Raw genomic sequence first — 140,128 nt, forward strand, 5'->3', positions numbered from 1 at the left:
TGGGTTGGTGGATTCCGGTTTTGGAAATTTGGCTGCTTGGCCTGGGAAGTAGCCTGAGGGTGACTGCCAGCCTCTGGGAATGGTCCTCTGGGCCCTGGACAGTTTTAGACAGCTCTGCTCTACTTTGCCTTGTGCTCCTGGTCCTCAGATCTTGCCTGACCTCTGGGAGTCCCAGAGGACAGGGCTCAAGCATCCTTCCTGGAGCTGAGGTCATTTGGAAATGGTGCTCTAGAGCCAGGGAGAGCTAGAAGGCATCCCTGCTCCTGACCTTGGCAGTAAAAATCCTTTCCTGCTCAATCATGGCCACACTACCCTGGTCTTCCAAGTAGTGTTTTCCCATTGCCCTGGTGTTTCTGCCCACAATGAACCCTCGGTTACTAGATAATCCTACTATCAGAGACTGCAAGGGACCCCCGAGGCTACTGAGTCTAGATTCAAGGTAGACAATTTCACATCTGAGGTTACACAGTGATTCTGTAGCAGCAGCAGCAGGATTGAATCTGGGGGTCCTGCCTCCCCATCCAGAGAAGCCCCGAATCTCAGGGCTCCCACCACCTCCCCCACTGCCCATTTTCACAGGGAGCGGGTTCGCGCCCCTCTCATGGACTATGTAGTCCTAAGGGCTGCTGTTGGAGACCAGAGCAAGGAGAGGCTTGGGCCCTGTCCTCTGGGACTCCCAGCCTGATAGGGGAAGAGAGTGTCAAAATCCAGGCAACAGTGGAGCACCTGAACACAGCAGGCCAGGACTCTGGCACAGATTGTGGGAGGTTTATCAGGCAGTTGCCTGCAGAAAAGTTTTGAGGGAGAGGAGGAGCATGGACAGGCCTCTGGACTGTGGGGTGAGGGGTCTTGAGGGAAAGTGCCTGAGGCTTGCTCTGTCCCCTTCATAGAGTAAACTTGCTGCTTCCAGTCCTGGGGTCTAGATTCTGGGGGTTGGCCATAGGAGACCAGGTGACTCTTTGCTTAGAAAGTTGAGTACAACTGAAATGGCCCAAGTGCTTCACCCAGGCCTGAATCTGATGTAATGTCCTGTAGTATGACCTCCAGGGCTGACCCTGGCCAAGCTCAGGGACTGGTCTCCTCGGGGGAGCTGGGGAAAGCGGTGATTTCTCTGATGCCTTGCCAACCTCCATTCTCTTGCTCTGAACCAGCTCAGTCCAAGCTTCCCAGGGGCCAACTGACTCTCAATTGTGACCACGTCCTTCCTGATGGTCCTCCAGAGGACTGGGAAGCCTTCTCAAATGCCCAGGCTTTCAACAACCCCCTTCCTGACTCTCAGATTTCGTGCTCCCACTCCTGCCCCCAGGGCCTGGATGAGTCAGAATGGTGGGGCTCCCAGTTGGCAAGACTCAATTTTGCTAGCTGGGAGTTTTTTTCAGGGTGCTAATTAAAAGGAGCCACCCAGAGAGAATGACTTCACTTGTTCACACACACACCCTTCTGCCCTGCCCTCCCTTCTGCCCCCATTCACACGCTGAGCCAAGGCAGGGGTGGTGGGTGGAGGGAACCCAATGGCAAAAGCGTGAGCATCTGTGTATGTCAACAAGCAAACTGCAGGCTCAGAGCATTTTTGACATTTTTTTTCTCCTTAGTGAAATGTTGCAGTTGCTGCATTTCCCCTGCTGTTTCCCTCCCAGCTGAACTGGACAGGCAGAACTGCCTCTGGATGGGAAGCGAACTAGGTGTCTCCCAGTGGGCCCCAAATAACCCCACTATGGCGGGGAATCCCTCCCCGGCCTGACCTCAATCCCACCAGCTGCAGTCTATTCCCACTGGCGTCATCCTCTGTGGATGGGACCCCAGCTGGAGAAATCTTGGTGGGTCCACCTTCAGTACAGGCTATGTGAGGTTCTCTCCAGTTCTTCACAATCCTCTCTGTTCCCTAAATTCTTCCCTAAGTAAAAACACAATCCCTTCCAGTGCTAGCTGGCAGGACGAGGCTGTGGCACCCTGGGTAGGCACTGGTGCAGGTCCAGTGGTATCTGGATGGTGTTGCTGATGGCCGAGAGCCCCCAGATATTCCTGTTTTGATGCTTGGTACAACCCACATTGACCCCCTTTGTTTTAGCTAATTGGGGCAGTTGTGAGTTTCTGGATTCTATCTGGCCCGGGTCGGGAGACTGCCTTCAGACTCCGGGGTGCCAGCAAGCATAGGGCGTGTTGGAGGTAAAAGGGCCAGGCTGGTGCCGCCCTGGGAGCTCAGGGGAGCCGGAACTCACCTCTCCGCCTCCTCCCTCCATTCTAGGATTGCCCTGCAGGGGTCGCCCTAAGCCAGGCTTCCAGGTGGCCAAAGCACCTACCCTTTTCAGACTCCAGGTCCTCTCTCAGGCTCCTTGACCCCCGAACTCGGGGTTCTCTTCTCTCTGGGGTCCCCTCAGCTCTCGGGAGTCCAGGAAGGGACATGAGGAAGGGACAGAGACAATGTGTGACCCAGAGGCTCTAAAGCGACAGGAGTGACCAGTGTTGGAGGATATGCAAATGACATGCAAATGAGTCTGATCAGTGCCAGAGGGTGTCTGGGCCCAGGCACTGTCTCCAGCAGTCCTGCAATTGTCTGCCCCTTCTCCACCCATCTGTGTGTGTTAGGGTCTGTTTCTCTGCCCCTCCCCACAAGTAACCAGCTGTGCCAGGCATGTGCTAAATACTTGGAAACCTCAGTTGTCACCATAACCCATGGCAGGGACCATTATCCTCATTTTTCATATGGTTTCTATATGGCTCCCATAGGATTAGATTAGTGTTTCCCAGTCTTTCTGCCGCCTACAAATTAATAGGTGTGCAGTGAGTCTGAAAATAATGCAACAGGGGCCCCACCCCCACCACCTTGAGAGCAGAGTCCCTCTGAGAGGTCTCTGAGAATGGGGGTTCTGGGCTGCAGTTTGGCACAAAAAGACTGGGGCAGAGGGTCAAATGTGGGAGGGGGATCTAGAGAAGTCATTTTGACTATTTCTCAGCTTCCGTGGGGCCACCTTTCCCCGCCTGACCAGGGTCCCTGGACCGAGTCTTTCTGTATATTGACTTTGTCAATTTAGAGATGGCTGTAGCCACCTAACTTCAGTCCCTTTTGTGGCAGCACCAGCCCTGTGGTGGGTCAGACTTGCCAAGAAATGTTTGAAGGGGGTTTAATGTAGTTTCTGTGCCTGACTCTTGCAAAAGGCCTTCATGAGGCCTGGGGGCTTCGAGTGACACTTGTCCCCTCTCCTTTCCCGGAATAGAGCTCCAGAGATCTGGAAAGGGCTGTGGAGAACTGATGCCCTGCTACTCCTTGCATTTGACACCGCTTCTTCCTGGCACTTAGCAGGGCCTGGGGAAGCTGGGATGGGGCTGAGGGTGGTGGCCGTAGGTGAGGTTTGCTCTGTCTCCTCCTCAAAGTGTTCTGCTCCAGCCCCAGCTGGTACTTTCATTCCAGTTTCCTCGCACATTCTTCATTTCCCCACCCCTGCCGTCTCTGCTGCCTTCCACGCCTTCCCTGCTCCCTGCCCATCTCCTGTCTCCTGAATCTCCAGCCGGGTGCCCCTCTTCTCTGTGTCTGCCCCTCTGGGAACCTTCTTGGCTGGTCACTCTGGAGTCCCACTGAGTTTCTCTTCCCTGGAGACCCTTGGGGCTTGAGCGCTCCTCTCTGTGGCTGGGAATGAGGTGGCTCCAGGAATGAAACCCTGGCACGTTCCAGAGTTTGGAGGCTCTTGGTTGCCCAGGAAGCTCCTAGCATGTATACTCCTTGGGGTCTGGGGCCCCTGGCCCACCACTGGCTTTGAGGCAAATGGCCCAGGCCTCCCTGGGGCAGTGAGAGCACAGGGAAGTAGGCACTTGGGCTCAGGCACAGGCCTCCTTTCCACCATCTCTGCACCCTATTCCCTCCCACACTGCATGCAATCATGCATCTGCCCTCTCAATCAGGCGGCCCCCCTCCTCATCCTTTCTTTCACTTAACAATCTCTCTCCTTTTCTTCCCAAGGCCCCTCACACTCCCCTTCACTGGAGCCTTTGCCAGCTTCCCAGCCCACGGCTCTTCTAGTTGCCCCATCTGGCCTGAGTGCATTCTCTCTCTGGATTGTTCCACCCCCTCTGGTGGAGGGGGGGCCATTCCAGCTGGAGAACAGACAGATGCAGGCATAGACCTGAGAAATGGTTTACAGACAGACCTGGGTTCAAATTCTTACTCTGCCACTATTGGTTGTGTGATCTAGGACAACCGAGCCTCAGTTTCCCCATCTATAACATGTGGTTAATCAGAGGTATGCTATGTAAAGTACTTGGCATGTAGTAGTTGCACATTAAGTGATAATTCTTCTTCTTCTTCTTCTTTTTTTTTTGAGACAGGGTCTCCCTCAGTCTCTCAGGCTGAGTGCAGTGCAGTGGTGCAATCATTTCTTACTGCAGCCTCAAACTCTTGGGTTCAAGTGATCCTCCTGCCTCAGTCTTCCAAGTAGCTAGGACTATAGGCATGCGCCACTACATCCAGCAAATTTTCATTTATTTCTTTTGTAGAGACGGGGGCAGGGTCTGACTTTGTTGCCCAGGCTGATCTGGGCGCCTGGACTCAAGTAGATTCACCTGCCCCGGCCTCCCAAAGTGTTGGGATTACTGGCGTAAGCCACTGCACCTGGCCTAATTATTCTTGATACATATAATACTACTGACAACTGAGACAACTTCCTGGAGGAATGGTCTTCTTTGGGACCCTTGAATGAAAGGAAAGGGCATTCTTGATATTCAAACCCTGCCTCTAAGTGCCCCTTTCCTCCTAAGATGCCCTCCCCACCCAGCCCTCTTCCCTGATTTTGTCTTCTTGAAGAGATGCAGGGTGGAGTGGAGCGCCTGCCTCCCAGGAAGGGGGTTGGTTGTGTGCTCTGAAGCTGCCACCCCTTACTCCCCACCTCTCAGTTTCCCCTGGTAGGGAGTGCCCTGCTTGCCCCAGGGTAGTGCCTGCCTGGGCAGGTAGCAAAGTGCTCCCAAAGCCTGGAGAGTGGTTTAAACTTTTGTTGGTGGTTGGGAGCTGCCCTGGGCCCCCTGAATGGCTGGGGAGAGCACGTGGGCCCAAGCAGGGAGGGAGAAATGGGGGGCATCGAATGCGTTCTGCTGGCAAAGAGCATTCCCGAGCAGGGGTGGGGGTGCAGGGTGGGGGTGGCTGGTGCTGGTTTCCTTCCTGAGTTTCGATCAGAGGGGCAGGTTTAAAGCTGGGCTTGGTGGAGCTAGCAGCTCTTCTTCAGGAAACCTGAAAGCTTTGAAAGAGAAAAATATTGTTTGTTCCAGAGTCAGGGACACTGTCCTCTCAGCCTGGGGTGCTTTTGTCTCTGATGATGCCCCTTCACCAAGAGATGTGTGTTCGGATTGGGGTTGGGGAAGGTAACATTCACACACCCGCATCTGCACATTTATAACACACCCCCATACACACTCACATGCCTAGCTTCTGTCTTTCTCTCACACACCCTTACACACTGATACATGCAAGCGTCCACTATACCCATCCACAGAAGGTACACATTCCCACCGCACCCTTCCACACACACCGATGCCTGGCACACTCACACATAACTGTGTTACTTTCATAGCCCCTACGATTTTACTGGCGTGCACACGCCCCTGCATGATCATAGATGATCTCTGCACCTTTGCACTCATGCCCCCCCATTTATTTACACACATCCTACAAGCTCCCTGCATACCCTTTTCCCTACACATTTTCTTTCTTTCTCTCTGTCTCTTCCCCTCTTATCTCAGGGAGCCAGAAGGGATGGTTGTCCTCAGATGACAGTGAGAGCAAGAGAAGACACAGACAAGTCAGCCTCTATTAGGCCAAGCCTGGTGGGAGTGGGGCTCAGAAGATAGTAATAATCATAACAATAAAATCGAGGCTGGGTGCGGTGGTTCACACCTGTAATCCCAGCACTTTGGGAGGCCGAGGCAGGTGGATCACGAGGTCAGGAGATCGAGACCATCCTGGCTAACATGGTAAAACCCCATCTCTACTAAAAGTACAAAAAATTAGCCGGGCCTGGTGGCGGGCGCCTGTAGTCCCAGCTACTAGGGAGGCTGAGGCAGGAGAATGGCATGAACCTGGGGGTGGAGCTTGCAGTGAGCTGAGATCATGCCACTGAACTCCAGCCTGGGTGACAGAGCTAGACTCTGTCTCAAAACAAAACAAAACAAAAACATAAAATCAAATACTGGGCACGTGGGCACTGCTGTGCTAAGCACTGTTCTGAGCACTCTGCACGTGTCATCTTGGTTAACACATACAATAGCCCTAGGAAATAGGAATGAATATCCCTTTTTTTTTTTTTTTTTTTTGAGACGCAGTTTTGCTCTTATTGCCCAGGCTGGAGTGCAGTGGTGTGATCTCAGCTCACCGCAACCTTTGCTTCTGGGGTTCAAGCGATTCTCCTGCCTCAGCCTCTAGAGTAGCTGGGATTACAGGCATGCACCACCACGCCTGGCTAATTTTGTATTTTTAGTAGAGTTGGGGTTTCTCCATGTTGGTCAGGCTGGTCTCGAACTTCTGACCTCAGGTCATCCACCCGCCTCGGCCTCCCAAAGTGTTGGGATTACAGGCGTGAGCCACTGCGCCTGGATTTTTTTTTGTTGTTTTTGTTTGTTTTTCTTTTAGACTGAGTCTTGCTCTATCGCCCAGGCTGGAGTGCAGTGGGGCGATCTTGGCTTACTGCAACCTGAGCCTCCCGGGTTCAAGTGATTCTTATGCCTCAGTCTCCTGAATAGCTGGGATTACAGGTGCCTGCCACCACGCTTGGCTAATTTTTGTATTTGTAGTAGAGATGGGGTTTTGCCATGTTGGCCAGGCTGGTCTTGAACTCCTGACCTCAGGTAATCCACCCCCCTCAGCATCCCAAAGTGCTGGGATTACAGGCATGAGCCACCATGCCCAGCTGATTATCCTCTTATGATAACTGGAAAATGGAGGGAGGCACAGAGAGGTTAAGTCGCTAGCCTGAGGCTGCATGGGTAGGCCATAGTGGAGACAGTGTCTGAACCCATGCAGTCGGACCCCTGATCTGATCTTGACCATCAGCCCCTAGGGCCCCTCTTCCCTGATTCTCAGCCTCACTTTTGTGTTCTGCCCAAGGTGTCTCCAGGATCCCAAGAGTTAGCTTCCGAGAGAATCCATGCGCTGTGAATTTTCCCAGGTTGGCCCAGGGCCCACTCGGACTTCTCAAGGTCCAGAAAAAGGCCTGGGAATTACCAGCGCTCTGAGTCTCCATTTGGGGGCCTCTGACTTTATACCCACATCAGGCACCAGGGAGGTGGTGGCAGAGAAGAGGTTTCCAGGAAGATCATGAACTGCCCCTTGCTTCCATTCCAGGCATCCAACCCAGCTCCCAGGTATCTGGGTTGCAAGAATCTTGGCCACCTGCAGGGGGAGTCAAGAGTGGGAGAAACTGGCTCCTGCTCTTGCTTGCAAGGGAATACCAGAAATGGGTCTGGGCCTTGGAAAATCCTGGAAAGGTGTATGGAAGCAGGACTGGATTAGACTGTGCTGCCTGGTGAGGCACCGTCTGGCTCCTATGGACTCCAGCGTGTGTATGCGTGATCGTGTGCCTGTGCGTGTGTGTGTCTGTGATCAGATGGTGCTTCTAGAGCAAGGCTCCTATCTCCTCTGGGAAAGAAATCAGGCGGTGAACTTGTGAAAACCCCTGAGAATCTGTGCAAGAGAATATTCTAAGCCATTCACAGTAATCTGAGAATGTGTTTATTGATAGAGATGAGGGGAAAGCCTGCTAAAATTCATATGTGTAATATGATCCCACTTATGGGAAATGCATTTTTTTTTTTTTTTTTGAGATGGCGTCTCACTCTGCCACCCAGGCTGGAATGCAGTGGCACAATCTTGGCTCACTGCAACCTCCGCCTTCCGGGTTTAAGCAATTCTCCTTCCTCAGCCTCGTGAGTAGCTGGGATTACAGGCGTGCGCCACCATGCCTGGCTAATTTTTGTATTTTTAGTAGAGACAGGGTTTCACCATGTTGGTCAGGCTGGTCTTGAATTCCTGACCTCGTATCGTGATCCATCCCAACTTCCTAAAGTTTTGGGATTACAGGTGTGAGCCACTGTGCCTGGCTTTGTTTTTTTTTTTTTTGAGATGGAACCTCACTCTGTCACCCAGGCTGGAATGCAATAGCATGATCTCAGCTCACTGCAACCTCCGCCTCCCAGGTTCAAGTGATTCTCCTGCCTCAGCCTCCCCAGTAGCTGGGATTATAGGCACCTGTCACCATGCCTGGCTAATTTTTGTATTTTTAGTAGAGACAGGGTTTCACCATGTTGGCCAGGCTGGCCTCGAACGCCTGACCTCAAGTTAAACACCTGCCACGGCCTCCCAAAGTGCTGGAATTACAGGAGTGAGCCACCACACCCGGCCTGGAAATACATATTAATATAAATGGAAGATGCATCTATTGCAGTAGAATATACTGCTATACCAGACACATGAATATGGTCACACATTGCGTAACGAGGTCTCTGTTGTATATATGGTGCACATATGACAATGGTTCCATATGTTATAATGGAACTGAAAAAGTCCTCTTGCCTATTGACATCGTAGTCATCATAATGTATCAAATGGCATTACTCATGTGTTTGTGAAGATGCTGGTGTAAAAAACCTACCGTGCTGCCAATTGTATCAATATATAGCACATGAAATTACATACAGTACATAATACTTGATCATGATAGTAAAGGACTATGTTACTGGCTTGTATATTTACTCTACTTTTTGTCATTATTTTATCATTATTTTAGAATGTATTCCTTCTACCTTTTTTTTTTTTTTAGATGGAGTCTTGCTCTGTTGCCCAGTCTGGAGTGCAATGGCATGATCTCAGCTCACTGCAACCTCTGCCTCCCGGGTTTAAGCGATTCGCTTGCCTCAGCCTCCCGAATAGCTGGGACTACAGGCACGTGCCACCATACCCGGCTAATTTCTTGCATTTTTAGTAGAGACGGGGTTTCACTGTGTTAGCCAGGATGGTCTGAATCTCCTGACCTCGTGATCCGCCTGCCTCGGCCTCCCAAAGTGCTGGGATTACAGGCGTGTGCCACAACTCCTGACCCTTCTACTTATTTATGTTTTTTTTTAGAGGCAGAGTCTTATTCTGCTGTCCAGGTTGGAGTGCAGTGGTGCAATCATAGCTCAATACAGCCTTGACCTTCCAGGCTCAAGTGATACTCCCATGTCAGTCTTCCAAGTAACTGGGACTACAGGTGTGTGCCACCATGCTCAGCTAATTTTTGATTTTTTGTAGAGACAGAGTCTCACTATGTTGCTTAGGCTGGCCTCAAACTCTTGGACTCAAGCCATCCTCCTGCTTTGCCCTCCCAAAGTTCTGGGATTACAGGCATGAGCCACTGCACTCAGCAATGATCTGTTTTGTTTACTGCTATATCCCCATTGTTAGAATAGTGCCTGGCACATAGTAAGTGTCCAATAAATATGTGTTGACTGAATAAATTGAAAGATATTTGTATATAGAAACACCTGGAAGGTTAAACACTAAAATGTTAATAGTGGCTACTTCTAGGTGACAGTATTTTAGAAGAGTTTTATTTTTTCTGATTTTATTTTATTTTATTTTTTTGAGACGGAGTCTCGCTCTGTCACCCAGGCTGGAGTACAGTGGCCGGATCTCAGCTCACTGCAAGCTCCGCCTCCCGGGTTTACGCCATTCTCCTGCCTCAGCCTCCCGAATAGCTGGGACTATAGGCGTCCGCCACCTCGCCCGGCTAGGTTTTTGTATTTTTTTTAGTAGAGACGAGGTTTCACCATGTTAGCCAGGATGGTCTTGATCTCCTGACCTCGTGATCCGCCCGTCTCGGCCTCCCAAAGTGCTGGGATTACAGGCTTGGGCCACTGCGCCCGGCTCTGATTTTATATTGTCTGTCGATTTAACATTTTCAATTCTGAGTTAGTATTATTTATATAAAGAGAAGGAAGCACCACAAGGCTTAGGATCTTCTCCCTCTCCCTCTACATCTTTTTTTTTTTTTTTTTAGATGGAGTTTCACTCTGTTGTCCAGGCTGGAGTGCCATGGTACGATTTTGGCTCACTGCAAACTGCCTCCTGGGCTCAGGCGATTCTCCTGCCTCAGACTCCTGAGTAGCTGGGACTAGGGGCGTGCATCACCGTGCCTGGCTAATTTTTTTTGTATTTTTAGTAGAGACGGGGTTTCACCATATTGGTTAGGCTGGTCTTGAACTCCTGATCTCAGGTGATCCATCCACCTCGGCCTCCCAAATTGCTGGGATTGCAGGTGTGAACCGCTGTGCCAAGCCCCCCCTACATCTTTAAAACTACAAACTTTCTGCCAGGAGTGGTGGCTCATGCCTGTAATCCCAGCACTTTGGGAGACTGAGGTGGGCGGATCACCTGAGGTTTGGAGATCAAGACCAGCCTGACCAACATGGAGAAACCCCGTCTCTACTAAAAATACAAAATTAGCCGAGCATGGTGGCACATGCCTGTAATCCCGGCTACTCCAGAGGCTGAGGCAGGAGAATGGCTTGAACCCGGGAGGCGGAGGTTGCGGTGAGCCAAGATCATGTCATTGCTTTCTAACCTGGGCAACAAGAGCGAAGCTCCATCTCAAAACAAACAAACAACAGAAAAACAACAAAACAATAAAAAACCAAACAAACAACAACAAAAAAATCCTATAAACTTTGACTTTAAGAAGCCAGGCAGTGGGTGAGACCTGCCTGTTCTACCCCCTCTGCTTCCCCACCCAACATCAGCCTTCCCCAGTTCTCCCTCTTTCTGCCCCTTCTTCACCCACAAGCTTCAGCTGGCAGGGCTTGCTGGGCTTTCAAGCCACCTTAGCAGGCAGAGTGGTTGGAACAATGGATCAGGCTGACTCAAGAGCTGGGAGAGGGCCCTGGGCCATACAAGCACCCTCCCCACCTGCCAGGTCAGGCCAGCAAGCAGTGCCTCTGGGGCCAAGGGGAACTGGGCTGATGTTGCAGCAGGAAGGAGTGAGGTTAGACCTGAGAGCTTCCTGATGATAAAGGAGGCTGCAGCCGGTCAGCGAGGTCACAGAGCCCGTGTTCTTTCCTGGAGGGCAGCAGATGCACTCCACTCTCCCCTAGATGGGATTATTGGTTGCATCTGAAGCACCCAGCACAGTGTTTGGCACTGAGAAGTGCCCAGTCAATGTTGATGGGTGGATAATAGTATGAATGAGCTTGTCTGAAGTGGGATGTTGAGGTCCCCCTTCCTGTGTCTCCATCCGACTCTCAGGGTTTGTTCCAGGCTGTCCATATTGCAAGATGAAATGAGTCCTGGCCTAGTAGACTCTAGTCCTATCCTTCTTATGTGTCCTTGGTCTGTTTCTCTTCCTCTCTGGGCTTCAGTTTCTTCTGCAGTGAAACAGCGTGTTGGACGAGATGATCTGCAAGATCTCACTGCTCTATCATTCTGCACTGGCAAGTGTTACGCCCCTGTGGGATGTTCCACTGTTGGGTTGCTCTAGGTGTGTGTTACTTTGGTCTTTTTTTTTTTTTTTTTTGAGACAGAGTCTTGCTCTGTCACCCAGGCTGGAGTGCAATGGTGTGATCTTGGCTCACTGCAACCTCCGCCTCCCAAGTTCAAGAGATTCTCCTGCCTCAGCCTCCCAAGTAGCTGGGAATACAGGCATGTGCCACCACACCTGGCTAATTTTTGTATTTTTAGTAGAGACGGGCTTTCGCCATGCTCTCCAGGCTGGTCTCGAACTCCTGACCTTGTGATCCATTCACCTTGGCCTCCCAAAGTGCTGGTATTACAGGTGTGAGTTACTGCGCCCGGCCTACTTTGGTCTCCTTAACTAGAGTCTACGTTTCCCAAGGGCAGGCATGAATCTGACACGGTTCTGTGTTGCCCCAGCACCTGCAGCGCTGGGCCCTCCTGCCTGGCTGTGCCCAGCATGTTGCTGTCTGTGCCCCCGAGCCCAGCTCACTCCACCCTCCCTAGCCCTGACCACCTGTGTCACTGTCATGACCCAGGAAAGTGGTTACCTGGAGGAGGGAGCTGTGCGTTTTCCTTTTGAGGAGTGGGTGGGCTGCAGGGAAGAGCACATTAGTGAGTTTAGGGATTAGATAGTAAGAGAATTTCCTCTCCCTTCCAGGATAGATTGGGAGAGATTCCTCAGTTTCTTGTTTCCCCTTTCCAACTCTGCTTTTCATTACTTCTCTCCTTTGGAAAAGTTTCCCAGACTTCCCCTCTATGTTCTATCCTCAAGTCGTGACACCTAACGCTGCTCCTGTTTCTGGTCTTATTTTCTTGGGTTTGTGTGTGTTTGGGTGTGGGGACGACTTCCTTTGTCAGGGAATTTCTGAAATTGTTTTTGAACAATGATCTCTAATAATAAATTCATTTTATATTACAGTTCTGCACGTGCGCATGCGCGCACACACACACACAGAACAAAATTTCATGTTGCAATATTACCCTTACTACCTGTGATGCACACTCATGTGCTGGTAAAGACTCATGCAATTGATTTCACAATCCATAGTGGGTTGTAGCTTGCAGTTTTGAAAATACGGATCTCCTCTCAGATGGAAATTCCTTGAACCTCACTTCCAACACCCAGGGCACAGCACTCAGATGGCCACGGGAGAGAGGCTGGTGAGATGGTTGAGGGGGAGGGAGCTGGTCCATGTAACCCCCGACTCTGTCTCCTGGTCCGGGAGTTCCTGCTGCAGCTTTCACTGAACATCCCCAGGGTGTAGGAATCCTGGCAACTTTCCCCTGGAAGTTGCCCTTCACCCTCTGGGGTGTTGGGAGGCTGTCCTTAGTAACAGGCCTCATAATATTTTCCAAATCTGGAGCCGTTGCTAGCAGCAGGGCACCCAACTGGTTGAACCTGATTGGGTCAGGGTGGTAATGGCTGGGTACTAAGCCCTGGATGGGCATGTCTGGACTCTCAACTCAAGTTCTTGTCTGAACACTTCCCTCTTCTCCTCTCAGGGGCCCCCAAAGTCGGAAATTCTGCCCAATCCCCTTCCTTTCTCAGGCACCAGCAGTTTGTTCCTGCATGTGTGTTCCTGACTCCCAGCCTGGGACAGTCTCCCTTTCCTCACCCTGGCCCATGGTGTGCTGGGCCTGCTTGAGCAAACTCAGGAGACCTAGTTGTGTGCATCTCTTCCCACCTCTGCATTCAGTGACATCATGGTGGCAGCTTGAAATCAGCCATGGAATATTTACACCATGGAAAATGGCAAACGCTATAGAAGAGACTTATCTTCCCTCCCCGACAGACAGCCCCTTGTGTAACAATAACACACCACTGCCCCATCCCTGAGAAGAGTGCTATGTGTTGCAGCAGAGTGGGAGCTGGTGTCTTCTCCCTTGTGCTTTCCCCATAGCCCCCAGCACCAGGGAAGCTTCTGGTTTCTTTGTTATATAGGAAACATGTAAACATATGTACTACATGAAGGCTGTACAGTGTTCCTGGGAAGACTACTGGGGCAGTGTATGTTTAGAAGATCTGGGTTTTCATTCTAACTTGGCCTCTTTCCATCTTTGAGATCTTGGACAATTGCTTTGTTTCTGTGTCTGTAGAGTGAGCAAGAATAATACCCACATCTCAGATTGTGGTGAAGATAAAAGAAGATGAAGGATCTGCACAGGTCCAGTCCAGTGATTGGCACTCAGATAGTTCCCAATAGTATTTTTATTTATTTATTTTTTTGAGATGGAATCTGACTCTGTTGCCCAGGCTGGAGTGCAGTGGCGTGATCTCTGCTCACTGCAACCTCCACCTCTGGGGTTCGAGTGATTCTCCTGCCTTAGCCTCCTGAATAGCTGGGATTACAGGCATGTGCCACCACACCCAGCTAATTTTGTGTTTTTAGTAGAGATGGTGTTTCACCATGTTGGCCATGCTGATCTTGGATTCCTGGTCTCAAGTGATCTGTCCTCTTTGACCTCCCAAAGTGCTGGGATTACAGGCGTGAACCACTGTGCCCAACCAATAGTATTTTTAAAAGTGTGTTGTAGAACATGATCATGTTAGCCACCATGGGTAAAAGGGCCATTATTATTCCAAAGTTTGGCATCATCCCTCACTCCCACCCTCAACTTAGAGACATATACTTCAGTTCTGGACTCCCAGGCAATGTTTTGCTAATCTTTTCTCTCCAAGGTCTCTGCCTTAGGAATGCCCTTCTTGTGGGTTTCGGGGCCTCTCTTCCTGGGCATGGAGGGGCTGCAGAGGCAGCAGCTTGGCTTACCTGTGGGGTACCCTTTCCCTGTTGCAGTGAACCCATTGCCTGGGTGGGTGCCACTTTCCTTCACTTCCAATTCAGTGACGGGAGCAGGGCTACCTGCTGCAGCCCAGCAGGCAGGAGGGTACCAGGGGCAGAGAATGCCAGAGTGTGCTCTGCCTGGGTATGAGGTAGAGAAGGGGTGCACTCTGTAATCTTCTCCCTTCTTTCTCTCTTGCCCAACAGGCCAAGATTGGTGCTAGAAGTCAGAGAATAGCCACATTCATCTTTGCCCTTCCTGGCTTTGGAGGAACTTAGAGCCCTTCCTCAAGGGTACTGTGTAAGCCACTGAAGAAACACAAGATGGACTCAGGTGGCACAAAGACAAATGTCTTACTTTTTTTTTTTTGAGGTAGAGTTTCGCTCTGCCGCCCAGGCTGGATTGCAATGGCGCGATTTCTGCTCACTGCAACCTCCGTCTCCAGGTTCAAGCAATTCTCCTGCCTCAGCCTCCCGAGGAGCTGGGATTACAGGCATGAGCCACCATGCCTGGCTAGTTTTGTATTTTTAGTAGAGATGGAGTTTCTCCGTGTTGGTCAGACTGGTCTTGAATTCCCGACCTCAGGTGATGCATCCGCCTCGGCCTCCCAAAGTGTTGGGATTACAGGTGTGAGCCACTGCGCCCAGCCAAACGTCATACATTTTAATAGTTATGTTTTATTTGAATATGAATTAGAGCATTAAGAATTAGCACACAGAAGTCAAGATTTCAAGGCTGTTATTGTTTAGGGTCAGGATAAGAAAAAAGTGAACTAATTTAGATTTGATTTAAAGAAAACTTTTTTTTTTTGTTTTTTTTTTTGAGATGAAGTCTTGCTCTGTTGCCCAGGCTGAAGTGCAGTGGTGTGGTCTCGGCTCACTGCACTCTGCCTTCCGGGTTCACGCCATTCTCCTGCCTCAGCCTCCCGAGTACCTGGGACTACAGGCGCCTGCCACCATGCCTGGCTAATTTTTGTATTTTTAGTAGAGATGGGTTTTCACTGTGTTAGGCAGGATGGTCTCGATCTCCTGACCTTGTGATCTACCTGCCTTGGCCTCCCAAAGTGCTGAGATTACAGGCATGAACCACCACGCCCGACCTAAAGAAAACTCTTAAGTATGCCATAATACCTATGGAATGTCAATGCAGCTTGATGGTAAAGGTTGAATGCCAATGACTGATGTTCAGGATAGTCAGGATATTCTGGGTTAGAATTCGACATGCACTTCTCAGCTGCAAAAGCCAAAAACAGAGAGAAGCTTCCATGGTGCCTGGATCAGGGAGGTCACCGGGGTGTCCATGGTGAGGGAGTGGAGGCTGACCAAAGGCAGGGGCAGGACACAGCAGCCTTTTCTGTGCAGTCCCTCTCAAACAACACGACAGTAGCCAAGCCCTATATTGGCCTGTGAAAGCCGGGGGACCTGAATGCATGTGGGTGGGCCAGCCTCCCCTTCGCCCAGGCGGAGCTCCATCCTCACCTCCCAGCCTACACTCTGCTCCCTTTGTGCCTGGAGGCTCTAGACTCCAGGAGATGACTTTTGTTTTTTCTTGGAGAATGCCAAGAATAAGAATGCCTGATGCTTCTGCTTCAAGAAAAAACGCAGCCTTCCACAGTCTCTGAAATGGTGCCTCTATTGCCCTTACTGGTTTTCACGTAGGTTCCCCAGTTTCCCAACCCTTCCTCTCCCTCACCAGACTGCAAGTTCCTCCAATGCAGAAACTTTGATTAATCTTCATTGAACCTGGGCTCCCATGGTGCCTGGCACCTGGTGGTGCTTACTAAATGCTGAGTGAATGATTGTTGAGGGATGAGTTTCAGTTTGGGATCTGCTGTGTGACCTTAGGTACATTACTCTACTTCTCTGGGCTTCAGTTGGCTAAGGTAGCCTTTAACACTGACATTCCTGGGTCTCTGAGAGGAACACAGTGTGGTGGTAAAGTGCAAAGACTCTGAAGCCTACAGCATGTGTCCAAATTCTGGCTCTGCCATTTAACATTATTGTTCTCTTCGTGCCCCTTTCTGTAAGTTTCCCCTTCTGTAAGATGATGATAAAGTACCTACTTCATAGGGTTGTTAGCATTAAATGTTTTAAAGTTGGAGTGTAGGCCGGGCGCGGTGGCTCAAGCCTGTAATCCCAGCACTTTGGGAGGCCGAGACGGGCGGATCACGAGGTCAGGAGATCGAGACCATCCTGGCTAACACAGTGAAACCCCGTCTCTACTAAAAAATACAAAAAAAAAAACTAGCCGGGCGAGGTGGCGGGCGCCTGTAGTCCCAGCTACTCGGGAGGCTGAGGCAGGAGAATGGCGTAAACCCGGAGGCAGAGCTTGCAGTGAGCTGAGATCCGGCCACTGTACTCCAGCCTGGGTGACAGAGCGAGACTCCGTCTCAGAAAAAAAAAAAAAAAAAAAAAAAAAGTTGGAGTGTAAATGTAAACACTAAATGCTTATTATATGTAAGTTCTGAGAATCGGGCTTGTCATAAAGTCCCCATTTGTTGTTTGATCTTTGGATAAAATAGCTCACTGATAATGTTAACTTTAAAAAAATTTTTTATTATTATACTTTAAGTTCTAGGGTACAAGTGCACAATGTGCAGGTATGTTACCTAGGTATACATGTGCCATGATGGTTTGACGCATCATCACCTCATCATTTACATCAGGTATTTCTCCTAACACTATCCCTCCCCCAGCCCCCCGGCCCCCAGCAGGCCCCAGTGTGTGATGTTCCTCTCCCTGTGTCCATGTGTTCTCATTGTTCAACTCCCACTTATGAGTGAGAACATGTGGTGTTTGGTTTTCTGTCCTTGTGATATTTTGCTGAGAATGATGGTTTCCAGCTTCATCCATGTCCCTGTAAATGGATATGAACTCATCCTTTTTCAATGGCTGCATAGTATTCCATGGTGTATATGTGCCACATTTTCTTTATCCAGTCTATTATTGATGGACATTTGGGTTGGTTCCAAGTCTTTGCTATTGTGAATAGTGCCACAATAAACATACGTGTGCATGTGTCTTTATAGTAGCATGATTTGTTGTCCTTTGGGTATATACAGTAATGGGATTGCTGGGTCAAGTGGTATTTCTAGTTCTAGATCCTTGAGGAATCGCCACACTGTCTTCCACATGGTTGAACTAATTTACATTCCCACCAACAGTGTAAAAGTATTCCCATTTCTCCACATCCTCTCCAGCATCTGTTGTTTCCTGACTTTTTAATGATTACCATTCTAGCTGGCATGAGATGGTATCTCATTGTGGTTTTGATTTGCATTTCTCTGATGACCAGTGATGATGAGCATTTTTTCGTATGTCTGTTGGCTGCATAAATGTCTTCTTTTGAGAAGTGTCTGTTCATATCCTTTGCCTACTTTTTGATGGGGTTGTTTGCTTTTTTCCTGTAAATTTGTTTAAGTTCTTTGTAGGTTCTGGATATTAGCCCTTTGTCAGATGGATAGATTGCAAAAATTTTCTTCCAATCTGTAGGTTGCCTGTTCACACTGATGATAGTTTCTTTTGCTGTGCAGAAGCTCTTTAATTTAATTAGATGCCATTTATCTATTTTGGCTTTCTTTGCCATTGCTTTTGGTGTTTCAGTCATGAAGTCTTTGCCCATGCCTATGTCCTGAATGGTATTGCCTATGTTTTCTTCTAGGGTTTTTATGGTTTTAGGTCTTACATTTAAGTCTCTAATCCATCTTGAGTTAATTTTTGTGTAAGGCGTAAGGAAAGAATCCAGTTTCAGCTTTCTGTATATGGCTAGCCAGTTTCCCTAGCACCATTTATTAAATAAGGGAATCCTTTCCACATTGCTTGTTTTTGTCAGGTTTGTCAAAAATCAGATGGTTTTAGATGTATGGTGTTATTTCTGAGGCCTCTGTTCTGTTCCATTGGTCTATGTATCTGTTTTGGTACCAGTACCATGCTGTTTTGGTTACTGTAGCCTTGTAGTATAGTTTGAAGTCAGGTAGCATGATGCCTCCAGCTTTGTTCTTTTTGCTTAGGATTGTCTTGGCTATGCAGGCTCTTTTTTAGTTTCATCTGAAATTTAAAGTAGTTTTTTTTGCCAATTCTGTGAAAAAAGTCAGTGGTAGCTTGATGGGGATAGCATTGAATCTATAAATTACCTTGGGCAGTGTGGCCATTTTCATGATATTGATTCTTCCTATCCATGAGCATGGAATGTTTTTCCATTTGTTTGTGTCCTCTCTTATTTCCTTGAGCAGTGTGGTTTGTAGTTCTCCTTGAAGAGGTCCTTTACATCCCTTGTAAGCTGGATTCCTAGGTATTTTATTCTCTTTATAGCAATTGTGAATGAGAGTTTACTCACGATTTGGCTGTTTATCTGTTATTGGTGTATAGGAATGCTTATGATTTTTGCACATTGATTTTGTATCCTGAGACTTTGCTGAAGGTGTTTATCAGTTTAAGGAGATTCTGGGTTGAGATGATGGGGTTTTCTAAATATACACATGTCATCTGCAAACAGAGACAATTTGACTTCCTCTTTTCCTAATTGAATACCCTTTATTTCTTTCTCTTGCCTGATTGCCCTAGCCAGAACTTCCAATACTACGTTGAATAGGAGTGGTGAGAGAGGGCAACCTTGTCTTGTGCTGGTTTTCAAAGGGAATGCTTCCAGTTTTTGCCCATTCAGTATTGTTATCTTTGTTTTTTTTGACAGGGTCTAGCCTGTTGCCCAGACTGGAGTGGAGTGGCATGATCTTGGCTCACTACAACCACCGCCTCCTGGGCTAAGACATCCTTCCACCACTGTCTCCTTAGTAGCTGGAACCACAGGTGTGCACCACCATGCCTGGCTGATTTTTGTATGTTTTGTAGAGATGGGATTTTGCCATGTTGCCCAGGCTGGTCTTGAACTCCTGAGCTCAAGCGATCCACCCGCCTTGGCCTCCCAAAGTGCTGGGATTACAGGTGTGAGCCACAGCGCCCCGTGACAATGTGATCTTCATAGTTATTGTAGGTCCGACAGAGGCTCTCTGGGTTTCAATGAGACATTTGACAAATTTTCTGATGTTCTTGAAGGCAAGATGGCAAAAGTGGGATCTGGAGAAAAGTACAGCTGGGTAGATTTCCAAACAGAGGGAGGGTTTGTAAGAAGAGCACGCCACGGGCCATTGTCCTTGCTTTTCTTCAAGACCAGGCCGCTGGAGCAATAGGAACTCCCCCACCACACCAACATGCCAACTTGCAACCAGGACAGACCCTCTCAGCTCCTTCCTCCTCTTAGTTTCTGTGCTCATGTGTGTATCTTCCACGAGACTGGACACTACTTCAGGTTGGGGAGGCAGCTTATGCATTGTGTATCTCCTGTATCACTTAGCTGATTGTTCAGCCAATAGTAGATGCTCAATAACACATACTCATGTGCACATAGAGTAATGAAACCACATTTCCCAAATGAATGGGTGGGCAGGTTGCGGGGGATGACTATTGTTTCAAAGAAGAGAATTGAGAATCAGAAGGATCTCCAGAGATTGGCAGGAAATCACCAAGATGAAACTGAATGGGGATTCATTCATTCAACTAGTATGTACGGAGCACCTACTGGCTGCCAGGCACCGTTCCTAAGTGCAGAGAATACAGAGGTGAGCAAAATAGACAAAATCTCTGCCCTCTTGGATCTCACATTCTAGTGCAGGAAAGCTGGCAAACAGAATGAGTGAGTAGAATACACGGTGTATGAGGAAGCGATAGATGCCAAGTAGAAGGAAAGCAGGGAAGGGGAGAAGAGTGGCAAAGGAGGGTTGGTCTTGGGGTTGCAGTTTTGGTTTGGCACAGCCAGAGAAGGCAGAGGAAGGCCGGAAGAAGATGGGGAGCAAGCTAGGAGGGTATCTGGGGAGGAGCATTCCAGGAAGAGGACACAGCGAGTGCCAAAGCCCTGAGGCTGGAGTGTTCTGGAGTGTTGGAGAATAAATTAGGGGATAAACTAGGTTAGCCTTCTTTTGTGCCTTATACTTTTCTCTCCCAATTGTAATTATTCTTAAAGACTTGTTTAATATCTGTTTCCCCAATAGACTCTAAGGTCTCTTAGTTCAGTGGCTGGGGCTTGGTCTCAGGTAAATTTCTGTTTTTTTTTTTTTTTTTTTTTTGAGACAAAGTTTCCCTGTGTTGCCCAGGCTGGAGTGCAGTAGCGTGATCTCGGCTCACTGCAACTGCTGCCTCCTGGGTTCAAGCGATTCTCCTGCTGCAGCCTCCTGAGTAGCTGGGACTACAGGAGCCTGCCATCACACCCAGCTAATTTTTGTATTTTTAGTAGAGACAGTGTTTCACCATGTTGGCCAGGATAGCCTTGAACTCCTGACCTCAGGTGATCTGCCCACCTCGGTCTCCCAAAGTGCTGGGATTACAGACGTGAGCCTCCATGCCCAGCCTGGTTCTCAGGTAAATTTCTAACTCTCAGCACAGGACCTGAAATATGGTAGGTGCTCAATCATATGTAGTTGAATAAATGAATAAATGTGAATAAATGACTTTTGGGTGAAAAGATCGACTGCACAAGCAAGAACCGGCTTGAGAGCAATTAGAGAGAAAGGTTGGAGACTTGTAGCTGTGGCCAACGGTGAACTTAGGGTGGTACAGTGAGAGAAGAGGCCACGGGAAAGCCATAAGAAGCTGTGCTGAGATGTCGGGTGCAGTGGCTCACGCTTGTAAACTCAGCACTTTGGGAGGCTGAGGTGGGCGGTTCGCTTGAACCCAGGAGTTCAACATAGGCAACATGGCAACATGATGAAACCCCATTTCTACTAAAAATGCAAAAATTAACCAGGTGCAGTGGTGTGTGGCTGTAGTCCCAGCTATTCGGAAGGCTGAGGTGGGAGGATAGCTTGAGCCTGGGAAGTTGAGGCTGCAGTGAGCGGAGATTGCGCCACTGCGCTGTAGCCTGGGCTACAGAGCTAGACCCTGTCTTAAACAAAACAAAACAAAACAAAAAAGCTGTGCTGGCAGGGGCTTTCCCATTGACAAGGGCCAAGGTAGGCACAGGCTGCAGAGCATGAGGTGTGGTTGAGAAGGGTTAACCTGGAGCAGGGGAAACTGAGGAAAGATATAACCCATTAGAGCCTTGGCACTGCAGGATTTAGTATTAAGTCCATGATGTGAGCCAATTATGCTTTTGCTGCTGCATGAATTGGGATCTCTGTGCACCTTTGTGTGCAAAACCAAGTCACTTGGCTGCTGAGGGGCCTGGTTCAATCTCCAGACTGTTTTGTCATTCTCCCCATCACTGCATGACCATCTTTCTAAGTAGGGGAATTATTTCTAAGTAGGGGCAGCATCTGTTACAGCAGCAATTGCAAATCTGGGGATTCTGCAATGTCCCTGGGTATAATGGTCGTGGATAAAAATTCATCTGTTTAAACAAATAGTGACTGATGCCTAGTGTATGCCAGACGCTGAGCTGGATAGAGGGGTGGACAGGACATACATCATGGAGCTGTGATTCAGTGTTTAGTGGTGCTGTCTTAGAAAGTTTGAAGGGTGGGCGGGCATGTGGAATGGGGAGGAGATTCATTGTGGGCTGCTCCATGGGGCAGTGGTCTGAGCTGGGTACAGGTGGTGCCTCCAGCCTGAGGAGCTCTGTGGGTTGCCTTGAGCAAGTCCCTAAGATCACAGAGGGATGGGCCAGAGCAGACTTAGAGGTCACCTGGCAACCTCTTATGTTGCCCTAGAGTATGCAGTCTCTATGCCCTGCCCCACACCTATGGGGCCTCAGGGTCCTCGAGTGTAAAACAAAGGCATTGGCTCAGATGACCTTGAAGTGCCCTTTTGGCTCTGTTATCTATAAAATTACAAATATGGGGAAGTTCCATGGAGGTGGATTTGGCCCCATCCCAAATGTGGCCTCTGTCCTCCACCCTGAATCCTGACAGAGAGGGATGGTAGAATTCTGTTCACAGAAATCTTTCTCAAGCACATTTGTGGGTTCTGGAAGGCAGGCCCAGAACCTCGCCCCTGCACAGTGGTCCCCAGGGGGTAGGGCTTGGGGTCCCCTGAGAAATGAGCAGAATTCAATGCATTTCCCAGCCCTCTTCTGGACTCTGGCTGCTCTGCATTGTCTCCTCTCTCCTTGGTGCACCTAATTCTCCTCCTGGGTCTTTTCTCTCCTCGTCTCTTCCTTACCTGGTCCCTTCCTCCTTGAACTCCTTTGTTCTCCTCACTGAAGGCCCTGACTCTTCTTCCTCTTGAGGTCACCTGCCATTCAGTTTCATTAAGGCATGCTGCCGGTTGGGGCCAGGGGAAGGAGGAAGGGGCTTTTAATCCTCTGGAGGGAGGTGAGGCATACTCACTGTTATCTGGCCTTGGGGTGGAGTATCTGTGGGATTGTTCAAATTGCTAAGAGTGACTTCCTCATAGCACATCTCTTGAGTGTTCAGTATTCTGAGCCCTCGTTTGTCCTTGCTTTGAGTTGCATTGTCAAAGGCCCCAGTGTCCTTGCTTACGAATGTGCCAGGCTCTAGGAAAGGGGAGGGGGACCGGGAGATATAGCCCCCTTGCCATGTAAATAAGAAATTTTAGATACTTCCCCAAATCAGAGTGGTCCAACTCTGCCGGCCAGTGGTGGAGGAGCTTAAGTGGAGTCTACTGGATGCCTTCCTTCCAGGAGTCCTGCCACTCAGGAGAGTTTGTTCTGAAGTATCAGATGAACCCTAGAGTTTTCCTCCAACCACCAGACTTTCAAGCCAGAGGCAGAGGTTCCTGTGGGGAACCCCAAATGTCCTGTTTCTGCTCCCAGTCCATCTGGAGTATTTTTCTAAATGCACATTGCTTTTTCTTTTTGAGATGGAGTCTCACTCTGTTGCCCAGGCTGGAGTGCAGAGGCACAATCTTGACTCACTGCTCGACCTCTGCCTCCTGGGTTCAAGCAATTCTCCTGCCTCAGCTTCCTATGTAGCTGAGATTACAGGTGTGTACCACCACACCTGGCCAATTTTTGTATTTTTAGTAGAGATGGGGTTTCGCCATGTTTGACAGGCTGGTCTCAAACTCCTGACCTCCTCAGCCTTCCAAACTGTTGGGATGACAGGCATGAGCCACTGTGCCTGGCCCTAAATGCACATTTCATTTTGGAGGCTGGGTGGCTCTGATTTGTAACCTGAGGAAGCAGAGCCTGATGGCAGGTGGATGGGCCTGGCCCTGAGTGCTTGTGGAAGGAGCAGAGCTACAGGCTGGGTCAGAAACGAACTGTCCCATGAGATCCTGGATGGAGATGCCTGGTTTCAGTGGGTGGTGCCTCATGGATGATTGCTGGGTTGGGCAAGAGGAAGGACTTGGAAACCCTGTTTTTCTGTTTCATTTCCAAATCCTGGAGTGTCTTTTAGCCAACGATGGCAATAACACCTCCTCGCTTTGTGGCGCTGCAAGTGCGTTCCTTCTCCAACTCCTTGAGGCAGATTCTCCCTTGAGAATCCAGGGCACTCTGATGCTTCCTCTGAACCCCTTCTAGCTTTCTTTCCTCTTCAAACTCCCCCCTGCTTCCCTATCTGCTCCAGGAAGCCTTCCCTGAGTGGCCTCAGTGACTTTGCTCTGGCCATCCCTCCCTGTCCCTCAGCACTGACATGCTGGTCTCCTGCCTGCTTCCTCGTCTTTGGGCATGCCTATTTCTCCAACAACCTGGGAGCACCGAGGGCAGGGTCTGGGTTTCCTTCTCCCTTGGCTCTGCACATGCTGGACACTTATTCTCCAGGCACGTCAGAATAAGTCAGCTGGAGCCAAGTGACAGACACAGTCAGGTCAAGAGCATCTTGCTCTCCAAGGCCCAGCCCAGGTACGGGAGTGGATAAAAGTCTCGTGCTGGGGCCCCAGGGCAGAAACTCACACACCTTGACAATCTGTCTGTCCATCTGCAGCTGCGTGACTGTCTGTCTCTGCCATGTCTCTCTCCCCATGCCGGGCCCAGAGGGGCTTCAGCTCTCGCTCAGCCTGTTTTGCTGGCTCAAGGGGCCGCAGCAAGGGAGGCTTCAGCAGCAGGAGCCTTAATTCCTTTGGGGGGTGCCTGGGAGGCTCTCGCGGGAGTACCTGGGGGTCAGGGGGAAGGCTGGGGGTGCAGTTTGGGGAGTGGAGTGCTGGGCCTGGGCTCTCCCTGTGCCCTCCGGGGGGCATCCAAGAAGTGACCATCAACCAGAATCTGCTGACCCCACTGAAGATTGAGATCGACCCCCAGTTCCAGGTGGTGCGGACGCAGGAGACCCAGGAGATCAGGACCCTCAACAACCAGTTTGCTTCCTTCATTGACAAGGTGAGGGTCAACTCAGCCAAGCCACTGTCTCTGTGCTCCCCTTAGAGGAGCTGCTCTTGATGGACTTGGGAATGGGAAGTTTGTCCTCCTACCACTTTTCTAATAACTTCTTCTGTAAGGAAGTCCCTCCTGTGAACTAACTGGACTCTGGCTATGCGGAGGCCCTGTTGTTCCATGACTGGGGCTCAGGGACAGAGAACGGCCAGCCAGCAGGGGGAAAGACCCTGCCCCATTAGTCTGTCCAGTCTTTTGGTGTGTTCAGAGTGTCATGGAAGGTCATGAGGCTCCCCCGGCCAGGTTGGGCAGGGAGACAGCGGAAAGGTGGAGCTGATGGGAGGGTCCCACAGGCTTTACTTTCCAGGGGCTGTGCACAGGGAGTCCCACGGGAGCCTCAGGGATCCTCTGCTTCTGCTGCAGGTGCGGTTCCTGGAACAGCAGAACAAGGTCCTGGAGACCAAGTGGCACCTGCTACAGCAACAAGGGTTGAGTGGCAGCCAGCAGGGCCTGGAGCCTATCTTTGAGGCCTGCCTGGATCAGCTCAGGAAGCAGCTGCAGCAGCTCCAGGGAGAACGAGGGGCTCTGGATGCTGAGTTGAAGGCCTGCCGGGACCAGGAGGAGGAGTATAAGTTCAAGTAGGCACACTGAAATTTCCCCATGCTGTGTGGGCGGGGTCTGGGAGGACTCAGATTGGGTCTGACAGTCAGGAGGTGTCCCACATACTGAGGACCCAGAGGCACATGACTGGCCTCCCCTCTACCCCTCCGCATCCCCATTCCCCAGGCTCTCAGATGCCCACCTGCTACAGGTAAAGGAGGTGTCTCGCAGCCCCCACCCAGGTCTGGAGAACCTTGGAGGAAAGGCGAGGAGACCAGTGTCCTACATGCCCCAGCTACAAGGGCCCGTGTTTCTGGTCAAGGCTAGGAAGGGCTTATTTAAACAATGCCCTAGTGGCTTTTTTTTTTTTTTCTTGAGAAATTCCTGTTCAGCAGGCTGTGGGCTAAAGTGATTCAGATGTTCTCTGGTTCCAAGGAGGGGAGGGAATCGATTTAGTGGGGCCGTCCCCAGACCCGTGACACAATTCACAGATGAGTTGTGGTTCTGGGCTGCACACCTAGGTCACCTGATGGAGTGGAGAGAGCCCTGGACTAATAGGGGGCTTGGGTTGGGGCGACTGTGAGTGAGGGGTAGCTGTGCGGCCTGGGCAAGGCATCTCACCTCTCCCAGACTTGGTTTCCCTTCTGGAAACTTGGGAAATGTCACCTGCCCTTCCGGCCTCCCAGGCCTGTTGGGATGATGGGATGTGAAGTGGAGGAAGGCAGGTTCTGGAAGGAGCCCAGGATTGGAGTCAGGAGACCTGGGTTGGCTCTGCTTTGTCTACCTAGTCATCTGTGGGGTCTTGGTCAAATAGTCTAATCTCTCTGATAAAACCCAAACTGCCTGCCCCAGTGATGGGTGTGAGTAGCAAGTGGGAAAAGGTATTCTAATGTGCCTTATAAACTGAAACAATGTGGCTGTCATCATCAAAAGGACATGGGCTGAAATAGTGGCACAGGTACCTAGCCAGGACGTGGCGGGAAAGGAGAGAAGGGCTGGTTGTTGTCCTGTTTGGGGGCATTCTCAGGCAAGGAGTCCTTTTCAGGGAGGTCATGCTTGGAGGTGGGGGCATGAGCTCTGACCGTGGAGCCTCGAACTGCGTCCTTCTCTACTTATTTGGCAGGTATGAGGAGGAGGCCCACAGGCGCGCCACACTTGAGAATGACTTTGTGGTCCTCAAGAAGGTGAGGGTGGGGGCCAGTGCTCCACTTATGTCCTGAGCACCCACTGTACACGGAGCCTAGTCCTAGGCTGGGAGGGAAAGGGTGAGAGGTCCTGATTTAGGACAGGCTATTGCTCTGCCTGCAGGGGTCCCCTGGGGAAATGGGATATCTGCCTAGACACAGGGACCCCAAGACAAGATCTGACTGAAGGACTGCTTGACGAGCTCTGATGTCACTGCAGGAGAGGGTGGGGAGGGAGAGGAAGAAGCAGAACTGGTTGCGATTAATCAGGGAAGACTTCCTGAAGGCGATGTTGGGTCAATGTTGGGCAAAGGAGAGAGCAGGACAGGGTGGGGCTGGAGGAGGAAGGAGGGGGACTTGGGAGGCATGGTGGATGGGTGTCGAGCAGTGCATGAACAGAATTCCTGAGCCAGAGTAGGGTCCCCAAAGGAGAAGAGGGGGTTGAATGGTTTCTCTCCCGCTGTGTCTAGGATGCGGACGGGGTTTTCCTGAGCAAGATGGAGTTGGAGGGCAAGCTGGAGACTCTGAGAGAATACATCTGCTTCTTGAAGCATCTGAATGAAGAAGTGAGGCTCAACCAAAGGGCAGGCGGGAGCCAAGAGAGGGGACAGGGTGGGCAGGCTCCCCGTGGCCATGGGGAGAGTGGCCAGAGGGGAAGTCTGTTAGGTTGGCTTAGATTCTGGGTCATTCAGTCACTCGACAACCAATTACTAAAAACTTACTATGTGAATTGCTAGGTCCTGGGGATACATCAATGAATAACCAGACAAAAATCACTACAGACAAAAAGATTGCTTCTTTTTTTTTTGAGATGGAGTCTTGCTCAGTCACCCAGGCTGGAGTGCTGTGGTGTGATCTCAGCTCACTGCAATCTCTGCCTCCCGGGTTCAAGCAATTCTCTGCCTCAGTCTCCCGAGTAGGTGGGATTACAGGCGCCTGCCACCACAGCCGGCTAATTTTTGTATTTTTAGTAGAGATGGGGTTTCACCATCTTAGCTAGGCTGGTCTTGAACTCCTGACTTCGTGATCCACCCGCCTTGGCCTCCCAAAGTGCTGGGATTACAGGCATGAGCCACCGCGCCCGGCTAAGTTTGCTTTCTATTGGGAGACAGACAATAAGCAACAGACTTAGTAAATAAGGAAATTATACAGTATGCTAGAAGGTTATAAACATAGTGGAAAAAAGGAAAATGACCACAGGGAAAGGAGGATTGGGAACATGGAGCAGGTGCCAATTTCAAATCATGTGGACAGGGTAGGCCTTATTTAGGAGATAAAATCTGAGCAAAGATTTGGAGGAGGTGAGAAAGGTCACCACGCAGGGGGGTTTCCGGGATTCCAGGCAGTGGCTGCAGCCCACAGTGGGAGTGTGCTGTCTGAGGAAGGCCAGTGTGGCCAGAGTTGTAGGAGCAAGAGACAGAGGAATGTGATAAGAGGTCTGAAGATGGCTGGGCACAGTGGCTCGTGCCTATAATCCCAGCAGCACTTTGGGAGGTTGAGGCACGTGGATCACCTGAGGTCAGGAGTTTGAGACTAGCCTGGCGAAATGCTGTCTCTACAAAAAACACAAAAATTAGCCAGACTTGGTGGCAGATGCTTGTAATCCCAGCTGCTAGGGAGGCTGAGGCAGAAGAATGGCTTGAACCTGGAAGGCGGAGGTTACAGCAGTGAGCTGAGATCATGCCACTGCACTTCAGCCTGGGCAACAGAGTAAGACTCCATCTCAAAAAAAAAAAAAAAAAAAAAAAAAGAAGAAGAAGAAGAAAGAAAGAAAGAAAAAAGAAGAAGAAGAAGAAAAAAATGAAGCCTGGGGAGTGATGGGCTGGGTGATTTCCGGCCTTGCAGGTCATTTTCCATTAATGTCCAAGCTGCAAGAGACCTCAGAGACCACCTCCTATGGCCCTCATTTTTGAATGAGGAGATCAAGTCCCATGGTGAGCAGGGCATACTCAATGCCACCTGGGATGAATGGGGGTCACGGCGTGTAAGCAGAAATTCACCATCTTGCTCAACCATCCTAGGCTTCAAGGGGAGAGGGAGCTGGGGGTGGGTGGACACTCAGTCTGTCTTCCCTGCAGGAGCTGGGCCAGCTCCAGACCCAGGTGAGCGACACGTCTGTGGTACTGTCCATGGACAACAACCGCTACCTGGACTTCAGCAGCATCATCACTGAGGTCCGCGCCCAGTACGAGGAGATCGCCCGGACCAGCAAGGCTGAGGCTGAGGCCCTGTACCAGACCAAGGTGGTGGGACCCAGGGGGCAGCACCATGCTGGAAATGGCTAGGTCTCCATGCCCACAATCTAGGGTGGTCATCCACCTAGATTCCATTGGGGTAGTTCCAGTTACCTCCCTGAAGGTCTGGGGCTGGGTGGGCAGGGCCATTTCCCCTCCAGGAGGGAGGCGATGCAGAGGAACCATGGGAGATAAACTTGGACTTCTGGAAGTACATCCCACTGTGTCCTGGCTGCAGGCGTTTAACAAACACTCCAAATAAGGAAGTGAGAGGTGGCATTCCAAACATGGGGAGATGGTCAAAGATGGCGGTCCTCTCAACTAATGGTGTTCCCTCTGTTCCCCTCTCAGTACCAGGAGCTTCAGATGTCTGCCCAGCTTCATGGGGACAGGATGCAGGAAACGAAAGTCCAGATCTCTCGGCTACACCAAGAGATTCAGAGGCTGCAGAGTCAGATTGAGAACCTCAAGAAGCAGGTAGATTCCCAGAGCCCCCCAAACATCCTCTCATTGCCTTTGTGTCTTCAACTCACTCCCCAGTTCCTAGTTTCTGTCTCTCCATTCGGGTTGCCAGTGGGTTTGTGTCGAGGACCTTGATAACTGGCTGGAGCTTTGGATAATTTGGGGAGAAGAGAACTACAAGCCCCATTTAGGGTGAATTCAGCCTTCCTGCTGTGACTTCTAGCTGCATGTTGGCTTCTGTGGGATAGTGCCACTGCATTGCACTCCCTTGGCGTTGGGGAGGGGGCTGACAGCATTGGAGCCTAAGTCCAGGTGTACATCTTGCTTTCAACCTTTTGGGGAGATGGTTAATTCATCTCTTTTCTCTTTTCTTATCTCTTTCTTTTCTTTTCTTTCTTGTTTCTGTCTTTCCTTCTTTCTTTCCTACAGAGTCTTACTCCGTTGCCCAGGCTGGAGTGCAGTGGCGTGATCTTGGCTCACTGTAACCTCTGCCTCCGGGTTCAAGGGATTCTCCTGCCTCAGCCTCCTGAGTAGCTTGAATTACAGGCACGTGCCACCATGCTTGACTAATTTTTGTATTTTTAGTAGGGATGGGGTTTCACCATGTTGGCCAGGCTGGTCTCAAACTCTTGACCTCAAGTGATCTGCCCACCTCGGCCTCTCAAAGTGGTGGGATTATAGGCGTGAGCCACTGCACCCAGCCTCATCTCTTTTCTTTTTCTTTCTTTTCTGTTTTTTTTTTGAAATGGAGTTTCACTCTTGTTGGCCTGGGCTGGAATGTAATGGCGTGATCTGAGCTCACTGCAACCTCTGCCTCCCAGGTTCCAGCAATTCTCCTGCCTCAGCCTCCTGAGTAGCTGAGATTGCAGGCACCCACCACCATGCCCGGTTAATTTTTGTATTTTCAGTAGAGACAGGGTTTCACCATGTTGACCAAGCTGGTCTCGAACTCCCGACATCAGGTGATCCACCGGCCTCAGCCTCCCAAAGTGCTGGGATTACAGGTGTAAGCCACCGTGCCCAGCCCACATCTCTTTTCTTATCTCTTTTTTTGACTCTTACTTCTCAAGCCTAGCAGGGACTTTAAGGTCAAACACTGAAGGTCCTGGGGCCCTGTGGGGGAAGTTGGGAGCCAGGGCCTCAGAGAGTAAGTGAGGTGGGTGGCAGGGTGGGGCTAAGTTCTCCTTAGGTAGATACATTACAATGGTCAGAAGTAGAGGAAGGGATTGGCAAGGGAAAGGAGGCCATTTCCTGTTCCTCCTGCAGTGAGGAGACCTCACTTCTAGGTGTGAAGTGTTATGAATTGGCAAACTGTAAAGTATTCTTACACTCATATTTCCTAAACCCAAAAGATCAATTTGGGGATCAGTGGAGGATGGAGAGCAGAGACCACAGAGTCAGGCCATTTTCTCAAGCACTACAGCTTGGTTCAAAAGTCACATGCGGTCCCTTGACTCCTAAGCAAAGCCCTCTGGGGAGGGTTCTTGGAGTATCCAGAATCCACACTTCATCCCAAACCATCCTTCTGGCTCTTGTTTGCAATGAGAGGCAAGGCCTGAGAGGAATGTGATGAGTCCTCTTGCTCAATTTGCTGCCACCAACCAATTTGGACCCCTTGCTTTGGAATCCTCTGGGGTGGCTGTTAAGATCCAGATTCCTGGCCTCCTGGCAGAGCTGAGGAGTCAGAATCTCTAAGGATAGGGTCCAGAAACCTGCTTTTTAAATGAGGTTGCCCAGCTGGTTCTGAAGCGTGTGGTCTTCACAGTCTAGTGACAGCATGCAGGAGTGTGTATTGGGTACCTGGGCCTGGGAATCACAGCTCCTCACACAGCAATGTGCCTTTCGTGGGAGAATCCCTCCTGGGGATATAATACTGTCCCCTGCTGCTTTTCCTGCACAAACATGATTAACTGGGCTCCCCTGCGCAGGCCCAAGTGGGTTAGGATCCCAGTTCTGCCACCCATCTTTCTAAGCCTCAGTTTCTTCATCTATAGAGTAGAGATTATGTTTCTATCCACAGAGTGGGGACCTAATAATGACAGATTTTAGATAATTCCTTCTTTCCTGAGTCAGATATGAGGGCAAATCAACTGTAAGGCTGATAAAGACAGGGATCTCATCCTTCCTCTAGCTTTCTATTGTCGGTAAAGGGATTATATTTTCCTTCTTTTTTTTTGAGAAGGAGTCTTGCTCTGTCACCCAGGCTGGGGTGCAGTGGCGCGATCTTGGCTCCCTGCAACCTCCACCTCCCAGGTTTAAGCGATTCTCCTGTCTCAGCCTCCTGAGTAGCTGGGACTACAGGTGTGTGCCACCATGTCTGGCTAATTTTTTTTTTGTTTATTTGTATTTTTAGTAGAGACAGGGTTTCACTGTGTTAGCCAGGAAGGTCTTGATCTCCTGACCTGGTGACCTGTCCACCTCAGCCTCCCAAAGTGCTGGGATTACAGATGTGAGCCACTGCACCCGGCTGAGATTATATTTTTCAAACCCAAAATTGAGGCACACAGTTTGATGTACTCTGACAACAGGACAAAGTATTTGAAATGGGACTGTCTGAAAAAAAAAAAAAGAACCTTGGTGGCCCTCAGGGGGAGCCTTGTAGGTGGTGATCCATGGTACAGGAAGAGCACTAAGCACCCTGGGAGAGGAGCCGAGGGCTGGCGGTGGGAAGAAATAGGGAAAGAGCACTTGGGGAGGTGGCACAGGAGTTGTACTAGTGTCCTAGGGCTGCCATGACAAATCACCACAAATTGGGTGGCTAAAAACAACAGAAATGTAATCTCTCCCAGTCCTGGAGCCTTGAAGTCTGAAATCAAGGTGTTGGCAGGGCTGTGCTTCTTCTGAAGGTGCAGTGGGAGTCCTCCCTGGGTCTTGCTAGCTTCTGCAGGCTCCAGGAGCTCGTTGGCATTTTTCATCTTATTGCTGCATCATTCCCATCTCTGCCTCTCTCTTCTTTTTTTTTTTTTTTTTGAGACAGAGGCTTGCTCTGTTGCCAGGCTGGAGTGCAGTGGCACGATCTTGGCTCACTGCAACCTCCACCTCCTGGGTTCAAGCAATTCTCCTGCCTCAGCCTCCCCAGTAGCTGGGACTGCAGGTGTGTGCCACCACGGTCAGCTATTTTTTTTTTTTTTAAATTTTTGGTAGAGACAGGGTTTCACCGTGTTAGCCAGGGTGGTCTTGAACTCCTGTAGTCTGCCTGCCTTGGCCTCCTAAAGTGCTGGGATTACAGACGTGAGCCACCACGCCCAGCCCTGCCTCTCTCTTCTGATGAGTTCTTCTCTCTGTGTCTGTCTCTGTGTTCTCTCTTCTATTCATAAGGACACCAGTCATTGGATTTAAGGATCACCTTAAATATGGTATGATTTGATCATGAGATCCTTAATTAATTACATCTGTAAAGACCCTACTTCTAATAAGATCACATTCTGGGGTCCTGGGTGGACATGAAAGTTTTGGGGGATTCTCTTCAACCTACTGCAGGAGGTAAGGAAGTGAGGGAAGCAATACCTTCCCTTAGAATAAGAGGAGCCTGTTGCAGGGGTGGTGTTGGTACAGACGGCCATGGATAATTTTGAGCTCATGAGATTATGATCCACCCCAGCCCTCAAGTGATATTCACAGGGGTGCTTTGAGAGGCTATGTTGGACTTACAACCATTTTCTCGCTCATTTCTACCTCGCTTCCAGAACGCCAGCCTGCAGGCCGCCATTGCTGACGCTGAGCAGCGTGGGGAGCTGGCCCTCAAGGATGCTCAGGCCAAGGTGGATGAGCTGGAGTCTGCTCTGAGGACGGCCAAGCAGAACCTGGCCCAGCTGCTGTGCAAGTACCAGGAGCTGATGAGCACGAAGCTTTCCCTGGATGTGGAGATTGCCACCTACCGCAGGCTGCTGGAGGGCGAGGAGTGCAGGTGAGGGAGGCTTGGAGGGACCTGGGAATATGAGGTGGGGGAGGAGGATGGGATGCCAACACAGTGAGCTGCTTGCTAAAGAGGATTCCGAGAGATTTCCTGACATTGTGAGTCGCTAAGGGCAACCGACGCTGCAGAGAGATATTTTAAGTTGGGGACTGTGGATTTTATCTGCTGAGAGGGTGGGTGACCTGCTCTGAGGGGCTTAAAAACTCGTGGGGATGCATTCTTTGCAGTATTTCTTAGCGTATCCCTCTCTTGTCCTTTTTCCCCTAGGATGTCTGGGGAGTGCCCCAGCCAGGTCACTATCTGTGAGTATCAGGGCACTTTGGGGATGGGATCTCCACGGGGAGCCGAGGACCCTGCTCTGACCCGGTGCATTTCTTGGCAGCCTCGGTGGGAGGCAGCACTGTCGTGTCTGGAGGAGTTGGTGGAAGCTTGGGGAGCACTTGTGGACTTGGTGGCGGGAAAGGCAGCTCTGGGTCATGCTGCACCAGCATCGTGACTGGAGGCTCCAACATTATCCTGAGCTCTGAGAAGGACCCTGTTTTGGGTTCCTGCTCTGTGTCTGGCTCCAGCTCTGGCTCCAGCTGCCACACCATCCTGAAGAAGACAGTTGAGTCAAGTCTGAAGACATCCATCACCTACTGAGTGAGCCAGCAGCCACCTCTTCCTGAACACATTTGGCCTGCTCCCCCCATCAGCTGGCTCTGCACGGCCAATTCTGTGTCCACTGCCCACAGCCCAAGCCAGCTCACAGCAGATGTTGCAAAAATCAATAAAGTCTCTCCTCCTGCTGTTCTGAATGCTCTAAGTGCTTGCACACCTCACCCAGCAAAACAAAAGCTGTGTGGCTCCCGAGCCTCCCCTCCTTGGAAGGCAATCTGTGGCATATGTGTGTCCACACGGGTCCTATTGGTATCTCATTCCACCTACCAGCCGCTCTATCAAGGGATCCTTCAAGCCCTCCAGTGTGTTCCTCGGGGTGCCCTCCATCTCGCATACTTCCACTGATGTTTTAGCTGTGCTTGTAGCTCACTTCCTCATCAATTGCCTGTTTTAAGAGGTTCTAGTTCTGACTGGGGGCAGCCCCCTTCCTTCTTCCTGACTGTGCACCAAATTTTTCTCCTCCTAGGAATATTTTCTAATTCTCATGTTTAACCTGCTGGGCCCTTCCTGTCCTTGGCAGTCTGGCTGCACCTGTTGCTGTCCCGGGCTCTGTGTCTGTCTGGTTCTGGTCAGGGACTCAGCTTCTCAATTAGCCTGGCACTCCTGCACCTAGGATGAGGATGTGCTCAGCTTGTGCCTAGGGGCTCTGATGGAGACTGGGGGCTCAAACTCTGCCCCTACCCCCCTTATCTGTTAGCTCTCATCTTATCTTTGGGCAAGTCTGAACATGAGGCTGGAAACTTCTCCTCCTTCCTCTCCTTCAGGAAACTCTGCAGGAAGCCAGGAGTGTGGGAGTCGGGTGGGGTGCCAGGAGGGTCTGGAAGGATCACCTTTTCTACCCACCCCCAGCGGCCTCATGGGTGCTTGCAGTTGCTCTTTCCCCATTCTTGCTTTCCAGACCCAGGTGGGGGACCTTGCTCAACCTCACACTCCACTGTCTGGGCTGCAGGAGTTCACATTACACCTGTCCTTGCTTTAGAGGGAGGGCAGGCCTTTCCTCAGATCCATGAATCTCTCCATCCAAATTAGGCAAGAAGGCTTTTCAGCTTTGTGTGAAGGAGACAGGAACCGGTGAGGATGTGGCTAGAACTTCTAGGCTTGAATCCCAGCTCTGCCATTTCCTAGTGGTGCGACCTTGATCAAGCGGCTTGACCTCTTCAGTTACCTCATCTGTAAAAAGAGAATAATAATAATATGTACCTCACAGGGCTGTGTGGCGACTGTGCCACTAGGATCCCAGAAGGAAATGAAATTCATCCAAGGTAGTTCAATTAAATTGACTTTTTAAAAAAGTATAATTTCTGTTTCCCCCTCACCTCCCAGAGGATAGTCTTTCTTTAGTGCTGAGGGATTCAGCCCTTTACATGGGCTTTGGCGGAGGTTGCGGGCAGCACCTGCCGTTCTGAATTGGGATATGGGTGTTGGGTCCTTCTGGGCTTCACAAGGCTGCTTCCTGCCTGGCCTGCTGTGAGTGGCTCCCTCACACGGTAATGCAGTTTCGTATTCAGCCTGGGAAGCACCCAGACATCCAAGACACTCGCTTTGGAAATGTCCCTGACGGTGGTGGCCTCTACCACGTTTTCAGATGAAGACTTTCTTAATGGCCTTGCCCTCGGGCACGTTTCAGGTAGAGTTTGTGCAGTGAATAGGCTGCACGTGGCCGTGGGCGTGATTGTTGTTCCTTCTTTTCTTTGTCGTCTTGGAAGTGAGGGCCTGAGAGGGCTAAACTGACTTTAACGAAAGGATTACTTGCAGTGGTGTAGGTAGGGCTGAGGGAACAGGGATGGAGAGGCCAGGGACCAGCAATGGCAGGAAGCTGTTACCACCCCTAGAGCGAGGTCCACCCTCTCAGTGTGTCCAAGACTGAGAGGACTTGCAGAGCTAAAGCTGGGCAGTCCTGAGAAAATCAGGATGGGCTGGTCGCCTTATGTAGAGCTGAAGGTCAAGAGAAGCAGTGAGGCAGCAGAAGCTGTAATCTTGGGGAGACGCAGCCGTGACCCCAGACAGTGGTCTGAAGGGGTTGGAAGTAGGGAGGGAGCTGGGAAGAAACACCTGACCTCTCTCCTCCCTCTGATCACCTGCTGGTGTCTCCCTTTGGTCAACCCAACTGGAAGCCAGAGTGCCAGGGAGCAGCCCACAAGGGTCAGAGGAGGGTGGAGAATGGAGTGGGAGGGAGGCAGATGGAGCATCACCATCGTGAAGACTCAACATACCATTGCAGGGATGGTGCCCAGGCCACTGTCTGCCTCATAGTATGTGCTGAGTAAATGCTGACCGTAAAAATGATGATAATTAGCTCAGAAAGCCCTACTCTTTGGAGGCTCCTTTGTTCCTATAACTTTCTTATTACTCGGCACCCAGCCTGGCCCTCAGTAGGCGCTAGGTTGGCAGTATCCACTGTCTTGCCCCCTCCCTTCAGCGTCAGCAACCTTCTATCCCCTCTGCTTTTGTGTCCTGCCATCGGGGGAGACTCTGGGCAGGTGACAGTCTCCAGAGATGGAGCCCCTCAGTAATGAGTATAGCAGTGTGCAGCAGCTTTTCCTCTCTGTGGAGGGCAGAAGGGGAGGAAACCGTTCCTCCCTGGACTGTAGAAAGAAGGTCTTAGCTTGCATGTCCTGTCTGAAGGTAGAGTGGTGAGAGCTGGTGGAGGCAAAGTGGCCTCCCAGGCTTCTGTCTGGGCCTGGACTGTGAGCCTGGGTGGGAGGGAGGCTGTCTTCAAGCAGCAAGCCGGGAGCTCCATGAGAGTATGCCCTGGGCCTTGTGCACCTGTCACCAGCTCCCAGCACAAAGCCTGGCCCAGAGAGCATGCTTGGTAAATATGTGTGAGGGATGGCTTGAGTGTCAGTGTCTGAGGTGAGGTGAGACTTGTGTTTACCAACTGCCTCTCAGTCCCACCAGCCTGGCTGTCCTGTGACTCAGAGGGGGCCCACAGCCACATCCTGGAGGCTAGGGCCCACTCCTGACTGTTTCCTCCTCCCACACGGCCCAGGGAGAGATAAGGGAGGCTGAGAAAGTGATCTTAGCCTGGGTAAAGGAAACAAAGGTCAGTGGGAAGTGGCGGCTTCATCCAGGGATCACTTTTCCAAAGGGCTTCCATGGAGGGCCCTGCTTATAGGCAGAGGAGGAAATGGGGCTCAGAGAAGTTGCGAGTTGCCCCAGGACACGCAGCTCAGTGTGGGAGATGGCTTGGCTTGGCTCCCCAAATGCCCAGTGTCCTAACTCCAAAATCTCCTCTTGGCTATTAAGGGACTAGTTCTGCAAGTGCTGTCACTCCCATTCCTCGTGGGAGCTGGGTTCAACTTCTTCAAGCAACTGGGAGCCACTTACAGCCTCCCAGGGGCCCTAGGGGAAGATCCCACAGCTCCCTCTGGTCCTGGAGCAGGCAGTCTCTTCACTTGCCCTCCCTGGGCTGTGGCGAACAAGGGAGGGAGGCCAAGCCTTCTCCATGGCAGTCCCATGTCCTCTTTTGGGATCCTGGGGACACAGGCTGGTTGGTCGTTCTGCTCATCTTGTGGGGGTGGGGAGCACAAGGATGCTGTCCTCGCTCTTTTTTTTCAGGCAAGTCTCTGTTCACTTTGAGCCCATCTTCTTGCTGAGAGATGAAGGGGGTGAGGAGGGCCAGTGTCTAAAGTCACCTCCTCAATCACCCCTTGGCCCTGACAGTTGACGTCTCTATCTTTGCTTGGGGCTTTGTTTGGTCCCAGCAGACTGAGGTGATAGGAAGTTGGGGGCGACCATATGAGGTGATTTAAGGAGCTCCCCTGGCCCCTCTGAATCAGACACATGGTCTCCTGCATGGGGGGGCAGGGGAAGATGGGAGTGACAGGGTTTTTGCATGGGCCTCCTGGGGCTTTTTCGGAACACCTGCCTTTTGGAGCTGTGCCTGTCTCCACCCAGGGTGGTCTGTGTCCTCAGCCCACCTCCAGCTCCCTCCAAAGTGGCTGAACCTTTCTGTGGGGACTCTGCTGTGGTGCAGAGGGTCAGGGATCTCAGGTATTGGTTAAATCCCCTGCTGTCTCTTCAGCCTCCATAAGAGTGTCCTTTGCTCCCAGGCTTCTGGGCCCTGTCTGAGGACCCCAGGCCTTCTCTACCTCCTGATCAAGTGCCTTGCCCCCATGGTTGGGCAGGGACCCTCTTTCTGTCTTTGAATTCACTTTGCCTGCACAGGCTCACTTCCCAGAAGGCTCTGCCATTCTATGGTAGAGGCACAGGCTAGCCCCACTCTCACGCTGTCACCTGTGTCACCCACCCTGGACCTGTGAGGAACGGTGGGCCGTGGGCTGGGGGTGGGAAGGGAGCAGGCCTGGATGCTCCCTCTGGCAGCCCGTTGCTCAATGCTCCTTCTCCTACCACCTGCACAGCCCCAGGCCCTGCAGCCTTGGCTTACAACAGGGGCCTGGGACAAACCCCATAGAACAGAGCTCTATTGACAGCGGCCACTGGGGCTGGGTAGGAGGACAGCAAGGCAGCCACTGGGTGGTGGGGGTGGCCATGGGAGCCCGTATCATCCTGTGCCAACCGAGGAGAGCCTGGGGGCAGGGGGAGAAGGTGGCATCCTGCCCCAGACAGTCTCAGCTCAGCCCCAGCTCTGGAGCACAGGTGATAACCAGGGGCCCCTCCCTCCTGCTGGGGGAGAGGGAATTCCCCGCGGCCCACAGGACCCCTCCCTCTCCCCCTGGGGTGATGGGGCAGGAGTGTCTGTGGAGCTGGGGAGCCAGCCCAGCCGGGAAAAGATAAAAAGCCCACGGTGGCCCAGCAGCTCACGGCACTCCCTTCCTGCCCTCTCGTCCTGCCCTCTGGCCTCTCTGCAGCTATGAGGTCCTCTGTCTCTCGGCAAACATATTCCACCAAAGGGGGCTTCAGCTCCAACTCTGCCAGTGGAGGGGGTGGGTCCCAGGCCCGCACCAGCTTCAGCTCAGTGACGGTGTCCCGGAACAGTGGCAGTGGTGGCGGGACCCGCTGTGGCCCCAGCACAGGTGGCTTTGGCAGCCGAAGCCTCTATAACTTGGGGGGCCACAAGAGTATCTCTGTCAGTGTGGCCAGAGGGGCCTCCTTGGGGCGGGCTCTGGGGAGCTTTGGCTTTGGCAGCGGGGCATTTACAGGACAGGGGGCTGGCAGGCAGACGTTCGGGCCCGCCTGTCCTCCTGGGGGGATCCAGGAGGTCACCGTCAACCAGAGCCTGCTGACTCCCCTCCATGTGGAGATCGACCCCGAGATCCAGCGAGTGCGCACTCAGGAGCGGGAGCAGATCAAGACCCTCAACAACAAGTTCGCCTCCTTCATCGACAAGGTGAGCCAAGCAGGAAGGAGGAAGGGAGCTCTTGGGGAAGAAGCGGGACCTCTAAGAGAGGGTGGGCTGGGCCAGGGCTGCTGTAGCCCACTTGTACTAGGGTGGTGGTTGACAGAGCTCTGGAGCTCTCCCTGTCTGAGCCTGGGATGCCGAGACATGGGTGGTTGGAGGCAACCTTCAGGTCTTTGCTGTGCCTGTGCGGGGGAGTCTCCAGTCTACTCATGAGTCCTGTTTGCCAAGCCCACCTTGCCTGTGTTGAAGCCTGTTCTACCACCATGATTAATACGATTGATTACACAGTAGCCTTACCTCATCATCAAAAAATGGACGGTCCTCATTGCTCCTCTTAGCGGGGTGGTCCGCATTGCCTTTTGTCATTTTACAGCTGGGGAAACAATGGCTCAGGAGTCGAAAGAGTTGTTTAAGGCTAAGGGCATGGAGCCCTGTTTGTTCCATTCTTTCAGGCTTGGAGGAGGCTTAAGGGCAAGATGTGATCAGAACACAGTTGTGTGTGGGTGGGGTCATAGAGGAAGGCTCCCCTTTGCTTCTCCTTTTTTTCCTCTCTGTTTGAGCGAAGAGGCTCAGGTTGGGGTGGACAATGAGGAGGGTGGTCGTCAGGTCACCAAGCTCTGGGGGTGTGGAGTTTGACCTGTTGCCCATAGGCGTGTCCTGAACCCTGCCCTTGCTCCACATGGATGGGGGCAGCACTTGTGCTGGGGTTTCCTGGTCTGTTTTGCTGGCATTGTCCTCCTCGATCCTGAGCCAAGGCCACGGGTCATGATGGGGAAGGTCTGGTAGACAAATGTCCCTTGGTTCAGTGATTTGTGTTTTTCCAAAGAACATGCACATCTCTTTTCTCCTGTGGTACCTACAGTGCTTCTATGAATAGTCAGAAATGGTGATATTGTGCCCATTTTTGAGATGAGAAAATTGAGGTCTAGAGAGCTCAAGTGATTTGCCTACGATGATACAAGGAGTTGGAGGCAGAGGCAGGACTGGAACCCAGGCCCCTGGACTCCGTGGTTCTTGGCACTAAGAGGTGTTACTGCTCACGATTGGCACACCTGCTGCGTGTTGCTCCCGGGCCATGTGACTGAGGCCCAGGTGCTGTGGAGGTAGGACCTGGAGAGACTGGATGACAGAATGTGAAGCAAGCCGTCTTGCCTGCCTCCTCACCCTCTCCCCTAGTGACTTTTGGTTTTCCTGTGGGACTGTCCCAGAGGCCAAGTAAGCCAAAACCCTTCTCAGGCTTGCAGAATCACAGCCTGGGAGCTGGAGGTCTAAGAGATTGTCTTGGAACCCCAGCTGGGTCAAAAACTCGTAGGGGTCCTGTTAAACCCACACCATAAGCTTCCTTCTGAGTCTATAGAGGAAGGGCCCATACATCGGTATTTTTTTAAAAAGTTTTTTTTTGGGAAAAAATGTGGAATTTACAGAAAAGTTGGAAGAATAGTACAACATACTCCTATATACTCTTTCACCCAGTTCACCAATTTTCTTATTTTTTTATTTAAAAAAATTTTTTTTTGAGACAGGGTCTTGCTCTGTTTCCCAGACTGGAGTGCAGTGGTATAATCAAAGCTCACTGTAGCCTCCATCTCTTGGGCTCAAGTGATCCTCCTTCCTCAGCCTCCTGAATAGCTGGGACTACTGGCGCATGCCACTACACCTGGCTAATTTTTAGTAGAGATTTTTAGTAGACTTGATTTTTAGTAGAGACAGTCTTGCTATGTTGCCCAGGCAGGTCTTGAACTCCTGAACTCAAGCACTCCTCCAGCTTCAGGCTCCCAAAGTGTGTGATTTTAAACAGTTGATTTATATTTTAAACAGTTGATTTTAATGCAGAATTAGGGGTCAGAAACATAGATCTAGTCCAGTTTACTCAGGACAAGTGAGAGAGGGAGACTCAGAGAGAAATGATTCAACCAAGGTTACCAACTAGTAAATTGGTACTGCTATTGAGCTGGGCTTTTGTGCTTATTAACTTATTAGAGGTCTTTCCATCGGATTGGACGTTCATTTCCAGCAATCTGTTCCCCTAAGGACCGCCTCCCCACAGCAAGGTGTAGGTGCGGCTGCAGTGTCCCTATGATGCCCTGGCCTAGGAGGGGAGGTGGCAATGGACCCCATCCTTGGCCCCTCTGGTGGCCGGAGGATGACGTCAGCCCACCCTTTCTGCTCTGGCTCAGGTGCGGTTCCTGGAGCAGCAGAATAAGGTGCTGGAGACCAAGTGGGCACTGCTGCAGGAGCAGGGCCAGAACTTGGGTATCACCAGAAACAACTTGGAGCCCCTCTTTGAGGCCTACTTGGGCAGCATGCGGAGCACGCTGGACAGACTTCAGAGCGAGCGGGGGAGGCTGGACTCAGAGCTCAGGAATGTGCAGGACCTTGTGGAGGACTTCAAGAACAAGTGAGGAGAGCAGGCCAGGAGGGGCCATGTGGGAATGAGGAGGGGCAGTGGGAAACCTGCTGAGAGGGCCACCCCATTCCCAGGCTCCCAGGCCCACCTGGGGGACACACAGACAGAGCTGGATCCCTCAGGCACTCAGGTCCAGCACCTGCTGCCATCTGGAGAATTGGCAGGTTTGTTTGTAATTTTAAAAAGTCTTTAAAGTAGGGAGAAGAGTATAGTGAACTCCATGTTCCTGTCACCCAGCTTTAATCATTATCGGCTCAGAGCCAATTTTTTACACCTCCCCACTTCCCTTCTTCCTGTGTAGTCTTTTTTGTTTTTTTAACTTTGCCTTTTTCTACGTGTTCTGACTCCCTTGTGGTCTTGAAGCAAATCCCAGACATCTTGTCATTTCATTCATTAATATTTTACAAGTTATATTCAGGTATCTGCATATAGGAATGTAGTTCTTCTACATGACTCAATAAAACATACAGTGCCGTAATCACACCTAATACATTTTAAAACAATAATTCCTCAATATAATTAAATATCCAGCCAGTTTTGAATTTCCAGTGGTTCCATACATGTCATAACTTTAAAAAATATGGCTTGTTTGACTCAAGCTCCAATTAAGGTTTATATATTATAATTGGTTGATATGTATATTTATAACTTTAAGGCACATTTAAAAATGACTTTTTGCATAAATCGACCATGGCAATTTCTAAACCTTAAAATCTCATCGAAAGTGGTTGGGGAGGAGTTAGCTGGTTTGAATGACACCGTGTTGTTGAAAGTGACGTTAAAGGTCAGCCAATGACACCGTGTTGTAGAAAGTGACGGTAAAGGTCAGCCACTGTTGACACATCTTCACTTGTCCCTCTAAAGCCTCCTAAGGGCTTGGATCCAAAGAGATGGCAGCTCTTGATTGCCATACTATTGCACAAGTTCTGTGCCTCTTTCCCTAAAATGGGGTGGGGAGAGGGAATGTTTGAATCAAGGTAGACCCCACATTTCTTCACTGGTTGGCTACATTAAAGAACTGCTCCCCAGAGGTGTTCTTGACCAGTGAGCAACCCATCAGGGCTTCTGTAAAGCTGAGTAGGTCCCATGTCTGAAAGGCAGAGCCAGGCTGAGCCTGGCCTGAGTCTCCCATGTGTAACAGGTACGAGGATGAAATCAACAAGCGCACTGCTGCGGAGAACGAGTTTGTGGTGCTCAAGAAGGTGAGCCGAGTGGGGTGGGGGATGTGGTCCTTTGGCTGCCAGGGTACTGGGCTGATTTGGGAGGAGGTGACATCCCTGGGGGCTGAGGCTGTGTCTTGCTCTCTCATCCCCAGGATGTGGATGCAGCGTACATGGGCCGGATGGATTTGCATGGCAAAGTGGGCACCTTGACCCAGGAGATTGACTTCCTGCAGCAACTCTATGAAATGGTGAGGTGGCCAACGGTCTGGGAGAGTTTGCATACATTATAAACAGCACTGGGGGTTTTCAATGGAGTTCTGACTTGAATTCACCAGTGCAGCCTCATTGGTGGAAGATGAAACCTTGACACTTTTTTTTTTTTGGAGGTGGAGTTTTGTTCTGTTGCCCAAGCTGAAGTGTAGTGGCACAGTCTTGGCTCACTGCAGCCTCTGCCCCCAGGTTCAAGCGATTCTCCTGCTTCAGCCTCTGGAGTAGCTGGGACTACAGGTGCCTGCCACCACAACTGGCTAAATTTTGTATTTTTAGTAGAGATGGAGTTTCGCCATGTTGGCCAGGCTGGTCTTGAACTCCTGACCTCAGGTGATCCACCCACCTCGGCCTCCCAAAGTGCTGGGATTACAGGCGTGAGCCACCGCACACAGCCTAAAACCTTAACACTTTAATTAACATTAGCTTCCACGTATTAAGTGCTTTTGATGAGCCAGGCACTGGGGCAAGCTTTTAACACAATCTTCTCAATAACCTGATAATGCAGGTACTATTATTGTCTCCATTTTATAGTCAAGGACCCTGGGGCTCACAATTACTTGCTTGTGGTCACATAGCTAGGAAGAAGCATGCTAGAATTTGAATCTGGCTCTTGAACTCCAAAATCTGACTCCTGTCACTGTTATATTGCCCTCTCCTGCCCAGTTTGTAATGGAGCAAGGGATGAGGGAGCAGGAATGGGCAGACAGGAGGACTGGGATTCCAGATTGGAGTAGAAGGTGAGTAGTGGGTAGACTAAAGAATCCAGGAAGGGTTCCAGGAGACAAGGGGGCTTTGGAGACTAGTGTGAGAGGGTTGAACTTAACATGAATTGACCACAGAATCATAGACTCTTAGGGTCCGCAGGACCTCAACACCAACCTTTCATCCAGTGCAAGAACACTTTCTATGATATCCCTGACATATCCCTATCATATGTAACCTCTACTCAAATACTTCCCGTGGTAGGGAGCTCACTACTTTTTAGGGCAGGCATTGCCATTGTTGAACAACTTTATTGGAGCATGGACTTAGATCTCCTTCTCATGACTTCTGCCCTTGACTTTGTCCTCTGGGCTGCACATATCCAGTTGTCTTCCATGTGACTTATGCCTTTCACATGACAGCCCTTTAGAAGTCACGATGATGAGAGGATAAAAATCTGTGGCATGTGAGGAAGTTCAGGAAACAGGGCTCTTAGTAAAGTATTCAGAAGATAGAGGGATGGGGAGGGAGGTTCCAGATACAAACTTCTATTGATGCAGCCTAATAGTGCACTAGTTTATGTGTTGTTTTAGAAGTCATTTCACAATGTTGGCTTCTTAGAACCCCTCCTGGACTTTTTCACATAAATCCTTTCAAATGAGACACGCGTCTACTCTCCTCTAACTTCCTGTATTTGGGTAGCTGAATTTTGAAACTGAGTGGCATAGTTAACCATTCCCTTTCTTTCCTATGAAATGCCATTGTGGTGTCATTCCAACATTTGAGCTCCGTGGGCTCTGAGTAACTTGATTCTTTTATCCAATGTATTAGTGATGCATAGCTTTGTGTTATCTGCAGATGGGATAAACTTTCAGTGTAGGTATTTGACAGCATCTCGTGTAAATCATTGATACACATGTTAAGGCAATCAGGGCCCAAAACAAAGTCCTGTGGGTCTTCAGTGGTGATTTTCCATGGGACTGTTAACAGACTGTTCCATGTCTGTTAATCAATAATTTGTGTTTAAATAGCCTCAGCTACTTTAAAATCCCCTTAACAGTACTCTTACCTGGACCACATTTTTCTGTCTTCTTTCAAGAATGCTATGAAAGGCTTGGTCAAACATTGTCCATGGCTGACCTTTAGCAGTTTAATATAATCATGAAGGAAAATTAAATCCACTTGGTTCCACTTTTCCTTAGGGAACCCATGATGGCTTCATGCCTCCCACACACATTTAGGAATTCATTCTATGGGTCTGGAGGAGGTTGATGTCAGCCTTATTTGAAGAATTCCAAATCTCTCCTGTTTGAAAATCAGGCCATTTACTGTGTGTGGGGTTTTGGGGTATCCTCCTCTCCATATCTCTCAAGGATGACCAGGGCATTCCTCCCCTTGGCAGTTCCTGGAGCCTCTGAGTGTGTGCTTTTCCAGCCTGGATCCCTGTGATCTCCAACAAGGCCAAGGCCTCTCACCTTCCCTGTCTTGGGTCCCCATTTCCTCTCAAGTATTTTTCTTGTGCTTTCCACTTTGATGACCGGTTTGTTCTTGATGGAAAAGTGGCAAATGACAAAGCAGCTGAGGGATTGGCCTTTCCTGGATCTTCTGTAGGGATCAGCCCAAAGGGACCTCCGTGTTATTTCTGCCTAGAGTTCATCTAGCAGCATCTGACCTCTGACTTTGGTGTTTCCCAGGCTTATCCTTGGCTGGACTGCTTGCCTTCCAGCATCTCTGCACGGCCTGTCTGGATGGAACTTGCTGGGAAGTGTTCTGGGCCGCCATGCTGAGTTTTTAGGTGCTTCCCCAGTTTCTACTTTGCCGGGGTCACTGATGGTCATTCATGGTCTGGGGCCTCCTTGTGGTCCCTTAGGTTCCATTCTCTCTCCCCTTCTTCTCTGATTGTTTAGGAATTGGCTTTTCTCTGGTCTAAGGCACATAGCTGGCACACTCAGCATTCCTTTCCATTGTTATGCCTTGTCTATTTAACAAACATTTACGGAACACCTTCCACATAGCAACAAAGACAAAGTCTCAGCTCTTGTGGGGCCAGGTTATCAGGTGATGAGAGCTGTGGGGGACAGGCACAGGTGCAAAGGCACATGGGGACGCCGTGGCTGACCCTTCCTGGAAGGGCTGCAGAAGCCTTCGAGGGAGATGACATCCAAGTTGGATCTTGATGGAGGGGCTAGACTTCTAGAGAAGGAGCAGGAAGGACTTCGCAGCCTGGGGCCCAGCCTGTGCAGTGTCACAGAGACGTGAAGGAGCATGGTGCTTGGGTACCAGTGAGTGGTGAGTGCCCACATCGAGTGTGTGGGCACAGTTAGGTGAGGAGGAGACAAGGGAAGGAGAGGTAGAGACCAAGCCTGGGCCCTTTCCTGTCAGAGGTCCTCACGGCCTAGCAGTGCCTCAGTGGAGTGAGAACAAAGGCCAGCACTGTCATTCCCTTGTTGTCTCATGGGCTCAATCAGTCACGGAACCAGCATGGCTCTCAGTAACCAATGCCATGGTCTGATTTTGACCAAGCCAGATCCCACAGCAATCTGGGCAGTGAACCACTTATCACTGGGTGTCTCACAGGGCAGGAAGGCAGCCTCCATGGTGGCCTCTCTCTGGCCTGGGGTGTCTGCGGAACCCAGTTCCTCTTCTGGTTGTGCCACTTCTGCCCGCTGGCTCCCTTTACCCTTGCCTAGATGTCTCCACTATCTTTCCCCCTTAGAGTCCCTGGTGTCTAAGGAGACACACACCTTAGCGATTCACAGAGCTCTTTCTGCTCTGATTTCATGAGCTCCCTTTCATTGGAAAGCCTGACTTTTTCTTTTCTTTTCTTTTTTTTTTTTGAGGCAGGGTCTCATTCTGTCACTCTAGCTGGAGGGCAGTGGCGCAATCACAGCTCACTATAGTCTCGACTTTCTGGGCTCAAGCGATCCTCCCACCTCAGCCTCCCAAGTAGCTGGGATTACAGGCGCACGTCACCATGCCTGGCTAATTTTTGTATTTTTTGTAGCAACAGGGTTCGCCATTTTTCCCAGGCTAGTCTCGAACTCCTGAGCTCAAGTGATCGGCCCACTTTGGCCTCCCAAAATACTGGGATTACAGGTGTGAGCCACTGCACCTGGCCAAGCCTGACCTTTCTATCCCCTTGGTCTAGCAAGACCATTGCATCACCTCATCCACTCTTGATACTGTCCAGTGGAGAGTTTTTGCCTCCTTGTCTTAAAAGTTTCGGGTTGATTTTCTTCGGGACTATGCTCTGACATGGGGCTGCAGAGAGACTCTGAGTTGGGGAGGGCAGGGACAGGATGCTTCAAGATGATGCTGACAGTTCATCTTGGTGGGGAAGGAGACAAGGCAGCTGTGACAACACTATCTTACCTGTGACAAATAGGCCTTATGGGCACCTCCCATGGCCTTCAGAGAAGTCTGGGCAAGTAAGAATGCACTTAAATCAGCACATGCCATGGGTCATACATGGATCTTAAGCCCCACAAGCACCATAGGAAGAAAGTATGATCAGGCCGTGGTACAGAAGAAGGAACTGAGGCATCGCAAGTCTTAGCTGGTACGTCAGCTACAGAGCCGGTGCACGTCAGGCTGGGGACTTGATCTCAGGCTTGTCTATCTCCAAAACTCATATCTTTCCAAAAACCACAAGTTTTTGTAGTGACTGGATTGATTGTGTCTCTAACCTCCTCATCCCACTTTTTGAAATACAATCTAATTTAACAATCTGCATCCACATCAGTATGGATATTGGTTTTGCCTTTGGTATTTCTCTTTACCCCTTGTCTCTCTTTGTTCCTGCCTAGCTCTATTTTAGTCTATGTCCCCTCAGCTTTTGAAGTCAGACTCCTGGGGTTTGAAACTGAGCTCCTCACTTACTGGCTTGTGATCTGGGGCAAGTTACTTAATCTCTTTGTGCTACTGGAAAAGGGCATGTAATGAGTTAGTACCTGCCATGTGCCTAATGCAGAGCCTGAACCACAGTGACGCTCAGCGTCCGAGGGTTGTTATTATTATTTTATTATAATTCCCTGGGCTGCCACGAAGGGCCAGTGTTTGAGAAAGGATGGAGACAAGACCAGAATATGGGAGGTGTTGGGTTTTAGGGGGAAGGTTCTCCACCCATCAGGGAGCCTCTGAGGAGTACTGAGTGAATGAGTGATTTGTTTAGGGCATTCTACGGGCAGCCCAGAGCAGGAAGGACCATGGGAGAGATGGAGGCAGAGCCCCACGTGGGACCAGTGATCAGCTGGTCCCAAGGCCAGAACAGAGACCCTTGACTCCCCATCACCTAACCTGCCATTCACAGCATCCTGAAGCCTACTTATGTGTGAAAGACGATAGTTCTAGAAACAGGAGGAACCAAGAACATCATGACAGTCTACACCTTTCCGTGTGCTCTAGAGGAAACCACTTGGGCTTTGTGGTGTAATTGACTGGCCCGAGGCTGGGTCCCACCCTGGACCTGGTGGCCTTAGATGCATCACTTCTCTCCAAACCTCTTTCCTCACATGTCCACGGTCAGGGCCACTGTGGATGGTGGTGCAGCTGGTGATTTGGCTGGTGCTGGACGTGCTGCTTCCTCCTGAAGGGGTGTCTTTCCCCAATTTGCATAAAGGCACTCTGTGAGCCTGCCGTGGGCCTGTCTGTGAGCCTGCCATGGGCCTACCTGCCACACAGGGTGTTCTGAGGCCTAGAGGGATTAGTGAATGTGCTAGCACAGTGCCGGGCATCAGTGGTAGTGCAGGGAGTACACATTCTCTTTTCCCTCTCTAATCTTTTGGAAGCCTGCAAACCCACAAAAATAAATGAAGTCTGTAAAAATCGGAGCTTCATTTTACAGCTGGGGAGACTGAGGTCTTTCCAGTTGTGACTTTGCTCTAGGCTGGAGCCTGGACAAGAGCACAGGCCTCCTGATGCTACCTGTCTTTCACCCCCTGATGCTTCCTGGGGCCTGCAGCAGGGATGCTGGTGGCAGCTGTCTCTGTTTCTCCAGGAGCTGAGCCAAGTGCAGACCCACGTGTCTGACACCAATGTGGTGCTGTCCATGGATAACAACCGCAACCTGGACCTGGACAGCATCATCGCCGAGGTCAAGGCCCAATATGAGCTGATTGCCCAGAGGAGCCGGGCTGAGGCTGAGGCCTGGTACCAGACCAAGGTGAGAGGCATAGCTGGCTCAGGTGTGAAGCCTGGGGTCTGATCAGATCTTCTCCCATCGTAAGAGTCTTCGGTCTCTGGGACTCTTGGAGTCCGGGGGGCCAGATATACTCAACCTGCATGGGGCCTCCAGCTGTGAGAGTAGGCTGGGGCCATTTGAAAGCTCACTGCCACTTCTTTGGTCCCCAGTATGAGGAGCTGCAGGTGACGGCTGGGAAGCATGGGGACAACCTGCGGGACACCAAGAACGAGATTGCTGAGCTCACCCGCACTATCCAGAGGCTGCAGGGGGAGGTAGATGCAGCCAAGAAGCAGGTGGGACTCTATCTGGGGGCTGGAGGGTCTGGCCTGGTGTTGGCAGGGCCTTCTCATTGTCATCCCGAGGGGCTAGGCCTGCTCTTCTCTTGATGGATACAATAGAATGCTAGGCCATTGATCATAGGCTCCTTTTACAGGGGGGAAACTGAGGCCCAGAGAGGTAAGGGGCTTGTCCAACGTCACACGGTATATGAGTGGTAGAGCAGGTGGGACAATCTTCTCCAAGAAGACTGATCCATCCCATCTCCAGGAGGTCAGAACAGGAGGTAGAGGGTTCAAGGGGCCAGGTCACAGATGCTGATGCTGACTCTATCTTGAGGATGGCTGAAAAGTGTGGGTTCTTCCATAGATTAGAATGAAGCACTTGGTTACTAATCAGGCTCTGTTATTTATTTCATCTCTTCTGAGGCATTGGACTGATCTGCAGTAGGAGGGGTTGACGTTAGACTTCAGTGAGGACTTTCCCAGTGGCCTTACTTGATCCTGCTTGTGTAATAGCATCTCTTCAGACGAATACTTCTCTCTTCTTTCTTTCCCAGTTGTTTGGGGGCCGGGATGTGGGAATCACGATGCCTTCATGGCTTGAAGGCAGAGAGATGAATGGGATGACCCCGGAGGGTGCTTCCAACACCTCTCCCCCCTGGGCAGTGTCAGCAGCTGCAGACGGCCATTGAGGAAGCGGAGCAGCGTGGGGAGCTGGCGCTCAAGGATGCTCAGAAGAAGCTTGGGGATCTGGATGTGGCCCTGCACCAGGCCAAGGAGGACCTGGCGCGGCTGCTGCGTGACTACCAGGAGCTGATGAATGTCAAGCTGGCCCTGGACGTGGAGATTGCCACCTACCGCAAGCTGCTGGAGAGCGAGGAGAGCAGGTGGTGGCCCCTCCTGCCCGATCCAGAGAGCTGCTCAGGCCTGCCCTGGGGGAGAGCCGGAGGAGTCTGCTCTGGGGTCAAGAGGGAGAGGGAGGAGCCAGGGAGCAAGATCCTGACTCACGCCGGGGGAAAATCTGTTTGTGCCCACTGCCTCCGTCACTCCTCTCCTTGGCTGGCACAACTCTTGTTAATCCTTATTGTGGCTGAAAGCCCAGTAGGAATGGAACTTCCTCTTCTATCACCAGATTCCACCAGCAGTGGAAGCTTTGGAAAAAAAAATCCACCATTTCTGTCCTTAGGAAAGGCATGAAATAGAGAGAAAGTGGGCAGAAACTAGGCAGCTCTGTCTGGTCGTGGGCTTGTTGCCATTGGGGCAGGGATGCTGTCCGTAGCCCACATGGGGAGAGAGGAAAGAAAAGGGGAGGATGGGAGTTGGCACAGCCTACTGGTGACTCTGCCTTCTCTGCAGCACCGGGTTTTGGACCTGGGCACAGCCCTATACACATACTTCTCACGTTTCCTGGTCTTGTCATCAGGATCCACTGAGTTGATCCAATGTAAAGGCAGAGGGAAGGAGAGGGTTTTCCTGTGGGCACCAGGGACCACTGACTGCTCTCCCGGCCTTTCTGTGTCCCCTAGGATGTCTGGAGAATGTCCCAGTGCAGTCAGCATTTGTGAGTATTTACTCCCCGCTTCCTGCTCCACCCCTGGCCAGGCCCCAGAACTCTGCTCAGTTTATGCAACCTGTCCTTGTCCTAAAGCAAGCTCTCCTCCATTCGAGCTCCTGGAGACAGGTTCAGAGGGTCCTAGTACTGGGCTTCTATATCCATTTCCCATAGCTCTGCTGCCTGATTTTGTTCTGATTCTCCACTGATTTCTGGGTATCCCCCAGCCCTCTCCTGGCACAGCCACCCTGACTAATCCAGACCCTTTGCTTTGCAGCTGTGACTGGCAACTCCACCACTGTGTGCGGAGGTGGCATCTCCCTGGGTGGGAATGGGGGGGCCACCAAGGCTGGATTCAGCACAAATGTGGGCTACAGCACCGTCAAGGGAGGGCTAGTCTCTGGGGGAACTTCCATCCTGCGGAAGACCACCACGGTCAAGACGTCCAGCCGGAGGTATTAGCTGCTGAGCCCTGCAAGGGCCCCTGCAATCCTCTCCCTGCCCTCCTCACCCCACCTCTGCTGCCCTTTCCAGTCACTTCTCAGGAGCGGGAACAGCCAGGGGACCTCAGACCCAGGATGTTTTCATACCAGACTATTTGCATCTTGGAAAGCACTCAAATCTACTCAGGTTTTTTTCTTGGTCCTGCAATAGGGTGGGAGGGAAGGTTAAAGTTGCCAGCTTGAGTGATGTGCTTGGGTGACTTGGGGGTGAACTTTTGACCACTGAGAGGAGGCTGAATTTCCCAAGCCATTTGGAGAGAGAGAAATTGAGAGTGGTCCCCAAAGACCCTTCAACCTCCCCAGTCCCCCACCAGACCCACCCTCTCCCTGAATCTACCCACACCTGCCTTCCCTATCTGTGTCTCAATAAATGGTACAACTACAGCTAGCTGTCTGTGGCTGCAGTTTGTCCTGCCTGGGGAACTGAAATTGTGTCCGTTGATTAATGTCCTGATGCCTGACACAGCAACAATCACACACTCACTACGTCCCAATCGCCATGCTTACTTAGGTACATTAGTTTGATACCATCACCACTCCAGGGCTGTACATGGCTCACAAGAGGAGACCAAGGCTCAGAGGGAATATGTACGCTGCTCAAGGCCAGACCTGGCTGAGTGGCTGCCTATTACCCAGCCACCACCTGGTGCCTGTTCGGCCTCCCACTAACTCTGTAGGGGCAGACGGCATGCTTTGTTCAGTGGAGAGATCTTAGGCTTCAGAACTAGGCAACTTGGGTTTAAATCCAAGTTCCGCCACTTACTAGCTGTGTGACCTCGGTCAAGTTACCTAACCTCTCTGAGCCTTAGTTTCCTTCTTTGTAAAAGTGGGTTGTGATAAGAACATGTGTAAAGCATCTGGCTTATAGAGGCCCTTACTGGAATCGGGTTTCTTTGCTTCCCCACTCCCTGACTTCTGGATTCCCTGCTCATCCTCTTGGCCTCAGTGATGTCTGTCTCAGCCCCCACATCCAGACGGCAAGAAAAATCCACATTTAATTGGATTTTGTGGTTTACAAATACATTACTTTGCCTGTGACCATCACCACAGCTCTGGGTTCAGCAGTGGGCACATGGTGTTCCAGTTTACAGGTTAGGCGATTCATGCTCACAGAAGTGAACTCTCATGCTGTAGTCGTCCTGCTGGTTAGAGGCAGGTCAGTAGTGTCCAGGGCTGCAATTTCAAGCCCTCTGTCCCATGACCCTGGAAGCTACTTCCGTCCTACTCCTGCCTCCATCACTTGCTGAATCTTACTGCTGCTTCCTCCGTGTGTCTCCTGGTATCGCCTCCTTTCCTCTTCATCTCCAGGGTTCTCTACTCTGAGCCTGGACCCCACTCTTCAAGCTATATCCAAGTGATTCCCCAATTGGCTGGCCTCTCAGCCCTGCAACTTTCAGGCCCTCCCCACCCTGCTAACAAACCAGTCGGCCCGACCCGAGGCTGTCACCACACTGCTCCCTTCCTTGGCAACGTTAGTGCTGCCAACCCCTTAGGGCTCCTGGCCATTGCTGGGATGCAACCCTCACTCCTCAGGCCTGATCACCCCGTCCTCCTCAGAGGAGCCCCGAAGAGTCCTGATAAAGCTTTCTCCAGGGCTGTGGAAGGCCAGCAGAGGGATTTTCAGCCAAACCCTCACCTGCAGCTTAGGAACACAAAGGCCTAGCGGTTTAGGGTCAGCTCTGCCTCACCAGCCTGGGTGGTCTCTAGCTTCCCTTCTCAGACAGATGAAGTATAGCCCACCCCATGTACAACACTTTGAGGAATACTTGCTAATGCTCATTGAGTGCCAACTGTGTGCCAGCACTGCTGTCAAGCCTTTAACTGATTATCTTCACAGCAGCCTGTAATACAAATACTATTATCATCCTAATTTTGTCTATAAGGAAAATAAGGCAGAGTGGTTAAGTAACTTGCCTAAGGTCACACAGCTAGTAAGTAGCAGAGCTAGGTGTGGAATCCAAGCAATCTGGTTCCATAACCCAAGCTCTTAACCACCAGGTTATTTTGCTTATATAGAAAAAGGAATAGAGAGGAGGGGGTGCTGGAGCTAGAAGGGGCATTGGATGCAATCGACTCCAAACTTTTTATTTCATAGATAAGAAAAGAGGTTGAGGGAGGGGAAGAATTTATCCAAAGCCATGGTAACTTAATGGCAGTGTTAAAAAAATCAGTTTTATTGAGATCATAGGCCAGGTGTGGTGGCTTATGCCTGTAATTTCAGCTCTTTGGGAGGCGGAGGCTGAGGCAGGTGGATCGCTTGAACCCAGGAGTTCAAGACCAGCCTGGGCAACATGGTGAGACTCCGTCTCTACAAAAAAATACAAAAATTAGCTGGGTTTGATAATGCATACTTGTTGTCCCAGCTACTTGGGAGGCTGAGGTGGGAGGATCACTTGAGGCTGTTGAGGCTGCAGTAAGCTGTGATTGCACCATTGCACTCCAGCCTGGGTGAAGAGGGAGACCCTGTCTCAAAAAAATTCTATTTAGGGCTCAAAAACTGAACAATAGAAACTTTTAATTGTCATGGAAAAAAAACCTCAGAGATTATATTGCAGCCCAGGAGGGCCCACCAACAGTAATGTGCTGCTTAGACATACTTGTCGAAGGTTGGGAATGGCCCAGACCCAGGGGTTTCCAAACTGAGGACCCTAAGGGCTGCTTTCAGGGCTGCAGGGGGAGGTTAGTAGGTGAGAAGTATCATGGTCCCCTCCTCTGCACCAACTGGATCATCTCTCCTTATCTGTTTTACTCATGAGGCTGTGCACGTGATTTTGTTTGTGAGGGTGCTTTTGCCGCCAGAATATGCTGGGAAGCCCCTGCCTGTAAATGCCTGGGGTAGGAGGCCAGCAGGGGCAGCTCTCTGGTGTGGGGAAAGAGGAGCCCCTGGGTACAGACCCCCACGCCTGGCTCTCAGGAGTGTCCATCCTCTTATTGCCCTCACTGGCCTCTCCTTAAAACGCTGATGGCTCTTATCTGCAGAATCTCTTATCCCCATATTGACTCTGGCTCCTCAAGAATGACTCAGGCCCGGTGGGGCAGTTGAAGTTGGGTGACCGAATGGGGTGAGGGTGCCTGCCTGGCCAGGGAGGGCAGGAGCACTTTCCCACACCACACAGCGGATTTGGAGCTGAGAGTGACAGAACCCCTCAGGATCCCTTAATCCCAGGGCTGAATGTGTGAAGGGCTTGCCTCCCTCACCCAGAAAGCCCTGAGCAAACACTCCTTCCACCCGGCTCCACACCCCTGTCAGCTGCTCATCCCTCTGTGAAAAGATTGGGAACAGCTGCCAACAAGGAAGGGTCACGGAGGGCAGTAGCAGAATCTGCGTGTGGGGGTCTGGGGAGGGGCAGGGGACCAGCTTTTAGCTGTGGCTGCTGGGTAGAGGCACCTTGTTCAGCCGCCTGCCTCTGGCCCAGATATGAAGGAGATGTCTCTCCCATTTTCAGGGAAAGAAACTCATCTCTCTTTCTCTCTCACTCTAGGGTGTAAAGGTGCTTTTGCATAGGAAGTTCTTCCTTATGTCTACCTTCCGTTTCTCAGGCTCAGTTTGAAGGTTTTGTGAGCTTCTTGCAATTCTGATTTAATAATAAGGACACAGAATGTGGCTCTAGACTAGAACTTTCTTCCTGTTTGGATTGGGTTTATCGTAGGGTTTGTCATGAAATTAATTTGGATTTAGTAAATTGGAGGAAACAAAACTGGCCCCTCAGGATAGTGTCATACCTTATTGTGTACTTGTAAGAACAGGGCCACATCAACCAAACAACTGACCATGTGCTGAGGGTAAGGACAGAAAGGAGCTGAGCCGCATCTGCAGAGCTTGCAGTCTGCTGGCCAGACCCCATGGCCATCCTGGTGGACCATGAGCTACCGGGCTGTATAAGTCGCTGTGTACTTTTTTCCCTGCAGATTCTGTGCAGGCCAGTCACTCATATAAAACATTGTATCTACCGTTTTATACATTGTAAGGTCACAAGCTTTGAAGTCAGACAGATAGGACTGACTTCCCATCTCTACCATTTCCTGGCTGTGTGATCTCAGGCAAGTTACATACCCCTCTGAGCCTCAATGTCTGCAGCTCCAAACTGGACATAGTAAAACAATTCTTTGGCCAGGTTGTCAGAAGAAGCACCTAGTGTTCAGCATATAACGGTAGTTCCAAAAGAGAATCCCTTCCACCCAAGAGGCACCGCTGTCTTTCCTTCGTCTTCCTTCTTGTATCAGGGATGGCATAACTCAAGTCACCTTTATGAGAAGTACCTCAATTGCAGCTCCATGGTTTGGGTACCCTACAGGCACAACATAAGACTGATTGCATATTCTATATTGTTTCCCTGAAAATCCCCTTGGCTCCTGGCTTGCTTTTTGTTCTAAGCAGTAGATACAACTTTAGGGGCAGTGAACCCATGCCATTTTCTCCTAGTGTTGGAGTGTTACAGCCATAGAGTAAAAGACCCAATAAGCACACTACTAGCCATCTCAGGGATTCACCTGTACTCAGGCAAAGCCTCTACCCTGGCCTGTGATAGTCCCCACCAAACCCCAGGGGCTACCAGAGAAGAAAGCAGTGAATGGCAGGTGCAGAGGTTGAGGTGAGGCAGCTGGGGGAGCTCCGGCCCTCACTCAGGGTGAGATCCCAGTGGCCCTACCATGTCCTCTGGGGCAGGAAACCAGTCAATTAGACCTCAGCTTCCCAAGGGGGATACTCACATGTTTCCTCTGCTCCTGCAGCTGCAGCCCCCAAAGACCTGCAGTAGTTCCCACCCTCCTTCCAAGCCATGCCCACCTTAGGAGCAAGAGTGGAAATTGATAGACCCTGGGATGCTAGTGCCCCCAGAGCCCCTTTGACCCAAGCAGCGAGTTCCATCAGGTTTATCGGGTGCCCATTCTGCATTGGTTGTGACACAATTTAGACAGAGTGGCTTTATACCAGGCAGAACAGTGTGAGTGAGAGGCCATATGTGAGTGATAGGCCATAGAATATGTAGCCTTTGGGACCAGACTAATGTGAGTTTAAATCCTGCCTCCACCATGTGCTGCTGTGTGACTCTGGGAGCTACTTTACTTCTCTGAGCTTCTGAAAGGAAGGTTAATGGTGCTAACCGCATAGAGCCTCTAAGTAGACTAGTTGATTAAGTCTAGGTAAGGCATCCAGCACAGGACTTGGCACAAAGTGGGCGTTTGGTGAATCTGGGCAGAAAGGATCAGTGAAAGTCCAACCCCTTCCTTCTAGAAGATGGTTCTGGCTCTAGAATGCTCACCTACTGCAGGTGGACTGACCCATGACCCGGGCATTCTCCTGTAATGGGACCTGTGGACTCCAGTCCTTATGGCCGCAGTCCCTCCACCCCCTCTCCACTTACTTAGAGGCCATCTTGGCAGAGACAGACTAGAGGTAGGGGTGGGAGGGGATGGGGGAATGGGGACAAGGGAGGAAGTGGCTGCAGAAGGAGCTGGCTGAGCTCCCAGCCAGCCTGGCCTTCCGTGCATCCCTGCGTTGGGGTGGGATCTGCTGACCACTTTGTCCTCAGCACTGGCCCCTGCCTTCTGTCTGTGCATGGAGTTAGCCGTTCACTCTCTCCCTGGCCAGCTTTCATTCAGCTAAGGGCAACTTGGGTCTGTGGGATTAACCAGGTGCTGGTGACCACTCTTCCTCAGACCTGGGGTCTTTTCATCTATGAGGAATTGAGGAAAGCGGGGAGAACAAAGACAACCAATATCTCCTTGTAAATGACAACGGCAAAGCCTGGGCAGGAAGAGAATGAATGCCTGCTGACCTCCTATATGCCAGGCACCATGGGGACATTGTCTCATTCCCTGTGAGGCACACGTCCCATTTGGTAGATGAGAAGATGGATTGGATGGTACATTATCACGCTGCTGATAAAGACATACCTGAGTCTGGGGAATTTACAAAAGAAAGAGATTTATTGGACTTACAGTTCCATGTGGCTAGGGAGGCCTCAAAATCATGGCAGAAAGCAAAAGGCACTTGTTACATGGTGGTAGCAAGAGAGAGAATGAGAGCCAGGTGAAATGGAGTTCCCCTTATGAAACCACCAGATCTCGTGAGACTTATTCACAACTACAAGAACAGTACGGGGGAAACCGCCCCATGATTCAATCATCTCCCACCAGGTCCCTCCCACAACATGTGGGAATTATGGGAGTACAATTTAAGATGAGATTTGGGTGGGGACACAGAGCCAAACCATATCGGATGGGTTCAGAGTGATTAGATGGCCCACCCAAGGTTACACAGCTAGTTAGTGGCAACAGGAGGGATTTGAACACAGATCTGTTACACTCAACTGGGAAGAATTTAAGTTATGGCTTAAAACTAGGATTTTGCATTTAAAAACATTGCTCTGAGAAGGGATCCATAGGTTTCATCATTCAGCCAAACGAATCCCCAGCAGCAAAAAAGTTATGAACTCTTGCCCTGAATTCTGCACCATTCTAGAAAATCAGAACGCGCCTAGCAAACAACTGGGCAGCAAATGGAGTTGCAGAGTGCACAACACCAGACCCCGCTGGAGAACGCCCATCTAGAATTGTGCAAGCGCAGACTGAAGGGAGGTCTGCAAGGCAGCATGGGTACCCCGGGCTGAGAAAGACAGTCAGAATTTTCTTAGGGAAGATGTTTTGTCTTCCCCCATCTCCTTAGTACCTAGCTCCATGCCTGGTAGGTTCTCAGTAGCTGTTGGCCAAGTTGAAGTGAATCTGGATCTAGGTTTGGAAGGCCAAGGCTGGCATACAGAATATTTCCCCTTTTTATGGGTACATGGAGCCAAGTACATGTGGAGGAATAAGAATACTAAGAATAACAAATATACATGTGGCTTTTGACAGTTTACAGAGCACTCCGTTAATCACTAGCTCACACTATCCTGAGAAGTGGTAAGGCAAATATTTGTATTACTTCCAATTTATAGGGAAAGCAACTGGGCTTCAGAGGATGATTTGTTCCGATTTGCAGAGCTGGGAGGTGGCAAGCTGTGCACTCAAACTCAGGCCCTCTAACTCCACATTCTGTGGGGGTGAGAGGATGGGTGATGGGGTGTCTTTTCTGGAGGAGGGAGGTGCCGTGAGGCTGGGGAGATGGAGGTACAGTGGGTGGGGACCTGGAGGGCTGGGCCCAGGCAGGGGCTTCTCATTAGGAGGCCCTGGGGCGCCGGTTCAGGTTCTCCCAGAGAAGAGTGTGATGGGATCCAGTAACCTGTGCCCTCCAGATGACTTCTGTAGGTGTGTTTAGTGACACGCTCAACAGGTGCGGGAAGGATGGGTTTGTGCCAAAGGCCAAGCCCAGAGATGTTTCAGATTTTTCCCTTTATGCCCCTGCAACCAAGCCCTGCTGCTCCAGCACATATAAGAGACCCAGGTTGAGGGCTCCAGCATTCACCAGCCTGGGCCCTCTCGCTTCTCTGATAGCTCCCAGCTTACTCTCTGCAGCCATGATTGCCAGACAGCAGTGTGTCCGAGGCGGGTCCCGGGGCTTCAGCTGTGGCTCGGCCATCGTCGGTGGTGGCAAGAGAGGTGCCTTCAGCTCATTCTCTGTGTCTGGAGGTGCTGGCCGATGCTCTTCTGGGGGCTTTGGCAGCAGGAGCCTCTACAACCTCGGGGGGAATAAGAGCATCTCCATGAGTGTGGCTGGGTCACGACAAGGCGCCTGCTTTGGAGGTGCTGGAGGCTTCGGCACTGGTGGCTTTGGTGGTGGATTTGGGGGCTCCTTCAGTGGTAAGGGTGGCCCTGGCTTCCCTGTCTGCCCCGCTGGGGGAATTCAGGAGGTCACCATCAACCAGAGCTTGCTGACCCCCCTCCACGTGGAGATTGACCCTGAGATCCAGAAAGTCCGGACAGAGGAGCGCGAACAGATCAAGCTCCTCAACAACAAGTTTGCCTCCTTCATCGACAAGGTGAGCTGTGTCCCCCGCCGGAGAGGGGCAGTTAGAAGAGAAGGGTCCTGAGTCGTGGGGTCTCAGACCTGAGCCTACCACAGGTGCTGGGAAGACCACTGAACTTCCCCAGGCCCCAATTCTCCAGCTGTTGAAGGGGCATCGCGACTTTTAACCTTCCTTTTTTGTCCCATGGCTGGTGGGAAGGTGGGAGGCTCAAGGCAGTTAAATGTTTGGATTTCCTTAGACATGCTGTGGGATACTGGACAAATCACTTAACTTTTCTGGCTCTAGTCATCCCAGCTATAAAGTGGGTTCATTATTTCTCTGCTTCTTCTCAGATTTTAGTTTTGAATTTAATGCCGTTAACTCCACTAATCACTTAACAATGGCCACTTCTGTTCTTAGAACTGAAGAAAACTAAGCTGATTGTGCAAGTGAAAAAGGGACTGGCTCCAGTGGCAGATTCTAGGTCTCACCAGGGCCCTGGAAATGTACCTTTTTCATTCCTTTGATTGAGCAACACTGCTCATGTCTGGGTCTGTTCGAAGAAAGGAGGAGACAGGTCTCTTCTTTTTGTAGCCCAACTTCCTTTTTCATGCAATGTCTAGAAGTTCAAGTTCTTTAAGCTCAGTTACAGTCATGCATGATGGATGATAGTGAGCAGCGCAGCCCCAGAGAGCCGAGTCATCCAAAGATTGACGACTGGGTGGATGAGTGCCGCCCTTTTGTCCAGACTGCCCTGGTTCACCAGGCATCAAAGTCTGAGGCAGCTTCGACATATGGGGCAAGAATGAACACTCTTGGAGTAGAAGGAGGTGCGTATTTGCTCTTCTTGCTAGTTCGAATAAACCCATAGTAGCTTAAAGAGGTTTTACTGTGACTGTAGGACATGCAGATATGACAGCAAAAACTCAGGGCTCTTTGATGCATCCTTGTCTCATCTCATCTCATTTTACCTTTCGAGTTCAAAATGTGATCAGTCTCCCTTACCTGCTTTCCTTTCAGTTCTGAGGCTCGTAAAGTGGAAATGTCATGCTAAGCTGCTGTCTTGGTTCATCTGGATAGATTTTTTCATAGAGGGAGGGAAAGTTCAGGAAAGTCCTTTGCAGAATGGAGTTTAGGTGAGACTCATAATGTATATAGGGCCCTGGTTTTAAATATCTGTACTCAGTTGTTCACAGGTTCACAGGGACACACCAGGTCCATTGATAAGTAAGCTTACTAAAAAAGTCTGTGGTGACTTTATCTTTTGTTTGCTTTGGCTCAGGATCACTTTGAATGGAAGAGCCTCCAGACTGTGATGTCTCCTAATTTTATTTTGTTATTTCACAGAAGTTTAATGTTCTTCTTTGGGGCTTTGGGTGCCTGTGGTTAGGAAGTTGTTCTTGCTGCACTGTCAGGCCCTGCTGCTCTGGCTGTGCTCTGTTCTCCACAACATATGTGACCCCCTTGGTGCTATGGGCTCGAGAATGGGGCCGTCATGTCGACCCGAGTGAGTGGTGCCCTGCAGATGCAACATAGTGGCCCTACTTGGGTGGTTCTTGGGCCGTGTGGTTCCCAGGGATTGACTGGATTGGTGTTGGCCTTGGCTGGCCCTCCTGCCACACTTCAGGCCCTTATCAGTTGGTTGGTGCCTTTATCAACACAGGTGCGGTTCTTAGAGCAACAGAATAAGGTCCTGGAGACCAAATGGAAGCTGCTCCAGCAGCAGACGACCAGCACCTCCAGCAAAAACCTTGAGCCCCTCTTTGAGACCTACCTCAGTGTCCTGAGGAAGCAACTAGATACCTTGGTCAATGACAAAGGGCGCCTGCAGTCTGAGCTGAAGACCATGCAGGACAGCGTGGAGGACTTCAAGACCAAGTAAGTGGGGAGGAAGGAAGGGATGTCATCTGACACATGTGCCCAGCCACGCCCAGGCTCCCGGGCCTCTCTCCAGTGGCTTAGAATCTCAGGCTCTGAAGGTGGCTAGGAAGGCCCTCTAGTCTGTTTTCCTACGTCGACATAGTCACGTTTTCACAGGGTGAGGTCTAGTAACCACAAGTTGTTCCAAATGGAAATTCAATGATAGATTCAGGGATTTGGGTCTGCCATATACGAACAAGATCAGAACCCAAATAGATGAAAAGCAGTATAGTATGGTCAGAAGAACACAGGCTGTAGAGACAGATGGAGCTGGTTTGCATATTGAGTCCTCACTTACTATCTGTGTGACCTTGGGTGAGTTGCTGAACCTCTCTGAGCTTCGGTTTTATTCATCTTCAAATGGGGATAATATTCCTACTTTATGGGTTGTGAGAATTAAATGAAATTACATGAAATAGAGAAAGCATGTGGCATATTTCAGTACACAGAGTGAACACTGAATACACAGCACCTCTCATTAAACTCACTATAGGATAGGACTGACAAAATAAATACCAACCCTCTCTCTCAATTCATTCACCCACCAAACAAAGGGAAATGGAGTGTGCTGATGACATTGCTGAGAATTTAATCTGCCAAAATGGCCAAAAGTACAGCCCTTCCATGGATGTTAAATCAACTACACCATTGCTGGATTTTCTCTCGAAAACAGTCTCTTTAAAGTTTGGTTTTCATGTCTCTGAATAAACCTTGGCCTAAACTGGTACTTCCTATATTCAATGAATGCAGTAATGTAGGTTAAATGAATACCTGTATGAACATGGGAAATGTAACTAATTACCAGGATATCTCCAAATTTGTTTGGAAATGCTTGAAAACAAGCAGCAGAGATCTGAGAAACACCAGCTCACTGTGGGCTTTTGTCTTTTTCTCCCCGTGCCCACCCCCAGGTACGAAGAGGAGATCAACAAACGCACAGCAGCTGAGAATGACTTTGTGGTCCTCAAGAAGGTAAGAGATGAAGGATAGTAGGGAGTGCCTTCAGGGTACTCCTTCCCTTGGGGAGTGGTCTTTGGTTGAAGTCATGGGTTTGGTCCATCTCTGCCTCATCTCCACTTACTTGGAACTACCTAGATCTATACAGTCAAAGAAAGTGGGTAAACAAACCAGGTTCTAAGGGATTAAAGTAGGGAGGAAAGCCTATTTCCATTTTTTTTTTTTGAGACGGAGTTTCACTCTTGTTGCCCAAGCTGGAGTGCACTCTTGGCTTGCCGCAAGCTCCATCTCCTGGGTCCAAGCGATTCTCATGCCTCAGCCTCCCAAGTAGCTGGGATTACAGACATGTGCCACCACGCCTGGTTAATTTTGTATTTTTAGTAGAGACAGGGTTTCTCCATGTTGGTCAGGCTGGTCTCGAACTCCTGACCTCAGGTGATCTGCCTGCTTCAGCCTCCCAAGTCCTGGGATTACAGGTGTGAGCCACAGCACCTTGCCAATTTTTATTTTTATAAATTCATGGGGTATAAGTGTAATTTTGTTACATGGACAGTTTGTGTTGTGGTGAAGTCAGGGCTTTCAGTGTATCCATTGCTGGGATAACATACATTGTATCCAATAAGTAATTTCTCATTGTCCACCTCCCTCCCACACCTCCCTCTTTCAAGTCTCCATTGTCTATCATTCCACCCTCTATGTCCGTGTGGTACTTGCCTTTCTGTGCCTGAGTTATTTAACTTAAGATAATGAACTCCAGTTCCATCCACATTGCTGCAAAAAGACATAATTTCATTCTGTTTTTATGGCTGAGTAGTATTCTATGGTGTATATGCACCACATTTTCTTTATCCAATCATCTGTTGATGGACACTTAGGTTGATTCCATATCTTTGCTATTGTGAATTGTGCTGCGATAAACATGAGTGCAGGTTATCTTTTTGTTACAATGATTTCTTTTCCTTTGAGGGGAATTCCAGCAGTGGGATTGCTGAATCCAGTGTTAGTTCTATTTTTAGTTCTTTGAGAGATCTCCATACTATTAGAAAAGCCTATTTGGATAACCAACTTCTATGTCTTCAGGTGGCTCTAGGGGAAGAATACATAAAATTGGTCCCCCACCAGCTCACCTGCTGCTGAGTAGTCTTTCCTAAGAGTAGACTTTCCTAAATGCTGCTGAGAACACCTGTAGGTGTCACTTAGTACCCTGTCCCCCCACTGGCATTCCTGTTCCTCATCTCTTATCCTCCTTCCTCCTCTGCAGGATGTGGATGCTGCCTATATGAACAAGGTGGAGCTGGAGGCCAAGGTGGACAGTCTTAATGATGAGATCAACTTCCTGAAGGTCCTCTATGATGCGGTGAGGGATCCTCTCCTCCATTCAGGGAAAGGGAATCCCCTGTCTGTGACGCTGCTGGTTGGGATTTACAGTTCTTTGAAAGGACTTCAGCTCCCTTATTTTAGGGCAGTGGGTTTTCATCAAGGTCATACATAGAAAGGTTTGAAGCCGGAAATTCAACTGGGAGATTCTTAGAACCAGATGTGGTCTTGGTCTTAGAAGGGGTGATTAGATCTAAAGAGTGCTTGGAATAGAATTCATTGCTGTCGAGCATTTTTTCTGGTGAAATGGATCCATTCCATTCCCTTCCATCCAACACACCGGCACTCACTGCATTAGACAGAGTGGCTTATGGTTCCTGGGGACCAGTAAAGACTAGAAGCATTGCTCTTCCATTCTGAGCTGTCACAACCACTTGATTTCTGCTTAGAACTTTACCTGTCTCTCCCCTTCCCTCACATTGTGAATGCCAGCTCTGCTCCTATCTGAGCCTGTATCAGGTCAGTGAAGGCTTTCTTAGGGGGGCTGATGTGAGACATTTGCCTTGCAGGAGCTGTCCCAGATGCAGACCCATGTCAGCGACATGTCTGTGGTCCTCTCCATGGACAACAACCGCAACCTGGACCTGGACAGCATTATTGCTGAGGTCCGTGCTCAGTACGAGGAGATTGCCCAGAGGAGCAAGGCTGAGGCCGAGGCCCTGTACCAGACCAAGGTGGGTAGTGTGGATCTCTCAGGAGATGGGGATGGTTCTGGGGCTCTGCTTTTTACATCTGTGAACAGGTGATCATTAGCTCAAAACCAACAGAAGTCAGATATGAACAGACGTTTCCAGGCATCATTGGTCCTGGTCTGAATTGCCACCTGTGGCAATTCTCACTGAGTTCACTTGAGAATGGATCCTACCCAGATGCCCCTGACCCCTGGTTCTCTGTGTTTTCTTGAGTATTAGGTCCAGCAGCTCCAGATCTCGGTTGACCAACATGGTGACAACCTGAAGAACACCAAGAGTGAAATTGCAGAGCTCAACAGGATGATCCAGAGGCTGCGGGCAGAGATCGAGAACATCAAGAAGCAGGTGGGTGTCTCTCCCTTCCAGATGAAGCACAAGGCCAGGGGCCTCAGGCAGACATCTACAGAGTGGACAGGCAGATAAAGCTTCAGGCCAGAAGACCCTGAGCTTGTTGCTGGGAATTCACAGCTCTTTGTGCAAGCCATACCCAGATTTTTTCAGCAATAACCCAGTTGGCACAACATGACGCTCCTGGTGCATAGGTTTCTTGGCTCTTCTTCATGGGTTTTTGCTCATCTTTATTTAATCAGTCAGGTGGAGGCATTAGTGGGCTATGGCTGGAGTGAATGAGATGTGTAAGTGTCAGGGAAAGTGGGCAGTACAGATAGAATCTTGACATCCTCACCCAAGGAAAGCTGGACCAGGGGAGGGGACAGGTGTAGAGGCCTTGAAGGCAGGGCACTGCTGACCACCTCTCTAATGCCTTTGTCAATAGTGCCAGACTCTTGAGGCATCCGTGGCTGATGCAGAGCAGCGTGGTGAGAATGCCCTTAAAGATGCCCACAGCAAGCGCATAGAGCTGGAGGCTGCCCTGCAGCAGGCCAAGGAGGAGCTGGCACGAATGCTGCGTGAATACCAGGAGCTCATGAGTGTGAAGCTGGCCCTAGACATCGAGATCGCCACCTACCGCAAACTCCTGGAGGGCGAGGAGTGCAGGTGAGGGGTTAGGCAGGGTATGAACATGAGGGCTGGAGAGGTCCAGGGCCATGAGCTTGTACCTCTGCCGGGCTGCAAGTGTCAGTGCTGTGCCAGTGCATTATGAACCAGGACAGCTTAAATAACAGGTTCACACTGGGTCCTCAAACTCAGAGGCTGCTCAAGGGTAAGAGAGGTGAGTGAGGCTTATTGAACGAAATTCTGTGCTCCCTGAGGTTCACTGCCTTTTCTTTCCCCCACAGAATGTCTGGAGAATGCCAGAGTGCCATGAGCATCTGTAAGTACCTTCTGCTCTTGCTGTAGTTGTTCATTCACCCGGGTCTTGGCTGAGACCCCTCGGTGCTGGCACCATTGGAATAACTGTGTCCTTTGCATCTTTTCTGCAGCTGTGGTTGGTGGTAGCACCAGCACTGGAGGCATCAGCGGAGGATTAGGAAGTGGCTCCGGGTTTGGCCTGAGTAGTGGCTTTGGCTCCGGCTCTGGAAGTGGCTTTGGGTTTGGTGGCAGTGTCTCTGGCAGTTCCAGCAGCAAGATCATCTCTACCACCACCCTGAACAAGAGACGATAGAGGAAATGAGGTCCCTGCAACTCACTGTGTCCAGCTGGGCCCAGCACTGGTGTCTCTGTGCTTCCTTCACTTTACCTCCATCCTCCCTCTCTGGGGCTTGTCTTATTAGTGTCCCCTCCACTATCCTGTGGGCTCTCTCTGCCTCAGGATGATCTCCTGGGCTGGGACAGGGACTCTGCCTCTTGGAGTTTGGTAGCTTCTTCTTGATTTGAGCCTGGTGACCCACCTGGAGTGGGAGGGATGTCAGCTGACAACTCACCTCCCATGGACAGAGAAGAAAATGACCAAGAGTGTCATCTCCAGAATTATTGGGGTCACATATGCCCCTTCCCAGCCCAATGCCATCTCCCACCAGATCCTGTATTATCCATCTACAACAGAACCAAACTACTTTTCCATCACCTGGTAGCACCTGGCCCTGCAAGCTTAGGATAAGAACTACTTAGTGTCCCATTCTACTCCTCTCATTCCCTCATCCATCTGCAGGTGAATCTTCAATAAAATGCTATTGTTATTCATTTTGAGCAATGGTCTTTTTTCCCTGGGGAGGGATCTCTAAAATCCTGTATAACTAGACAATTTTGGTGAAGGTGGATGCTTGAGGGTCTGAAGGATCTGTCTATACAGATCTGGGTCATCGAATAATTTCTCAGGTCTCTACTTCTAGGTTGCTCGAATTATTGGGGGAGAAGTACAGTGTATAGAGGCCGAAGGCTGCCTACAGGGCAGTTGTACAGACTCAAGGGGCAGCTGACAATTACACACACATTAGCTATTGTAGGACACCCTGGGGCAGCACCGTTTCAATGCTGATCCTGGAATAAACCTGGAGGGAAGAGGTTTAAGTCTGCAGGTGGGGGGCATTTGACAGGTGTGAGAGAAGCAGGCCAGGGGTCTCTGCTGAATATAGAGCAAGAAGATATGGAGCTTATGAGAGTGCTTATACTCTGTGTCTAGAAAGGCCTCCCTATTTTCATGAAATTCCATGCATGGGGCTAAATCTCACTGGCCCAACAAGGCTTTCAGGAACCTGTTCCAAGAATCAACAAGGTCACGGTTGTTGGAAGGAGGCATGCATGTGCGTCATTCTCCTAGAGTTTTCATGAGCTGCTTGCTTCCCCAGCTCCTCAGGGGTGCCTGGGGTTATGTCTGTGGTGCTCTCCCTGAGTGGCAAAGAATGTTGGAGGTGGAGCAGGTCTTCTGGAGCAGCAGTGGAGGGAGCTCTCTAATTACAGAAGTGAGGATAGGATAGTCAGAGGTGGGGGTCTGGGTAGAGCCTTTGAGGACACCCTTTTTCTATACTGGAATTGGTCCAAGGTACTTGGAATTGGTCTGAGTATAGAAAAAAAGCAAAGTCTCCCCTTTTCCAAAGATTTCCCAGCTCCTGCTCTGCAGTCTGACCCGAATCAGTTTGCTGCAGATGCAGAATGCACTCTCTGCCTTGGCCACCCAACTGCGCCTCCCACCCTTGACTGCACAGAGTTCATTCAGACTCCAGTTTCTCCAGCCCTGTGTCTATGGGGCCTCATGGTGTGCAGGCAGAAAGGCACATGATTTTCCCAAGACCTGTCCCTGCCCATGGGACCCTCGTGCAGATCCAAGGTAGGCTCAGGGTTGTTCTGCCTTTGGGAAAGCGGGGACAGAGCAGCAAAGCATTAATCTCAGGGGCTTGTGCTCTCTGGGCAGGGGATTTTGCCAGGAGAAACCTGGGCTCTGTCCTTCACCAGCCCGGCCCTAATGTCCCCATTGTCTTAGGGCTCATTGAGCCCCATGTGTCAGAACAGGAAGTCTTTACAGCCAGCTGCATTTGGCGGCTTTGACTTCTTCCAAGGGCTGCACTCCTCCCCTGGCAAAATGCTGATGGGCTCTTTTTTTTTTTTTTTAGTTTCTGGGAGTGGGGAGGAGGAGTTAAGTGTTGGAAGTAGGGGTGGAGCTTCTCAGGTTCGCCCACCAGGAGGCTGCAGGTTGTGATGGGCCTCATGGAGAGGCAAGGGGTAGGTTAAAGCATTTCCCATGCCCCCTGAGTGTGGGAGCAGCCAGCCTGAGCGGCCCTCCATGCCTCTCAGCGTCTCTTTGGTTGAACTCAGTGATTTACACTGCAAGGTCAGGCCATAGATTCTACGTGTGTATGTGCATCTTAGAATAAACGTGTTTGTATACATAAGCGCATGGCTATGTGAGTGTGTCAGTGTTTCTTATTTATATAGAAAGTCTCTTAGGCTGGGCGCAGTAGCTCACACCTGTAATCCCAGCACTTTGGGAGGCCAAGGTGGGCGAATCACTAGGTCAACAGATGGAGACCATCCTGGCCAACATGGTGAAACCCCGTCTCTACAAAAAATACAAAAATTAGCCTGGCGTGGTGGCAGGTGCCTGTAATCCCAGCTACTAGGGAGGCTGAGGCAGGAGAATCGCTTGAACCTGGGAGGCAGAGGTTTCAGTGAGCTGAGATCACGCCATTGCACTCCAGCCTGGTGACAGAGCACGACTGTCTCAAAAAAAAGTCTTCTATTTTACGTAAAAGATGAAAAATCTCCATATTGGTCTCTGTTTCTAGAACGTCCAGGAGAGTGGATCCTGGCCTTGATTCATATGTTTGAAGCTGGCTGGCTAGTCAGAGGGGATATTTGGGGTAAATATACTGCTGAGATAATAGGCACCACCCTTCTCTCTGATCTTTCGAATTGGATTCTGGCCAACTCCTAGTGCTCAGGAAACAGCGAGACATGGCTTGCATTATCTGCCCTGTTGGAGGCCCCATGCTCTCCCTTTCCTTTTAAATGCTTCACCTCTAAGTATACGGAAATCACTTTTCACATCTGAAGGGCCCAACTGCAGGTTGGCAAATCTCTACCTTGGTTTATTTGGCTCATCTGCCCTGACTCCATTCCCCAAGCTCTTGGCTCCCAGCCCTGACTGCAGTCCCACCATCACTTTGGCTCAGGCACCTGTGGCTCCTAAGCAACTGCTATGTTTGCATAGATCCCTCCCACCTCATCAAGACCCTCCGCTCTGGGTTCAGCCCTCTCAGTTCCAGAAAGTTCTCACTAATACTTCTGAAGTCTCCCTACCTCGTTGCTAGTAAAACTACAAGGATATAGCAAAGAGGGGCTTAATGTCCTACCATGGGGTTTTGGTTTAACTTACTGATGGGGCCCAGGCTTTGGGTTCTAAGACCAGAGGACCTCAGAATAAGGCATGACTGCTACCATGTCTTGGGTGGATGTTCAGGGTTTAGTGACACAGCTATGTGGGGAAATAATTGAGGGAGCTGAACCCCTTTATGGGCCCTCAGGACACGGTAACAGTGGGCCAACGAGGGACAAAAGGAGGGAGCAGGCTGAAGAGAAAAAAGCCATTTTAGCACCTTTCCATTTTTCTTTTTCTGTGTTGACGGTAGAGTTTGAATAGTCATCTCGTTATTCCACTGTGAGGGCTGGGAGTGCAGAGTTGTGGCCATGAAGGGTCTTGGCGGTGGGAGCCTCAGGACTCAGGCTCATTGCTGCCCATGGTTTTCTGGCTTGGCTTTGGGTCAAGGTGGGACTGTTCTGCATCCGCAGTTTTTTTACTTTGATTGTTGTGGATTTGATCCTCAAAAACTCGAGAAAGTGGATGAGAAGCCAGATAAGCTGGGAAGACACTTTCTGGAGAAAGTGTTTTGATTGTCATTTGCCATCCACCCATTCACCCATCTACTCTTCCGTCCATCCATCCATCCATCCATCCATCCATGATCCATCTATTCATCCATCCATCCATCCATCCATCCATCCATGATCCATCTATTCATCCATCATCCATCCATCCATCCATCCATCCATTCATGATCCATCTATTCATCCATGATCCATCCATGATCCATCTATTCATCCATCTATCCATCGACCCACCCATTCACTCATTTACTCAACAAATCACTGGTCTATAAATTATTTATGGGCAGGAACCATGACTTTATTCATCTTGACATTCCAGGGCCACTGTACTTGCCATATAGTAGCTGTTTAACAAATGTTAATTGAATAATATTTACTGAGTGCCTAGTTTGTGCAGGGCAATGGGGACCCATTATGTAAAGAATAATTATACTTTCTTTTCAAGGAGCTTTCAATACAGATGATAATGTCTAGATAAAAACATGCACATAAAGAACTTGGTAACTGGACAGATAGATAAATGACTTTGGAAGTTACAAATGAAGGACATGACAGTCCAGAGGAGAGTAAAATTACTTATAGTCTAGAGCGAGGGGTTGGCAATCACAGGAGGCTTCATGCAGGAGGCGGTATTGAAGTGGGGTCTTGATGGAGAAGCTGGCCCTAGATGCTAGAGACAGTGGCAGGTGCTCTCCTTACAGAGGGCAGGATTCTGATACCTAAGAGGAGTCCTTTCTTCTAGAAGTCTTCTAGGAGTGGCTCCACCCCTTTGGAATATCCTGCTGTTCTGTCTCCCTTAGGCCTCCTCATACTGGATTTTGGTCACACTCCATTTTCTGTGCAGCGTCCTGTGAAGCTGCAGCATTTCTCCCATCAGGCTGGGAGCCCCTTCTCCTGTGAATCCACCACCCAAGAGCATGGCAGGGGCAGTTGCTTCAGCTTGACAAGCATTGTTGAGCACCTACATTGTGTCAGACTCTGTGTAGGGCCATGAGGATATAAAGCTTATTGCAGTATGGTCCTCACCCTTGAGAGTGGTATAGTGTAATGTGAAAATGGTGCGTGAGTGTGGGGAGTGTAGACACATTAAATACACATTTTCCACACTTTTAGGAAAATGTTGAAAGCAATGGTGTATGCAAACACTGAGGCTCTGGAAGCATAAGGGAGAAGCATTTGCTTTTGCCAGGGATTCAAGAAAGACTCCCTGGAGGAGGTAACACCTGTGAAGCCAGCCACGTTAAAGGAGTGTGGACCTGGAGCTTGTGAGAGGGGTGCAGGGGAGGAGGGTGCTCTAGGTAGCAAGAATTTCAGAGTAAAGACAGGAAAGTGTGGCTCACTGCAGTACCAAACCAAAAGCTGCTTAGCATCACTCAAGACAGGGCAGGGAGTGGTGGGAGAGGACGCTAGAGAGAAAGGTTGAGGCCAGGATGTGGAGGACATGGGTTGGCCCATTGTCCAATTTGTTTGGGGTTTGGGCTTTATGTTCCAAGACTAGACAAGCTCAGAACAAGGCGTGTCTGAGAGATTAAGCTCAGAAACAGATGAGGAGGTAGCTCTGGGCCACCTGCTCTCAGGGTGTGGCCTGGAGGCCCATGATGTGCTTTGAATTGCAGTCTAGGAACCACCACTCTGCCCTCCCTCCCCTGCCATGCAGCTGTAATGCTAAGCCTAGGCATGGGTCTGCCTCCTCTCCCACTCTTGTTTCCTGTGAGGGTATGTTTCCAGGAACAAAGAGGTTTGCTGTCATTCCTTTGTCTCTTGGCAGAATGGTATCTCACCCCGCATGCTGGCATCCATTCCTGTGATATTTATTGAGCACTTTTCATATGCTAGGGGCTAAAAATTGCTATTTTAAAAATCCCCTTGTGTTACTTGCAGTGTCCCCTGGTCCCCTTATTTCCACTATGATTGTACCCTTTGCTTTATGTCCAACTGGATCCCCTCAAATTCCTCAGTGGAGAGAGATCCAAGCTTTTCAAATCATTGTATTGAGAAATGAATGTATTTTTCCTCTTAAACGCCTCTTTCCCAGGTTAAATGACCACTTAATGGTTGTTTTCACCTCCTCTTTTAACTTTTTTTTTTTTGAGACGGAGTCTCCCACTGTTGCCCACGCTGGAGTGTAGTGGTGCGATCTTGGCTCACTGCCACCTCTGCCTCCCTGGTTCAGCCATTCTCCTGCCTTAGCCTCTGGAGTAGCTGGGACTACAGGCGCCCGCCACCACGACTGGCTAATTTTTTGTATTTTTAATAGAGACGGGGTTTCGTCGTGTTAACCAGAATGGTCTTGATCTTCTGACCTTGTGATCCGCCTGCCTTGACCTCCCAAAGTGCTGGGATTACAGGCCTGAGCCCCGCACCCTGCCTACCTTTTGTTTTATGACAACTGTTTAATAACTTCCTAAGATCTCTTGGGAATTCTCCAGCGAGGACAAGGTTGTGATTTTTGCTGTGCACAAGCCTCTGGTTTGAGCAGGCACGCCAGCCAGACATGATTCAGCACAAATATAAACGGACAGCTCTCATCCATGCAGAGGAATCTTATGTAAATAGAGGCTTATTCAGGGCAAACCTTTTTTTTTTTTTTTTCATTTTTACTGTTATGTTTATTTTCTCTGTAAGTGCTTTGTGAATGGTGTCCCTTCAGTTTATTCTTACAGCAGGACAAGGAAATGAGTTATTTAAAACTAGGAAGCTGGCTGGCATAGTGGCCCATGTCTATAATCCCAGCACTTTGGGAGGCTGAAGTGGGCGGATTGCTTGAGCCTAGGAGTTCAAGACCAACCTGGGTTACATAGAGAGACCCTGTCTCTGCAAAAAAAAAAAAAAAAAAAAAAAAAAATAGCTGGGCATGGTGGTGCATGCCTGTGTCCCAGCTACTTGGGAGGCTGAGGTGGGAGGATGGCTTGAGTCTGGGAGGTTGAGGTTGCAGCGAGCTGAGATTGCGCCACTGCACTCCAGCCTGGGCAACAGAGTGAGACACTCCCTCTCTCTCTCTCAAAACAAAAACAAAAACAAACCAACCCCCCTCCCCACCACCACCACCAAACCCATGCCTTACCATTCTCTTCCTCAGGCAGGACTGATGGAAGTCAAGAGCTAAAGAAGGGAATAGAATCTTAGCTTGCATTGAAAGAAGCATGGTGCCCCCATCACAGACAGGAAGGGGCTTCCTATTAGTTCTGGTGCACATGAAGCCCCCTTTGAGTACCCTATCTTAGCACTGTAGTTTTAAGAGATCCATTACATATTAAAGTGGGTGCAGAGAATAGTCCTGGAAATCATGTGTACTGAGGACTGGGAAAAACAACTGGGTCTATCCAACTGGGAGGTTGGTGTCTGTGAACTCCACAGTATTTTCTAATATTGGAAGGGTTGTGATACAGAAGCCAGGGGAGTTTGTGTGTTTTACTCTGGAAGGCCAGGCAAGAGCAAATTCATCTCAACTCAGTTCCCATCTGCTGAAGGCCTGCCAAGGCCATAGGCTGATGGACACAAAGGCAGGGAAGACAGGTGGTAACACCGCTCAGCAGGGAATCTCAGCTGGGAGCAGGTGTCCAGCGGTGGAAGGGGCAGGAGCTTGAGACCTGAGGCTGAGAGGCCCCAGTTAGGGTTGCTGTTGTGTCAGGACTGCAAGGGTTCTGAGAATGCACATGGATGCAAGTGTCTCTCGATTGAGTGAATAGTGTGTCTTTTTATATACATGTATTACCACTTTCAAATGTATATGATTATGAACTGCAATTTTATTTAAAAGTGTTGCTAAATTCTTAGTAAAAAGTGTATGTTCTCAAAGGATACTGGAAGTATGAGTTCTGACATGTGTGAAGGTCAATGTAATTTTGTGTGTGTTAAAAGAGGCCTTCACACCCAGAGAGGTATGGGTGTCATGCCATGACGGACAGGTGACTGGGGCTCCTGCTGACCAAAATTTCACTGATCCTATAAGAGGAATTGGGCTCCCATGGAATGGAGTGGAAGGCGTGAAAGCTAGATCCATGAAGGCCTTCCTTGGGTCAGGGTGGGGTCTTGCTGGCCTGGGCAAGTTAGGAGATTTGATGAATTGCCTTCCATGAGGATCTTGAAGAGTAGGAGTGGCCAGGTGGATTCTGCCTCGAGGTAGAGGAGTGGACTAGAGAGCCTCCTGGCCGTAGCACCCTATGAATCTCTAATTTCACACATTGCAATCCAGTGACTCACTCTTCTCTCCAGGGAGAAAGCTCTTAAGGAGCTTAGTTAATAAACTTCAGATAATTCAGGTGTTGGAGGTGACTGTAAACCAACTCTATTTTCTCAAAGTGTTTATTAGGCCCTCCAAGTTTAGAGGGCTGGGCCCAACCAATACGAATTTCAACTCACTGATTATCTCCTCCCCTTCCACCACTTCCTTCACTCACAACTCTGATCAGAGTTGACATTCTAGTCCTGTGAATATATTCCCCAATCTTTGTTTTGCTCCCTGTCCTCTCAAAGGCCAAGCCATGTCTTCTCTGCTATCCCGATCCCAAGAGTAAGGATAGATTATGCCCTTCTTCCCTTTCCTTCCACCATCTGTTGGGGAGGTCCTAGACCCAGGACTAGCTGATGACAGCAGTGATTGTGATGTTGTTTCTCAAAGATTCTTCTCCAAGATAATTCCTTCTAAAGGAATGACAAGCATGATTCAGAATCAGTGGGCTCTGGCAATGGCTGAGATCTCCCCCACTGGGGGCACTAAGTACCCTGAATCACTACGGGTTTAAGAATTCCTAGAGACTCATTGCCCTGGAACCTAGGCCCCACACGTGACCAAGCAGCAGCCTCATTTCTGTCTGGCATAAAGGCAGGTCCTCCATCCTGCTCTCTTAGATATTATAAGAAAAAATATGGCCTACTTTTTGTAATATGTTTCCTTTTTTCTTTTTTTTCTTTTTTTGTTGAGAATGGTCTTGTTCTGTTGTCCAGGCTGGAGTGCCATGGTGGAATCATAGCTCACTGCAGCCTTGACCTCCCAGGCTCAAGTGATCCTCCAACCTCAGCCTCTCGAGCACCTGGGTCTATAGGCACATGACACCACACCCGGCTAATCTTTGTATTTTTTTGTAGAGATGGTGTTTTGCCATGTTTCTAAGGCTGGTCTGAAACTTCTGGGCTCAAGCAATCTGCCCACCTCAGCCTTGCCAAGTGCTGGGGTTACAGGCATGAGCCACCACACTTGGCCTCATGATATGTTTCTTGAAACACTGGCAGATATTTCATGCATCTAGCTATGTTCCCGTGAGATCTAGAGGGTCAGAGATGATTGATCATCTTTTACGGTTAGTGATGCTGAAATGCATAGAATTTAAACAGCCTTGGTCGTACTTAGTCATGGGGAGGATCTGGTCTAGCCCTGGGATTGGTTCATTGCCTCTGAGGGAGCAAAGAGGAGAGGAGCCTGTGTGGCCACCCTCTGGGCCAGGGCTAACTTCACAGTCCATGGGCAGAACTTACAGAAAATCAGGGATATAAGTCAGATGCTGGAGAGGGGATCCCAGCAATGAACGGGACAGATTGTGTGACCTCGAACGTCTAGTCAACTTCAACTTGATTCTGTAATTGGTTGATTCTTGATTGATTGGTTCTTGATTCTGTGATTCTACTTTTTTTTTTCCCCTGAGGAGGTGACATTCATTTTGCATGTACATTTTTCTAAATCTGAACACCAAATTTGAGAAGTCCGGATTCCTCACATTGAAATAATCTCAATTAGCTTGTACTACCTCATGCAATGGGAGTTGAACTAGCTTTCAACCAGTTTTATCTGGTTGTAATCCAGTAAAAGGGCTTAACCATTAATTCATTAATAATTAATTGATGGACTCATTCATTTTTTCAACAAACCAAACTTTATGACACTTACTATTGGCAAAGCATTGTGCTTTGGTCCAAGGGACCCAGTGTATTAACAAGACTGGAAACTCCTGGAGAGCTTATGGTTTTATCCTGGGGAGGAGCTAGGATGTTGCACAGCCTGGCAGGTAACACATGGGAGAGATACAGATAAAATGGAAGAACCAGGCCACTGAAGAAAATTTTATTTCCTTTGCACTTGGGCCACTCCCAGCCCTAACCAGTGAGTGTTGAAGTCTCTGTCCTTTTCCCCAGTTCTAAGGAGGCTCCTGCCAGGGCCATACAGACCACACCCTTAGAAGGGCCCAATGTGCAGCAGACAGAACAAAAAAAGGCCTGTCCTGGAGCGATAAGCAGCTAACTTGGCCAGCTCCAGAGTGAGCAGGATGGCTTTTCTCTTGGACAAACCAAGCCCAGTCATAAGCCTCTGGACAATCCCAGACAGGCAGAGTTTCAGGCTTTTGGAGTCAGACATGTTCCACAGTGCTGCCGGCTCTGCCACATCTGGCTTTCTGGGGTTTAGAGGGGCGTGGGCGACTCTCAGGAGCACATCTCTCAACCAGAAAATGGTCCCACGGGAGCCCCGTGTGTTTTGTCCATGACTGGGTCTCTAGGGTTTTGCACAGGGCCTGGCACACATTCGGCAGTCTGTAAATATTTGCTGAATTTGTTTTGACTTGATGTTTGAGCTTCTCGTTCCCTAGGCCTTAAGCTAAAACCAGAGAAATGCCAAAATGTGGGGAGCAAGAAAGGAAGCCATAGAGAAACCCCAAGATGTGTAATAGTGTACAATTTCTTTGGGAAGTTTTAAAGAGAAACAAACATCAGGCATGTTGGATTTTGCCAGTGTCTGGTCAACATGCATAGGTGTTAACTTGACTTTTTCTCTGAAGATAGTCATAAACCAAACACCGCTACCTCCTGAACTAAAGCTTGGGGTATAGGGAGAACCCAGGAGGCATATTTGTGATAGTTCTGGGCTTTGTTTCCAGGAAGGGAGAAGGAGAGGTCAGCGCTTCATCCCAAAGCCCAGCACAGAGCTGGGCACATACTGTGCACTCAATAATTGTGGAGAGACCTGCATCAATCCTTCCATTAAGACACTTTCCCAGAGCTGTGAGTGGGCTCCACTGTCTCTACTGCTCAGAGAAGCAGAACCTCCTCACGCCTCCACTCTATCCTTTCCAGAGCTGGGCACAGCTCTGTGGGGCCCAGGGGCAGCTAACAGGCAGAGGGACGGCTGCTGAGCACCTGATGCAGGTGAGTGTGCCTCCTGGCTCCCGTCAGATAAAGCTAAGAGGTGGCCATGCCCAAACATGGGGCAATGCCAGGCACCACCCCCTCGCCAGGTAAGCCTGCCACCTTAGCACTTTTGCCATTTCAGATTATTTTCAAGGTGTGTTCGGTAGCCTGGAATAAACTTATTGCCTTGGAGGCAAACCTAACCCATGAATATTTGGGATTAATTATCTCTCCTTCATTTGAGCCCAACAACCTCCTCAAATGTATATAAAAGGATTTATTTTGCACAGGTCTTCAGTTCCCATCCCTTTTCCTCTGACTGTCAGTGTCCCTGCTTAACTTACACTCTTCTCTTCACCAAGCTCTTCACCATGAGCAGACAAGCCAGCAAGACATCTGGTGGCGGGAGCCAGGGTTTCTCTGGCCACTCTGCTGTGGTCTCCGGCAGCAGCAGGATGAGCTGTGTGACCCGCTCTGGGGTAGCTGGCGGAGGAGCCTATGGCTTCCGGAGCGGAGCAGGTGGCTTTGGCAGTCGCAGCCTCTACAACCTGGGTGGCAACAAGAGCATCTCCATCAGCGTGGCAGCTGGTGGCTCCCGGGCTGGAGGCTTTGGGGGAGGCCGTAGCAGTTGTGGCTTTGCAGGTGGCTATGGAGGTGGCTTTGGTGGTGGCTTTGGTGGTGTCAGAGGAATGGGAGGTGGTTTTGGTGGAGCTGGTGGCTTTGGAGGGGCTGGTGGCTTTGGAGGGGCTAGTGGCTTTGGAGGGGCTGGTGGCTTTGGTGGTCCTGGTGGCTTTGGTGGGCCCGGCAGCTTTGGCAGTCCTGGTGGCTTTGGCCCTGGGGGCTTTCCTGGTGGAATTCAGGAAGTGACTATCAACCAGAGTCTCCTGCAGCCCCTCAATGTGGAGATCGACCCCCAGATTGGTCAAGTAAAGGCCCAGGAGCGGGAACAGATCAAGACCCTCAACAACAAGTTTGCCTCCTTCATTGACAAGGTGATGAAGCTCTGACTGGCCATCTCTTCCTGGGCTGGAGACTTTGAATTTGATCTTTGGGACACAGTGTTTAAATGTTTCTTGGATGGGCCAGACTGGAGGGTGAGGAGTTAGGTGGAACTCTAGGGTCTGGGAAGATATTCAGGGTTGAGGAGTTTGTCCACATGGTCAAGTGAGGGGAGGTGTGGAAAGAAAACAGTCCCCTATATGGACTTGAGCACCGCACATCCTGTTTGTCGGAATCTCTGCTGAAACTTCCAGTCATTGCCTTACTAAGGCCCAGGCTGGCAGGACAGGCAACCCAAGGCAAGGGCCACGGCCACCATCAGGGAAGGGTCCACTGAGAATGGGAGGCTTTTCAAATATAAGCTGTCCTCTGAGGCTTTCCAGGAAGCCCTTTCCCCTACATGTTGCTGTGCCAGGCAGAGGAGGCTGATCACCTGGATGAGGGATCAGGAGCATAAGAACCTTAGTCCCAAGGGAGTGCAGAGAAATGGGTGACTGTGCACTCCTACTCAGCCCAGTCAGGAAGACAAGAGTGCTCGGTGAGCTTCTCCAGACCAAGACAGCTCTCATGGGGCTGCTGTCCAGGCTCAAGAGAGGTGTTGTCATGCTAACTATGGCATGCCAGCCAGCGTCGCTTCCCAGCATCACTTCACTGTTTTTGAAGAGCTAACATGTCAGTAGAGTCATGGGTGGAAATGGTGCTGCTGAGGTTTATGTGCATTTTTGCAGAGTGTACTGTAGTTTTGAAAGTTGAGATAGGGTCATGAAGTCCTCAGGAACACCAAGGGGTCAACCTTACAATTCTATTGCTTTCTGGTAGGAGCCACTTCTGGTTTCCCCTTCCTTTGTGACTTTCCCAACCACACTGCAAGTGTAGTGTCCTGACTGATCACCCATCTGACCATAATCTCTCTGACTACAGCAGAAGCCTACTTTGCATCTTTTCTAGGCCTTTGCGCTGGGGGCCCAGGAGATAGACACCTGGTCCTACCTGAGTGAAGGCCCCTCTGCTCCTCTGCTACAAGTGTTACCTGATGTTGCTTCCTGCAACCATTGCAGGTACGGTTCCTGGAGCAACAGAACAAGGTCCTGGAGACCAAGTGGAACCTGCTCCAGCAGCAGAGCACAAGTTCCATCTCAGGTACCAACAACCTTGAGCCTCTTTTTGAGAATCATATCAACTACCTGCGGAGCTACCTGGACAACATCCTTGGGGAGAGAGGGCGCCTGGACTCTGAGATAGGAATATGCAGGACCTGGTAGAGGACTTCAAGAAAAAGTGAGTGATGGGAGGAGTGGGACGATGCCATGGCCCACCCTGTCTCAGAGTCTTGGCCCCTTCTACGTGCCTCCTGACTGCTGGGCAGTGGTGTCACCTGGCCCGTTTCCCTCTCCTTACCTTCATGAAGGACAACTTGGTTCATTCAGTTTCCCCTCACCTTCCTTCTCCAAGCATAGTGCTTTGCAAATAAAATTGTGGCAAGAGGAATGAGTTTAGGCTGGGCATGGTGGCTCATGCCTGTAATCCCAGCACTCTGGGAGGCCGAGGTGGGCAAATCATTTGAGATCAGGGGTTTGAGACCAGCTTGGCCAACATGGTGAAATCTCATCTGTACTAAAAATACAAAAATTAGCTGGCTGTGGTGGCACACACCTGTAATCCCAGATACTTGGGTAGCTGAGGCAACAGAATTGCTTGAACCCTGGAGATGGAAGTTGCAGTGAGCCAAGATTGCACCACTGCACTCCAACCTGGGCGACAGAGCGAGATTACGTCTAAAAACAAAACAAAACAGAAACAAAAACAAAAAAACCGGATGAGTTTAGAGTCGGGGAAGCATTTTCTCATGAGCCAGGTTGGGGAAGATCCTAGTTCTGGCATCCGAAAGATTCTGGGACAACTCATGGTATGGTGATCAACTCTCCAGAGGTTTACCTGGGACTGAGGGGTTTCCTGGGCTGCAGAACTTTTAGTGCTAAAACCAGACAGTTTGCCTGGGCAAACTGACATGGTTGGTCCCCCTAACTAACAGGGAGATAGTAAAGAGGATGTGCTCATCTGAGAGGGGTGGGATAGGGATGGAGGGATGGAAGAGATGAACTTTCAGAGTTCCAAGGAACAATGGTGTTTACGATGACCTCAAAACCAAACTCAGCTTTTTCTTTTTTACTCACACAGATATGAGGATGAAATCAATAAACGTACAGCTGCTGAGAATGAATTTGTGACTCTGAAGAAGGTAAGGGCTGTATGTGAGTTTTCCGGGCTTGTAGCTTCAGGTTTCTGGCTGGGTTGGGGAATCTCCTCACTCCACTGCCACAGAGCTGCCAAGTTCAGACCTTTGGAGCAATAAACAGAAGTCAGGTGCACCTTAGTCTGGAAGATCTCTAAAAAAGTTAGTTCATCAGTCTTTAGTTTTTTAGTAGAATTGAACTTAGACCATCCTAATGAGATACAAATTGTCCGTTCAAGTGGAGACTGGTTTTGGACAAGGACCATCACTTCACCAGTCCCCTCTGCTGTTTCTTGCTGCAGTTGTGGTTTGTTGTTTGTTCCTTGGGGGAATAAGGCCTTTATGCTCTTCTTTTCTCAGGATGTGGACCGTGCCTATATGAACAAGGTGGAGCTTCAGGCCAAAGTGGATGCCTTGATAGATGAGATCAACTTCCTGAGGACCCTCTACGATGCTGTGAGGATGTTACCTACTAAGAAGGGACAGAGGGAGAGTGAGATGTTTCCAGATTTGAGGCTGGTGTATTTTGGTATCTAGGCCCCAGAAGACATCTGGGATGAGCCGGGAGAAGAGGACCCTTGGAAGGGATTCCACAGGATAGGCTGCAGACATGGGGTTCTCTGAGTGGCTGGGGGGCTGGGGACAGAGTGTGGCCGATACATACGTGGAGCAATGAATCAGTGAATGAGACTGTTGATCAGGAGTCTCTCAGGGCCCTGTGTGCTTGTTATAGAGACCCCAAAAGTGAACAAACTTCCTCTGTGTTGACAGGAGCTATCTCAGATGCAGAGCCACATCAGTGACACATCTGTGGTGCTGTCCATGGATAATAATCGTTCCCTGGACCTGGACAGCATCATTGCTGAAGTTCGTGCACAGTATGAGGATATCGCTCAGAGAAGCAAGGCCGAAGCTGAGGCCCTGTACCAGACCAAGGTGGGTGCTAGGCACCTCTTAGAGGATCCACTGGAGGTTTCAGAGAGGCTGTGGCCTATTGGACAGCTGGGTAGTGAGATCCCAGTGGTCACTGGGTGAATGCCTTTTGGTTTTACCCTCTGAAGACATCCTTCTAATGGTGGTTCAGTTGCAGAAAGTCTTGCCCCTGGGGGAGCTGGTTGCCTGCTATGTGGGACTGACTCCAGCTTGCTCAGGAACTACAGGGTAGGAAAATCTTCTACCACAACAACCCAGATGTTCTCTTTCCTGCTGCCTTGGGGGTGTCCCTGCTGAAACACAATGCAGTCATTTTAGCAAATGCTTACTGAGCTTCTCAAGGTTTGGTGGGTGATGTCATAGGTATAGAAACAATTCAATCAAAGCTGCAGGAATACCCCATCTTCCCTTCTGTTCTCTAGTTGGGGGAGCTACAGACTACAGCTGGCAGGCATGGGGATGACTTAAGAAATACCAAGAGCGAGATCATAGAGCTCAACAGAATGATCCAGAGGCTGCGGGCAGAGATCGAGAGTATCAAGAAGCAGGTGGGATGGTCATGGATGTTGGCTCCTGGGATGACTGCTGAGGGGTGGGGGCTAGGATCTCAGGACTCCTCCCTTGGAATAGACGTCTGGAGGTCATCTCAGGCTGGCTGACCCACAGGGCACTATCTCCATAAATGGAGACAAGATGGAGGCACTAGGGGAGGAGGAATGTTCCCTGACTTTTAGATGGGATAATCCATTGCATGTAAGGAGGGGCCTGGGGCCCTCTTACTGAGCTCGTCCCTCCTACCTCCCTTGCCCCAGAATGTCAACCTGCAGACAGCCATTGCGGAGGCTGAGCAGCGTGGGGAGATGGCCCTCAAGGATGCCAATGCCAAGCTCCAAGAGCTGCAGGCTGCTCTACAGCAGGCAAAGGACGACCTGGCGCGGCTGCTACGTGACTACCAGGAGCTGATGAATGTCAAGCTGGCCCTGGACATGGAGATTGCCACCTACCGCAAGCTGCTGGAGGGTGAGGAATACAGGTGAGCCTCTAGTCCCATTTTCCCACAACTCCTGTCTCAAGTCATATGTCAAGGGCCAGATAAGTGACCAAGTAACTGGGGATGGAGCCCTGCTATATAAAGAGAGGCTTTGCAGTGAAGATTTGCCTCTACCAGCCCACTCCTTCTCAGGCAGCCAAAGCACGTATGCAACGGGTGCCCACAGGCTCTCCTTGCTACGGCCCAAAGAGGGGTGGAGAAAGTTTACTGATGTGCCAGGCTTCTCGGTTCAGCTCTGGTTGCTATTCATGCCCTTGGGCCATGGACTTGTTGGTGTGTGCTTTGTAACGGGGCCTACTTTCTCTTGCCTTCTCAAACAGGATGTCTGGAGAGTGTCCCAGCGCTGTCAGCATCTGTAAGTACCGAAAGTAGCCAAGAAAATGAGAATTAATTCTGAAGTATCTGCACTAATTCAGGGTAGTAGCAACTAATTTAAACATATTTTTATGGAAGTTGGAGGGGTTTTCTGGGAGAGGAGAGGGAAGCGATTGGCTTTTGTGATTGTTCTGGGTTCAGGGCACTTTTGATAGGCTTCAACGGCCAATGTGGAAGATCCATAGGGGGCCCCTTGATGGGAGGAGAAATTCAGAGGCTAGATCCCCTCCCAGGGGGTCATCAAGATTGTACTGTGGGAGGAACCACTGGCTAATTCATAATGGCTTAATGGCAGGGGAGTGAGTAGCTAGTGGCCATGGAACGGCTCGTTGTGACTATCCTGTGCAAAGCTGCCTTGGTCAGCTCTGGATAGTCCCGGGCCCGCTGGATCATTGATGATAACACAGCAGCTGGCCTGGGCACCCGCGCTGATCGCTGTCCTGTCCTCTCCCCCACAGCCGTGGTCAGCAGCAGCACGACTTCCGCCTCCGCAGGTGGCTATGCAGGAGGTTACGGCGGAGGCGTGGGCGGTGGCTTAGGAGGTGGCCTTGGCGCGGGCGGAGGCTCAAGCAGTGGCTTTGGCCGGGGAGGCGGCGGTGGACTCGGCGGTGGAATCGGCGGTGGACTTGGCGGCGGCAGCAGCGGCGGTTTCAGCGGTGGCAGCGGCTTTGGCTCCAGCTCCGGCGCCCGCTATGGAGTCAGTGGGGGGGGCTTCAGCTCGGCCAGCAACCGGGGCGGCAGCATCAAGTTCTCCCAGTCCTCCCAGTCCTCTCAGCGCTACTCCAGATAAAGAGTACGCATCAGCATTGCAGCCACCCCAGCGCTTCCCCTCCGCTCCCCACGCCCCCATATCGGCAACACCCCCAGCGCCACCCCTTGCTTCCCAAGAACGTGGCTCTACGCTGGAAGGTTGGTGGCCTCTTGCTCCTCCTTCCAGATCCCTGGCCAAGCCCAGCCACGAGAATTTCAGGCTCCCCTCTCTGGCTCCAGCCTGTGCCTGTGATTGTACAGGTGTGGCCTAGGCCGCCACCTTCTGCTGTCCCGGGGTCCCTTCCCTGGGTGGGATGTTCACTACAGCTCTGATGTATATAGCATACAGCCCCCTCCGCCCCTCCGGTCTTTCTCCAATAAAGTGCACTGTTTCACTCCGGGCCTCTGAGTATTCGTTCCATGTCCTTCTCCTCAGGGCACTGAGCTCCCTGGTCACCTCCCTGGCCTCCCTGCCTCTGCCTCTCCCATGTGGGCTCTGTGATCCACAGAGTAGCTGCAGAACTCTTCCTCTGAAACAGAGGCAGTTTGTCTTCTTCATACGTTGTGCGGATCCAGTTGTTCGCTATTCTGTGAGCACTGTGGGGAGGGAGAGGTTCTGCTCTGGATGCTGTGTACCCTGTGTACCCTCACTGTCCTTGGTGGTGAAGGCTGGGCCATGCAGACATCTATCTCCTCCCTGCCTTCTCTCATGTGGGGGAACTAAGAGGGCCTTGGGGACAGAGGGTTTCTTCCCTTGGTGTTGATTCTCACTCCAGCTGACATCGTGAAAGCTTTTCCCCCATCAAAGTGCTCCGGGAAAGTGCGGGCTGCTGGAAGCCCAGGGATGGAGAGGTTTCCCCAGAGCAGCCTATTCAAAGTCTGACCCAGGAACACCATTCTGTTGAGACACTCCGCAATAAAAGGTTCCACGCCCATTACATCTTTTCTTTTTGGAGCATATGTTAGAGTTTCTAAGAAGTTCAGTAGCAAGGAAAACCTGTTAGCTTCCTTGAATCCAGCATTTCCTGCAGAGGCCCCCATTCCTGCACCTAAGCACTGTGCATGCACTTGGAGCCTGAAAGTATGTGCACCAGCCATGAGAGTTCTTGTCATCCTGGCCTCTGCCCTGCACCAAGAAGTTCTGAGAATGTGTTAGTTGGCCATGGGAGTGCTGTCCAGAAGGTCACTGCTGGAAAGGACTCAGAAACAAGGAGTCCAAGGCCTTTGCTTCAAAATGAAAAGACCGAGGCTCAGAGAGGAAGGTGACTCCTCTAGGGTCTTATAGCATGTGAATGCCTGAGCTGGGAATGAAGGCCCGCATCCCAAGTCTAGAGCTCCTTCCACTTCCCCACACTGTCTTTGAGGATGCCTTCCAGGCATGCCACACTGCCCAGGCACCCGGAGAGAACACACAGGCTGTGGAATAGAAATGTGTAGTCAGGCCAGGCCAGGGAAGCAGTATTTCCATCCTTGGACAAGGTTGAATTTATTTTAGAGATGACGAATGGCAGATACATAAAGAAAACCTGCAACTGGCGGTTGAAGAGATTCAGTGTGGAAATCTAGCTGGTTCCACTTTTTGAAGGAGGTGGGATTTAGGAGCTGTTACTTCACGTTTGGGTAGGAAGGTACTTTTTCTGGTTGGTATCCTTCTGTGGAAAGAAGTAGGAGACATAGGTGGGGAGGCTCAGTGCCCGACCCAGTTTAGGGGGTTGGCCCTATGGGACTGTGCCAGGCCAGTCATGGGGCAGCTGCTTCACCCTGGGCAAAGTCTTTATCATTGAATTCCTTCCTTCACTCATTCAACAAATATTCATTAAGTGTTTATTTTCTGTCTGGAACTGGGCTAAATTCTGGAGATGAATTGGTGAGCAAGAAATCAGATGTTGACCCCACCCTCATTTTAGTAAGGGAGTCAACAAAAAAAGTAAGCAAACCAAATGAACAAAATAAATTTAAGTTGTGGGAAGTATATAAAGAAATGAAACTAGGGGCTGAGTTGGATGAGTGCCAGGACTGGTTAATGGACTGGATGGAGGTGGGGAGGTTAACGGAAAGGGGAGATTCAACCAGGATGCCCAGTTTCCCAGTATGAGCACTTGGGTGGTTGGTGCCATTTACTGACGTGAGTGGAGGGGTGGGAGGGCGGGATAGATGTGGAGAGAAACTTCAGCTCTGCTTTAGACAAGCAGGAGCTGCTCATGAGATAGCCACGTGAGACGTCCAGGTGAGATGTGAGCCTGTAGATTCAGAAGGGGGCCCCATCAGGGCTAGACACTCGCATCTGGACATCATCAGCTTAAGGGTGGATTTTAAAGCCATGGAAACTAATGAGTTTTTCCAGAGAGAGGGTGGAGAAGAGGGCCCATGCTGAGAACCAATGCGGACTGGAATGTAGAGTCAGGGACAGGAGTGCAATCGACCAGATGGTGGAGCCTGGGCCATGTTCTTCAGCGTGTCCCCACTTGAGCAGTCAGGGGGTTTCTAAATTGGCTCCAAGGAAAGCCCAGTGCAGGCCTGGCCTTCCTGGGGACTATGTACACTGGTTTCCAGTCTCACTTTCAGACAGTGACCTTTGTTTTTTGCTGTTCCTCCCTGGACCTATGCTCACTGGCCGTGTTTCTCCTGTGGGGTTTACAGGAACTCCTGCTACCTAAGTAACCACTAGTGGTGAGGTGGTGGGGTGGGGCTCCACGCAGCTTCTTAAAGGACAGCCTGGCACAGGAGGAGTGGGGCGGGGAGGCTATTTCTTGGAGGTGTCATTGTTCCAGAGGAATAGTCAGGGCAGGTGACCTTGGTGTCAGGACCTGGGACCCAAGGAGTTAACTCTATGCTTGGCTGGATATTCTCAGCCCAGCACTGACTGTTTCTTTCTTTCTTTATTTTTTTGAGATGGAGTCTCCCTGTGTCACTCAGGCTGGAGTGCAGTGGCACTATCTCAGTTCACCGCAACCTCTGCCTCCTGGGTTCAAGTGATTCTCATGCCTCAGCCTCCTGAGTAGCTGGGATTACAGGTGCAAGCCACCACGCCCAGCTAATTTTTGCATTTTTAGTGCATGTTGGCCAGGGCGGTTTCTAACTCCTGACCTCAGGTAATCTGCCCGCCTCCGCCTCGCAAAGTGCTGGGATTACAGGCACGAGCCACTACGCCCTGCCAGGCCCTGACTGTTTCTAATCCAGGCTGAAACCCCCTTGCAGGGTGCTTTACCTGCTTCTGAGTGCTCCTTCTTTTCCTTTGCCTTAGCATTTGCAGTTTTTTTGCACAATTCTATGTTGACTTTTCAGTGCTCTTAAGTCACTGGGCTTGAGTTTGCTTTCTTGTACTTGACTAGACTTTTCATTCTTCTAGTAGGTAGTCAGTGAGTCCTGTGTTGTCCATGCTTTTCCTGTCCTCTAAGGCATACTTTTGCCCATAATGAGCTCACAGTGATTGTTGAATAATGCCTGCTTGTGAGCCTGGATCCTAAACTGGGATTTGCGGTCTTTGGTCAATTGTCAAGAATTTCTTTGCTCTCTCTTTCACATCTCTCTTTCCTGACTATGGAGAGGTATATCCACTTGCAATGAAACAGAGGAACCAACTTCTACCCTACACCCTATTCTATCTATCTATCTATCTATCTATCTATCCTCTCCAACCACTCCCACACTGAATTCCACAGAAGATATGCTCAAAAGAGTGTTTTCCTGTTCCAAGAGCTTGCAGACTCACTGGTTCACTTCCCATTAGGAAGACCAAGTTGAGTTTTTAGATTTCAGGTGATTCCCTTCTATATCTTTGTGAGAATATAGGCTACAGGTCAGAGCAAGTATCAATGGTGGCAGTGTCACATCTACAAAAGGCTCAGTTAAGGAAATCAGGGGATTGTTTTCTACAAGAATTTGAAAGTAGTTCAGCGCTTGCCTATGGATAATCTAGACTTGACTGCTGATGATCAAGGTTTGCATGTAAAGTTTTGTGCAATTTGCAGGTAAATCTCTACATGATTCTTCTCTGTTTTGCCTAGAACTGGGTGGAGTGTTTGTTAGCCAAGCATCAGAGATCTCACTTTCTGGGATTTGGACTGTACCTTCTCTCTGCCTTCTCAGAACTTCAGTCCATGTGCATTCTCCCTCTATGCAAAGGCAAAGACAAAGACAAAAAATGTGGGCACCGTGAGATAATCTTGGGATGATCGAGAAAAACTCACTTAAATTCTGAAAATGCTTCTTCACACATTTTATCTGAATCTTCACTACATCCTTCACAAGCCCTTGTAGCACACGCCCTGTCTGACGCACCTCTCTGTTGTGCCTAAGATGGAGCTAATCCCCACCAACACTTCCAGCCCAGGCTGAAGGCTGAAGGTGACTTGGCTCTTCTAGGGAACCACTGATGGAGGTGTGCTGGGAGAATCTGATACTTTTGGAATCCGTGGTGACGAGACCAAATGGTGACAGCTCCGTCAACCACCAGAGAAGACAGTGGCAGGAGAAGGTGACTCTAGGTAGAACTAATGCTGTGACTCTTGGTGGGGGCAATTTTGCTCCCCAAGGAACATATAGCAATGTCTGGTTACATTTTTGGTTGTCACAAGTGGGGGAGTGCTACTGGCATCTAAACAGTAGAGGCCAGGCTGCTACTAAACATCCCACATCACACAAGCCAGCCCCCTTCAACATAGAAATAGCCAGCCTCAAATGTCCACAGTGCCACTGCAGAGAAAGCTGTGCCAAACAAGAGGTCGTCTCATTCACTTCTCTCCTTGGGAGAAGATCTTTAGTTACAGTGATATGGGTTACAGTTGAACTGAATAGAGACTCTTCTGGATTTGAGGGAAGTATGTATTTGTAGAAGTTTTTTTTTTTTTTTTGAGACAGAGTCTTGCTCTGTCACCAGGCTAGAGTGCAGTGGCATGATCTCAGCTCACTGCAACCTCGGCCTTCTGGGTTCAAGTGATTCTCCTGCCCCAGCCTCCTAAGTAGGTGAGACTGCAGGTGCATGCTGCCATGCCTGGCTAATTTTTTTTTTTTTCTATTTTAGTAGAGACGGGGTTTCACCATGTTGCCCAGGCTGATCTCGAACTCGTGAGCTCAGGCAATCTGCCTGCCTCGGCCTCCCAAAGTGCAAGGATTACAGGCATAAGCCACTGTGCCTGGCTGAAGTTTGTTTGTTTTAAAATGGAAATGCCCTTTTATTCTGGATGAAGACATAGGAAACAAGCCAAGGAAAGAGTGTGGCCTTATGTGGGGACTTTCAAGACCTGTACAAATGGCCCACAAGGTGCCTGCAGTTCTCGCATCAACCTGGCTTTCTCACGTCTTTGTGCCTTCGATGCTCTGTTATCTGCCAGGAATGCTCATCCTACCTTCACCCACTTGCCCTGCTCACTCATCACTGAGGATTACCCAGGCACCGCCTCCTGAAAGCCTTCCTAGACCCTCCATGGCACTGAGCATCTGTCTGGACTCCCATAGGACTTTGTCTATCCCTTTTTATCATGTGCCATATTATATTAAAATGACAAGTTTCAGTGCCTGTTCTCCACATTAAAATAGAAGTTACTCAAAGGGATGGCTGTGCCTTGTTCATCTTTGTGCTCCTCAGTGAACAGCAAAACGCCTGGCACATAGCAGGCCAGGCACTGTGAGCTTCACTAAGTTAATGAGATTTTGAGAAGGATAGGGTAGACTCTTAAAGATAATTACTGCCCTGACATATTTAACAAAAACAACTGGATTAAACAACTAACTTTTGTGACGAGTGCAAGTCATACACTGGGCATTTTGCATATGTCATCTCATTTCATCCTTTGCAACTGCCATAAGAGGCAGGCGGCAATTATCCTCATTTTCTAAATTAGGACACTGTGGCTTGGAGAAGCAGAGTGACATGACTGGTGGGAAGTGGCAGATCTGGCCTCAAATCCAAAGGATACACATGTAACTACTGTGCTATGCTGCTGAACGGGGCCGGCTGGTGTCTTCTTGGACTCTAGGATGTCCTCCCTTTTTTTTTTTTTTTTTTTTTTTTTTTTTTTTTTTTTTTTTTTTTTGAGACGGAGTCTTGCTCTTTCGTCCGGGCTGGAGTGCACTGGCCGGATCTCAGCTCACTGCAAGCTCCCCCTCCCGGGTTTACGCCATTCTCCTGCCTCAGCCTCCGGAGTAGCTGGGACTACAGGCGCCCGCCACCTCGCCCGGCTAGTTTTTTGTATTTTTTAGTAGAGACGGGGTTCACCGTGTTAGCCAGGATGGTCTCGATCTCCTGACCTCGTGATCCGCCCGTCTCGGCCTCCCAAAGTGCTGGGATTACAGGCTTGAGCCACCGCGCCCGGCCGGATGTCCTCCCTTGTATGTGGACTAACGACCTTCCACAATTTTGAGCCAGAAACCAAACCTGAAGTTCCTACATTAGCAGATGAGGTTTCTACAGCTGAGGCCCTGTGATGGTGAGTGGGCCCAAGTTCAACTCTTGGGAGTTCTGATCTCCAGACAGAGAAGCCATCGAGATTGATTAGGAGAATACCTTGATAATGATGGGTGTTCCTCCTTGATACCAAAATGGAATTCACAGAGTTTAAAACTATTTTCATTAGCACAAGTTGATGCTTCAAGGCAGATCTGACCAATTACATTCTAAGGGTGGGTTTATTTATTTATTTTTGTAACATGCAACACAAATGTATTATTTAAAGGTGCATCTTGATTACCCGTTTGGTGAGCAAAAACAAAATATGGTGGCTCACGCCTGTAATCCAGTACTTTGGGAGGCCGAAACATCCCAAAAGAGCACCTGAGGTCAGGAGTTTGAGACCAGCCTGACCAACATGGTGACACCCTGTTTCTACTAAACATACAAAAATTAGCTGGGAGCGGTGGGAAGTACCTGTAATCCCAGCTACTCAGGAGGCTGAGGCAGGAGAATCGCCTGAACTCAGGAGGCGGAGGTTGCAGTGAGCCTTGATCGTGCCACTGCACTCTAGCCCGAGCAACAGAGTGAGACTCCGTCTCAAAAAAAAAAAAAAGAAAAAAAGAAGATTGTGGCAAATCATTCCTGTGGGCCGAGTGGTCAAATGCAACATCTAAGATCCAGCAAGCAGCCAAGCTAAGTGCAACCTCCTGGCCTCTTGCTGTTTCTCCAACAGGGTGAGGACATCACCTTTTACATTGCAGATGATGGAGCAGCTTATGTCATCTATAAATTCCATGCACACCCATGTGTTCTGTCCCTGAGACACTATCCTAACCAGCACCTTGGTGACCCTGGCCAGCATGGTAGGTTGCACATGGCTGGTGTCCAACCTATCATGCAGCAGTCAGGTAGAAAGAATATGGGTGGGTTCTTTACATGTCAAAGTGGACTTTTCACTTTGAGATGGTGTAATTTGACTTGCTGAAGTCTAAATAGAAGAAAAGCATCCATGAATTTATGACAGGCTTTGAGGTTGGACAGTCTTACTAAAATCCAAGCTTGTGGGCCGGGCACGGTGGCTCACACCTGTAATTCCAGCACTTTGGGAGGCCGAGGTGGGTGGATCATGAGGTCAGGGGTTCGAGACCAGCCTGACCAACATGGTGAAACCCCGTCTCTACTAAAAACACAAAAATTAGCTGGGCGTGGTGGTGGGTGCCTGTAATCCCAGCTACTCAGGAGGCTGAGGTAGGATAATTGCTTGAACCCGGAAGGCAGAGGTTGCAGTCAGCCGAGATTGTGAGATTGCGCCACTGCACTCCAGCCAAAAAAAAAAAAAAAATCCAAGCTTGCAAGTGAATTGACTTGAGGCAAGTTAATTAACCTCATGCTCTTATCTGTAAAATGTGAATGAAAATTCCTACCTTGCAAAGTTTTTGTGACAATTCAAAACGATACATATAAACAACCTGTCAGTGACTTGTATATGTCAAGCAGTCAATGTTAGCTGTTTTAAAATTCTGTTCAGGATGGACAATAGGAGTTAAGATTTGAAAGAGGAAATTATTTTCACTGAAACATAGTCCCCACACCTCTAGAAAGTATGCAGCAGATCAATAAGTATTTGTTGATTGACAGATTGCATTACTAATGAGGCCCTGTAGTGGGAAAATGGCTTGACCAGACATGGGAAAATGGCTTTTATGTAATTCCCAATATAGACACTATGATTCCTTGCAACCTGTTGCAAAAATAATCAAAGACTTCACTATTGCCTTGACCCTAAACTGGGCTACCCCTTATAACTCCTTCTTCCTCTTCAGCCTCCGATCTGACACCTTCTAGGAGGGCTTCCTATATTGACATCATCATCACAAGAGCTGCCATGTGTTGAGCACCTGCCTCGTGTAAGGGTTTTCCAACTTTACCTCCTACAGTTCCCACTATAACTCCATGAGGACGCTGTGCTAACTCCAATTTGCTGAATGGGAAACTGAGGCCCAGAGGGTAAAACGCCTTGCCTGATGCCATGCAGCTGGAAAGTGGCAAGGCTGGGATCTGAACACAGGCTCATCTAATTCCAAGGCTTCCATATTTTCCACTCTTTCAAGCTGCAAGGGAAGAGCGGAGGAGATGCAGTTATTTGAGTTCCAGAAAATCCAGCATGCCTGTGAAAGATCCATGGTTTTTGGAAATATCCAGCCAAATCCATTTATGGGTGAGAAATATTCATTGACAGGAGAGCTGGTCTTTAGAGAACCTGTCCAGTTTTCAGCACCCCAGTGCCCTTCTTGCTGCATCTTCAACCCCACGCCTCAGTCTGCTCTCAGCTTCCTGCTATCTCACTTGGAGCAAGTGCTTCCTCTCCAGGGATGAGGATGTCTTCTTATGCCCTAACCCCTATTTGCACATTCTCATCCATCCTGGATGGCTAGTTGGACTAGTGTTTCCCGACTATACTTGACAGCATGTTAGTAGTTGTTAAGATAGAAAGATGTTGTTAAATTTGGGAAGCTGTGATTAAATTAAGGCAAAAAGATTATTTTCTATAGGACTACTTAGGGCTTTTAATATGCTAAATAACTTCACTAAAATCCCAAGAAAGAGCCATAGACTTTTCATTTCCCAAATTTATGTAATCACAGAACCTTTTAATCAGGGCCATCTTGGAAGATAGAATTTTGCCCTACATATGCTCTAGGAGAGATTCAAGTACCAGATAAAGAATTAGGGGTGAGCTGGAGTGTGTTTTAATCAAGTGTAGAGATAAGACCAGAATCAGAACAAATTGTGATTGCTAATAGCTAAGACCTTAGTAACATAAGGATTTAGTTGTACTTAGATGTTTGCCTCCTTATCAAGCTTTCACTATAAATCTTGCTCTATATGGTAATTATTTTTACTGTTCATTGGTTAAAGTTGCTTCATTAGTAACAAGCTTTTATTTCAACAAGAAAAGAATGCTAATTCCTAGTCCAGGGGCAGCATACCCAGAATGTTAATTATTCCGTTTTTTATTTTTGAGAACAAATTGGTGATTACCTTGAAAACGGGATCTGCGAACCTCCGTGGAGAAAGAGGCAGCAGCCATAGCTCCCTCATCCTCAGCAGATGGTGGTGGAGAGGGACGTCTGCCCACTTTGACCAAGGATAATGACTACTGTCTCATGATGCATTCCTTCACTCATAATTATGTTACAGGCAATCTGAAGGCTTCTCACCGCAGTTGACTGCCAGAGAGCAATTTGGTCAGAGGGAATAACTACTTGGTTTTAGTGCCCCCAATTTTATAGGTGGGGAAATAAAAATCCAGGGTGCTCAGCCATCTGGTAAGCTTTACACAGAAGGTTCCAGCAGGTGAGAGATTGGAACTCAGATTGCTGGCAGTGGGCAGATCCTTTAGATACTGTTCTGAAAGATCCTACTGTTCTGAATAAGGGCAATGTTGCTGAGGACTGCAACTCTGGGTATTTCCAGCAGCTCCATTCAACTGCTGAGAAGACAATCCCCATCTAATAAAAAAGGTGATGCTTTGGCAGGCTCAGGCGACACGTATTAGGCGACCCAGCCCAAGCCCGTGCTTTTGTGATCTGTACATCACCTTTTTCCACCACACTTCTCCAGCCTACGCCAGGGTGGCAGAGGCGAGCCACACGTCAGAGGCTGCCACTCACCACCTCAGCACTGCAGCCAAGGGAGGGAAGGGAATCAGAGACACTTAAGTCTGTTTTTGTTTGCTTTGGGCTCTCACCTGGAGCTTCAGCTGAGCCTGGCTCAGCTTTCTTTCCAGGAAGGGCACGTGATCTGCTTTTAAAGGATCCAGAGAATATGAGGAAAGACCTTACCGGGGGTGCTGTCATTCAATTGATGGGTGGAGTAAATGTTTCATGGAAGAACTCAACATGAAATCCTCTTCCTGGATTATCTGTGGATGAATGATGTTAATTAAAAAATCCAAACATATATTGCTGAATACTATGTATTTAAATTTCAAAACAATCCTGCAAGTAGGATCAATGCCACCTTTTACAAATGAGAGAGAGAAGTCAAGTACCTTGTCCAAGGTCACTACATAGTGAGAGGTAGACATAGGATTTGAACCCAGGAATTGAACCTTTGGAATTCCACAATGACAGGTTTTCTGTTTTCTGTTAGACCACAGCTATCTTACTCCTGTTTGGAATTTTGTGATTTTCAAAGGACTTTCACTTACATTATCCTGCAAGTCTCACCACAAACCAGTAAGGTAGGAAAGGGTTTGGCAGATTAGAACACAGACTTACGTTAAATCGTGGCCCAAGGTCACCCAACCCAACTCTATTCAGTACAGGTCTCACTCTTTTCTAGTGAGCTTCTTAGGGATGCAAAGTTGTCTTGAGAACAGCCAGGGCCAAACACGTTATCGCTTCCCCATTCCCCCAAATAGAGTACTGGCAGTAGCTAAACATACAGTGCTTGCTATGTGTCAAGCACTGGGCTAAGCATTTTATATTTACTTAACTTATTTAATGCTTACAACAACCCCATGAAGTACTTGCCATTCTTAGTTCCATTCTACAGTTGATAAATGAGACACATAAAAGTTAAGTAACTTGTCCAAGGCCTAAAAGCTGGTGGATAGTGGATCTGGGATCTGATGCCAGACAAGCTGCAGAGCAGAGAGCTGAGAATTAGCTGCAGAGCTCTTGAAGTTGCTCAACTCATGGTGGTTCCCAGGTTTTCAGATCAATCCTCTCTCCTAGACTGGACTGTTCAGAAACCAGAAACTCAGAAAGAGTGCCCACTGCCAATTTGGCTGGAATTCTGGAGATAGACTCCCCACTAATTTCTCATGGAGTCTAGAATCAGTGCCCCCACTCCTGTCATATGTGTGAAATCTCATATGCAGACAACAACCTGAGGATTTGGTCTTGCCCTGTGTGATGTGTTTGGGTGTGGAGGTGGGTTGGATGGGAGTGGGGGTCCGCTGAGCTCTTGGCAGTGAGAGCAGCAACTCATCATGTGTCATTCATTCTGCCATCAAGTATCCTCCATCCTCCTACTCCTGGCCCCTATGGTGCAGCCATGGTCTGGACCAGGGCTTCCCAGACATCCTGCATTATAAGAATGACCTGGAGGGCTTGTTAAAAATGCAAACTCTCAAGCCATTCCTCTGAAGATTTTCATTCACAGGGCTGGGGTGGGAGCTGGTTTTAGGTATTTGCATTGTTAGACATCAGTCATCAGTCAGTTTACATGTTTGTGCTGTGCTTACCCTATGCTAGGAGCTGGACATTTAGGATAATCTAGAATGGGCAGGACTCAAGCCTTGCCCTCAAGAAGCTCAGGGACCGGTGGGGTATGGACAAGTAAGCAGGTAAGTATACTTTACGTCAGGGCCATGACGGAAAAAGTACAGGGTATGGTGGGAAGACAAGGAGGGGCATCTGACTCAGACCAGGGAGTAAAGCAGGGAGGGTATCCCCTCCAGAAGATCTGAGTTGGGGCCTAGACACAACATACACTGTCCTCCTAAGATGAATGGGGTCCTTGAGCCGACTCTACCAGCCAGCTGGAGGTTCCCAGATTCTGTCCCCTCTTGCTTCTGGGTCCAGAAATCACCTGCTGTCCGTCTAGGATGGTGGGGGGAGGGCTTGGTTTGAGGCTCTCCACTGTGCATGCCTCCTCCTCTTCCCAAACCTCATATTTGTTTGCTTCCTGTTCCAGGAGCTAGATGTGTTTAGCTCCACTGTAATTTCTTTCCCATAAGTAGCATTTCTCAGCCCAAACTCCAGGTTTGCTGAGATGGATGTCTTTGGCTGAGGTGCTGGCAGAGCAGACTCTGTGGATCTGGGGCCCCTCACTTCCGTTCCCACTCCTGGCCCTCTGAAGAGTTGGGCACAGGTGGCATGCCACTGGAAGACAAAGCCCAGTGATGGGAGAGATGGGCACAGCCACTGCGGGAGCCTGTGGACACTGTGGTGCTGCAGGGAGGGACCCAGCCCGCCCGGAAGAGGTTGCCTGGTCCTCACCCCTGTGTCAGGGACCTCATGGCTCCTGATCCCCTGGTGTCTAAAGCTGCTTCCTCTTGCTGGATCAGGTGCTGCTTGGGTTCCCTGAAACCCTTGAGGACATCACACAAAGAGAGGGAGGAGAGCTCCAGCATTTTGTCAACTGAGGCAAGTTTAGGTGATTAAGCTAAGAAAGCAAAGCCACTCTGGCCCAGAGGATTATCTTTGAGGTGTGTTGGGAACCAAGAAGTAACTTAATGCCTACGAGGCAAACCAAACCCAAGATGACTCTCAACTAATTGCTTGCCTCTCCTTTTGCTAAGCCAAACTCCCTGGTGTATAAAGGCCAGTCTCCTCTCTTGTCCCCATCCCTCTCAGCTCTCAGCTCTTGCTAAGTGATCACTAGGTCACCTCCAAGCTCTCTCACTATGAACAGACAAGTCTGCAAGAAATCCTTCAGTGGTGGGAGCCAGGGTTTCTCTGGCCGCTCTGCCGTGGTCTCTGGCAGCAGCAGGATAAGCTGTGTGGCCCGCTCTGGGGGAGTTGGTGGAGGGGCCTGTGGCCTCCGGAGCAGAGCAGGCGGCTTTGGCATTCGCAGCCTCTACAACCTGGGCGGCAACAAGAGCATCTCCATCAGCGTGGCAGCTGGTGGCTCCCGGGCTGGAGCCTTTGTGGGAGGGCAGAGCAGCTGTGGCTTTGCAGGTGGCTATCGAGGTGGCTTTGGGGGCAGCTATGGTGGTGGCTTTGGTGGTGGCAGAGGAATAGGTAGTGGTTTTGGAGGGGCTGGTGGCTTTGGTGGAGCTGGTGGCTTTGGTGGTCCTGGTGTCTTTGGTGGGCTTGGCAGCTTTGGCAGTCCTGGTGGCTTTTTCCCTGGGGGCTTTCCTGGGGGAATTCAGGAAGTGACTGTAAACCAGAGTCTCCTGCAGCCCCTCAATGTGGAGATCGACCCCCAGATTGGACAAGTAAAGGCCCAGGAGCGGGAACAGATCAAGACCCTCAACAACAAGTTTGCCTCCTTCATTGACAAGGTGAGGGCAAGGCCAACAGGTGCTGTGGAGGGTTTGGGGTGCCCAGGGGTTGGTGTAGAAAGATGCCATGGGGACCTGTGAGACACAGGGCAGGGGTGTCTGGCTCTTGTCCTGGTGCTGCCTTGATCCCTACAAGACAGCGATCATGCCTCTTTCACTTTTTGGGCCTTCTTTTTCCAGCTGTGAAATGGGGGGAAGAATTCCTGGTCCTGGTTTTCTGCTAAGAATGAGATGAGGGTAAATGAAGTGGGGGTCCAAACACATTCTTAGCTCTTCGAAGAATGAGCCATTAGTCATAAAATTATTACAGTTACTTTAATTTCTCCTGAAAAGCAATTGTTTGATAATCCAAACTAGCTAGTAATCAAAAACTGTGTTAGCACAGATCTTGGGGCTGCCTCTAAATGAGGAGTATTGGCCGCTGCCTTACCTTCCAAATGATGCTGTGCTTCAGCCAATGTTAAATTGAGCTGTCCATGCTGGGGCAGATGAGGGTGTGCTGGGTCTGTGTGGGACCGAGCCCAGGATCTGAAGTGAATTTCCCCGGTTTTTTAATTTGGGAAAGATGAAGATTTAGAAAAGAGAGAACTAGAATTTGTTGAGTGATTATGCCATACCTGTTATTTTCATGTATTTCCATCACATGGAAATACATCACATCATATGAAGGAGGTCTTCATATGTGAAATTTCTTAAGAAATGTTAGACCTCATTGACTGTTTTCACTGCCTTTATGGAGCTGAAAAAAGCTTACATCTAAAAAACAATGACAAACTTTATTTGTGCTGACCTCCTTTAGTTGTATTCTGAAGGACCCCTATAGACCCAGGGCAGTCCTGGGTTTGATTCTTAGCTTTGTCACTCAGTAGACTTGTCACTTTGGGAAACTTAAACTCTTTGAGTCTCAGTTGCCTTATCTACAAAATGGGGATCACAGCAACTCCTTTATAGGTGGTTGTGAGGATTAAATGTGATGGAAATACGTGAAAATAACAGGTATGGCATAATCACTCAACAACTTCTAGTTCTCTCTTTTCTAAATCTTCATCTTTCCCAAATTAAAAAACAGGGGAAATTGCAGATTGAAGAACTGGGTTACTTCTCCACATTTCCACCATGTGGGATGGGCAGCCCCACATGCCCAACTCAAGAGGCTGACTCCTTTTCTTCCCCCTCTGATGCAGGTGCGGTTCCTGGAACAGCAGAACAAGGTCCTGGAGACCAAGTGGGAACTGCTCCAGCAGCAGACCACAGGCTCGGGGCCCAGCAGCCTGGAACCTTGTTTTGAATCCTACATCAGCTTCCTACGAAAGCAGCTGGATTCACTTCTAGCGGAGAGGGGGAACCTGGAGGGAGAGCTGAAAAGCATGCAGGACCAGGTGGAAGACTTCAAAAAGAAGTGAGGGTTCCTCCTGGGGAGTTTCCCCTTCTGCGGAATTAGCGTGGAAGTGTGGTCCTAATTTGGGATTTCAGCTGTTCCCAACTGTGCCTTCAGTCAATACTCTGGGATGGATTTATTGAGTGAAGCGTGACCAAGCAGAAGAGGGTGAGAGGGTGGGGACTGAGACTCCCAAGTGGCTATGACACAGATTTCAGTCTCCAGGTGGGCCCCCTCCTATTCCAGCCCAGAAGGACAAAAGAGTCCTCCCAGAGTTTAGAACCCTTTAGGATGAGGAGTCTGACACACTTGACTGTACATAGGAATCACCTTGGACGCTTGTCAACAATGCATATTCCTGTATTCCAGTCCAAGGTATTCTGAATCATAGGTGTGGGGCAGGCCCCAGGAGTGTGAGCGCTCCCCTAGCTCCTGGGGATTCTAGGCAGATGTCCAGGGCTGCACTTGCTAAAGGCCTCTTTCAGTGAGTCTCATCCAATGTCCTGTTCTGTGGTTTTGGTTTGCCTCCTCCTCAATGTTCCAAGTTGCAGTCCATACCCACTGAGGTCTGTGAGGAGCAAACTGGGCTTCTCAAGGTGGGAGGGAGCTCCCGACTTCCCCAGGGTCAGAACCCACAGGGATGGGCACACCTGCTCTGCAGAGGCCCTATTCCAATTCAACCGCACAAACCTGGTGGGTACCCACTCTGTGGCAGGCTCTGTGCTGGGCTCTGGGAATCCAGTGGCAACTCAGATTCACATTCCCAAAAGAGATCTCAGAGACCTCTTTCCTCCTAGAGGAAAGAAAGAGGTCCTGCCCAGAGACCTCTTTTCTCCTAGAATCAGTCCAATTCCTCAAGCTTTATGAAATACAAACTCTTGGTAGTAGATTTTAGTCCTTAACAGGCAGGAATCCTACCACTCTGATGCATTCAGAAGATATGAATTCATTTTTAACTGAAATTCTTACAAGAAGTAACTGTAACTAAGTAAAACAGAAACAGAGGAAACAGGCAGAAATGCCCAATGAGAGCAAACATTCCACTGGGTTCCATATGCACACATTGTGCTTTGCAAAGTCAATCAAAGAGCTTAGGCAAGTAGTCAAGCTCCTTGAAGTCTTCCCTCTCACCCTGACTGCCCATACCTCTGCCCATCACTGGATTTAGAGGGAAGAGGGCCAGGCAGTGCCCTGAGCTCTGAGAGGTCTCTGGGCAGGACCAGCTAAATGATTTTCAGGGCTCAGTGCAAAATGATAATGCAGGAACCTAGTTACAAAATTCTAGTTACAGAATTTCAATCATGCCTGTGATCCCAGTACTTTGGGAGGCTGAGGAGGGAGAATCACTTGAGCCCAGCAGTTCGAGACCAGCTTGGGCAACAAAGTGAGACCTTTTCTCTACTAAAAATTAAAAAATTGGCTGGATGTGGTGGTGCATGCCTCTGGTGCCAGCTACTTGGGAGTCTGAGGCAGGAGGATTGCCTGAGCCTGAGAGGTTGAGGCCACAGTGAGCCATGTTTGTGCCACTGCATTCCAGCCTGGGTGACAGGGTGAAACCTTGTCTCAGAGAAAAAAAAAAAAAAAAGAAAAGAAAGAATGTCAATATGGTGCCAGCATTGAGCTGAGTGTGAGGACCCTGAGCCCAGGGTCCTGTGTAACTGCACATGCCCATGAAGCTGGTCCTGTCTCTGCACTGGTGAGAAGAGTGCCTAGAATCCTCATCTCTCTTTTCCACTTCTGAAATGCCAGTGATCAAATGTGTGCCTCTTGTTGTTCCAGGTATGAAGATGAAATCAACAAACGAACTGCGGCAGAGAATGAGTTTGTGGGGCTCAAGAAGGTAGGTGAGCCTGGACCAGCATATCCAGGTTCCCTTTCTGGGAGCTGCCCCCATGGAGAGAGTGCACAGCCAGCTGTTTTGGGGCACAGTGACCTTATACGGTGTGTGGGATCGACACTTTTCCTTACATTTTTGGAAATGAAATGTTTAATGAAGGAAGCTGCTCTAAGTACATCACCATGGGAAAGTATGTTAAAATGTTACTGTGACTAATGAGCTGATTAGCAATGCGAACTAATAATGAGCTCTTTATGTGTAGAATTAATCAAGATTTTCAGCCTACAAATGTACTCCAGATGCTATTAATAACAATCAACAAATACTTGTAGCATATTTAAACCAGTCATCATAAAAGTGAAGTAGTGAGAATACCCTAATTTCTGTTCAGGAGGGTGGGATTTCTGATACTACACAGCCAAAGTCACATATATATTAGGTAAATTTTTTCTACCCTAAAATCAGATGGTTACTCTTAATTTCTACCCTTAATCAGATGGTGCCTAATGGTTTGTATTTTGTTAAAGCATTAGGATTTGACATGTCAAGCAAGGAAAAGGAAGAAAGCCACTTTGAGCTTCCTTATTTTAAAAGGGAAGATGAGACGTCACAATTAGGAGGAGAGCTAGGGGAGGAACAAAGATGAGACATGAGGGCTTAGGAAAGAGCCACTGGGTTGGAGGGGAACAGAGGGTCATTCTCTGGGTTTCTGACCTCCTCTGCAGGATGTGGATGCGGTTTTCATGAACAAGGTGGAGCTGCAGGCCAGAGTGGACAGCCTGACAGATGAAGTCAGCTTCCTGAGGACCCTCTATGAGATGGTGATTCCTTGGTTTGCAAGCTCCAGAACCTTCTTGTCTGATTCTTCCCAAGCATAACTTTAGGGGACAGCCAGACAGCACAACACTCACAAAACCAGCAATGGGGCTCAGGACTCAGCTCCACCCCACCTGGGAAATGTTAACTGAGTTCCTTCAGTCTGCATAGACCTGAGCCACAGGTCTTCAGGCCATTTTGCTCTGCACCTTCTCTCTGGCTCCTATACCCATATTATAGCTGGCTGGCTTCTTCATAATATTCCTCCCTGCTGGGGGCCCATGGAAACTTACATAATAGGACTCACTGGCTGATACTTTCAGGCTGACAGCCTGATTATATTTGCATATTTTGCTTATTTCCTTTAGCCTTGTTGTCTAACATCCTTTAGGCTGTAGCCAGGCATAAAGTATGAGCTTATTTTTCCAACTGATCCACTTCTAGCCCCATCCTTGGGGTATCTCTGCTAGTAGAGGATTCCCAGCATCCCCTGGGCCAGGGGATGGTGAGAGTAATGATCCATGTTTCCTGCAGGAGCTGTCCCAGATGCAGAGCCATGTCAGCGACATGTCTGTGGTTCTGTCTATGGACAACAACCGCTGCCTGGACCTGGACAACATCATTGCTGAGGTCCGCGCCCAGTATGAGGAGATTGCCCAGAGGAGCAAGGCTGAAGCTGAGGCCCTGTACCAGACCAAGGTGGGAACCCTCCTTGTGTTCTTAGATCCTGATGACCTTCATCAAGAATGTGCCAACACTTTGCAAAAGCCATTTTGATTGGTTTTTCCTCTGTCAGCTTGGGGAGCTGCAGACCACAGCTGGCAGGCACGGGGATGACCTAAGGAACACCAAGAGTGAGATCATGGAGCTCAACAGGATGATACAGAGGCTACGGGCTGAGATTGAAAATGTCAAGAAGCAGGTGGGGCTGGGTTTAACGGAAAGATCCCGGAGGTCTTCTGGGCCCTGGAGAGAAGCAGCACAAGCTCTGCTCCTCTGCTACATGCTCTCTCCATCCTTTCATGGTGTCACATGTGGGATAGCACAGTCTCTGGGAAACTCTGTTCTTCCAGATGTTTCTTTTGGAGGTTGAGCTTCTTGGAATGCTCACTCAAGAAAGATGTTTGCTTATTCCGGTTTGCCTAGCAAATCTTGCAGCTGCAGTGCTGGACTTAAACACTCAGCTCTCAGCAGGATCTGCCCTTAGTGAAGCTGTTTCTCACACATTTCACATAACCTTGATGGCTGTTCTGTATCATTGGAATGAAGTGATTAGGCAAGAGAGTTTTTAACAGTCTTGCAAAAAAGATTAGAGACTAACCAGACCACTACTACCTGTACCAGCATAGGAAAGCAAATTAGTGCTCCCTTTCTTGATGAGCCACAAGTCGATTTCAATGGGCCAGAGATGAATTAAACAACTGCAAAACTGACTTCTTTTCTCTGCGCATGCTCCATTGAGATTTCTAAGGAAAGGGAGGAAGGGATGCAGGATGTGGGGGAAGAGATCTACTCCTAGTAAAGATCAAGTGTTTGTTTCCGGGTCACTATGCTAACTGATCTTCTACCTCAGAATGCCAACCTGCAGACGGCAATTTCAGAGGCTGAGCAGCATGGAGAGATGGCCCTCAAGGACGCTAATGCCAAGCTCCAAGACTTGCAGGCTGCCCTACAGAAGGCCAAGGATGACCTGGCTCGGCTCCTCCGTGACTACCAGGAGCTGATGAATGTCAAGCTGGCCCTGGATGTGGAGATTGCCACCTACCGCAAGCTGCTGGAGGGAGAGGAGTGCAGGTGAGGGGCCATGGGATCACCATTCTCCAGATATGGTTTTAGAGTGACCTTTGATAATGTGAAAAGCGGGCAAGATGATAAGGGGAGGAACACTCAGAAAAAGGGCAAGGAGTGTCTTGAATGACAGAGTCAAGGGTTCAAGCACTACTATTTTATGTCCATTGAGATCATCTAACTCTCAAATGTTTAATGGGCATCAATATTATGTTATATATCTCTACTGATCTTCACTGTCTGCAATGTATTAGGAAAGTTCTTTGGCATTATGACAAGTGATAGGCCGGTGCTGTCCACTGGAACTTTTTGAGATGACGAAGATGTTCTATTCTTGTGCTGTCCAATACAGTAGCCATTGGCCACTTGAGCACTGGAAATGTGGTTAGTGCAACTGAGAAACAGAGTTTTACATTTAATTTAATTTTAATTAACTTAAATAGCATCATGTGGCTACTGGCTACCATATTGGAAAGCTCAATACAGACAGTCCTACAAGCCCCATCCATGAAGGGAGTCCATATGGGAAGATGGTTCATATATCCATGCTCTTGGAAAATAATACAACATTAAGCAGCAGACAAAGTCTTAGCAAGTGGTTATCGAATGCTAAAGGAGTGTCAAGAATCGAGAGATCTTTCTGCTGAGTTCCTGCCCAATGGATCATGCGTTCAGGGGGTAGCTACCCCTCTGTCCTCAGGTAGCTCCCAATCTGATGGAGGAAGCAGAACCCAAGTATGAGAAGGAAAGTGAGAGTGAAGATGATGTCAAGTGTACTAGGAGTCATGGGATGAGGAGAGAGTGGTCAACACCAGTGGGCACACATGGGCAAGGTGTGCACACCCATTCCATACCTTCTCAGATATGTGGACGTGCCTGCTTCATGAACAAGACACAGGAAGATGGGCAGTGTAGGTGGGGCATTTCAAATCCATCCTGTGTTTAGTGTCAGCCCCTCCCATATTTTCTCCACCCTGAACAACCCCCATCATGTCACCACCACCCCAGGAGGGCTCATTGTGGAAGCCTTCTTGGAAAGGGAGAATTGGAGATAAAAAAATCCAGGGCTGGGTTGAGAAGGATGAAAGAGCGTGCTAAGGTGGGAAGATGGTCTTAGCAGGGGATGAGAGGTGGGGACAGGCCAATCAAGGCAGATCTGGGTGTCAAGTTTTTTGCCTAGAGAAGATAATCTCTAAGTGCTAAGGGGAAAGGGGTGGGAAGTCTCAACTCTTGAAGCACCCCCCTTTCTGGGGAGATACGGTCATGGAAACAGACTTAGAATAAGTTTTCTTCTCTCAGGAACTTGACCCCTAGTGGGGCAAATGGGAGGGTGTGGCTCCCAAAGTTGTGAACTCTCAACTCTGGTTATTGACTCATTGCAGAAAGAATTCACCTCTCCTCTTCCTTTTCAGGATGTCTGGAGAGTGTCAGAGTGCTGTGTGCATTTGTAAGTAGCCTATTCAAAAATCCCTCTCCCTGGGTTGTAAGAAGGGCAACTAGAAACAACCTCACTGACTGACCTTCAGGCAAGAAGGCCTGTTCCATCCAAGGAGGTCAGGCCACCTGGCAGTGTCTAGGATCTCAGGCCTCAGCCACACGCTCTGCGCCTAGCATAAGCTGACAACCTCTCAGGCCAAAGATAAAACTCCTCTGGTTTGGGGAGCGGCCTAAGTTGGAAAACCAGAAATTTCTGCGGATACTTCTGGTTCCTGTTCTTGGGAGAAGGCACTAGAGGCCAGGCTCACTCTCATGGTTTGCAAACTGAGGCATTAGATAAGTTAGCATCTTTCTGGAAGTCACATAGCCAAGCAGGGTGGGGATGTAATACAGTCCTTGGCTTCCAATTTCCCAGGCCCTTTGCCTGAATTGTGTGCCTGTTGTCTTGTAGCAGTGGTCAGCAATGTCACCAGCACAAGTGGCAGCTCTGGTAGTAGCCGTGGAGTTTTTGGAGGGGCCAGTGGCAGTGGTGGCTACAGAGGCAGCGGCAGCAGCAGCGGCTATGGAGTCAGTGGCGGCAACAGCAGTGGCTATGGAGGAGTCAGTGGCGGCAGCACTGGGGGCAGGGGTAGCAGCGGGGGCTACCAGAGCAGCAGTAGTGGGAGCAGGCTCGGCGGTGCAGGTAGCATCTCCATGAGCCACAGAGGAATGGGCTCCAGCTCTGGCAGTGTCCAGACTTCTGGAGGCAGTGGCTACAAGTCTGGTGGTGGAGGCAGCACCGGTATCCACTTCTCCCAGACCACGAGCTCAAGCCAGCATAACTCCAACAAGTGATCTTCTGTGCCAAATCTCTATAACCACCTGCTTCCCACTCAGCCTGCAATAATGTTTCCCACTCTCTGCTTGGCATCAATGGATGCACATGGGTCAACCACATTTTTCCTCAAGTTCCCTGGAGAAGAAGCTGAACTTCTGGTTTCTCCATCCCCATGACCTTCCCAGGGCCATGGAGGTCCAGTTGCTGGTGTGGGATGATGATGCCCCTGGAAACCTTCCTGCAATGGCCCCTTACTTTGGACAGCAACTTCTGAGCCCAAGCCAGTCTTGGTCTTCACAGCCTGGCCTGTTCCCACTCTGGCCGATCTCCCTTTCTTACTGGGAGTTGGTAATTTGAAGCCAATCATCTCAGCACTGTCTGAGGAGGGCAGAGTCATGGGTTCAGTGCTGGAGGGTGCATGGTCAAGATCTAAAGACTGCTGGTTCCCAGGGAACCCTCCCTATATCTGGGCTTCGGATCCTGCCTCCTTTCTGTCCCCTAATTCTCTGAGCTGTAGATCCTCTGGTGATGAGTATGCTGAACTTTCTTTTCTCAATAAATTGCACTGAATTTTACATTCTGGTGTTTGTCTTTTATTCCAGGAGTCACAGAATAGATCATGACCCAAAAGTGATGAGATATCAGGTGGTGGTGATGGTTTTCCAGGAATTTAAAAGTGGGCATAAAGGCCACTGAATAGTCTTGCCTTCTCCATCTATTTGGTTAGGTTGTTGTGATAGGTCTGCCCAGGAGTATGTTGTTTAAGGGGAGACCTTCCCCACTCCCAAGAAAGTCATCCCATCTATATCCTCCAGCCTCTAAGCAGGCCTCTGCAATTCAGTCTTGGAAGAAGAGGGTTCTGCAGTTCATCAAGGAAACAGGTTCCACTGGGACTTCAGTTCCTCTGTTCCACCCCCATCCCAGCCAGACACAGAACCAATCCTCCTTCTGCAAACACAGCTCTTGGAATCTGAAGGGGTCAATACATAACATTCTCTTCTCCTTGCATAGGTTCTGAGCCAATTAAAAAATAAGACAAATGAATGAGCAGATGGAGGGCCAATATTGTCTTTATTACCAATAAAGCAGATACTGGAGCATGTGTTTTTTTTTACCTTGGATGGAAAGGGCTTCTCCTATCACAGGACCTCAGGATTAGGCCAGATTTTCTACCTGGGCAGGGGCAGCCTAGGGCCACTGCGGCCTTCCCTATGGGGTCTGATCCCTAATAGCCGAGGGAGAGCACAAGAGAGCAGAATATAATCTTGCTGTGGACAGCCAGATCGTAAGAGATGGAGAGGCATTGCTCTGCAAACTCAACTCTTCCTTCAAAACTCACCGATCAGGTAAGAGAGTGGGTGGGAGTGTTAAACTAGTAAAACTCACTCCAGGTGGATATATAATTAGGAACGGGGATGATGTGTACCTGCCCTCACACCAGCGTTTACCAGCCATTTTCAGAAAACTGAAACCCGAACCCAGGGAGCACAGGAGTAATGAGATAGTCACTGAGAGAAACCAGGAAAATTGGGGGCCTCAGGAGATGACATTTAGGATCTGTGATTTTTCCCTACCCGGCCCCCCAACCAATCCCCTCCACAGGCCACTAAGCAAGGCAAAATGCTAGTTTGTAAGTCACTGTAGACTGAGTGTTACTGCCCATAAGTCAGGTCAGGGCTGGAATAACGAGAGGGCATCTGTACATTTGTCTAATGTCCAAGGGGAGTGCCAGGGCCTGGTCTCTATATTTCTGAGCCTTAGCTCACCTCATCTAATCTCTAAAGTACTGTAGCCCTGGCCTCAAGAATTGGAGAAGAGGACATTTTAAAGTTACCTGAGAGATCAATAAATACTTGCCCATCTTTTCATGGCTTACAAGCAGGAGGTAGTGCCCTTTCCACTTTCCCTTGGCCTAGCTCTGTGTACTTTGAGCAGACGTAGGCAGTTCTGAATTTCGGCTCTTACTGGCCTTTTAGAGACGCTGCAAGAAACATCATCGGTTGTCTCCCCAACTCCCCACAGGAGAACACCCTGGGAGCTCTGCTCCATGTGTTGCTGGGTACTAATCTCAGGGCCCTGCATAACAGGTGGGGAACTGAGCAAAAGTTTGGTGGTCAATTGAAAGGATGAATAGAGACGAATAAGGGGAGTGGGCCTCCCATCCCCTCAGCCTGAATGAAAGATGGGATAGGTCACACACCAAGGTAGGACAGAGTGAAAAGTTTACAGTGAGGACCTAGGACACTCTTTTGAACTCTTGTGAGGAGGAATGGTGGAGGGGGCTACCAAGGGAGGTAGTGAAAGACTTAAGAATACCTAGAATTAAAGGAAGGGGCCTATTAAGAAAGGCACATTGTAGAAGAAGCCTGGAGCAGGCCTGGGAAGGAAAGAGACTCTGGGCAACATGGAGGAAGGGCAAGGGGTCAAGGCTCAGCTATCCAGACCAAATCCCAGGAGAACTCCAGGACTAGTGTCATCTTCCATGTTCTTGACACAGTGGCACTAAACCATGTGACAGTGGAGCACATGGTGAAGCTCCACAGTGAAGGCATCATGTCTGAGTCCAGGATATGGGCTGGGGAGAATGGAACATTTTTAAGACTGTGGGAGACTGGCAATCTTGGGCTGTCTCAGCCTTACAGAATGCCTCAACCCATCGCTCATCTGAAGAGAGAACTGGGCAGCTCTTTGTGTTTGAAGGCAGCCAGGGTAAGTAGAGTAGGTATTTACCTGTGTGGAATGGTCAAAAGGGTGACAGGAACTCTTCGGAACTGATACTTGAAATCCTACCAGCTGTCTTTAGAATTAATCTGTCTCCTAGTGGCAACTACTTTGTTGTTTTCCATCCTTTATTCTTTATCCTTCACTCTTCTCCCTCTCCTTCTAGATATCTTTTACTAAATTATAAAAGCAACACACATTTAGAGCAAAAATGCATAAAGTTTTAGCAAATTAAAAGATTAAGATCATCTATGATTCTACCATCCTGACATTTTCCTACATTCATGCATGTGCATGCATGCACACATATTCATAGAAATATATAAAATATTTTACAATGGGGTCTTAATACATTCCGCTTTTTAAACTTGATTTTTCACCTAATGTACTGTGGAATTTACCCATTTAATTATTCAACAACTATTAATAGACTGAATGCTCACCATTTTCTAGCTACTGTACCAGGCCCAAGGATACAGGGGAGAACACATACAGTTTCTGCCCTCATAGAATTTATAATCTAGCTGATAAGATATTTACTAAATAGCATCTTTCCACAACAGCAAATGTAGATTGAGATCATAATTTTCTTTTTCGGTGCAGATTCTTATTTTTTACTTAAAAACAAAATTAAAGGTACACATTAGGAACTATAAACAATTATATGTTTTTCTTCTTTCTAGAGATGTGACATATATGTTTTCTAGTCAGCAATGTCCTACCAAACATTTTACTAACATGAAGTCAGACAGACGACCTTTGATACCTCTGAAGCCTTTTGCTACCTCCTCTTACTCAGGCTGAACTAGACCAGTGGAACACCATTTTTTTGCAAGAAAGATTTTGAAAGGAAGAAGGATAGAGTTGGAATTACAGAGCTTGAAGAATTACATTTTAGCAAACTCACCCCCACCCCAACCAAAAGCCTAACAGACCGATTTATACGGAAAGGATTTTAAGTAAATCTGTACAAACACACTTAACATGCGGTAAGTAAAAGATATCTTTCAGTTGATTTCCAGTGCATAGCATACATCCATTGATGTCCAGTAAAATAGGAAATTCTGTGGGGAAAAGAAAGAGAGATCAGTTTGTTACCATGTCTATATAGAAGGAAGTAGACATAAAAAAACTCCATTTAGTTCTGTATTTGAGATGCTGTTCATCTGTGACCTTACCTTCAACTTTGTCCTTGCAAGAGACACGTGCGAAGGTGATTTAAGGTTAAAAGGATTTTGGGCTGTGCAGAATGTACTTTGTTAAACAAGTGCCTAAAGGCTGCTTATGGTTAAAGGTCATCACCATTCTCTTAATCTCAAGAAAGAGAAAAACATTTGTCTCCTGCCCCTCCCTGGGCAATGGAACATCTCCGGGTAACACCCATTGTGTGTTTTGTTTACTGAGCAAGGAGAAAATCACCTTTAGGAATAAGGTGGGGCTTGCTGGAGCAATACTGCTAAAAGGTTTATGGAGATGTTTGCATATGCATCTCAAGGCACAGCATTTTCCTTTAAACTTATTCATGTTACAAGGATTTTGTTCATATGTCTTACTGCTGATTTCCTCCCTACAAGGATCCTATTGTCCAGCCACTCCCTTATCTTTTTGATGGTAAAGATAATTATCAATAAATACTAAGGGAACTCAGAGGCCAGTGCCAGCGTGGGTCCTCTGTAAGCTGAGCGCGGGTCCCCTGGGCCCCGCTTTTCTTTCTCTACACTTTGTCTCTGTGTTTTATTCCTTTTCTCAAGTCTTTCGTTTCCACCTAACGAGAAACACCCACAAGTGTGGAGGGGCAGGCCACCCCTTCAAATTCAATAAAGAAAACATGTTTGCCTTCATAGCACTACAATGAAAAAGTACAAGCCATTTAATACTTAGATCTTTAAGAGGCTAATCAGAAATTCTAAAATCAGATCTACTGTATTAGATCTACCGCTTGAGTATTCATCTACAAAAATATTTTTTCAACAATGATGCTTAAAAAAATAAAAGCTTCTCTAGAAACGGTGGGACCACATCAGGACTAGCAGAAGACAGTAATAAAAGTACTGCAAACCCACTCCTAGGAATTGATTTTCCCATGTAGATTTTGGTTAAGGACATGTTTTTCAGTTGCTTCCTTCAGCCAAGACTGGCTCTAGTTTTCTCCTAATAGTGGGCAGAAAATAGGAGCTTCAGAAATCTCAAGTCAGGGGCAGTTGGTTTGAGTGACATCCTAGATAAATACTCCCAAAAAGTAAAATACCTGCACAGGTGGATCCCTAGTGTTGATGGACTACAAATCTTACCCAAGTGAAAGAGCTGTGAGCACACGAAAGTTTGGTGCAAAGCCTGCCTGTGGTATTTGGGTCAGGGAGGGTTTGTGATGGTGTTATTTTCCACGTTGTTGACACAGGAACATGTATGGTGAGAAAAGGGGTCTTCCAGATGGAATGCTAGACACAATCTCTTGTCCCAGAGTAGTCTGACCCTCAGAAGTTCCTGAGAGGGGTGTCTCCTTTGGCAATGGCAGTAGGGTTACTGAATACAAGAACGTGTTTCAGGAAAAGCAGAGGTCCCTGGAGGGTAAGGTAATTCTCTTTTTGATTCATCAATGCTTAACATTAAAGAAGAGCGGCAGAGTCAGTCTTTCCAAGACATATTCTGTCATTAGGAACAGATGCCTCTCCCCGCCTACTGGGCCTATGATGTCCAGAAGGCTCCCACTGCCTGGAGACGCGAGCTAATGCCACAGATTGTTTTGGATAGCTGGTGTGGAAGGTGTTTTTGCACAATGAAGTCACCACTAAGTCACCACTTAAATCCAGTCCCCGGCCTTCTTTTTCTGCTCTGTAGTCCAGAAACATCTCTTTAAATGCCAGAAGGTTTGTAAATGTGACTAGCATGTCGAATATGTCATCAGCCACTTCATCTTTATGGTGCTCTAATGTTGCTGTGAAAGTCGCCATGTTGAATTCTGGAATCCGCTCCAGCAGCTGTTCTTCAATATATTTTTCTACCCAAGAAAGGTATTCATTAAAGATTGGTGTGTAGGTGAGTTTATTCTCTTCCGTGTCTTCAAATTCCTGGTAGTATTTGTCCATGAAATTTCTCTGCCATACCTGGAACTCGGGATCCATGATGATGGCCTCAATAGAACCAACCACAGCATCAAATTTGGCTTCAGAGGCGGAAGAGATGGGCAGTGCAAAGCTCTCTTCCTCTGGGGCTTCCGTCACTTCCGCTGCTGCGTCCATCCCTGAAATAGGAGCTGGCGAGCGGCCTTCTATCAGCCTGAGACCCACAGAGTCGGCTTCCGTGCGTCCCTCTCCTCCCCCGCACCCCACCTCCCAGGTTACTGAGCTGTAGGCGCCATGCTCTGCCACCTGTTACCCTCATGGCCAAGTCATCCTTAATAACTACATAATATTCCATTGTGTAGATGTAGCGTCCTTTGATATATATATATATTCATTTCTACTTTTTCCACTGCAATAAACGTTGCTGCAATGAACACACACTTCTCTGGACTCTGGTCCTATTCGTTCTTTAAGGTAAGTTTTTAGAGGTTATTGGAATTGTAAGGCCACTGAAAATTTTTGATTTATATGGTCAGGCTGCTCTCAAGAAAGATTGTACCAATTCATGCTTTTGTAAGTAATGTATAAGACTTCCTATTTCTCCACAGTCTTCTGAACACTGTGTGGTATTCTTTTTTAGTTTTTTTTTTTGGTGATAGTTTTCTGTTTTATTTTCATTTCTTTGACTGCTAATGAGGTTGAGCATTACAAATATGTTTATTCACTATTTAGCTTTCATTTTCTGTGAGTTGTCTCTTCACTTAGTCCATTTTCTCTGTGAGTGATCATTTTGTTTTTCTAAATAATCTGTACATCCTCTTTGTAGATTAACAAAACTAGCCGTTTGTTTGTAAAAGCTATTATAAATAGTGTCTTATAAATGCAGATAAATATTACATCTAACTCTTGCCATGGTGTCATGACTGTGAAAGAAAGACACACCGTATTGGCTACCTACTGTATGAACAGCCTAGTGGTATGTCTGAGATCAAAGGATCTATCAACATTTTGAGCAGAAAAAGATAATGATTTTTTTTTTTTTTTTTTTTTTTGAGACGGAGTCTCGCTCTGTGGCCCAGGCTGGAGTGCAGTGGCTGGATTTCAGCTCACTGCAAGCTCTGCCTCCCGGGTTTATACCATTCTCCTGCCTCAGCCTCCTGAGTAGCTGGGACTACAGGCGCCCGCCACCTCGCCTGGCTAGTTTTTTGTATTTTTTAGTAGAGACGGGGTTTCACCGTGTTAGCCAGGATGGTCTCGATCTCCTGACCTCGTGATCCGCCCGTCTCGGCCTCCCAAAGTGCTGGGATTACAGGCTTGAGCCACCGCGCCCGGCCGATAATGATTTCTTTTACTCCCAATTTTAGCAGAGGCTGTCCAGGGCACATTGCATTGTTTAGACTATGCCTGGATGGTCTGTTTAGATCTGGATCCCCCTAAAGAGACAAAGGCAAAGCAGAACCTCCTGGGGAAAGATGACGTGGATGGAGAAGATTTTATACTAATATCATATGCTGAGTGTTGACAGGACTGCAGAAACGTCCCTGAAGGGGGCCCGCTGACTGTCCTTTACAACCTGAGCTTTCACTCTCCACCCTGTCTTGCTTTTCTTTGTCAGGGGCTCTGGTGTTGGCTAGTCCATCTTCTTCAGGGGAGCCTGATCCATGTACCACCATAGCTCCTGGCAAGTCACCCAGAAGCCAGTCCTACATATATCCTAGTCCCATTCTGTGGTTCCGCATTGGGAAGAAGCTGCTGCTCCTCTCTTCTTGCTTGTCTGGGGCAAGGACTCCAACAGCACCTCAGTCATTCAGGTATCCAGCAACCATTCACAATTGTGCCAGAATCAGTGCCCTGTTGGGGATGCTGAGAATAGCTGGGGTGGGGTGACAAAGAGAGAACCTAGTTTAGCAGGAGGGAGACCAGAGGGGCTTACAGGATTGCAGGGAATTGGGGTCAAGTTGTGGGAAGAGGCCACCTCCAAAATTATGTCTGTGGTGGTAGATGAGACGACAGAGTGAGGCAAGGCTGGGAGAGAAACAGAAGCAGGATCAGCTCCCTAGGGATGTGGGGTCTGTAGTGGATGGGTGGTGGGCTCTCACCCTTTTGAGAACCTGGCACTCACTTCTGCAGCCCCTGTGGCTCCTGATTGCTCTTAGCAGAGTGCCTTACCCTAGGCTATGGTCTCTCCCCAGTGGCAGGTCTAGCACTCCATAGGATGGGCTGAGACCTTTGTTGCAGCCAACTCAACTACATAGCAGTTTAACCTTTCCCCAATCCCCAATCCTGCTTCATTCACTTCCTTACATATTGATCCTAAGAGTATTCTCCAATAAACTTCCTGTACACAATCTTCATCTCAGTCTGTTTTTGGGAATTTGACCGGAGACAGGACCAGAGGGAGCTGGTCAGTTGGCTGGTTGACTGGGATTTGGATGGGGAGCTTGCCTTTTTTTCTGGTAAAAACTAGTGCTCCGGGAGCATGGAGAAGACCCTGGGATCCTTGAAGACCTTGGAGGTGAAGGTCCGGTTATTGTGGGCAGCCCACCGCATGTATAGAATTCATGAGAACATTCTGCAGGGATTCTGGGGTGTGGGCTTTTCTGGCATGCTGCCATTTGATCAGTGGTAAATGCTTGCCTGGGACATTCAGGAAAGCCCAGCTAGGGCTGGGGTAGGGATTGCTGCTACTTAGGCTGGGCTCCCCAGGCCCCCTGCTGCCTTTTCTGTCTATTCCAGATGTTCTTTCTCCCACTGGCTGAATGTCTGAGGTCCCGACTCTGGTGTCCCAGTTCACTGAAGTAATGGCTCTTGCTAGCTCATCCCTGGCTGACAGAGACAAACTCTTAACTGTCCTCCTTGCCTCCAGGGGGCTCTGGTTGACCTCTTTCAATTCACCTTTGCTGGCAACAGGGAAGAGCAATTAGCAAAATGTATGTATTAGAGCTCCTTTCTCACTCCCACTGTTTAGACTAATTACTTGGTTGTTTCAAGCCAGGCGTTCTGCCTTATTAAAGCTGAGGTTACTCACAATCAAGGCCAAATAGTCCACGTCTGAATTCCCATAAATTTATTTCATGAATGTTTTGCCCTGAAAAACTGGTAATTAAGATGCAGGGTCTGGCCGGGTATGGTGGCTCACCTGTAATCCCAGCACTTTAGGAGGCCGAGGCGGGCGGATCACGAGGTCAGGAGATCGAGACCATCCTGGCTAACACGGCGAAACTCCGTCTCTACTAAAAATAAAAAAATTAGCTGGGCGTGGTGGTGGGCGCCTGTAGTCCCAGCTACTCAGGAGGCTGAGGCAGGAGAATGGCATGAACCCAGGAGGCGGAGCTTGCAGTGAGCCGAGATTGTGCCACTGTACTCCAGCCTGGGTGGCAGAGCGAGACTCTGTCTCAAAAAAAAAAAAAAAAAAAAAAAAAGATGCAGGATCTTAGCTGGCCAAAAATAATGCTTTGTAATAGAAGTACAGAGAAAACCTAGGACTTGAGGCATTTTTAGCTTATCTTCAGCTTTGTAAAATCATCGTGGTTTAGTTAGAATTGGCATAGTTTTTAATATAGGGCTGAATCAATCTGCTCAGTTTCCCTCTGCACACATGGTTGATGGCCTGAGTCTTCTGACTGTAACCCTTGCCTTACCTCCAACACAGATAGATACACACCCTTGCACTCACACCCACACTCTTGCCTTTTTGAAACAGGAAAGCACTGAATAACTGTGGCAACAGCACCCACATGCAAACTTTGGAGAACAAAGACCCTGCCGATGAGAGGGTGTGTCCTGTGGTTGATGGTCCAGAGATGATTTTCTGTCATTATACATAAGGATGACACTATTAGTTAAAAGCTAATGTGTACTGAGTGCTTGTTATGTACCAGGATATGTTCTAAAGTAATTTAATCCTCACAGCAAATTTTTATCTGATAGGTGGAAATCAAGGCATAGTGGGTTAAACAACTTACCTGAAGTAATGTAACTAAGAGGTGGGGAGCCAAGATTTGACTCATGGGGTTTCACTACATACAACTTGACTTAACTGACCTGAAGATGAGTGAGGCACAAATGAAGATTTTCTAGCACTAGATTCTTCTCATTCTTAAACTCATGATGTTAAACTGGTGTTCTGAAGTCTTCTGGACCTCTCAGGTCTTTCTGTGAATTAGAAATAGTGTCCATTCTGTGCAGAGAGCTTCATGGTTGCATGTCTTAGCAAAGGATAGCACTTGTGTAAAGTAACAAATGTTTGTGTTCTTCTGGGTGGACATAGTCCATGGCAGAGCACACAGGTCAGTGACTAGAGTATGGGCTAGATTTTCACTCTCTTTCACATCCTTGGCCTGGAACTCTTATATGTGACACAACCCACACAACTGACGTGATGGCCTGGTGGTTTTGTGTTAGTCTGTCACTATCCTGAGCCCTGAGATCTGGAGAAGAGGGGCCTTTCCTCAATCCAATGTCGAATCTCCTCAGTCCTCAGTTTCTGCAGCTGGCCTGCCTCCACACCACTCAGTGTAGGGTCAGCACTGCCTTTCTAGAATAAGATAGTAATGACACCACAGCTTCTCTATACCTGCTCTCCAGTGGCTCACTGTCACTCTAGGAGCTTTAGAATCTCCTGGTTTTAGATTCATTTCATCAAGTAGCACTGTGTTCACATTCTCTACAAACTGGACCTGCCCATGCCTTATCCACTACATCCACAAGGAAGTTGCCAAGTTGTGCCAGAATGAAGCTGGAAACCTATTAATGCAGACTTTTAAGGAATGTAGGAATTCAAAAACCATGTGCAAGTTACTGTTGTGATGATACTGCAAAGAATGGCTTATGTATACACCATATTTCAGTTGCAGTAAAGAGATCTGGTGGCATGAAGACTGAAGGTTGTCTATTAGGTTTGGCTTTTAGGAAGTCAGGGAGAAAGGCATTCTTAGGAATGTGATGTCCATGATGAATGTGATGTCCATGATGTCAGGGTTATGTACAGAACTAGATTTCATGGGTTTAGGAGTTGATCAAGACAGAGAAGTGGACAAAATGGGGTCATCCTTTTCAGACACTTAGTTAAGAAGGGAAAGAGACACAGAATGATAGCAAGAAGGTGTCATGGGGTGACAAGAGGTACTGTAAAGGTGGGAAAGACTTGGATATGAGAGGAGAGGTTGAGAGGAGGGGCAGGAGAGAGAGGAGAGTAACTAATGGAGCAAAGAATTAGAGGAGATGGGTGGGATACATCTTGAAGCTGTGTACAAGAAAAAGGAAAATCAAGTGGGTGTGGAGGCAGGCAGGAGTAAAGGCACAGAAGTGATGCTGAGGGGATCAATCCTGATGGCTTCAGTGTTCTTGGTGAAGTAGGAAGCCAGGCTTGGGTGGTCTCCCCTATCTGAGCTCAGTGCCTGCAGCAGGCGGAGGAAAGAAGGTTGTAGTCATGGCCTTGAGAAGGGACTTTGTTAGGCTGATGGTTGAAAGATAGGGGAATAGGGGAATTGATAAGGCTGGTGAGAAGGTTGTCCAGATGGTGCAGTCCAGTCTGTTCTTTCTATGAGGAATGAGACAGCATCAATTTTCTTCACCACTTTCCACTACCTGGTCAATGCCTAGCACATAGTAGATGCCCAGAAAGTATTTGTTGAATGAATGAATAATGCTTAATGTGAGAAGAGCAGGAAAAGAAGCCAGGAGAGAGCTAACAGCCTCGGAAAAAATGAAGGGGTTAAGGCAATGAGATTATTTATATGAGTGAGGAGCAGATGTGATGAGAGGTAGGTGGGAGAGCCCTGGGAGATAGAAAATTATGACCAGAAAGTGGGGCTTGGGAATTAAGCTTCTAGGAGGGAGCAGTTCTTGGTGATGGTCCAGGCTGCAGGCCTGGAGTGTGTGGTTGAGGTGGAGTGAAGGAGAAGGTGACTGGAATTGAGAAGACCCAGGGATTCCATGTCCAGGACGCTGAGTGGGTCACCCTCTCAGAGGTGGAACTTACCAAGGACGATGGTGGTAGGAGGGAGGAGATGCATGGTATTCCAGAACCCAACAAGGGGAAGAAATCGTAGAGGTAATTTGTTCAACTTCCTACCAAATGATAGCAAGAAGATTGGCTTGGATGGAATGACAGAGTTTTAACATTAAAGTGTTGGAATCAGGTTGGAGGAAAGAAAAAGGGAAAGGGGAGGGCATTTAAGGTCAAAAGAGGAGATCTTTCTGCTAGAAGAGGCAGGCTCGTCAACTTTTGGGTAGGAGAGTGACATGTTGAAAATGGTACTTGCATAAGATCATGTTGGTGGGAGTGGATGGGAGCAAAGGGAAACTAGAGACCCTGGATGATCTTTGGGGAGCAGTGAGCCACATCCAAACTCATGACCCACTGCAGTTTGCCAGGCTGTCATAAACAGCATAAATTCTTCCCACTCAATGTGTCAGGCTGGTACATACCCCTGTGTTCGTGGATATACCACGCTCTGCTTCATAGCCTTCAGCAGCCAGCAGCCTTTGATGATCTTGTTCAAATGAAGCTGTAATATTTGCCACACAGATAGGTTTCTGCAAGTCTCTTTATCTCCCCAACATGGGATACTCTTTATCCTCTCCATCAACTCACCTCAAGATACCTTCTCTGGGAAGTCTTCCTTGACTAACCGCCCTCCATAGTTCCCATTTCAATCCCCTCCTGTAACTGCAATAGTCACATGACTGTTTCTGGTCCCATCTGTGTCTGCCTCATGCTCTGGGTAAGACTGTCAGGCTGTTTGCTTTCTGAGTATTAACAGAACACATTTCCTCCTTCCTATAAACTTCTTGTTATATGATCAAGAAGCTATTCAGTAAATGAAAGAGAACTGCGTTTGCTTAAGCTTTAGCTCCCATGTTGTCTTATGTGTCTTTCAATGAGTGCCCTTCCCAAAATCTTTGAGAGCCAACTTGCCATCCCATCATCTACTCCTGTGGTGCTGTCTACAGAGGCAAGCACAACATTAGATTCCTGTAGATGTGATGGTGCCAAAGAATGCATCTGTTCCAAGCCTGGTATAAGCACCTACCAGAGGTGAAAATAACTATAGTCTCCAGGGCAACCTGAGTGTGCTCTTTGTTTTTATTTTAATAAACTGTAACTAGAAAGTTCTCAGTCATCAAGCTGTTTATGTTCATGCACAGGGTCAGTTGGCAGTGAACCTACCCCTGACACTCAGTCAAAACTTCTCTTCCTTCCAGAGGTGATGGCACGGCAGCTCGGAGTGCCCAGCTCTCTGGCCTGTCTGCAAGGAAGGCCTTCTAGCACCCCTGCTACTGTGCTGTAACTTTTTTCTTGGCCTGTGCTCACCAGAAACCACTGGATTCAGATCCTCTCTCCTTATAGCCAGGATGACTGTTGCTGTTACCCCGGGTTAAATTCTTTTTTTTTTTTTTTTTTTTGAGACGGAGTCTCGCTCTGTCGCTGGGGCTGGAGTGCAGTGGCCGGATCTCAGCTCACTGCAAGCTCCGCCTCCCGGGTTTAAGCCATTCTCCTGCCTCAGCCTCCCGAGTAGCTGGGACTACAGGCGCCCGCCACCTCGCCCGGCTAGTTTTTTGTATTTTTTAGTAGAGACGGGGTTTCACCGTGTTAGCCAGGATGGTCTCGATCTCCTGACCTCGTGATCCGCCCGTCTCGGCCTCCCAAAGTGCTGGGATTACAGGCTTGAGCCACCGCGCCCGGCCACCCCGGGTTAAATTCTTAATAAAATTGCCTCTCTTTTGTTTATTTCGAGGATAATCTGCAGTCTCTTCCCAGGCCCCTGAGGGTGTCAGGCTGCCAAGACAAGCATCCAAGCTGGGATGTTAGGGGCTTCTAGGGGCTGAGAAAGTGTGAGGGTGTGAGGTGAGATTCAAGGCCTTCCAACCAGCTGGGTCTCTTTACCCTACAGTTGGATGATTTGGCTGCATTTCCCATGTGCTTAACATGGGCTTGGTGCACAGGTGGGCATGTTTAGCAGAGAGGGCAGCCATTCCTCCAAGTGGCAGCTGATTTAGTTAGTTTGTATCTCAAAACCCCGTCTTGAGTTCATGCATGCAGGCTCCTGTCCTGGGTTTGGGCAGGAGATGATTGGGGTAGAAAGGTGTCTGGAGGGCCAAGACTTCTTCTCCAGCATGACGGTGGAGGCGGGACACACAGCTACCCACACAGAGGACAATGCCATAAGCAGGAGGAGCTGAATAGTTGTTGATCCCACAAAATCTGGGAGCCTACCATGGGCCAGGCACTGTGCTAGGCAGTGGGGAACCCTGGAGAACCAGGCAGAGAGGATCCTGTCATCATGGCACCTGTTGTCAGGTGGACAAGGGTGCAGCCCTCCCTGCAGGGGAGAGGCAGGAAGGGAATGCAGGCAGCAGAATACATAGGGGCCTGAAAAGGGGACTAAGGGGGCGTGTCTGAAAGAGGAAGAGACTGGGCATGGGATGTGAGATAAGCGAGATGAAGCTCCCTGAGCAGCAGGTGGGGGCAGCTCCCCAAAGCCCAGGATTATGGCTCTGATGAAAGTGGTGTCCTGGTATGCCAGAGGGACACCTGAACCTAGTAGGTAGGGCAGCCTTTCAGACTCCTGGTTGGGAGCTTTTGCAACTGGGCTTGCCAAATGGTACCACACAGAGCAAGGACTTTATGCTATCTTAACTTACATCCATCAACTTAAAGGCAGAATGATCTTCTCTCATTCTGGTAGACAGGGTCCCCAAAACTTCATAAACTATGTGGCATTGAGTTTCTGGGATCTCAGAACATGGATTATTCCTTCCCAAGAGGTGGGAAGCAGGTGACTGCTGTCTCTGGATAAAGGCTCAACAATCACTGGAGTTTCCCAGCATGGTTTAGTTTACATGAATATGAATGCTATGAGCAGAAGTTAGCATCACCAGCCACATAGCACACACGTTAAGTATTTTCACTAAGGGGACAGATGGAGACCTGTGCTCAGTTGTATACGCAGTTGGATTTAGGGACTCAGTGCACTTCCTCCTCCTGCTTTGGAATGCTAACCTGCAGGTGGCAATTGCTGACACTGAGCAGCATGGTGCCAGGGATGGTGCTGACCCTCAAGGAAGCCCAGGCCAAGTTAGCAGAGCTCAGGGAGTCCCTGCTGCAGGCCAGGGAGGACCTGGCCCATCTTCCATGTGACTACCAGGAGCTGCTGAACATCAAGCTGGGCTGGATGTGGAGACTGCCACCTACCAGAAGATGCTGGAAGGCAAGGAGTGCAGCCGCATAGGCACTCTGATAAAGGCACAGAACCCAACTTGAGAACCCTGTTTCACAGGATTGTGTGGTCCTTTGGTTAGCTGTGCTGTGTTACAGTTATTTTTGTCCCTACATTTCCTTCCCCTTGGTATACACAGGCTCTAACACAGTGGCAGGGGACAAAGGAAGGGCTCAATAAGTGCTTGATGAACTGGACTGTACTGCTCAGCACTCTCTCTTTGGGCTCAGAGATACAACTTTTATAATATTTGCTAGAGTGGAATGATCAGAGCCTCCTAATAGGCATATAGTGCACCCAAAGGCAAATGTCAGTGAATCCTGGTGTGGTGAAGAACACGAAGATCTGTACCAGGTAGTCCTAGTAGCGTGCTGTCCCTACACTTTAAACTGGTGTTTCCACTTTCATCAGAACCAGTCACTCTTCCTCACCTTCCCTTCTTTGTTAATGTTATCATTGGACAGTTGGAGTCTGTGCAGTGCTCCGGAAAAGATACTTGGCCAGCTGGGTGTGGTGGCTCACACCTGTAATCCTAGTGCTTTGGGAGGCTGGGGCAGGATCACTTGAGACCAGGAACTCTAGAACAACCTGAACAACATAATGAGACCCCATCTTTACAAAAAATAATACAAAATTAGCCAGGCATGGTGGTATGTGCCTGTAGTTCCAGCTACTTGAGAGGCTGAGGGAGAAGGATCACTTGAGCTCAGGAGTGTGAGGCTGCAGTGAGGCATGATTGCACCACTGCATTCCAACCTGGGTTGGAAGGCCCCATCTTAAAAAAAGACAGCTACACCTGGATGTGGGTGGTGTCCATGGGCCCAGAAGGATGATGCAAATAGGATCTGTGTCACTTGTATAGGATGGCGAATATGCGGGGCACTCTACCCAGCTTGATTTACTCATCTCACACACTGCTGAAAAGCCATATTATCCCAGTTTTGCCCATGCGGTAACCGAGGCCAGGGTGATGGCAGAGCCATGTATCCAGAGACATATTACATTTCTATTCTCTGCATTCCCCATCCTAGAATTTCAGGGAAGTCCCTTCTCATGTCTAACCTCAATCCCTGATGCTGGAGCTCATATCATTGTACCCTGGCATCCCAGGGACTAATTCCAAAAAGAGCTTGTCTCACCTGGCTAATTTCATCATAACCTTTCCATGATATTTATTTTGTTCCTGAATAGGGTATCTAGGGAGTGCCAGCATCCAGTGTGTATCTGTGAGTATACTGTGCACTTCTTTTCTACCGTTTTAGATGATTTCTCATGGGTTTGCATCAGCTTTTCAATCCTAGAATTGTCTTCTACAGCCTTGTCCCTAGACTAACACAAAGGCAGGGGCACAAGGGAGAGACACATAAGTCATATTTAGGTAGGATTTATCCAGTGTATGTCCTGGGCCTCCCTCAGACAGGGAAGGCACATAGGAGCGTTGTCTCTCCTCTTCTTTTCTTTTGCTCTCTTTTTGTAGCGTCTTTTCACAAGTCTCCTCTGTGGTTTTCCTTGACCACCCGTTTCTCAGACAGGGATTGGCATGCAATGGGCATTTAGGAAGACAGACTGTGACTGAGCAGTCCATTCTCATTGCAGCTGTGGTCAACCACATTTCTAGCAGCAAAAACATTAGTAAGGGGGACAGTAGCAGCTCCAGCAGTGGCAACTGGAGCAACAGAAGTACCCAGGGTCTACATGTGGGTATCAACCCCATGGCTGGTGGGTAGGATGTCCAGTTCAGAAGCATAGGTCTCTCTGTGGATCAGAATCCCAGACTTGGCAGTTCATCACCATCCTCCTTGGCCAGGATTGTGCAGACGACCACCAGCAGTGGCCAGTGCTCCTGCACCACATACAGAGCCTGAAACCTAATACATGACTACAGAAAGTCCCCCTGACCTTTGTCACTCCTCTGTAATAGCTCTTTTCTCCTCAGAGTTAGTGACACCACAATCCCATCCCCTTGGATGTTCAAAGCCAATCCAAGAAGGGACCCAGAAAGACATTGTCAAGCTAGGGGGTTGGACCTGAGCCATGGCACTATTGCCTTTTTTCTTTCTTTTCTATTTCTCTTCCTCTTCCTCTTCCTTTCCTTTACCTTCTTTTCTTTTCTTTCCCTCCCTCCTTCCCTCCCCCCTCCCTCCCTCCCTCCTTTCCTTCCTTCCTTCCTTCCTTCCTTCCTTCCTTCCTTCCTTCCTTCATTCCTTCCTTCCTTCTTCAGAATCTTGCTCTGTTGCCCAGGCTGCAGTGCACTGGTGCAATCTCGGTTCACTGCAACCTCTACCTCCAGGGTTTAAGCAATTCTCCTGCCTCAGAATTCCAAGTAGCTGGGATTACAGGCACGCACCACCATGCCAAGCTAATTTTTTGTATTTTTAGTAGAGATGGGGTTTCACTATGTTGGCCAGGCTGCTCTTGAACTCCTGACCTCGTGATCTGCCTGACTCGGCTTCCCAAAGTGCTGGGATTACAGACGTGAGCTATCGTGCCTGGCCCACCTTCATGTTGTCTTATATAGAAACCCTGCCTTTCCTTCTTTCAGCTCTGTTTTTTCTTTTTTCTCCATTAGACTGTAATATGTTATGCTGCATTTTGGCTCTAAGTTTTGTAGAACAATAGTGACCCATTGTGCCTTCTGAATTGGAGGGTGACAGAAAGGCTGCAGAAAGTTATGGTAGCAGCTGTGTGTGGACTGAGTGAGAGATGAGAGGAGAATGAGAGCACTGAGGGAGTCTTTGGGGTTAAGCAATCTGCGTCAGACAATTGGCCTGATTGCAGTGATATGCTTTCCACTTTCTGAATCCACCCTAGGGCAGCCCACTCCCTGAGGCTGGCATACTTCTCGCCGAGGCCTCAGTGGTCCTTGCCAAGAGCTCCAAATGGCTCAACAACAGTCAACTGTCACTTCAGTGCCCAGCCTGGGTCTCCTCAGGGCCTTCCTCACTGCTCCTCTTGAGGTCTTTGGGCCAAGGTGGTGGGGGAATGCAGTCAAATGCTGCCCATGTATCTGTCTTTCTTATTATTCAAGAGCAGCCAACTCTCTCCCCAGCAAGATTTTGCCCACAACACTTCACATGCCCTTTACCCCCACGTACTGAGATCTCAAGGTTATGGAAAACCAACAAATGAAGCAAATGTACACTACCTAGTTATATACGTAATTACTCCCTGCCATAATTGTTCTGAGAACTTCACATATGGCTCATCTAATCTTCACAATGATCGTATTGTTACGGGATCCTTGGGATGTCACTTTTCTGGCCAGAAACCTCTGTGGCTGCAGGATCACAAGGTCAGGAGATCAAGACCATCCTGGCTAACACAGTGAAACCCCGTGTCTACTAAAAATATGAAAAAATTAGCCAGGCATAATGGCAGACGCCTGTAGTCCCAGCTACTCAGGAGGCTGAGGCAGAAGAAAGGCATGAGCCCAGGATGTGGAGCTTGCAGTGAGCCCAGATCATGCCGCTGCACTCCAGCCTGGGCTACAGAGCGAGACTATGTCTCAAAAAAAATTGTCATACATTAAAATGGACTTTTTGGGTGTGTGTATATATGTATATATATTTTCTTTTGAGACAAGATCTCTCTCAATCAGCCAGGCTAGGGTGTAGTGGCGGGGTCATGCCTCACTGCAGTTCTAACCTCCTGGGCTCAGGTGATCCTCCACTTCAGCCTCCTGAGTAGCTGGAACTATAGGTGCATGCCACCATGCCTGGCTAACTTTTGTATTTTTTGTAAAGATGGGATTTCGCTATGTTGCCTAGACTGGTCTTAAACTCCTGGGTTTGAGTGATTCTCTCCCAGCCTCCCAAAGTGCTGGGATTACAGGCATGAGCCACTGCGCCCTGCCACCAGTTCTATAAATTTTAACACAGTTATAATCGTATAGATTTAGGTACCCACTCCCACAATCAGGGTGTAAACAGTTTCATCAACCCCCAAAACCCCCTCGTGCTATTTTTTATAGTCATTCATTACCCCCACCCCTAACCTCTGGCAACCACAGATCTGTTCTTTGTCCCTAAAGTCTTGTCTTTTTGAGAATTTCATGTAAAGAAACCATACGGAGGTTCTCCTTAATGTCCAGCCTAAGACATGCTCAATGAAATGCAACACTCTGTCCTTGTCTTGGGATGGGGGACACAGTTGCTCTTCCATGCCTTCGTTGTCTATGTGGTTTATCTGCTGTTACCTGCGGCACAGTGTGGGGTTCAAGTTGGTGCCTCCATTCACTCTTTGTTATCTGCTTGATTCCACTCGAGCGGATGCTGGATTGCCAACAGAAGGGCTCTAGGTGGGGCAAGGGGTTTAGTGTGCTGGGAACCTGGCACTGAGAGGCTGAGGACAAGTGAGCATGTGTGGGTGGCTCCAAAGCCTTGCTGAGTGACTGTTCCCTGCCACTGAGGCCTCTTCTCCTACCAAGTACGTGAATAAACAAGAATCAGCTGGTTTTCTAATGTGCTCGAGTCAGGCATGATAAATGACCCTGGCAGGAGAGAGAAACACGTCCCAAAAGAATGCACCTGGAGGTTGTAATGAGTATGTCTATCTTCCCACGCCTTGTCCAGAGATCCCATGCTCTGGGCCATGTGCTGAGCTTGGAACAAGGAAAAAGGATGCTGTGGTGGAAACATAAGCTTGCATGGGACATTTCATCTTCCTCCTCTCCTTTTTTCCCCTGCAAAAGTTCATTGCCCACTCAGCCCAGCATGAGGTTTCAAGTCCTTGGTGAGAGCCTAGAATGTACAGTGCATTCATTTGATGGTCTGGGCGGGAGTTAGGCTTCACTCCGAACCACCTAGGTATGAGATGATTGCAGGTAAAGCCCCATATACAGGGCAGAGAGTCCTGTCCTTGCAGGCTAGGCACTGTCCAGAGGTAAGGAGAGTCACTTCCTCAGGACAAAAAGGCAAAATGTTACCTTAGAGACTCTTGATGGCCCCCACATCCCGAGGACCCACTGCAGTGGATGTGGTTCCCAGCAGAGCTGAAGGGCTTTCTCCAGGACCACACTGCATCATTAAGTGAGACAAGGTCTCCTGCAAACATTTTATGTTTTAAGGGCTGGGATCTGACTGGCAGAAGTCAATGACCCAGGTCACTGGAGATGGGAGGAGCATGGAAAATCACCTAATTATAGCAAATGCCGAAGTTTGGGACTGGGTTCTAGTAGGAAGCAGCCCATCCATTGTAGGGAGCCTAAGTGTTTTTCTGCCTTGGATCTGGTCAAGGAAAAATGAGGCCAGTGTCAGAGAAAAATCAAAGCAACTAGTGGCTCCAGGGTTAGGACTAAGGTGTGTTTGGGATTTGAGACGTTGACCTGTTTTGGCTAGAAAATCAAGCTCAGGAAACTGTCAAATTAGTGAGCTAATCCACCTGGACTTATAAAAAGGACCACCTCTCTCCTTGTATCAGAAGGTGCCCTTTCCTCAGGCTTTCTAAACCAGGATGTCTTCCTGCATCCAGAGAAAATGATGAGCCAGCAGTCCAGCAGGACCTCCTAGGCCGCCCAGGGCTCCAGTGGCCACTCTACCATCCTGTGTCTGACCAAAGCCATAGTGGTGCCATCAGATCCATCGCCCTCACGCTCTGGGGGAGGCAGTGCTGCTGCGACCTGTGCCATGACAGGGGGCAACTTTGGCAGCAGGAGTCTGTACAGCTTTGCAGGGAGAAAGAAGATCTCACTAAGGGTGGCTGGTGGTGCTACCCAGGCTGGGAGCAGGGCCAGGAGTGCTGGGACGCCTTTGGAAGCAGTCTGTGTGGGGCTGAAGGAAGGGATATGAAAAGTGTCGGCCGGGCGCGGTGGCTCACGCCTGTAATCCCAGCACTTTGGGAGGCCGAGGCGGGCAGATCACAAGGTCAGGAGATCGAGACCATGGTGAAACCCCGTCTCTACTAAAAATACAAAAAAAATTAGCCGGGCGCGGTTGCGGGCGCCTGTAGTCCCAGCTACTCGGGAGGCTGAGGCAGGAGAATGGCATGAACCCGGGAGGCGGAGCTTGCAGTGAGCCGAGATCGCGCCACTGCACTCCAGCCTGGGCGGCAGAGCGAGACTCCGCCTCAAAAAAAAAAAAAAAAAAAGAAAAGTGTCTTTGGAGGAAGCTCCTTCAGCATTGGAGGGCGACCTAGTGGCTTTGGAGGAGCGCCTGGTGGAGCCTGGGGCTTTGGAGGTTTGGGGGCCTTTCTGTTTGGCATCCAGGAGGTGACCATCAACCAGAGCCTCCGGTAGCCCTTGAACATGGGGATCGATGCCTAGATTGAGGTGAAGACCCAGGAGAGGGAGCAGATCAAGACCCTCAAGAACAAATTTTCCTCTTTCATTGACAAGGTGAGTGTCTGGGGTTGCGGAGGGTCAGAGGCCCTGAGAGGCCCTGGGATCCCAGGCATGGGAGGCCTGGGTTTGGAGAGCAGGTCTGCTCCTGAGCTGGAGACTGGAAAGAGCATGACCCTCTCCTCCATGGTTGATCACAGGTGCGGTTCCTGGAGCAGCAGAACAAGGTGCTGGAGACCAAGTGATGCTTCCTGTAGGAGCAAACGGCCACCTCCAAGGCCAGTGCCAATGACCTGCAACCCTTCTTTGAATCCTAATTGGCTGCCTCCAGGCTCACCTGGACAAGCTGTTGATGGAGCAGGGTTGACGAGGGGGAGCTGGGCACCATGCAGGCACTCGCAGAGGCATATAAGAGGAGGTGAGAGGCAGTGCTCCCAGTGGTGAGGCTCAGGTGTCCAGAGCGTGAAGGTCATCTGGCCTCTGCGGGCATCGACAAGGAACTGGGGCAATATGGATAAGGAAGGTGCTTGACGGGGCTTATTGGTGGACCTGCCGTGCAGCACCGTGTGAATGAACAAAAGCTCTGCAGCCAGACTGCCGGGGTTTAAGCTTGACTGTGTTTCTTTCTAACTGCACAATCATAGGTTATTTATCTAACCAATCTGTGCCTCAGTTTCCTCATTTGTAACATGGGGGTGATAACTGTACCTACCTTAAAAGTTTGAGAGCTAAATAATTTAATATATGCTGTTCAAACAGTGCCTGGCAAATAGTGACACATTATTAATTAGTTAATACTAATGAAAGGCCCATCAACCAAATAGATTGTTAATAATGCTGGTTTTATTATTACTGAATGACATGAACTCAAAGGTCATAATAATGAAAGGCATTAAATGTCTCCTCTGTGCTGGCCCTGTACTTGGTGCTGGGGCTACAGCTGTGCATGTGGAGCTCAGGGGGCCAGTTGTTCCCATAGGGCCCTGTGGCTGGGGTAGCTGACTGCATTAGCATGGCAGAGGCAGAAGAGTGGGGCCCTTGGTCATCGTGGCTGTGATGTAGAGCCTGGACTGAGTGAGGGCCCTGGGAAAGAGAAGCTCAGGGGTGCTCTCTGGGAGTTCCCACCCTGTGGGACTGGAAGGAACATTAACTTCAGTGCTCACTGAGGAACACTGAGAGACCCCAGGACTGTGGGAGGGGCTCAGGCCTCAGTGTGGGAGATGGGAAGCCATATGGGAGCACATCAGAGGACTGAGCATGAAGAACAGCTGGAAGAATGGAGATGGCATTCCATGCAGGGTAGCTGGGCTTGGAGGAGGACAAGGTCTCATGCCCTTACCTCCATCATCACCATCCTGAACATTTATGCCAGTGCGAGAAGGGCTGGGAGAACTCAGGGCTTCATGGATCCCTATGACTCAGAGAGATTTCTGCTTGGCTTACCCCTGAGCTGGACTGGCCAGGGCCCCCTCCTAGCACAGCCCTCTGGTACAGCTGCGGCTGACCCATGCTGTTCCTCCTGGAGGAACTGTGAAGAGCGGAGCAAGCCTGCAGCAGCTGAGAAGGACTTGGTGCTTCGCAAGTAGGTGAGCAAGGATGGGGGCTGGATGGGGACTGGGACTGGGGCTACAGCTGTCAAAGCAGGTTGAACAGTGCTCCTCAGGGGTCAGGCCGAATTCCCACCGTGCCTGTGAGACTTCCCAGCATCCCAGGACTTTCTCAGTGCTGCCAGCCTGGTCACTTCTCAAATGTCACCCTCTGCTTCCCTCATCACTAGATCAGTGCCAGAGGGGCCTGGGTGATGGGGGCAAAAAGTGATGAGGAGAGAGAGAGAGAGAGAGAGATGGAGAGTCTCCCTGAGCCTGAGAGACTTCCCGGAGAACATGCCCCAGGGTCACATGAACACTTACAGGTCCCCCATCACTGGTGTCTTATGTATCTTTTTTCAAAGGCAGAAATTCTGCTGTCTTTTTTTTTTTTTTTTTTTTTTTTGAGACGGAGTCTCGCTCTGTCGCCCAGGCTGGAGTGCAGTGGCCGGATCTCAGCTCACTGCAAGCTCCGCCTCCCGGGTTCACGCCATTCTCCTGCCTCAGCCTCCCGAGCAGCTGGGACTACAGGCGCCCACCACCACGCCCGGCTAGTTTTTTGTATTTTTTAGTAGAGACGGGGTTTCACTGTGTTAGCCAGGATGGTCTCGATCTCCTGACCTCGTGATCCGCCCGTCTCGGCCTCCCAAAGTGCTGGGATTACAGGCTTGAGCCACCGCGCCCGGCCTCTGCTGTCTTTTTTATTGGTTCCTGTGTCTGAGCAGCTTCCAGAGCCTATAAGGAAGCCAGTGGCCAAATTGCTTTGAGCTCTTTGGAATATAATGCCACTTTCCTGCTGTGATGAGGCATTAGTGTCATACATAAGAATTCTCTTTAATTCCTGAGTCTCATTTTCAAGTCCCTTTTTTTTTTGATATTCATGTATTTATTCTCGGAACAAACAAACTTATCTTCTCAGAGAATAGAAAACAGAGATTTCACTCAGTGATAAAGATGAACACAGCCAGTTCACCCTGTCTCCCCATCTACTTAGAAAATCCCCGGGGGGAGGGATGCCTGGGGCACACAGCACCGCTTAGTGCAGGGCTGTGCACAGGTCTAAAGGCTCGCGACTTTCTTTACCATTTAAGCAGGAAAACAGCTGTCCAGATGACAGTAAGATTCCACTGTCCATAATCCTCATGGTGCCAGGTCTCCTGGGGCATCTAGGGCAAAAATGCTGCTGCAGTTTATACAGTTACACAGTCAAGTCTGAGCCAAAGGAGGTCCCATCAGGCAGCCAGGCTTCTGTTCAATCTGGGCAGCAATGCCAACTGGCTGCCCCCATAGCCTGGCATGAGCTGATGGCCCACTGCAATCCCATCAAGAAGGGAAAAGAAGGTGGAGCTGGGCCAAAAAGCTGTGGTAATTTGCTCTCCCTGCCTCCAACAGCATCGTCCTCTCCTTTTGCAGCCCCACACACAGGTCTCCCGACCTGAGGGTCTGGACTAGGGAGTCTGATTGTTTTCCTAAGCCTCCATAACCCAAAAATGAGGACCTGGAAAGAGAGATGTGAAGGTTCTGAAGAACAGGAATGAGGCAGCTTCAGAAATGCCCTCAGCCCATAGGAAAAGTGCTGTGTCAGGCAAAGGTGGTCTCTTCACGGTGCTTCTTGGTGAAGATGGTGTCTGGCTTATGCTGGGCATCTGGGTGGTTGGTTAGCTTGGGGAGACAGGAAGACACTGGGCTTTCCAGGATGGCTTGCTTCAGCTCATAGAACACAGCAGAGTCCTCTTTTGTGAGGAAGGTGATGGTCACCCCATTCTTGCCTGCTCGTCCCGTGCGGCCAATGTGGTGGATGTAATCTTCAATATTTTTGGCCATATCATAGTTGACAACTATAGACACATCTTGGATGTCAATACTATGACCAGCCACATCTGTAGCCACCAAAATATCCTTGGACCCAGCCTTGAGGTTGGACAATGCAAACTCTAGCTGCTCCTGGCCTTTTCCACTGTGCAGTGTGCAAGCATTGTACCCCATCTTCTCCAGGGATTTGGCCAACGCGTCGCAGTCTTCCTGGTTGACAAAAATAATGATGGGTGGGTCAAAGCCTTGCTCCAAAATTGCCAGCAGCTTTTTCTTCTTTTCTGACTCTGACATGAGGAAGACCTTCTGTTTCACACACTCATGGGGCTTGCCTGTGGAGCCAATGTACACCACAGCAGGTCGCCGAAGATAGCTCCTGTCCAGACGCTCCACCGCTGGGGGCATGATGGCGGTGAACACAACTATTTGGTGGTACTTATGTTTTCCCGACTCAAAGTTGGCCAGCATCTTCTCAGGGTCCTCAGCCTCATCTGTGTCTGGCTTCTGGTTGCTGACAGGCATGTGCTCCAGGGTCTTCTGGACATCTGGCTCAAAGCCCATGTCGGTCACCCTATCTGCCTCATCCAGAACCACATAGGTACAGCAGCTCAGCACCAGGGAGCAGTTCTCCAGAACATCAATCAAACGCCCAGGGGTAGCGATCACAATCTCACAAGCCATGTGCAGCCTGAAGCCCTGGTCTTCTCTGAAGATGCCACCAATGACAGCCACAGTGCGGATATCTAGGGGCTTTCCAAATTTGACAGTCTCTTCCTCAATCTGTTGAGCCAACTCGTGGGTAGGAGCAGGATGATGGCATAAGGGCCTTGGTCTGACTCTTCAGTTCTGTCATTTTTGAGAAGTGTGGTGATCCAGACCAGCAGTGGGATGAGGAAGGCTGCTGTTTGCCACTGCCAGTCTCAGCCACACCAATGATGTCACGATTCTGTAGCCCAGTGGGAATTGCCTGACGCTGGATAGGTGTTGGTTCCTTGTAGCCACACTTATCAAAGACCTCCAAGATGTGTAGGGGCAGAGAAGAGTCTTTCCAGGATACGATGGGATTGGAGATCTTGCCACCTTTGGTGGTTATGCTGTAGTCCTCACAGAAAATCCACCAGTCCCTGTCCGTCATCTCATCTAACTTTTTCTGAGACCAATGACGATCATCCCAGCGCTGCTTGGCTTCTTTCTTACAAAGTTTGCAGAGTCTTGCCTCCTCCTGCTCCTTTTCTTCCAGGGTTCGCCTCTTCTCCATTAGTTCTCCATAGAAGTGTGACTGCTCTTGTTTCTGCTGCTTGAAGTCAGTGCCTGCAATGAAGCCTTGCCCTAACAACTGCACCCGGCGCCGTTCTTTGTACCGGGGGTTGTAGTCAATGGATGTGTCCTCAGATGCATCCCACTCAAAAACAAACTTTCGGTCATTGAAATGTCCCGTTCGGTGCCGCTTTTTGATGCCACCCCAGGTAATGCTCCTTAATGGCATGCGGTTCCTTGCTCTTATCCTTCTCTTCCCAGATTTTCTGCCGCCCTTGCTCATCCTCATTTCCACTGGTCTCTCGCTCCATCTTCCCCCTGCATTCCCGACGTTCCCATTCCTGAGGATCTTCCAACATCTTCCTGCCCAAGTCTTGGAATTGTTTCCTTTTCTTTCTGTCTTCTTCAAACATCCTCTGCTGCTCTTCTACCACCTGCTGCCATCGCTTTAGAGCTTCAGCCTCTCATTCTGCTTTGGAGAGGAACTTGGGCTTAGCCTCAGCTTCTTCTTCAGCCTTTTTCTTGGCCAGAAGTTCCTCCAGGGATAATGGCTGGGCCTTAGGCTTCTTATCAGCATGTTCATCCTCTTCATCCTTCTTAGAGTCTCTATCCTTCCAAAATTTAAAGTCTTTTCCTCAGCCAGGAGATAAACTGAATCATTTCTAGTCCTTGTCCCATCTGTGCCCATCCTTGTCTCGATCTCGGTCCTTCTTATTATAATCCCGCTCCTTATCTCGTTCTCATTCTTTGTGCCATCATTCTCTTTCTGCAGATTTGGAACGGGAATGAGAGTGAGAATGGCTGCCTCCTTGATGTCTATCCCTTCAACGGTGCCGTTTCCTATCTTTAGATGGGGAAGACTTGCGGTCCCTGTCTCTATCCCACTCTCTGTCATGAGTCCGTGATTGCTTCCTTTCCTCTCTGGAAGGTGATGCATCATGGTCCTTTTTGTCAGCCAGCTCTCCTGCCACCACCCTAAGTTTGAACTGCCCAATGTGGCCTCAATGTCGTGGAGCTGTCACCATCCTCAAGTCACTCTTAACCTAAGTTTAATGACCAGGGTAAAAGTGGTTTCCATTTCGCTTCATAACAATTATGGACAAGTACAGGCTTTAAGCAAATGAAAATATGCCAGTCGCTGGTCTGGTGGTCTCCCTCCCCACGTGGCCAAAGTGGACCTGGAGGTGAAAGTGGAGAGCCTGATGGATAAGATCAACTTCCTGCGGCCCCTCTCTGAGGCTATAAGGCCCCCTTCCTTCCCAATATATGTTTAAGACATGATTGATTCTCTTAAGCCTTATTTTTTTCATTCAGTGCTTTTTACCTTCACATCTATTACCACACCATCTACTCAGATTCTGAGACCTTTGAAACTATTTATCTATCAAATATTCTAACTCCCTTTCTTTTTTCTTTCTCCTTTTCTGTGTCCCCCACATCTATGGTTGCCAGTGCCTGTGGATAACATTCTTAGAGTCTCCTCCCCCATCCAAGGTACCTGGACAAATAGACCCACGCACCTCTGCAGTAGGATTGGAGGACAGACACCTTTTCATTCTTTAGCCTGCTGGCTGAGGTTTTGGCCTGCATCTTGGTCTTTGTGTTTTTTAGTGGCATCACTAAAAAGCTAACTTTAGGGGTTTGTGGTAGGGGCCTGTCCATTAGATGTGAGCAGAATTGGCTTTGTGTCTGCAGGAGTATAGCCAACTACTGTCGCAATCAAATGACATATCCATCATCCTCTCCCTCGACAACAACCGGCACCTGGACCTGGAGAGCATCATTGCTGAGGTCCACGCCCAGTACGAGGAGATCACCTAGAAGGGTAAGGCTGAGGCTGAGGCCCTGTACCAGACCATGGTGGGTGAGTCAGGAACTTGGAGGAATCAGCTTCCTCTTGGGCCCTTCATTCCTGCCCAACTTTGTCACCTAGGCACAAAACCCCTATATTGTCCTCCAGCAGAGCTGCGACCCTCTGAAAACTGGCTCACAGAGACACAGGCTTCCCATGGCCTCCAGGACCCTGGGAGGGTTGATGTGCCAGATAAATGTGATTAAGCATTTGGGTGATCAGTAAGAGCCTGACATTGGGGTGCTGGATAAGCTAATTACCCTGATTTGATCATTGCATGATCTATACATGTATTAAAACATCACACTGTACCTCATAAACATGTATTACTATATGTGTCAATTAAAAAAGAGCTAAACAAAGAGTTTGACAAATCATAGCTGTTGTTATCATCATCATGGTCAACACCATAGGGGCCAGAGTGAGCCCATAGAATGCTTTTGTGTGAGTTAGAAAAAGTGCCACTCTGGGCAGACGCAGCAATGTGGGCCATGGTGTGGCAAGCACAGTGTAGGTTGGGCTTTAGCCCCCACCTGCTTCCTTGGTCAAAAGCGGAAGCCCTGCTCACCGCCACCATTACCACCTGATGATGGTACTAGCATCATCAGCACCACCACCACTGCCCTCCTCACCTTCATCATCATCATCAGCTGAGCAAGTTGATCAACGAAGCAAACCCAGCAGGACAGGCAGCAGTCTTTCCCATCCCTTTGGTTAGGAGAAACTTCTCAATCTGAGCCCTGGTGTTCCCCTTCCATGGCATGTTCTGGAGGTGCTCCAGCCTTTGAACATACACCAAAGCTTGTCCCCTGGGGTCAGACCTCATATTTTCCCCTCTTCATGGTTGACAATTTCCTCTTCCTCCCTCCTCTCAGCTTGGGGAGCTGGAGACCATGGCCAGCAGGCACAGCAATGCCTTGAGGAACACTAAGAGTGAGATTGCTGAGCTCACCAGGATGATCCAGAGGCCTGCGGGCAGGGATAGAGAACACCAGGAAGCAGGTACCCTGTAACAAATGAACAGGGCAGCCCGGGGGTCCCCGGTATGGCCCATACTCTGAAGAATGCTCCCTTCAACTCAGGCTTGCTACCTGAGATTCTGGTGGGAAAGCACGAGGGGCCGTCAGGAGATCAGGCCAGAACCCTATCACTTCCTGACCCTCCACCCATGCAGGTGCATGAGGGCCTTACATCACACCCATCCTCCAGCTCAGACGGGCCCCAGGTCTCCGGGTGACAACCTGGAAGGCCTAGGCGAGCCTGTCATTCTTAGGCTCAGTTGCACTGCACTGCCCACTAGCTTTTAACCCCCATTTCAATACTCCCACAGCAACTGGAATATCCTTTCTCATCCTCTTTAGCAGTCTCTCAAACTTCCTCTTTTTCTGCGAGAATGGGCCAAACATCTTTTCCTGTCTAAACCCCCTCCTCCTGTGAAGCCGTCATCCTTCCCTCCTCAGCATCTCTCCTCTGAGTTCCATGGTGCCCTGTGCTTTTCCACATCATAGCCTGGCCTCCTGCTACCTTAAATGCCTACTCTTCTGTTTTTCCTCCTTAATGGTGAGAACATTGGGTGCAGGGGCTGTGTCTTGTTCACTGCTATCTCCTGGCACCCAGCTGTGAAGGACAGAGGGCAGGGATTAGGGAGAAAGTGAGTGAGTGTTTCAGACACTGAGGGTGACTCCTCTGATCTCACCACTCATTGCTGCTTGCCTCAGACACAGAGACTCTTGAGTTCTTTTTCCCCAAACTGAGACTACTTGAAACCTCCCTCAAAGTTACTTCCCAAAGGGATGCTCCTCTCCAGCCTCAGTGGGGTTGGGGAGTCCTGGGGAGGGACAGACAGATGGCGACCTGTGCTCACCCACCATATGGCCAGGTGAGTCCATAGGTCCAGCACACTTCCCTTCCCTCCTCCTGCCCCAGAGCAATAAATAACCTGCAGATGGCCATCACCAATGCTGAGCAGAGGGGTGAGTTCGTTCTCAGGGATGCCTGGGCCAAGCTGGAAGAGCTCAGGGAGGTCTTGCAGCAGGCCAAGGACAACCTGGCCCGGCGCTCTGTGAGTACCAGCAACTCATGAGCCTGAAGCTGGCCCTGGACATGGAGATTGCTGCCTCCCATAAGCTGCTGGGCGAGGAATGCAGGTGAGTAGGGGACCATGGCTGTGGCAGAGAACCTGCCTTGAGAAGCAGGATCATCAGGACTTTATGTCCCTGGTTAGATCCATCGTGATTTTGAGCCTAACTGCACTGGCCCATGTCTTCCCTCTCATATTCCCAGTGGCCCCCACAGCATAGGAGGGGACAAAGGAGGACCTCAACAAATGTTTGTTAAACTGCTGTCACTGCTTAGCACGCTCCCCTTCTCCTAGCTCCTTTAAGGCTCGGGGTTGCAAACTTGTTTTAAATTTCCAGCAGTAGATAAATGTTTTACTTGAAATGGGCATTCTCTGGATCCCAGGGGTAAATGCCAATCAAGTTTGCATGTTCAGAGTTGCTGAGGTCATGGGATCACAGGGGACATCTCACTGATTCCCTGTCACCTCCCACCGAGATATCATGAAGTCCACCCCACCTTGTCTTACCACTCTTCTCTGATTCCCTATCTTAGTTTTTCATTATTGCTTAGGAAGTTCCTCCTGAGATCTGACTTCAGCCCAGCTGCTGCAATTCACATTTGTGTTTTCTGGATAGTCTCTGATGGAGCCAGGGAAACAGCACTGGCTTGGGAGACCTTCCCACTACTGGGTGATCATTTGGGGTTTACCTGTATTCACTGTGCGACCTCAGATTCCATCCCCACTTTGAGCCTCATGTTTCTCATCCTTAAAAAGAGAGAATTGGACTATCTTTGAAGTGTTTCCTAACACTGACATTTAGAGTGGCAAGTGGCTCTATGTTTCTAAAATTTATTTTTTTCTTTTTCTTTCTACAACAGGATGGCTGGGGAGTGTCAAAGCTCGGTGTGCATTTGTGAGTGTGCATACTATTTCCCTTGAGGTTGGGTCATACCATTGCTAGTGGGATACATAACCACTCCCCTCAGGATGGAGTGGCAGGAAAATAGACAAGGAAAATGGGTCTTTATAAACAGAGAGATTTCTGAGTTTTCCACATTCCCACCCCTTGGAGCTGGAGAAAAAGACAAGTGCATTCGCTGGTGTTCCTTATGTCTGACTGCCACAGCTGAGCTCACCTGCTTACCACGTACTGTGGCCACCTTGCCTCCTAATATTCCTGTGCCTCTCACTCCCTGTCCCTTAGCCCTGGGCACCTCCACCTTCTCTGCATCCTTGTCTAATTCCTTACCGCCTTCCAGCACCTCATGGGGCGGAGGGGTGACTGGCCATCTCCTTGCAGCTGTGGCTCACAACACCAGCACCACCGCTTCGAGGGTGGCCAGCCACAAAGGCAGAGGCAGTGGCTCCAGCATCTCCAGCTGTGGAAGCCAGAGTGTGGCCAGGGTCAGAGTGTAGGTGGGGGCCTGAGCATCCAGTCCACCAGCAGATAAGTCCCTGGGGGCCAGCACTTGGGAGCCAGCGGTGCCTCCTTTTCCTCAGCCAGGATCATCCAGAACACCACCAGTAGCAGCCAGCATCCCTACACCAAATTCTGAGCTGATGCCCTCCCCACTTCACCAGATGGCCCCAGCCATCCCAGCTCCCACCTGCTTAGTACTCTGTCTGCATTACTGAGTTCCTCAGTTCCTAGGCCCCAGACACCTCAGGCTCAGGACAGATCTTCTTTCCCCTCCTGTGTGTGCGGAGCCTCTATCAGAAGGTACCTCACTGGTTACAGCCTCTCTGCTCCCACTTCTGCCCTCAGCTTGCTTTGCAATTTGCCCTCACTTTCTCCCTCTGCAAGGTCTCCATTCATTCCTCTCTAATAATTGCTGTGTGTTTCACTGCATTTTCTTTGACAGTCAGTGGGTTTTATTGATTGTCACTTTGCAGGGTTGGTGGGGTAGAGAGGCAGGGGAAGGAAAGGAGAGGGGAAGAGAAAGAAACTGTGTCCTCAGAGAGCAACCTGTTGGGAGCAGAGGGCATCATAAGGCACAGACAAAGAGGGGTGAGGAAGGAGGAGCCTGTGGCACCTGTCAGGGTGGAGGAGGAGCCAGCCCGCCTACCACTCCTGGAGCCCTGCTCTCTGCCCTGGTTTCTGATATCTCATCTGGCCTCTTCATTTTGGTGACCTGCTCCGACATTCCTCCCCTGGCTAATGGGCTGAGCATTCCCAGGCCCCTTTGGCTCCCCGCTCTGCGGCCTGTCTCATTCCTGCACACCCTACAGCCACCTGAGCATCGCTTTGCTACTGCAGGCTTTGTGCCACAAGCCTGCACTGGCCCAGTGGTGTCCTGGCCTTCAGTCTCTTCTAACTCACTGCCGGACCCTCAAACCCATAATCTCTCCAGCTGAGCCAGTCCTTGCACCCCCATCGGAAGAGGGGGCCCAGGGCCTCTGGGTCTCCACACCCTCTTGGCCCATAGCATGCTCCCATGTCCCCCTACCCCCAGTCATTTTGCTTCTCAAGTCTGGCTCAGATGTGCAGAGAAGGGACTCGGGGATCCATGGGCTGTGGCCTGGCCCTCTCTCCTGGACACTCTGCAGCCTCCAGGGTCTGTGTCTGCCGGCCCCTGGGGGCAGCAGACATCTCTGGGAGTTGTTGGTCTGTTTGACTCAGGGCAGGGGACACCAGGGCTCCCGGTGCTTCTGTGATTCTTCTCACTTCTCCTAGGGAGGAGCCAGAAGGCTCAGGTTGGACCAGCATGCCCCACTCGCCCTGCCCTCTGCCACTGGGATCCTGCTCACCCCCTCCACCGACGGCCCAACTAAAGTCTCCAGGGGCTTCCTCGGTGTCCATGTGGTGGCCTGGTTTTGGTCATTTTCTTAGTTCTTTGAGGCCTCTGATGCTGTCACCCACCCCCTTTCTCCTGTTTTCTCTCTCCTCTCTTGCCCTGTCTTCCCAAGTCTTTCTGTTGCTTCTCTTCTTCTGTCCACAAATCGAATGAGGGAGTTCTGCAACGTTTTAAAAATCTTTTATTGAACTACAATATATAGACCCAAAGAGCACAGAGCTCACGTGTTCAGCTTGATGAATTTTCTCAAACTGAACCCACCCACATAACCAACACCCAGATCAAGGATCAGGCATTCCCATCACCCCAGAAGCCCTTGCCCTGAGTTCCCTTCCAGTCCCTCCCCCGACACTTTCCCTGGAAACCCTTATTCTGACTTCTAACAGCTTAAGTGAGTTTTGTATGTTTTTGTACTTCATGTAGATGGAATCATACAGCTTGTGGCTGGCCTCTTTGTTCGACATAAAGTTAGTGAGATTTATCCATATTGTTGCAAGAAGTTGTAGGTCATTCATTCTTATTGGTATTTCACTGCGTGACTAAACCCTGATTTATTTGTTTATCTGCTCTACTACTGATGGACGTTGGAATCTAAATTCCAGCTTTAGGCTATTAGGAACGAAGCTGCTCTGAGCATTCTCGTACATGGCCCTTGGGGAATCACGTACGCACTCTGTGTCTTTGTGTGTACCTAGCAGTGGCGTTGCCGTTCATAGGGTATGCATATGGTCAGCTTTAGTAATACTCCAGACAGTTCCCAAAGTAGCTCCAGGAAGGCAGGAAAGTTCTTACCAACACTAGCTATTTTCTTTCTTTTGTATTTTAACTTTTTTGCATGGAGACTGTTATGTATCTTTGTGGTTTTAATCTGCATGTCCCATAGTGGCTAATGACGTAGAGCTCATTTTCACATGTGTATTGGCCATTTGGATACCTCTTTGGTCCCGTCTTTTGAACATTTTTCTATCGGTGGGGTTGCCTGTCTTTTTCTTGTTAATTTATAGCGGTTCTTTATATGTTCTGGATATGAGTCGTTTGTCAGATATGTAAATTATGAATCTCTTCTCCCACACTGGGGGTGGTTTTTGCAGTCTCTTAATTAAGCTACTTGACAAGCAGAATGACTTATTCAAAATTTACTTCTTCTAATTCATCATATTTTTCTTTTGTGTGGTGTTTTTGTGTCCTGTTTAAGAACCCTGCTCTATACTCTTAAGGCCATGGAGACATTCTCTGATTTCTTCTAAATGCTCTACTGTTTGGCCTTTCACACTGGGGGTTTTATAACATTTCATTTAAGATAGGAAAAGACATATCAATCTACTTAATCTGGTTGGTGAACATACAGGTGTTTGCTCTATTGTTTTCAGTATGATTGAAATATTCTATAGTTAAAATGAAAAATATTAAAAAATATATGTTTCCCTGGGTTCTTTCTTTCTTGCTCTGTTCTTTTCATGTTGCATATTGTTCCCGGGTGAGTCTGTAAACTCTAGTTTCACTCATACATTTTTTCAAATTTCTTTTTTTCTTTTAATTTTTTATTATACTTTAAGTTCTAGGGTACATGTGCACAGTGTGCAGGTTTGTTACACATGTATACATGTGCCATGTTGGTGTGCTGCACCCATTAACTCATCATTTACATTAGGTATATCTCCTAATGCTATCCCTTCCCCCTCCCCCCACCCCAGACAGGCCCCAGTGTGTGATATTCCCCACCCTGTGTCCAAGTGATCTCATTGTTCACTTCCCACCTATGAGTGAGAACATGAGGTGTTTGGTTTTCTGTTCTTGCGATAGTTTGCTGAGAATGATGGTTTCCAGCTGCATCCATGTCCCTACAAAGGACATGAACTCATCCTTTTTTATGGCTGCACATGCAAATCAAAACCACAATGAGATGCCATCTCACACCAGTTAGAATGGCGATCATTAAAAAGTCAGGGAACAACAGGTCCTGGAGAGGATGTGGAGAAATATTTATTCAAATTTCATCTAGCACCAATCTGGTCCATGTACCATGGGGGTGGTGGCCACAGAAATGACTATAACATGGATGCCCCCTTAAGGGACTTACAGTCTAGTGTATATTGGGACACACAAATGCAGGACATATAAATCCTATTCCCAGGAACAGCTATTCCCAAGAACAGCTCAGAGCTCATGCTGTCTTGAACATGAGTATCCTGTCCTTCCTGTCTCCTCTTCCTGTCCCCTTTTAAAAAACATCATTGAGGCACAATTTGTATACAGTAACAATGCACCCATTTTCAGAGTACAGTTCCATGAGTTTTGACAAATGTAAATCCCTGTGTAACCCAGCCACAACCAAAATATAGAATATCTTCGAAAATGCTCTTTATGCCCCTTTGCAGTCAATCCCCTGCCAATCCCCAGCACCAGGCTGAGGCTTGCTTGATGTCACTATAGGTTAGTTTTGCTGTGTTTAGGGCTTCAGAGAAATGCAATCATGTAGAATGTATTCCCTTGTGTCTGGCTTCCCTGGCTCATCATAATCTTTCTGAGACCCTTCAGGCATATGTGTTGCAAATATAAATGTTGTCCCAGTCTGCGGTTTGCCTTTTCATGTTCTTAATGATGCGCTCCAAAGCTCCCTGCCCCTTGGAGTCCCTGCTGATCGGCAAGTGGCGCTTCCCAATCAGCAGCATTTGTACCCATATCTAGAGCTGAGTGCTTGGCTCAGCCCTTGGATTAGATCCAACTCTATGTCTCATGTGAAGACGAGTGACTCTCTCTTACCCTTCCCCTAGCTTTTTATAAAAACGGGGACATTTTCTCCTTTAGCAAAGTTGCTTACATTCTGGGAATCAGTCCATCAGAATTAAAGCAAACTGGAGCTTTAAAAACATCCAGGTGCCCGGGCCATGCTCCCTGATTCTGATTCAGGAGACCAGAAGTAGGGCTTGAGGATCTGGATTTTTAAAAGCTGCCCAGTGGTCCTGATGTGTAGCCGCCCATAGAGCAAAGTCCCAAATCTGCAGCATAGCACAGAGAGACCTTTGCAATCAGTTTCAACCTACACCTTCAGCTCCTTCCCCATCATCTCTCCTCCTCCGTTATGACACCTGTCCTAAACATGTGGGATCCCTTACCAACACTTCCCCCACCACATCACATTAGATTCCCCTCTCTACCAGTGGTGTCTTTTTTGAATTGTCCACCCACTGGGCCCACTCCGACTCATCCCTCAGTACTGCATTCAAAACTACCTCCTCTGTGATGCCTTCAATAGCCTTTCTTCCTCTCACACCTTAGTACTTTGATCTACTGTCAATAACGCTGACTCCAATGTGCTCTAAGGTGTTATTTACATGCCTGGTACTTCCTTCAAGAAAGCTGTAGGCTCCTCCAGACCATGAACTGTATTTTGTGTGTCGTTGTCTTCTATTGGAAAACCTGCTGCCTGACACAAGCAAATGCTCTACGAATCATTGCTGAGTGATTGCATAAATGTTTGGAGAGATGACTAAATGGATACTGGTCAATGTTGCATCTCTTGGAGGGAATGAAGTTCAAGGGGAAACCCTTCTGGACAGTCCTTGCTGGATTCTCTGAAC

The 140,128-nt window shown here is 49.3% G+C and overlaps 5 protein-coding genes and 2 pseudogenes across 6 annotated transcripts; 5 read left to right on the forward strand and 2 right to left on the reverse strand.

Moving 5' to 3' along the window:
• Nucleotides 1–12,527: 12,527 nt before the first annotated feature.
• Nucleotides 12,528–33,692, forward strand: KRT78 (keratin 78). Of its 2 annotated transcripts, XM_033221974.1 has the most exons (10): nucleotides 12,528–12,622; nucleotides 24,431–24,505; nucleotides 24,923–25,137; nucleotides 26,223–26,283; nucleotides 26,754–26,849; nucleotides 28,362–28,526; nucleotides 28,869–28,994; nucleotides 32,666–32,886; nucleotides 33,163–33,197; nucleotides 33,278–33,537. In XM_033221974.1, the coding sequence occupies exons 1-10, from the start codon at nucleotides 12,602–12,604 to the stop codon at nucleotides 33,535–33,537; spliced, it is 1,275 nt and encodes a 424-aa protein (XP_033077865.1). In that variant the 5' UTR covers nucleotides 12,528–12,601. The 2 variants fall into 2 exon arrangements, with proteins under 2 accessions (XP_033077865.1, XP_033077864.1); XM_033221973.1 differs by lacking the exon at nucleotides 12,528–12,622 and having other exon boundaries at nucleotides 23,232–24,505; nucleotides 33,278–33,692.
• A 4,614-nt stretch (nucleotides 33,693–38,306) lies between these two features.
• KRT79 (keratin 79) lies at nucleotides 38,307–51,298 on the forward strand. The gene is made up of 9 exons (XM_033221987.1): nucleotides 38,307–38,845; nucleotides 41,035–41,255; nucleotides 42,406–42,466; nucleotides 42,580–42,675; nucleotides 48,396–48,560; nucleotides 48,749–48,874; nucleotides 49,526–49,746; nucleotides 50,386–50,420; nucleotides 50,689–51,298. Exons 1-9 carry the CDS (start codon nucleotides 38,369–38,371, stop codon nucleotides 50,871–50,873), a joined length of 1,587 nt encoding a protein of 528 aa, XP_033077878.1. The 5' UTR covers nucleotides 38,307–38,368; the 3' UTR covers nucleotides 50,874–51,298.
• A 6,932-nt stretch (nucleotides 51,299–58,230) lies between these two features.
• On the forward strand, nucleotides 58,231–65,825 carry KRT4 (keratin 4). The gene is made up of 9 exons (XM_033221989.1): nucleotides 58,231–58,830; nucleotides 60,461–60,675; nucleotides 61,629–61,689; nucleotides 62,936–63,031; nucleotides 63,561–63,725; nucleotides 63,963–64,088; nucleotides 64,519–64,739; nucleotides 64,982–65,016; nucleotides 65,126–65,825. Exons 1-9 carry the CDS (start codon nucleotides 58,369–58,371, stop codon nucleotides 65,305–65,307), a joined length of 1,563 nt encoding a protein of 520 aa, XP_033077880.1. The 5' UTR covers nucleotides 58,231–58,368; the 3' UTR covers nucleotides 65,308–65,825.
• Nucleotides 65,826–76,450: 10,625 nt separating this feature from the next.
• Nucleotides 76,451–82,633, forward strand: KRT3 (keratin 3). The gene is given in 10 exon segments (XM_033221978.1): nucleotides 76,451–77,071; nucleotides 78,137–78,314; nucleotides 78,317–78,356; nucleotides 79,257–79,317; nucleotides 79,672–79,767; nucleotides 80,083–80,247; nucleotides 80,667–80,792; nucleotides 81,057–81,277; nucleotides 81,616–81,650; nucleotides 82,129–82,633. Coding segments are annotated over 10 exon segments (1,875 nt in total). The 3' UTR covers nucleotides 82,461–82,633.
• A 12,515-nt stretch (nucleotides 82,634–95,148) lies between these two features.
• KRT76 (keratin 76) lies at nucleotides 95,149–104,477 on the forward strand. The gene is made up of 9 exons (XM_033221977.1): nucleotides 95,149–95,829; nucleotides 97,014–97,228; nucleotides 98,987–99,047; nucleotides 99,770–99,865; nucleotides 100,395–100,559; nucleotides 100,657–100,782; nucleotides 101,434–101,654; nucleotides 103,061–103,095; nucleotides 103,537–104,477. The coding sequence occupies exons 1-9, from the start codon at nucleotides 95,230–95,232 to the stop codon at nucleotides 103,917–103,919; spliced, it is 1,902 nt and encodes a 633-aa protein (XP_033077868.1). The 5' UTR covers nucleotides 95,149–95,229; the 3' UTR covers nucleotides 103,920–104,477.
• Nucleotides 104,478–109,348: 4,871 nt separating this feature from the next.
• On the reverse strand, nucleotides 109,349–109,862 carry LOC117090868 (annotated as a pseudogene).
• An 18,488-nt stretch (nucleotides 109,863–128,350) lies between these two features.
• LOC117090869 lies at nucleotides 128,351–131,428 on the reverse strand (annotated as a pseudogene).
• Nucleotides 131,429–140,128: the final 8,700 nt, after the last annotated feature.

Source organism: Trachypithecus francoisi, unplaced genomic scaffold (assembly GCF_009764315.1).
Source record: "Trachypithecus francoisi isolate TF-2019V2 unplaced genomic scaffold, Tfra_2.0 Lachesis_group11, whole genome shotgun sequence".
NCBI lineage: Eukaryota > Metazoa > Chordata > Mammalia > Primates > Cercopithecidae > Trachypithecus > Trachypithecus francoisi.

What these genes read in the sequence shown, in the direction of transcription:
- KRT78 (XM_033221973.1), top strand. Translation starts at nt 24,140, where the DNA reads ATGTCTCTCTCCCCATGCCGGGCCCAGAGGGGCTTCAGCTCTCGCTCA. An exon ending in TGAAGCATCTGAATGAAGAA is followed by an intron (nt 26,850 to 28,361) that starts GTGAGGCTCAAC and finishes TCTTCCCTGCAG; the next exon opens with GAGCTGGGCCAGCTCCAGAC. An exon ending in TTGAGAACCTCAAGAAGCAG is followed by an intron (nt 28,995 to 32,665) that starts GTAGATTCCCAG and finishes CCTCGCTTCCAG; the next exon opens with AACGCCAGCCTGCAGGCCGC.
- KRT79 (XM_033221987.1), top strand. Translation starts at nt 38,369, where the DNA reads ATGAGGTCCTCTGTCTCTCGGCAAACATATTCCACCAAAGGGGGCTTC. An exon ending in GTGGAGGACTTCAAGAACAA is followed by an intron (nt 41,256 to 42,405) that starts GTGAGGAGAGCA and finishes CATGTGTAACAG; the next exon opens with GTACGAGGATGAAATCAACA. An exon ending in TCCCAGTGCAGTCAGCATTT is followed by an intron (nt 50,421 to 50,688) that starts GTGAGTATTTAC and finishes TTTGCTTTGCAG; the next exon opens with CTGTGACTGGCAACTCCACC.
- KRT4 (XM_033221989.1), top strand. Translation starts at nt 58,369, where the DNA reads ATGATTGCCAGACAGCAGTGTGTCCGAGGCGGGTCCCGGGGCTTCAGC. An exon ending in TTGCCTCCTTCATCGACAAG is followed by an intron (nt 58,831 to 60,460) that starts GTGAGCTGTGTC and finishes TTATCAACACAG; the next exon opens with GTGCGGTTCTTAGAGCAACA. An exon ending in CCAGAGTGCCATGAGCATCT is followed by an intron (nt 65,017 to 65,125) that starts GTAAGTACCTTC and finishes TCTTTTCTGCAG; the next exon opens with CTGTGGTTGGTGGTAGCACC.
- KRT76 (XM_033221977.1), top strand. Translation starts at nt 95,230, where the DNA reads ATGAACAGACAAGTCTGCAAGAAATCCTTCAGTGGTGGGAGCCAGGGT. An exon ending in AGTTTGTGGGGCTCAAGAAG is followed by an intron (nt 99,048 to 99,769) that starts GTAGGTGAGCCT and finishes CCTCCTCTGCAG; the next exon opens with GATGTGGATGCGGTTTTCAT. An exon ending in TCAGAGTGCTGTGTGCATTT is followed by an intron (nt 103,096 to 103,536) that starts GTAAGTAGCCTA and finishes GTTGTCTTGTAG; the next exon opens with CAGTGGTCAGCAATGTCACC.